At 43.5% G+C, this 107,301-nt stretch overlaps 1 protein-coding gene across 1 annotated transcript; it reads left to right on the forward strand.

Annotated features, from left to right (window-relative positions):
- Nucleotides 1–33,089: 33,089 nt before the first annotated feature.
- On the forward strand, nt 33,090–98,463 carry LOC311149153 (pituitary adenylate cyclase-activating polypeptide type I receptor-like; the record flags this gene model as incomplete). The annotated part of the gene is made up of 15 exons (XM_084186239.1): nt 33,090–33,094; nt 33,219–33,303; nt 39,481–39,589; nt 61,217–61,321; nt 82,479–82,579; nt 86,456–86,553; nt 86,785–86,917; nt 87,843–87,996; nt 90,268–90,328; nt 90,481–90,550; nt 90,711–90,802; nt 91,081–91,210; nt 91,425–91,466; nt 91,713–91,913; nt 98,188–98,463. The coding sequence occupies 15 exons, from the start codon at nt 33,090–33,092 to the stop codon at nt 98,461–98,463; spliced, it is 1,662 nt and encodes a 553-aa protein (XP_084042365.1).
- Between the last annotated feature and the right edge of the window lie 8,838 nt (nt 98,464–107,301).

The following is a 107,301-nucleotide window of genomic DNA, read 5'->3' on the forward strand; positions in this document are numbered from 1 at the left end:
CCACTTAGTATTGTTTACCTTATGATTTTGTATTGCTTTATAATTCTACAACATACAGTGCCTTCAGAAAGTATTCACACCACTTGACTTTTTCAACATTTTGTTGTGTTATAGCCTGAATTTTAAATTGATTACATTTAGATTTTGTGTCACTGGCCTAAACACAATACCCCAAAATGTCAAAGTGGAATTATGTTTGTAGACATTTTTACAAATTAAAAATGAAAAGCTGAAATGTCTTGAGTCAGTAAGTATTCAACCCCTTTGTTACGCAAAGCCTAACGTTCAGGAGTAAAAATGTGCTTAACAAGTCACATAATAAGTTGCATGGACTCACTCTGTGTGCAATAATAGTGTTTAAAATTATTTTGGAATGACTACCTCATCTCTGTACTCTACACATACAAATAACTTGGATGGGTTATATTTAAGATGATGTTTTACATCTTTATGATTGGATGTTTTAATTTGAAAAGCATCTTATTGTATTATTTTATATGTTAAGGTAATTCCCCAAATTTCTGAACATTTTCAGAATTCAGGGGACATTGAAGTTAACCAGGAATATTCCCTCTTAGTTTGTTAAGAGGTTAAATTTGTCTTTGGAATCTGCCATGAGTTGAGGTAGATGGGTTGTGTTTGGCTTGAGTTGAAAGAAGAAGGAAAATTCAGGGAATTGGTTGAGTGAGGAAATTGAATTATTTGAATTGTTGTGGCAGAATATTGAATTAAGAATTGTAGTTTTGAATTGACTTAGAATTGGTATTTGAGATTAATTGAATTGAGTGAATTGTTGTGGCAGAATAATGAATTAGGAATTTTATTTTTTAATTGACTCAGAATTGGAATTCAAGATGAGTTGAATTTACTCTGAATTGAAGAACTGCTATGGAATTTTGTATTGAATTGATGGAATTTATATGGAGAGGGAATTGAGTTGGAATTTAATTTGTGGAATTGACCCGAACCCTGCTAGCGAAATTTATAAAATAAAAATGTTAGAATGGAAAGGAACTCCATTTATTCCTACATTGATTTTGGAGGTACAGTTGATGTAACTGGGGGCAGAGTTGTTTATTTTGTTCAGGTCACTAGCCAAGGTCAGAAAAGCCTACTTGCCCTAATATGACACGTGTGTTTGCCCCCTTTTCCCCAGTCCTCTTTTCCTACCTGTCCTGGAGGGACTGGGGAGAGACGTCATAGATTGTGTCTGCCAAATGAGACCAGTTCAAGGGACGGGGTCCTCTTCACAGCCCCTGGGCTCCGGACCAGGGTGTGTGTTCTCACTGCGGTGTGTGTTCTGACCGCGGTGTGTGTCCTCCGGCGCAGAGAGTAGCAGCTGTTCAGGGTCGTGGCTGCTGGGCTGGATCTCCATTCTGCCCCAGACCCACTGTAATACATTGGAGAGTGTGTGTTAGAGGTGTGTGTGTGTGTGTGTGTGTGAGAGAGCGAGACAGAGAGAAGTGTGTCAAAAAAATCTGAAACAAAGGTAGAGGTTTGCTGCCACCCTCTGCCCAAATGCAGAAATATTTTTCACAGACAAAAGAGAGGCTGATCTACAGTATTCTAGCATGCATTACTACTATTAAAGTGTGTAACGGAGCTCGGCAGCTCGTAGTCCTAAAAAACTGAAAGAAGTTACCTCTGGTTCGTTCAGCCATTCCTATGGGGAAAATTAATATTAAGAATAGGAATTTGGGGCCTAAGGTTAACACAGGCTTAAGAGATCTTATACGTTTTGTTCTATGAGATCTGTTAACAGTGGTTCCCTAACTGTGGGGGGGGGCAGGGGGGGGGGGCTCAGTCCGGCTTTCAACTTACTCTTGAAAGTTGTAATAGTAGAATGCACAAGGTGCAATTTCAAATGTGGTTAGTGCGTCATCAGATTTCCTCGTCATGTCAGTCACTGCATACCTTAGAGAGTTATTTATAACTTGTCAGAAATGTACAGATCAACTAGCCCAAGTCAGCTAACGTTTTTTAAGTCAGCTAACGTTTTTTAGCCCATAGATTTTGTTGTAATGTTTGAGTCACTCAAATATCACATGAATAAACAGACATGGCCAAATGTACAGAATTGCAAGAAAATTAGCTTGAAAACTGCAAGATTTTCTCTGTACCCCATGACAAAATGTGTAGAATTGCAGGAAATAAGCTTTAAACCTGCAAAATGTTCTCTCTGCCATCAAGAGGTGTGTGAACGGTTTGTGTCATGAATAGTGCTTGTGCCAATAGAAACAGACGTTGTGTGCGCGCTCGGAAGGGAGGGCGCGGGATGTTCCCTAATGCTGGAGGGGGGTCCTGAGTGAAAAAGTTTGGGAATCCCTGAGTTAACATGACCTTTATGTATTGTAAAGCCTTTATGTGATTTAAGTGCTTTTTTAAATTACATAAATGCTTCAAAATTCACAAAAAGTTATGTTAGAAGAAAATTATCTCATAGAAGAAAACATCAAAGATCTCCTAAGCCTGTGTTTACCACAGATCTTATTTACTGTATTTAAAAAATCAATTCATCGCCTCATAGGCTTTGACCAACAAGCCATGGCGGAGTTAGTGCTTACAAAAATACGTCATTACTATTGCTCTCTATAGTAAGAGAATGGATGAGAAAATAAATCACTGGCTGCCCTCATCCTCTTCTTCCTCACCTGCTAAATGACCTCCTGATGATCTTCATCCTGCTCCTGAGTTTGGACCCTACAGGGGAAGAGGAGGCAGGAAGCACTACGGTGCATTGAGTTACAGATGGAAGGACACTGGACCCCCCCTTGGACCCGTTCTCTTTCTCTGAGGTCCAGCGGAACACAGACCCACCTCGGGATCCTGTCCCGGAGCCAGTCTGCCCCCCTCCCCCAGACCCTGCCTTCCAGCGGTAGCGACTACTGAGGGTGGAGGAGGAGGCCCCTGCTGCCTTACGCTGCTTGGCTAAAAGATTTGGGGATTTTGGTTTCTTGGCTACCCCCTCCCCCTTCTCTGCAGCTCTCTGGGACAGAGCCAGGGCCAGGGCTTTGGGTGAGAGGTGCTTCCGGGACAGCCTGGCCTGTGCCCCTGCAGAGGAGGACACCCAGGTGTACTTGGAGGTCTTAGGGACTGCAGTGGATAAACTGAGCCTACGGGGAACCTTCTTTCTGGGGGCAAAGGCTTTCCTATTGGAACTGGGGCTGGGTGAGAAACTGATAGGGACCCCAGGATGGGAGACTGCGGTGGTGACAGAGGTGATGAGTTTTTCTGGGGGCTGGGACTCTGTTCTGGCCAGGCTGGGCCCGGCTCCTCCTGACTGATGGCTCTTCACCCAGGTGAACTTGGAGTGGTTCTGGGGAGAGGAGACCGGCTAGGTTAGCCTGTCACCGTCACAAATCTTCTCACTCCCTGTTAGTGCGTACTGCTGGCCCCTTGGCCCTGTAAGATCCCTAGACTAAGCACATTTTATTCCATCCTTCTCTCCTCTAACCGAGTCCTTACTACTGTGGCTGGGCAGTAAGGTGCCTGCAGCATGAAGGGACAGGAACCCAGTAGAGGACTTGGGTGCTGCAGAATCTAAGTGCTGCTCTAAAGAGGGCTTGGAAATCTGAATAGGTCTACCCTGCTGCTCTAGAGAGGGCTTGGCAGTCTGTGTAGTAGGTCTACTGTGCTGGGATGAACTGGTCTTGCTACTGAGGGAGTAGGTCTTCCTCCAGTGTCCTGTGTGTTGAGGGGAGTAAGGCCCACCCCGCGAGGGGAATGTAGGGGTGAAAAATGAGCTGTGACTCCTGCCTCGGGCTGGTGGTCTCGCTGGTTGCCACTGCTGGCCAGAACTAGAAGGGGCATCACCATGGATACTTTTATGGTTATTGATGAGATCTGTGAGATGACAGAAATAGGTTAAGAGGTAACTGGCAACAGCGGTTAATTAACGTTGAAAATTGTGAATCTCGCTAGCAACGTCAAATTTGCGTCAGCTAAATTAGCTAGCGTTAGCTAGGCATCAACAGAGAACGTGGTAGTTCGCAAAGCCAACAGCCAGCATGACAGCTTTCAATTGTAATTGGTAAGTATTAGTTATTAAATATAGTGTATCAGTAATGTTAACTGTACTGTAAACCACCAAATTACTTTGCAACAGATCGATTTGCCTTTTCAGCGCTTCTCTCTCCTCCATGTTGTTTATGTCCTAAACTCAAACGTCATCATCCAGCGTCGCGATTATAGATTACATGTTGAGGAGTTTGGATGTCACCACCGATCAGATGCGGTAGTGTGATGACACGTATGCCCACCGGCTTCCAGGGGCAGACGAGACATGCAATTATTTTACCAAGTGATTCATCAATGATGTAGTTATTTATTAACTATAATAAAACCAAACGTTCTAAATGCAGTGGTAATCAGATGTCTTATTTAAACTCAGCTCGCAAGCTTATCATGTTTGCCCTTACTCGGAGTTACTTGTCTTAACCCAAAATAGGTTTACTCCAATATCTGCATTGTTTTTAAATGGCATGTAGACAAACAAATTGACATATCTTGATTTTAGATTTTATTTCCATAATCCACAAGTAATCAACAAGTAAAACAGTTTAACAGAAATGTTCACAGACATATCCATTTTTGAAACTGGCTGATTTAAGATCTAAACTTCAACCCTGTTACTTTATTTGGCATTTAGGCCCTTACTAAGTCTCAACTCCAAATTGGCGTAGCAGTGCGGTTGTGTTCTTTGTTGTGTGTCCGTGTAAATAGCCTGTTTTTTGTATTTTTTTGTATTTTTCGTACTTATTTCCCTATCACACTTTTCATCCTTCTACAAAATATACTTTCCTGCAACGCGCCTCACTCAATGTGGAACGGATTCTATTATTGACTTACCTTTTATCTAGAATCTCCAGTTGAAACTAGCTAACCAGCTAACTAGCTACTTGCTATTAGCCACCGTTAGCGTTTTTCACCCAGAACATCGGAATTTCTGCTGGAATAACTGAATCACTGGATATTAACACCGGATCGCAACTAGCTAGCCGCAACCGGATGGATGTTGCTGTTGACTAATCACCGCTGCCCCCGAAGCAAGCACCAGTTAGCGTCGAGCTAGCCTCGAGCCAGGCCCATATCCCGGCAATCTACCTCTCTGTCTACCGGACGGGATTAACAGCTAACTAGATACTTTCTGTTAGCCACCGTTAGCGGTTTTTCACCATTGTCCGTGGCCTGCACTACCTACCAGCCAGCTCTAGCCTGGACTATTATCAGCCAGTCTGCACTGTCTGCACAGCACGTTATCGACCCAGAACATATCGTTTTTTCTGCCGGAATCACTGAATCACTGGACCTTTAATACCGGATCATCGCAACTAGCTAGCTGCAACCAAATCGATGTAATTGTTGGCTAATCAGCCCTGAGCTAGCCTTGAGCCAGGCCCATCTCCCGGCTATCTACCTTTCTGTCAACCGGATGGGACCTCCTAGTGTTGACACAGAGCCCCGCCGATCCAACACGACTGGTCTGCCGACGAAATCGTCTGATGTGGTTTCAACAGGCTTCCCGTTACGACGTCGACCACGAAGATCCATCTGCTAGCCCTGGCCCGCTAGCACACGCAAGCCGTGGCCTCTTGCTTGCCAGTGCTGTAGAAGCCCCCGAACTACCTCCGAACTCTCCTATTGCTGTTCACCGGACCTTATGATAACTCAGCTATACAGCTGAAGCCTGCTGGACTGTTCCTTTATACGGTACCGCATCCTGTTTATGATTAGCCTCAGCCCAAACTTTGTCACCATTACCAGCTGTTGTCTTAGCTCTCTCGAATAACACCTGTGATTGCTTTATGCCTCTCTCCCATGTCAATATGCCTTGCTTATTGCTGTTTCGGTTATTTCTTATTGTACTATTTCACTGTAGATCCCCCAGCCCAGCTCAACCTGCCTTAGATAGCTCCTTTGTCCCACCCCCCATATACGCAGAGACCGACTCAATCGGTGCCTCCAGTGATGCTATCTCTTTCATTGTTACCCAACGCTTAGGTTTACCTCCACTGTACCCATATCCTTCCATATCCTTGACTGTACATAATGCCCTGAATCTATTCTACAACGCCCGGAAATCTGCCCCTTTTTTTCTCTGTACCCAACGCACTAGAAGACTAGTACTTAAAGCCTTTAGCTGTATCCTTATTCTACTCCTCCTCTGTTCCTCTGGTGATGTAGAGGTTAACCCAGGCCCTGTAGCCCCAGGTATCACTCCTACTCCCCAGGCGTTATCATTTGTTGACTTCTGTAACCATAAAAGCCTTGGTTTCTTGCACATTAACATCCGAAGCCTCCTCCTTAAGTTTGAGTTATTCACTGCATTAGCACACTCTGCCAACCCTGATGTTCTAGCAGTGTCTGAATCCTGGCTTAGGAAGGCCACCAAAAATTCAGAAATGTCCATCCCCAACTACAACATTTTCCATCTCGATAGAACTGCCAAAGGGGGTGGGATTGCAATCTACTGTAGAGATAGCATGCAGAGCTCTATCATACTATCCAGGTCTGTGCCCAAACAGTTTGAGCTCCTACTTCTAAAAATCCACCTTTCCAGAAATAAGTCTCTCACTGTTGCCGCTTGCTACAGACCCCCCTCAGCCCCCAGCTGTGCCCTGGACAACATATGTGAATTGATTGCCCCCCATCTATCCTCAGAGTTTGTACTGCTTGGTGACCTAAACTGGGATATGCTTAACACCCCGGCCATCCTACAATCCAAACTAGATGCCCTCAATCTCACACAAATTATCAAGGAACCTACCAGGTACAACCCTAAATCCGTAAACATGGGCACCCTCATAGATATCATCCTGACTAACATACCCTCTAAATACACCTCAGCTGTCTGCAATCACTGCCTTATTGCCTGCGTCCATAACGGGTCCGCGGTCAAACGACCACCCCTCATCACTGTCAAACGCTCCCTAAAACACTTTAGCGAGCAGGCCTTCCTAATTGACCTGGCCCAGGTATCCTGGATGGATATCGATCTCATTCCGTCAGTAGAGGATGCCTGGTTGTTCTTTAAAAGTGCTTTCCTCTCAATCTTAAATAAGCATGCCCCATTCAAAAAATTCAGAACTAAGAACAGATATAGCCCCTGGTTCTCCTCAGACTTGACTGCCCTTGACCAGCACAAAAACATCCTGTGGCGTACTGCATTAGAATCGAATAGCCCCCGCGATATGCAACTTTTCAGGGAAGTTAGGAACCAATATACACAAGCAGTTAGGAAAGCGAAGGCTAGCTTTTTCAAACAGAAATGTGCATCCTGTAGCACTTACTCCAAAAAGTTTTGGGACACTGTAAAGACCATGCAGAATAAGAGTCCCTCCTCCCAGCTGCCCACTGCACTGAGGCTAGGAAACACTATCACCACCGATAAATCTACAATAATTGAGAATTTCAACAAGCATTTTACTATGGCTGGCCATGCTTTCTACCTGGCTACCACTACCCCGACTACCAGCTCTGCACCCTCAGCTGCAACTTGCCCATGATCCTAAACGATATTATAACGCGATCGATAATAGACAGTACTGTGCAGCCGTCTTCATCGACCTGGCCAAGGCTTTTGACTCTGTCAACCGCCGCATTCTTATTGGCAGACTAAATAGTATTGGTTTCTCAAATGACTGCCTCGCCTGGTTCACCAACTACTTCTCAGATAGAGTTCAATGTGTCAAATCGGAGGGCCTGTTGTCTGGACCTATGGCAGTCTCTATGGGGGTGCCACAGGGTTCAATTCTTGGGCCGACTCTTTTCTCTGTGTATATCAATGATGTCGCTCTTGCTACTGGTGACTCACAGATCCCCCTCTACGCAGACTACACCATTTTGTATACCTCTGGTCCTTCATTGGACACTGTGTTAACAAACCTCCAAATTAGCTTCAATGCCATACAACACTCCTTCCGTAGCCTCCAACTGCTCTTAAACACTAGTAAAACTAAATGCATGCTCTTCAATCGAACGCTGCTGGCACCCGCCCACCCGACTAGAATCACTACTCTCGGCGGGTCTAACCTAGAGTATGTGGACAACTACAGATACCTAGGTGTCTGGTTAGACTGTAATCTCTCCTTCCAGACTCACATTAAGCATCTCCAATACAAAGTGAAATCTAGAATCTGCTTACTATTTTGCAACAAAGCCTCCTTCACTCATGCTGCCAAACATGCCCTCGTAAAACTGACTATCCTACCGATCCTTGACTTTGGCGATGTCATTTACAAAATAGCCTCCAACACTCTACTCAGCAAATTGGATGTAGTCTATCACAGTGCCCTCCGTTTTGTCACCAAAGCCCCATATACTACCCACCACTGTGACCTGTACGCTCTTGTTGGCTGGTCCTCACTACATATTCGTCGCCAAACCCACTGGCTCCAGGCCATCCACAAATCACTGCTAGGCAAATCTCTGCCTTATCTTAGCTCAATGGTCACCATAGCAACACCCACCCGTAGTATGCGCTCCAGCAGGTATATCTCACTGGTCATCCCCAAAGCCAACACCTCCTTTGGCCGCCATTCCTTCCAGTTCTCTGCTGCCAATGACTGGAACGAACTGCAAAAATCTCTGAAGCTGGAGACTCTTATCTCCCTCACTAACTTTAAGCATCAGTTGTCAGAGCACCTTACCGATCACTGCACCTGTACACAGCCCTTCTGAAATTAGCCCATTCAACTACCTCATCCCCATATTGTTATTTATTTTGCTCATTTGCACCCCGGTATCTCTATTTGCACATCATCTCTATCATTCCAGTGTTAATACTAATTGTAATTATTTTGCATTTTGGTATCCTGCTACATTTGCACAAACTGTATATATATTTTTCTGTGGTATTTTTGACTTTATGTTTTGATTACCCCATATGTAACTCTGTGTTTTTGTTTTTATCGCACTGCTTTGCTTTATCTTGGCCAGGTTACAGTTGTAAATGAGAACTTGTTCTCAACTGGCTTACCTGGTTAAATTAAGGTGAAATAAAAAAAATAAAAAATAAAAAGACAAGGTGAGCGCTACCATCAGTCCTGTGTCATGCCAACAGTAAAGCATCCTAAGACCATTCATGTGTGGGGTTGCTTCTCAGTGTCAGAGACGGGCGTAGGTGTGGTGTGGAATCAAATGCAGTATGCAGATGCAAGTCCAAAAATACTTTAATAAAGTCCACAGAAAGTACGGCTACAAACAGAGCCGGAGGCACAAGGAAAGTAACGCACTCAGCGTAAAAATACAACAACGCACAACAGTGCGGACTCTCTATAAAAATAGAGCACAAACTGACTGGCAACACCTGCTGACATGGAACAACTACACACAACAACAAGACAGAAACAACGAGAACTTAAAGGACACATAATCAAGACAAAATGAGAAACAGGTGTACCAAAACAGACCAAACCAAACAAACACAGAAACAACGAACGGTGGCAGCTAGTACTCCGGGACGACGACCGCCGAAGCCTGCCCGAACAAGGAGAAGGAGCAGCCTCGGCAGAAACCGTGACAGTACCCCACCCTTGACGCGCGGCTCCAGCCGTGCGCCGACCCCGGCCTCGGGGACGACCAGGAGGACGCGGAGCAGGGCGCGTGGGATGACCACGATGGAACTCAGTCAGAAGGGACGGGTCTAAGATGTCTCTCCTCGGCACCCAGCACCGCTCCTCCGGACCGTACCCCTCCCACTCCACGAGATATTGGAGACCTCCCATCCGGCGTCTCGAATCCAGGATGGACCGAACTGTGTACGACGGAGCCCTCTCGATGTCTAGCGGGGGCGGAGGAGTCTCTGCTATCTCACAGTCCTGGAGTGGACCAGCTACCACCGGCCTGAGGAGAGACACATGGAACGAGGAGTTAATATTCTTATAATCAATAGGAAGTTGTAATCTGTAACACACCTCGTTCAACCTCCTCAGGACTTTAAAAGGCCCCACAAACCGCCGACCCAGCTTCCGGCAGGGCAGGCGGAGGGGCAGGTTTCTGGTCGAGAGCCAGACTCGATCTCCCGGTGCGTACACCGGTCCCTCACTGCGGTGGAGATCGGCGCTCGCCTTGTGTCGACGGATGGCCCGCTGCAGATGTACGTGAGCAGCGTTCCACGTCTCTTCCGAGCTCCGCACCCACTCATCCACCGCAGGGGCCTCGATCTGGCTCTGATGCCAGGGTGCCAGGGCCGGCTGGTACCCTAATACACATTGGAAAGGAGTGAGTCTGGTGGAGGAGTGGCGAAGGGAGTTCTGGGCCATCTCGGCCCAGGGAACATACCTCGCCCACTCCTCCGGCTGGCCCTGGCAATACGACCTCAGAAACCTACCCACATCCTGGTTTACCCGTTCAACCTGCCCATTGCTCTCCGGGTGGTACCCCGAGGTAAGGCTCACCGAGACCCCCAAGCGCTCCATGAACGCTCTCCAGACTTGAGAGGTAAACTGGGGGCCTCGATCAGACACTATATCCTCGGGTACCCCGTAATGCCGGAAGACGTGAGTGAATAGTGCCTCAGCGGTCTGTAGAGCAGTGGGGAGACCCGGCATGGGAAGGAGACGACAGGCCTTCGAGAACCGATCCACAACGACCAGGATAGTGGTATTTCCCTGGGAGGGGGGAAGGTCAGTAACGAAATCCACCGAAAGGTGAGACCAGGGTCGTTGTGGAACGGGCAGGGGCTGTAGCTTACCCCGGGGCAGGTGTCTGGGTGCCTTACACTGGGCACACACCGAGCAGGAGGAAACATAAACCCTCACATCCCTGGCTAACGTTGGCCACCAGTACTTAGTGCTAAGGCAGTGCACCGTCCGGCCAATCCCTGGATGTCCAGAGGAGGGTGACGTGTGAGCCCAATATATAAGTCGATCCCGAACCTCGAGCGGAACATACTTCCGACCCACAGGACACTGTGGAGGGCTAGGATCGGTACGTAACACCCGCTCGATTTCGGAATCGACCTCCCACACCACCAGTGCCACTAGGCAAGACGGCGGGAGTATGGGCGTGGGCTCAACGGACCTCTCCTCCGTGTCATACCGCCGGCACAGGACATCTGCCTTACCGTTCTGGGACCCAGGGATGTACGTGATCTTAAAAACGAACCGGGCCAGAAACATGTTCCACCTAGCCTGGCGAGGGTTCAGTCTCCTAGCTGCCCGGATGTACTCCAGGTTTCGGTGGTCAGTCAAAATGAGGAAAGGGTGTTGAGCCCCCTCAAGCCAATGCCTCCACACCTTTAGGGCCTGGACCACGGCTAGCAGCTCCCTGTCCCCCACGTCATAATTTCGCTCCGCCGGACTGAGCTTTTTAGAGTAAAAAGCACAGGGGCGGAGTTTCAGTGGCGTGCCAGACCGTTGCGAGAGCACGGCCCCTATACCGGCTTCCGACGCGTCTACCTCGACCTGGAATGGTAGCGCGGGATCCGGATGCGCCAGCACCGGCGCCGAGGTAAACAGGTCCTTCAGTCTCCCAAAAGCCCTATCAGCCTCAGCAGACCACTGCAAGCGCACCGGACCTCCCTTTAGTAGAGACGTTATGGGAGCTGCCACCTGTCCAAAATCCCGGATAAACCTCCTGTAGTAATTCGCAAAGCCCAAGAACCGCTGCACCTCTTTAACGGTGGTTGGAGTTTGCCAATTACGCACGGCCGACACACGGTCAACCTCCATCTTTACCCCTGACGCAGACAACTGATAACCCAAAAAGGAGACAGACTCCTGGAAAAACAGACATTTCTCTGCCTTGACATACAGATCATGCTCCAACAATCTCCTCAATACTCGGCGCACCAGGGCTACATGCTCGGCTCGGGTAGAAGAATACACTAGAATGTCGTCTATGTACACGACCACTCCTTGCCCCTGCATATCCCGGAAGATCTCATCTACGAAGGATTGGAAGACTGAAGGAGCATTCATTAACCCGTATGGCATGACGAGATACTCGTAATGACCCGAGGTGGTACTAAATACTGTCTTCCATTCGTCTCCCTCCCTAATACGCACCAAGTTGTATGCGCTCCTGAGGTCCAATTTTGTGAAGAACCGCGCCCCGTGTAAAGACTCCGTCATAGTCGCAATCAGAGGGAGTGGATAACTGTATTTCACAGTAATCTGATTGAGACTGCGGTAATCAATACACGGGCGCAAACCTCCATCCTTTTTCTTCACAAAAAAGAAGCTCGAGGACGCAGGGGAAGTGGAGGGCCGTATGTATCCCTGTCTCAGAGACTCGGCTATGTAAGTCTCCATAGCTCTCTTCTCCTCTTGAGACAAAGGATACACATGGCTCCGCGGAAGCGCAGCTCCTACCTGGAGGTCTATCGCACAATCCCCCTGTCTATGTGGTGGCAATTGCGTCGCCTTCGCCTTACTAAACACAAGTGCTAAATCCTCATACTCGGGGGGAATGTGCAATGCGGGCATTTGGTTTGGACTTTCCACCGAGGTCGCCCCTACGGAAACGCCCAGACATCGCCCTACACACTGGGCAAACCACTCCTTGAGAGCCCTCTGTTGCCACGAAATAGAGGGATTATGAGTAATCAACCAGGGAAGCCCCAGCACCACCGGATACGCAGGAGAGTCTATAAGATATAGCTGAATAGTCTCCTCATGACCCTCCTGCGTCCCCATCCTAAGTGGAGCTGTGACCTCCCTAATCAACCCTGATCCCAACGGACGGCTATCTAGAGCATGTACAGGGAAAGGATTACTGACAGGAAGGAGGGGAATCCCTAACTCTGCACAAAATCTCCGATCTATAAAATTCCCAGCTGCGCCTGAATCTACTAGCGCCTTATGCTGGGAACGAGGTGCAACCTTTGGGAAGCAAACAGGTGTGGTTAGGTGCACAACAGAGAGCTCTGGGTAAGTGGGGCGCCTACTCACCTGGAAGGTCTCCCCAGTGCGTGACCTGCCGTCTCTTCCCCTAGGAGACCCCCCCCAGCACCTGGCCGCAGTGTGTCCTCCACGGCCACAGTAGGTACAGGGGTTGGTCCCCCTGGGGCTCCTTTTCCTCTCCTCTCTAGCGCCAGCACCCCCGAGCTCCATAGGACTAGGCTCGGAGGTGCTGGAGGGTGGAATGGACGACCCCCACTCAGGATGTCCGCGGGTGGCCAACAGGGTGTCTAGGCGAATGGCCATGTCTACCAACTGGTCAAACGTGAGGGTGGTGTCCCTGCAGGCCAACTCACGACGGACGTCCTCCCGTAGGCTGCAACGGAAGTGGTCTATGAGGGCCCGCTCATTCCACCCTGCGTCTGCCGCTAGAGTCCGGAACTCCAGTGCAAACTCCTGGGCGCTCCTCCTCCCCTGTCGGAGGTAGAATAGACGTTCTCCCGCCGCCTTCCCCTCAGGTGGATGGTCGAATACAGCCCTGAAGCGACGGGAGAACTCCGCATAGGTGATCGTCGCGGGGTCTATTCTCCTCCATTCGGCGTTGGCCCACTCCAACGCCTTGCCGGTGAGACAGGAGATGAGGGCGGAAACACTCTCGTGTCCCGAGGGCACCGGGTGTACGGTGGCGAGGTAGAGTTCTACTTGTAGGAGGAAACCTTGACACCCGGCAGCGGTACCATCATACGCCCTCGGGAGCGAGAGCCGAATCCCACTGGGTTCCGGAGCGTGGACTAAGGGACTGACCGGTGCTGGTGGTACTGTAGGAGGAGGCGTGGGTGCCCAACTGGTCTCCAGGCGATGCAGGGTATTCATGACTCCCTGTAGAGCGTTGGTGATCTGGGCTATCCTGTCATCCTGTCCGCGGACGCGCTCCTCCCATGACTCGGTCGCTGCTGCTGCTCCTGCTGATTCCATGAATGGTGTGTAGTTCTGTCAGAGACGGGCGTAGGTGTGGTGTGGAATCAAATGCAGTATGCAGATGCAAGTCCAAAAATACTTTAATAAAGTCCACAGAAAGTACGGCTACAAACAGAGCCGGAGGCACAAGGAAAATAACGCACTCAGCGTAAAAATACAACAACGCACAACAGTGCGGACTCTCTATAAAAATAGAGCACAAACTGACTGGCAACACCTGCTGACATGGAACAACTACACACAACCACAAGACAGAAACAACGAGAACTTAAAGGACACATAATCAAGACAAAATGAGAAACAGGTGTACCAAAACAGACCAAACCAAACAAACACAGAAACAACGAACGGTGGCAGCTAGTACTCCGGGGACGACGACCGCCAAAGCCTGCCCGAACAAGGAGAAGGAGCAGCCTCGGCAGAAACCGTGACACTCAACCAAGGGAGTGGGCTCACCCACAATTTTGCCTATGAACACAGCCATGAATAAGAATGGTACCAACACATCCTCCAACCATCCAAGAACAGTTTGGTGATGAACAATGTCTTTTCCAGCATGATGGAGCACCTTGCCATAAGGTAAAAGTGATAACTAAGTGGCTCGGGGATCAAAACATCGACATTTTGGGTCCATGGCCAGGAATCTCCCCAGACCTTAATACATTTACATTTACATTTACATCATTTAGCATACGCTCTTATCCAGAGCGACTTACAAATTGGTGCATTCAACTTATGATAGCAAGTGGGACAACCACTTTTCTTCTTCTTTTTTTTATGGGGAGGGGTGGGGGGGGGGGGTAGAAGGATTACTAGAAGGATTACTTGATAATATAATTGAGAACTTGTGGTCGATCCTCAAGAGGCGGGTGGACAAACATAAACCCACAAATTCGGACAAACTCCAAGCATTGATTATGTAAGAATGGGCTGCCATCAGTCAGGATGTGGCCCAGAAGTGAATTGACAGCATGCCAGGGCGGATTGCAGAGGTCTTGAAAAACAAGGGTCAACACTGCAAATATTGACTCTTTGCATAAACTTAATGTAATTGTCAATAAAAGCCTTTGACACTTATGGAATGCTTGTAATTATACTTCAGTATATCATAGTAACATTTGACAAAAATATCTAAAAACACTTAAGCAGCAAACTTTGTGAAGACGAATACTTGTGTCATTCTCAAAACTTTTGACCACGACTGTACACTGTAAACAGCGAACACATCCACTTCAATTCGATATTGCTTTCTGTAGTCAAGCACAACAACAACTGAATCCCATGTGCCTGTTTGGCTATAGTTCAACCTAATAATCTAATGTAGAATAGACTACTTTTGCTTTCACATGCCATTTGAAAAACAAGTTTCAGGAAAGAACACTATTCACCAAAAAGATGTGTTTTGTCATGGGGTGAAAGTTAATTCATCGTTCTCAATTGGCATTGTGAAATTGGCAATCCATTTTGAAATGTCCAAAGAACTGGCAGAACCTAATCCGAACAAACGTCTATATATAAATTATAGAAAAGAAGAGGATATGTGGTTTATAACCCTGAACAAAATGTCTTTCAACTCCTAAAATTCAGAGCATGAGACCCTTCTCAAATGTTTACTCATTTTAAAAAGTAATCATTCCAGACAGGAGATAAACATCTCACTTCCCGCTGGGAACTTTTTTCATTTGGAATAATATTATTTTCTACTTCATTGTGTTATATATTCCATTAAATTCTTACTATAAAATAGGTGTGTTTTGTCTGTGATAAGGGCACGGGAATATAAGATTGTTTGCAATTGCATATAGCCATAATCACCAGTGTCCAACCAGGCGAGCAGCGCAGCAACCAGTCCCAAGGGGGTATGGCGATAGACACAGCTGTACATTGCTTTATAAAATAAGCAACACCAGCTCAGACCAATTCCAGGATTTAATCAAATCATATAATATACATCAATTATATATACAGTACATTTGCCATGTTTTATTGTGTTAAGAGAATGTTTTTTGTTGAATATTTTATTTTTATTTTTTTTTACTCCAGGAACAGTGGAACCTAGGGTATTCGCACCCACAGCCCTCGCTCTACCTCCACTTCTGCCCATACCTCACCCTAGCTTCATGTCCACTCCCAGCTCAACCCTAACCCTCTGAAATAAAGCTGGTTCAAATCCCGAGCTGGCAAGGTAAAAATATCTGCCGTTCTGCCCTTGAACAAGGCAGTTAACACCCAACAACTGCTTCCCGGTCGCCAATGACGTCGATTAAGGCAGCCGCCGGCACCTCTCTGATTCAGAGGGGTTAGGTTAAATGCAGAAGACATGTTTTGGTTGAATGCATTCAGTTGTGCAACTGACTAGGAAACAGTTCAGTTGTGCAACTGACTAGGAAACAGTGGTGTGTATTCATGGATACCAAGGTAAGCCACACTTTCCCAATACATTTTACAAACTAAAAATCATTTATCTTTAGTGTCTCTGTGCTTCATCATTTTCCTTCAATTCGCAAAAGGCTGAATGTATCTCACCGGAGAAAGCATCTGAGCGAGCGAAACAACGCCCCTCTGTCTCTGTATGTGACGCCCATCTATCTGATGCTGTCTGGTCAAAAATAATATGATATTATTGCGTCCCATAGCACTGAATACAAGGGAAGCCAGCAAGCATTTGGCCTCCCTTGATATATATATTTTTATAATAACAGCCAATCAGCATTGAGCTAAACTGAGTGAGCTCAACTGTGAATGGTCCTGGCGCACCAAAAAAGGGTCAAGGGAAGCCAGTTTGGATTTGCCTTCACATCACACCAAAAGCCAAACATCATTTACAGAAAAAACTTGAATTGTTGCATCTCGTTGTGTTGTTGTCTTCCGGTGGCTAGCTAGCTAGCTAAAGTTGTCCCTTTCCTAAATTAGCCATGGATGGAGATAGTGTTTGGACTTAATTCTCCATACTGGCCAATGATTATAACGGTGATTCTGATCCAACCATAAATTCGTACATTGTGCTGCTGGCCTGAAAGGATGGAAGTTCAACATGTAGCTAGATGTAGAAGGCTAATGTTAACTAGCTGGCCTGGCATTTTAGCCATGTAGCCTAGGACAACAAAAACTAAAACACACACACACACAGAAATCAGTACCATGGACAGTGACATCATATTTAGCTTACGTTGATTGGACTAAATCGTTTTTGGTATCTGCTAGTTGTCATTGTATTAGACTAAGCATAGGTCATTAGATGATGTTGAAGTTGAAATGGTGCTGGAATAGTGGAGGCAGCACCTGTTTTCTTGCGACTTGCGGTAACTCTCTGTGGTTCTAAATCAATGGTTGTTTAGCAGTCCGAAAATGTCGGAAACATTAACTTGCTTGACCATATAATATAATAATATGCCATTTAGCAGACGCTTTTATCCAAAGCGACTTACAGTCATGCGTGCATACATCTTTTTTTTTTTTTTTTTTTTTTTGTGTGTATGGGTGGTCCCGGGGATCGAACCCACTACCTTGGCGTTACAAGCGCCGTGCTCTACCAGCTGAGCTACAGAGGACCACATGCTGTAGGTCATGTAACTGTTTGTTACATGGAATATATTTTGTGGACTTCACCGGACAGATGTTGCTCTCCGGTTTTGTGATGAAACAAAGGTGTGGTTGAATTCATTCTGCCACTGTGTCTTCTTATTGTCAAGGCCTTAGGCCTATATATCAAGGTGTCAAGGCATATGAACTAACAGGTTATAGAGCAAACAACGCAATAATCACAACACATATGTTGTAATATGGCTTTTTTCCCTGGCTTGGCTCACCCAGTGATTTCACTCACGCACCTCAACTGATAGGATACCCCTTTCATTCCACCCAGGGCGGTCACACCCACAGCCTTCAAGCTACATCCGCTTCTGCCTAACCCTCACCCTAGCTTCATTGCCACTCCCGGCTGAACCCTAACCCTCTCAACATCTTGGCTCAACCCTAACCCTAACCCTAACTTCTTGTCCATATCCCGGCTAAAGCATAACTCAAACCTCAACCCTAACCATTATGTGGAGGGTTGAGCCAAGATGTGGAGACGAAGCTAGGGTTAGGGTTATGGCCAGTGGCGATTTTAGCATGTAAATCCTGGTGGGGCAAACAAAACATTTTCTTTTTTAGATGCATGACAGCAAAGCCACTACACAACACAACACTAAACAACACATTAATTGCACTATAATGGTGACAAACGGTGCCCACAAACTCTTACGGCCTACATAAAACTGTCCCAACAGCAGAGTCCCAACAGCAGTCCCAACACCTTACCACTGCTACACCTGGCTATCAGCAGAGCCTTGTCTGGCAGTGAACCAGTTAATTCATTCTCATTTACTGCCTTTTAAAAAAACATAGCTGAAATGGCTGACTTGCCTAAACAAATGTGGTTTATACTGACAATTGAGATGTACAAACTATGGCATAAGGGGATGGCGAGCGGATAAGAGGCAATCCGTAATTTCGATTAAGACATTAATGAGCGAGCTAGGACGGACGTAACGTTAGTCAATATAACTATTTGTTCAGCACTTTAGAAATGTACAGCAACAGAATTCAGAACATGGGCCGTTCTTACAGTATTCTCTCTGTACACCAAGTCAGAACCATAGGATAAATAAAGGGGCCGTATAAGTAGACAATGAAAGCTCTTACAATTTTCAAGGATTACATTTCTCCAAAACAGGCTATAGGCTACATGTGCACCACCAAGTCAGAACAGTAGGCGAAATTAACAGTGGAAAAGGGACAAAATTATTAGTGTGAGGCACATGGGCTACTAACAGCTTACTATACAACATACACTTAGTATTACTTTATTAGCTACAGTATACATATCTCCCTGGCATATTACATCATTTATGCAGCAGCATACAAGACCATTTTGGACTTACCTTGTTGTGCTGTGCTCAATTGAACAGGAAGGTGGCGCGGCGGTCCTTTGTAGGCAAATTTTGTCATCAAACTTTGTCATCAAAGTCTGGCATTCTCTGGATTTATGGTGCTTTCAAGACAACTTGAGTAGAATGACCGTTCAAAATGTATTTTCCCAGTCTGAACTCGTTTTTTTTCAGATTTCCCAGTTCTGAGTTTCCAGTTGTTTTGAGCGTGGCAGAAGTCATGCTGGATTAACAGCATGGCCAATGTTGAATGTTTATCCTTTTAAGCTTGGAAAAGAGACCCTCAAACCCAGACTTGGGACCACACATCCACTCCACTGAATAGCAGGCTAGTGATTGCTTTGCAATGCTTGCAGTTTGCCACTGATTCCTTCCAAACCACTCATTGTTGAATTTGCGATGTCCAACTTGTTGTGTAATGTTTATGTCCAATGGCCGATTAGCACCGATACGTTTTATCTATAATTTCTCTTCATTATTTCTCTTCATATGACAAGGATTAAAAAGCATTTGCCAGTAGATTGTCGACTTGATTCACGATGATGACTGCTAGCTTGCTAGCTAAGATTTTGAAAGTATGATGTTGACATGATCAGTCCAATCAAAGCTACTGTAGATATAACGTGATTTGAAGTAATTTTATCTCTGGCCAATAACCTTGAGCCTTCTGGGATGGGCACTTCTAATGTAACTCTATGGCAGCACCCAAAGGGCTTGAATTTTCCGAGCTCTACCCTAAGATTTGGCGGTGACTTAGTGTCGCCATGAGTGACAGAACACTGAGCCAATCACAGCGCAACTAGAGGTTATTACCCAATCATGGCGCAACTAGAGAACATTACCAACCCCTACGCTCCGTATTTTCCGCTGGCTGCCCCACCACCACAGAAAGCACTGAGCTAGGCTGAAACACCTGCATTTTGGAGCTGCCTTACTCAAGAAAGGAAAAAAGAGACCAAGTTTGTATGCAGCTTTATTTTTTTTATTTTTTTTACATTGTTTGCAAACTGATATGTAACACGTATTAATGTCAAAATAACATGCAAAACAGGCAACCAAAAAAAGGTGGGAGATAAAGAGGCGGTAGAGAGAAGAGACAGAGGGAGGCAAAGAGAGGGAGATAGGATGGAGAGAGAGGAGAGAGAGAGGGGGGATTAGAGAATAGAGAGAGAGACATGTCTGTCTCTCTATCTGTCTGAGTGGATATGTCTGTCTGTCGCCAATTTACCCATAACAGCAATAGCACCAACTTTTTTTGACTAAATGTATTGACTGCAATGTATTGATTTATGCCTCAACTCCCTTGATGCACATTTATGTATGTGGAGGTGGGAGAGATGAGGGGGAGGGAGGAGGGGGAGGGAGAGAGAGAAATGGGAGGAGGGGGAGGAAAAGAAAGCAGGAGAGAGAATGCAGAGGGGAGTAGGGAGAGGGAGTACAGGGAGATTGAGGGAGGTGGAGAGAGGGGATTAAGGGGAGAGAGAGGGAGAGGGTGAAGGTGGGAGTGGGGAGAGAGAGGAGGAGGGAGGGGAGAGAGAGAGAGAGAGAGAGAGAGAGAGAGAGAGAGAGAGAGAGAGAGAGAGAGAGAGAGAGAGAGAGAGAGAGCCTGCGCTGGAGAAAACCCGCAAAACTTCTGAATAATGGCGACAAGAAAGGATTACATCCAGGCAAATGCAAAATATGTGGATAATACCCTAAGGTGAAAGAGAATCAGACAATACTAGTTTTCGTTCATAAGGTAGAGAAACAACTGACCAGTGTTTCATTAAATAATTTGGATACTTATTTAGAGTTATGTCAATGTAATTTACTATTCTTTGAACCATCTGGTATACTAAGAAAAGGGGCAATTAATTCTAAAGGACAATGTTAGTCACTAAAACTTCGTCGTTGAAATGGATACGCACGTTATTTGCTATATGGCTGCATCAGATTGTATGGAAAACGGTAAGTGGATTACATTTATAACATTAAAAACAATACTTTGACCTGTCTTTTACTACCCCAATCAATTTAATCATCAATATAAAATATTTTATACAATGCTCTATAACACACTATCCAAACTATATGTTATTTGTATAGGTTAAATGAGATAAAACATTCTAAAATGTTTGGGACTTAATTTCCTTGATTATTAGGCTGCAACACCGAATTTTTTATCCAGTCTTTAAGATATCATCATTGTCCTTCCAGTTTTCATCGTCATAGCCCCAAGCTTCGGCTGGTTAGTAAGTTAATTTCATTTGAAAAAGGATCGTGCTGAGTCCGGTGTGTTCCCGTGCCAACCCCGGAATTTAGCCGAGTACTTTAGCGGAATACACCGCACGGTCCCGGTACAGTATAGTTTTTCTGAAGGCGCCATTGAACAGCAAGAGTCCCGTTCTCCGGTGCTGCCTGTGAGAGAGACTTGAGTCTCTCCCGTGTCTCTATTAGGACACATGTCCTTGGCATCTACCATCTCCCTGTAGCCAAGTGCTCAAAGTCAGGCAAAAAGAAAGCATTCATATGTTTACACTATCTTTCAATAGGGGAAAGACCTACAACTAGGGTAACTTGGGGAAAACTCCCCCCTTAAGGGAAATATTTGGTAAGATTTAGATATGTGCATACTGGCTATCCTCAGGCAAACACATTTTGAAGGGAAATAAGTGGGCAGAATGTTTGTTGTTTTTGTTATTCAATAAAAACAGAAACCTGCCCCTTTAGGATTATTGTGTTAAAATCTATTTTATACCTTTTATTTAGTAATTTTATAGTAATTGACTCTTAAAAGCTAAAGTCTAGGTATCTTATTTTCATTAAATGACATTGGACATGCTCACTATGATGAGGTTTTGATGTATGGACCCTTTTTATTTTCACCTTTCCTGTCCAAATCATCCTAAAGTATCTAAAAATGGATTATGTAACTCAAAGAAGTTACTCTATATGATTTGGACTTGGAAAATGCTAATGTCACTGTAACAAATTGCTGTAAATTTACAGCAACACTTTAACAGTTAGCTACTGTAATTCTATATCACAGTACAGTACTGTAAAGAGCAATGCATTATAGGGGCTCAATGGCATTCCGCTACACTGCGGTAATATGACAATACAATTTTACAGTAAAGTAATGTATTACCTGTTTTGCTACATATTTACAGCAGCTTTATGTGAAATATGGTGCATTGTAGGAAATTTTATGGGTGGCGAAATAATATCTGGCTCATTAACATATTTTTTGCACCCATTAGTGAGAACGCTATACCCCACAGAATACAGTACCATACATTTTTTTTCAGTCTAAAAACTGTTTTCAGTAAATCTACAGTAATTAATTGCCTACTGTGCTGCTAGTAATTTACTGTAATTCAGTACCATACTGTAATTTTGGATTGCCAAAAACCTTTTGCGGGCGCATGGTTTTATTGTGGCTAATTAATACATTTTGAGGGTTCCCAATACTTGTTGCACCCATTAGTGAGATTGCTGTACCAATTTAAGTGGCGTGTGGTAGTAGTTCCCTAGCACCGACAAGGTGAAGTTAGGATGTGTCAGCTATCCCCTTAGAGCTTTTGTTCAGAAAATATTACAGTGTTTTAGGTGCCAAGCTTATGGTCATGTTGCAGCAGCAGTGTATAGGAGGAAGATTCATAGATGTGAAAAGTTTCCAGGAGGGCAAGAGACAAAGGAATGTGTAGTATCGATGGAGAAAGGTGTGTGTTAGCTGTGGGGGTGGAGATCTGGGGTGTCCGACGAGAGAAAGGCAGGTTGAGGTTGACATGGTCAGAGTAGTACAGAAAGTGTCATATGCTGAAGCAGTGAAGAGAGTGGTAGAGGAAAATGGGTATAGGGTGAGGGATCCTGAGAGGATTCTTGTGAGTAGGCAGAGACCAATAGAGAGTGTTGGGAATAATATGTGCTTGTAAGGTGGGTTTCTTAGCATTCATAGGCATGGTTGTCAACTGTACTGCAGAAATGGAACATAAGTCACAGAAAATAAAGGTTGTGGTGGCAGCTGCAGAGCAATACTTGGGATTGCGAGGTTTTACTGCAGAAGAGTTGCAGGGGCTGTTGAGTAGTATTAGATAGGGTTAAATAGTGGAATGGGGTGGTGTTTTTTGTTTTGTTGTGAGGGCCAATAGTTGGCAGGGTAATTTTCCTTTTTCCCAATTTTGTATTACTGGAATTTAATGTAGGTAGGCCGTGACTGGCCTCACACTCCAGTACAGTAGGTAGCAGTGTATGCTCCTAAAAGTTGGATGCACTGTTAGCAATTGCTGTAATATTATTGCAATACAGTTTAACAATGCTTTGTTGTATATTTACTGCAGCTATCTGTAAATGATGGTGCATTGTGGAAAAATGTTGTGGGAGGTGAAAGAATCGCTGGCTCTTTAACATATTTTGAGACGTGCCACGTAAGTGGCTATATTTGTTGCGCCCGTTAGTGAGAATGCTGTACCAATTGAACTGATACAGTTGAAGTCAGAAATGTACATTAAAACTTGTTTTTCAACCACTCCACAAATTCCTTGTTAACAAACTATAGTTTTGGCAAGTCGGTTAGGACATCTACTTTGTGCATGACACAAGTAATTTTTCCAACAATTGTTTACAGACAGATTATTTCACTTATAATTCACTGTATCACAATTCCAGTGGTTCAGAAGTTTACATATACTAAGTTGACTGTGCCTTTAAACAGCTTGGGAAATTCCAGAAAAAGATGTCATGGCTTTAGAAGTTTCTGAAAAAATGGTAGACCTCCAGTCTGGTTCATCCTTGGGAGCAATTTCCAAATGACTGAAGGTACCACATTAATCTGTATAAACAATCGTATGCAAGTATAAACACCATGGGACCACGCAGCCCTTATATACCGCTCAGGAAGGAGACGCGTTCTGTCTCCTAGAGATCAAATCAAATGTTATTTGCCACATGCGCCGAATACAACATGTGTAGACATTACCGTGAAATGCTTACTTAGAGCCCTTAACCAACAATGCATTTAGTTCTTAATAAAAAAGTAAAATAAAACAACAACAACAAAAAAGTTGTTGAGGTAGTTGAGGTAATATGTACATGTGGGTAGAGTTGAAGTGACTATGCATAAATAATTAACAGAGTAGCAGCAGCGTAAAAAGATGAACGTACTTTGGTGCGAAAAGTGCAAATCAATCCCAGAACAACAGCAAATGACCTTGTGAAGATGCTGGAGGAAACAGCATCTATATCCACAGTAATATGAGACACCAAGCATACTTCCAAAGTTGTGGCAAAATGGCTTAAGGACAACAAAGTCAAGGTATTGGAGTGGCCATCACAAAGCCCTGACATAAATCCTATAGAACAGGTGGACAAACATAAACCCACAAATTCTGACAAACTCCAAGCATTGATTATGCAAGAATGGGCTGCCATCAGTCAGGATGTGGCCCAGAAGTGAATTGACAGCATGCCAGGGCGGATTGCAGAGGTCTTGAAAAAGAAGGGTCAACACTGCATATATTGACACTTTGCATAAACTTAATGTAATTGTCAATAAAAGCGTTTGACACTTATGGAATGCTTGTAATTATACTTCAGTATACCATAGTAACATCTGACAAAAATATCTAAAAACACTTAAGCAGCAAACTTTGTGAAGACCAATACTTGTGTCATTCTCAAAACTTTTGACCACGACTGTACACTGTAAACAGCAAACACATCCACTTCAATTCGATATTGCTTTCTGTAGTCAAGCACAACAACAACTGAATCCCATGTGCCTGTTTGGCTATAGTTCAACCTAATAATCTAATATAGAATAGACTACTTTTGCTTTCACATGCCATTTAAAAACAAGTTTCAGGAAATAACACTATTCACCAAACAGATGTGTTTTGTCATGGGGTGAAAGTTAATTCATCGTTCTCAATTTGCATTGTGAAAATGTCCAAAGAACTGGCAGTACCTAATCCGAACAAATGGCTATATATATATTATAGAAAAGAAGAGGATATGTGGTTTATAACCCTGAACAAAATGTCTTTCAACTCCTAAAATTCAGAGCATGAGACCCTTCTCAAATGTTCACTCATTTTAAAAAGTAACCATTCCAGACAGGAGATAAACATCTCACTTCGCGCTGGGAACTTTTTTCATTTGGAATAATATTATTTTCTACTTCATTGTGTTATATATTCCATTAAATTCTTACTATAAAATAGGTGTGTTTTGTCTGTGATAAGGGCACGGGAATATAAGATTGTTTGCAATTGCATATAGCCATAATCACCAGTGTCCAACCAGGCGAGCAGCGCAGCGCCAGTCCCAAGGGGGTATGGCGATAGACACAGCTGTACATTGCTTTATAAAATAAGCAACACCAGCTCAGACCAATTCCAGGATTTAATCAAATCATATAATAGACATCAATTATATATACAGTAATTTTGCCATGTTTTATAGTGTTAAGAGAATGTTTTTTGTTGAATATTTAATTCCTCACTCTACACTCTACCTCCACTTCTGCCCATCCCTCACCCTAGGTTAATGTCCACTCCCAGCTCAACCCTAACCCTCTGAAATAAAGCTGGTTCAAATCCCGAGCTGGCAAGGTAGAAATATCTGCCGTTCTGCCCTTGTACAAGGCAGTTAACACCCAACAACTGCTTCCCGGTCGCCAATGACGTCGTTTAAGGCAGCCGCCGGCACCTCTCTGATTCAGAGGGGTTAGGTTAAATGCAGAAGACATGTTTTGGTTGAATGCATTCAGTTGTGCAACTGACTAGGAAACAGTGGTGTGTATTCATGGATACCAAGGGAAGCCACGCTTCCCCAAAACATTTTACAAAGTAAAAATCATTTATCTTTAGTCTCTCTGTGCTTCATCATTTTCCTTCAATTCGCAAAAGGCTGAATGTATCTCACCGGAGAAAGCATCTGAGCGAGCGAAACAACACCCCTCTGTCTCTGTATGTGACGCCCATCTATCTGATGCTGTCTGGTCAAAAATAATATGATATTATTGCGTCCCATAGCATTGAATACAAGGGAAGCCAGCAAGCATTTGGCTTCCCTTGATATATATATTTTTATAATAACAGCCAATCAGCATTGAGCTAAACTGAGTGAGCTCAACTGTGAATGGTCCTGGCACACCAAAAAAAAGTGTCAAGGGAAGCCAGTTTGGATTTGCCTTCACATCACACCAAAAGCCAAACGTCATTTACAGAAAAAACTTGAATTGTTGCATCTCGTTGTGTTGTTGTCTTCCGGTGGCTAGCTAGCTAGCTAAAGTTGTCCCTTTCCTAAATTAGCCATGGATGGAGATAGGGATTTGGACTTAATTCTCCGTACTGGCCAATGATTATAACGGTGATTCTGATCCAACCATAAATTTGTACATTGTGCCGCTGGCCTGAAAGGATGGATGTTCAACATGTAGCTAGATGTAGAAGGCTAATGTTAACTAGCTGGCCTGGCATTTTAGCCATGTAGCCTAGGACAACAAAAACTAAAACACACACGCACAGAGAAATCAGTACCATGGACAGTGACATCATATTTAGCTTACGTTGATTGGACTAAATCGTTTTTGGTATCTTTTAGTTGTCACTGTATTAGACTAAGCATAGGTCATTAGATGATGTTGAAGTTGAAATGGTGCTGGAATAGTGGAGGCAGCGCCTGTTTTCTTTGCGACTTACGGTAACTCTCTGTGGTTCTAAATCAATGGTTGTTTAGCAGTCCGAAAATGTCGGAAACATTAACTTGCTTGACCATGCTGTAGGTCATGTAACTGTTTGTGACATGGAATATGTTTTGTAGACTTCACCGGACAGATGTTACTCTCCGGTTTTGTGATGAAACAAAACAAAGTGTCTTCTTATTGTCAAGGCCTTAGGCCTATATATCACGGTGTCAAGGCATATGAACTAACAGGTTATAGAGCAAACAACGCAATTATCACAACACATATGTTGTAATATGGCTTTTTTTCCTGGCTTGGCTCACCCAGTGATTTTACTCACGCACCTCAACTGATAGGATACCCCTTTCATTCCATCCAGGGCGGTCACACCCACAGCCTTCAAGCTACATCCGCTTCTGCCTAACCCTCACCCTAGCTTCATTTCCACTCCCGGCTCAACCCCAATCCTCTCAACATCTTGGCTCAACCCTAACCCTAACCCTAACTTCTTGTCCATATCCCGGCTAAAGCATAACTCAAACCTCAACCCTAACCATTATGTGGAGGGTTGAGCCAAGATGTGGAGACGAAGCTATTGTTGGGGTTATGGCCAGTGGCGATTATAGCACCAACAGCTGTCCCAACCCCTTACCACTGCTACACCTGGCTATCAGCAGAGCCTTGTCTGGCAGTGAACCAGTTCATTCATTCTCATGTACTACCTTTTAAAAAAACATAGCTGAAATGGCTGACTTGCTTAAACAAATGTGATTTCTACTGACAATTGAGATGTACAAACTATTGCATAAGGGGATGGCGAGCGGATAAGAGGCATTCCGTAATTTCAATTAAGACATTAATGAGCGAGCTAGGACGGACGTAACGTTAGTCAATATAACTATTTGTTCAGCACATTAGAAATGTACAGCAACAGAATTCAGAACATGGGCTGTTCTTACAGTATTCTCTCTGTACACCAAGTCAGAACCGTAGAACCATAGGATAAATAAAGGGGCCATATAAGTAGACCATTTTCGATGATTACATTTCTCCAAAACAGGCTATAGGCTACATGTGCACCACCAAGTCAGAACAGTAGGTGAAATTAACAGTGGAAAAGGGACAAAATTATTAGTGTGAGACACATGGGCTACTGACAGCTTACTATACAACATACACTTAGTATTACTTTATTAGCTACAGTATACATATCTCCCTGGCATATTACATCATTTATGCAGCAGCATACAAGACCATTTTGGACTTACCTTGTTGTGCTGTGCTCACTTGAACAGGAAGGTGGCACAGCGGTCCTTCGTGGGCAAATTTTGTCATCAAACTTTGTCATCAAAGTCTGGCATTCTCTGGATTTATAGTGTTATCAAGACAACTCGGAACTTGAGTAGAATGACCGTTCAAAATGTATTTTCCCAGTCTGAACTCGTTTTTTTTCAGATTTCCCAGTTCTGAGTTTCCAGTTGTTTTGAGCGTGGCAGAAGTTATGCTGGATTGACAGCATGGGCAATTGTTATGTGAATTATTTAACAAACTATTTCAGTGTCTCTGTGCTTCTCCCAAAATCAAGAAATGAACAGAGTCCCGGTCTGCATAGTCAGAGATCTTTATTCATTGAGAATTCTGACATCACAATTTCAGAGTCCATCTTTTATACTCATACGTCATACAAAAATCCCTCCTCTCTGGAGGCGGGCTGTAGCTTTCCACTTTAAAACTGCTCCCCTAACCATTAGGTCACACACACATACACATACACACACATACATACACACACCCACACATGCATACACACATAGGCTGCCTCACAATATCCTGCACCATATTTCATACTCCTTAAAAAGCCTAACAGTTTCTCTCCTCCCTAAATTCCTCAGTTATCTTGGTTTCTCAGTTGCCTGTAGACAGTTCTCCTTGTCCTTTGTTGTCTCACATTGCTGAATAGTAGCTCAATGTCATAGTCTTTACTGGTCCTACACTCACACATTCTAACACATTTCACACAGTTTCAGGGTGTAATAATTAGTCATTAATAATTAATCTATCAATCCACCCTTTGACTAAATATTACACACATACTCACAAAATATATGTTGTAATAGAAATGAATCACACACATTGAAGCATATAAATTGGTTTGCATATAAAAACATCAAACATTGTCTCATTCAATACAGGTTCATCAGGGTTACCCCATGATTAAAAGCGTAACGTTACTCTTTAGCAATGGTACCTAACCTGTTTACCCACTATCTGGAAACAACAGTCTAAGCCTATAGTGAAGAACATTTGCTTCATCACATCCTGCAACATCGGTTAACTAGTACATCATACTTAAAACAATACTTTAATACACAAAATATCATTACAATAACTTTTAAACTAGAGATTTATAGTTCTAGGAAAACATTCAGTCTCAAACTATCTGAATTGTCGTCGTCCTCCACCAAGCCTGGTGGGTCATATTCTTCATTCCTTAGGTCGGAGTCCGGGATTGGGCTGTATCTCACCATCTGTTGGGAAACTGCATTCTCCAACGCCTTGCTCACCAACCCTCGGACACAGGGAATAAGACAACATCCACAAAGAACAAGCATACCAATAGACGCTATTGCTGCCCCTAAAATAGTTACAACAATAGTTTTCCATTTACCAAACATTTGATCAAACCAACCAGTCATTGATGTATTCACCCCCAAGTTCTCAGCCCATTCTTTACTTAATGCAGTGAGACCTGCCAGTGCTCTAGTTACTGTACCATCTAGGGCTGTATTGTTGGGGATAAACATACAACAATGACCTCCCACCATCTTGCAAATCCCCCCTTCTCTGCTAAAAGCATTTCGAGAACCAAACTATTCTGCAGGTCATGAGTGAGGTGGCGGATAGTTGGCCTGAGATTCTCTTCACTGCATCCCCTGTCTAATTAACAAACCTTTGTAGATGTAATTAATCCAGTCAACATTTTTATCAATTGTTGTAAATCCTTCTCCAATTTGATCTGTGATTCGTATTACTTTGATGTCTATAACATTGATAATCTCCGGGGTTCATGGTGAATTGGGGTGCCTTAGTATTATCCTTTTTAAGAGTGGTTATTTTAATATCAGAACAATTAGGTGAGGTTTGGTTTGATCCCAAATCTATCACACAAGAGAACATGATCTGAGGCATAGGTGCAGTTACAAAGGTTGGCCTACCTGTTGAACAGGCATAACAATTAGTTTGACCCAACGCCCTAGCTGTGTAGTTCATCCACCTTACCCAGAAGTTCTCATTTGAAATTCCTTCTACTTCTCCTTGGTTCATTTCCTGCAAGAGGAAATATTCTACCCTTGGTGGTTTAGTGCTATTTAGGATTCCTTCTGAGGGCCTTCCAATGGGTATTAGACTAGTTTTTGATACCTCTGGTGATAACATTAGATCTACTTGCTGTTCTGTCTTGGGGGTGGAAGATTCATTTCTCTCCTAAAAAATGAGCCTCACACATGTATTTGCCCCGACATCATCAACACAGACCCAATAGTTCCTTGCTATGTCATCTTGCATAATTGACTTTACCGTTATCACCAGTTCCGATTTACATTAATCATGGGTTTGTTTAATTCCCCATCGGTGTACTGCGTCCATTCCATTCTCATAGTATGTTCCCCAGGTATGTTTAAACACCCTTGCCCAAGGACATCAGCGTTCCCCAGTGCAAATGTATTTACCATACCTTCTAGGACCTAACTTTCTTGTACACGGCCCGTTCTTACCAAAGCCCCAAAACCTCCTATCTCTTCATGGGAGAAGTCGAATGGTATATTGAATCCCCCATCTTGTCCTAAACTAACTTTAACTATTAAAATAATCATTCCCCCAATAGTCTTTCTTGGTTTCAGTATTTCTACGAGATCGAATCAGTGCCTTGGTATTATTTTGTTCATAATTTCCCTGTTTAGGTTGACCTGGATTAATCCATAATATGGTTAACATGATGATGCAGCTCAGAGTCCCCCAAAATCCCCAAAACCGCCATCCCAATCATGTCCCTGACCCACCTGCCTGGTACTTCCCCATACCCAGACCTCTATAAACACCCCACAGTGAAAGTCGGGGTAGGGTTTCTTCGTTAACAGAGTTTACCCCCGAACCCTAGTGGTGCAGTTCTTCTCTTTAACTCTGTGTGTGTTCAATGGTGTTGGTATGTGGGCCTACCTTTTTGCAGTGGGTAACGTGGACCCAAGTGGCTCTCTCAGCTATTCTTATAGCGAAGGCAGTTACCAATAGGACTTGGTATGGTCCCTCCCAGCGTGACTGCTTTCAATCCTTTTTCCTCAACGATTGGATCCACACCCAGTCTCCAGGTTATATACTATGAATCACCTTCTCCTTTAATTCTCCTGTAGGACACAAATTCTTAGACATACGATTAACGAACAATTTTCTCATGTGTTCTGCTAGTGTATTCTCTAGTTCTATGTCTTCCTGTTCTGGTCCTGCCAACTGTGGCATTCTGTAAGGTCTTCCAAACACTTTCTCAAAGTGGGATAACCCATCTTTATCTGGGGTTACTCTAAATGTCTTCCCTTCACTCCGTGATAACTCTATAAAATCCATTTCCAATTGCTGGAAGGGGTACTTAGCCGGAGGATACTCACCCTGAGGTGCCCTTTGTCTGCCCTGGTGATTATTTTGAGCACAGATATCACATCTTGAACAAAAGTTTTTTATAATTTTTTTTTTTTTATAATTAGTAATCCCATATGCAACAAAGTGTTGTCTAATCTGCTCTACCATCCATCCCTCCCATTGACACATGGCTCTGCCCGTGTGTCAATATTGCAGCATATCTAAACAGTAATTTCGGGAGAATTGGTAAACTTTCTTTGACCCATATTCCTTCCTTATTTAAAGCGCCTTGCTTCACCCATCTATGAACTTCCTTAATTGGGGCCCTACTGTAGCTCTCTATAAGTAGATCTCTATCTATCGAAACGTCCTCTTTTGACAGCTGACTGGGATCAGGGAAGTGTTTTAACCCTGCTGACAACATTTGATAATACCTCAACTTACTTCTATCACATAAAAGTAATCCAAGATTAGTACAATTTACTAGCAACAGGTATCCCTCATTCAGGGAAAGCTCTCTCTCTCTTCTGTTATTTTATGGTTCGAATCATATATGTTATTACCAAATTATAAAGTTCTTCACACTTTTCACAGTACTATAAATTACCCTCAACTTGGTAAAATAAACTATCTTAAAGTCCTCCTCTCATGCCTTTAGAATTACCAGTGTGGATGATTAATTAACACCAGAAAGTCAAAACAGAGTTCAGAGGCCATTGAAATCATTCAACGAACTGTTCCATCCCATAGTATACTACACATTACCATCATCCTAAATATTTCATAAATGTTACTTATCCCAAGTGTTCATTAAGTCCTCATGACATTTATTCTCATAAGAAATCATGTATACCCTAAACTCAGTCAAAACAGAAAAACTCCATAAAATTCACTGTGTGTGCTCCTTTAAGACTTATCACCTTTGACCTGTTGAAAACCCCCTAAAATCAAAATAACAAGGCTTTATAAACATCATACCATCCCCAGGAACCCAGTTTCCCCTCACTGCTGCCCAGTCCTTTAACACTATCTGTCTGATTGCCCTCTCTAGTTCCCCTGTATTCAGCTTAAAGCTGGCGGTCAACCCTTCCATATCTCTTCTGAACTGGTGTCCCCCAGTCTTGGGGTGGGGTATCCCTTCCACTGCTCTCACTACATCTCTCTGAGTCCATGCTCTGTATACTTGTAAGGTATCAGGCTGGTTGTCTTATCTTGCTCTGGGGTTTGGCAGGGCTATTAAGGGATAGGATTGCTCCATTTTACCCTTACCACTGCCAGCCCCATCTGACTCTTCCCCTTCTGACTCATCATTCCCCTTTCTCTTGCCTCAGCCCTGTGCCTCTCTAGCTTTTTCCTTTTCTCTTTCTCCCTTTGCGCCTCATGTCTGACTTTCTCTGCCCTTGTCCTGTACTCCTCTACCTCTGGCTCTTCCTCACCTTCGTCTTCCCTTCCTCCTCCAGCCCCTTCTTCCTCATAGGGAGGTGGGGCCGGTGGGGGGGCGACATTATTCCCCTGCACTCTCCTTCTCCTCACTACGTATTCATCATCTGGATTTTCTCTCCATGCCTGGTCTGCCTAGTTTGGATATAAACTTTCTGCCCTCTGCTCTGGGGGAGGCACGGAGACCTCAACCTTCACTTCTCTTTCACTCTCACTCACTTCTCTTTTCTTCCTGCCTTCTTCCCGCTTTCTAGCTTCTACTAGCCACACCCTGGCTGTTTCTAAGCCCTCTCTTTTCTGTTTCTTTAGATCAGTACCACAATTTACAAATCCCTTAGCCACCTCTTCTATATAACAAGTTATTCAAAACAGAGGAGGAGGGAGGGGAGAGAGAGAGAGAGAGAGAGAGAGAGAGAGAGAGAGAGAGAGAGAGAGAGAGAGAGAGAGAGAGAGAGAGAGAGAGAGAGAGAGAGAGCCTGCGCTGAAGACAACCCAAAAAACATCTGAATATTGGCGACAAGAAAGGATTACATCCAGGCAAATGCAAAATATGTGGATAATACCCTAAGGTGAAAGAAAATCAGACAATACTAGTTTTCGTTCATGGGGTAGAGAAACAACTGACCAGTGTTTCATTAAATAATTAGGATACTTTTTAAGAGTTATGTCAATGTAATTTACTATTCTTTGAACCATCTGGTATACTAAGAAAAGGTGCAATTAATTCTAAAGGACAATTTTAGTCACTAAAACTTCGTCGTTGAAATGGATACGCACGTTATTTGCTATATGGCTGCATCAGATTGTATGGAAAACAGTAAGTGGATTACATTTATAACATTAAAAACAATACTTTGACCTCTCTTTTACTACACCAATCAATTTAATCATCAATATAACATATTTTATACAATGCTCTATAACACACTATCCAAACTATACGTTATTTGTATAGGTTAAATGAGATAAAACATTCTAAAATGTTTGGGACTTAATTTCCTTGATTATTAGGCTGCAACACCGAATTTTTAATCCAGTCTTTAAGATATCATCATTGTCCTTCCAGTTGGCATCGTCATAGCCCCAAGCTTCGGCTGGTTAGTAAGTTAATTTCCTTTGAGAAAGGATCGTGCTGAGTCCGGTGTGTTCCCGTGCCAACCCCGGAATTTAGCCGAGTACTTCAGCGGAATACACCGCACGGTCCCGGTACAGTATACTTTTTCTGAAGGCGCCATTGAACAGCAAGAGTCCCGTTCTCCGGTGCTGCCTGTGAGAGAGACTTGAGTCTCTTCCGTGTCTCTATTAGGACACATGTCCTTGGCATCTACCATCTCCCTGTAGCCAAGTGCTCAAAGTCAAGCAAAAAGAAAGCATTCATATGTTTACACTATCTTTCAATAGGGGAAAGACCTACAACTAGGGTAACTTGGGGAAAACTCCCCCTTAAGGGAAATATTTGGTAAGATTTAGATATGTGCATACTGGCTATCCTCAGGCAAACACATTTTGAAGGGAAATAAGTGGGCAGAATGTTTGTTGTTTTTGTTATTCAATAAAAACATAAACTTGCCCCTTTAGGATTATTGTGTTAAAATCTATTTTATACCTTTTATTTAGTAATTTTATAGTAATTGACTCTTAAAAGCTAAAGTCTAGGTATCTTATTTTCATTAAATGACATTGGACATGCCTTCTATGATGAGGTTTTGATGTATGGACCCTTTTTATTTTCACCTTTCCTGTCCAAATCATCCTAAAGTATCTAAAAATGGATTATGTAACTCAAAGAAGTTACTCTATATGATTTGGACTTGGAAAATGCGAATGTCACTGTAACAAATTGCTGTAAATTTACAGCAACACTTTAACAGTTAGCTACTGTAATTCTATATCACAGTACAGTACTGTAAAGAGCAATGCATTATAGGGGCTCAATGGCATTCCGCTACACTGCGGTAAAATGACAATACAATTTTACAGTAAAGTAATGTATTACCTGTTTTGCTACATATTTACAGCAGCTTTATGTGAAATATGGTGCATTGTAGGGAAATGTTATGGTAGGCGAAATAATATCTGGCTCATTAACATATTTTTTGCACCCATTAGTGAGAACGCTATACCCCACAGAATACAGTACCATAAAAAAAATTTCAGTCTAAAAACTGTTTTCAGTAAATCTACAGTAATTAATTGCCTACTGTGCTGCTAGTAATTTACTGTAATTCAGTACCATACTGTAATTTTGGATTGCCAAAAACCTTTTGCGGGCGCATGGTTTTATTGTGGCTAATTAATACATTTTGAGGGTTCCCAATACTTGTTGCACCCATTAGTGAGATAGCTGTACCAATTTAAGTGGCGTGTGGTAGTAGTTCCCTAGCACCGACAAGGTGAAGTTAGGATGTGTCAGTTATCCCGTTAGAGCTTTTGTTCAGAAAATATTACAGTGTTTTAGGTGCCAAGCTTATGGTCATGTTGCGGCAACAGTGTATAGGAGGGAGATTCCTAGATGTGAGAAGTATCCAGGAGGATGCGAGCAAGGAGGCCTACAAACCTGATTCAATTACACCGGCTCTGTCAGGAGGAATGGGCGAAAATTCACCCAACTTATTGTGGGAAGTTTGTGGAACGCTACCTGAAATGTTTGACCCAAGTTAAACAATTTAAAGGCAATGCTACCAAATACTAATTGAGTGTATGTAAAATTCTGACCCACTGGGAATGTGATGAAAGAAATAAAAGCTGAAATAAATCTTTCTCTCTGCTATTATTCTGACATTTCACATTCTTAAAAAAAAGTGGTGATCCTAACTGACCTAAGACAGGGAATTTTTACTAGGATGAAATGTCAGGAATTGTGAAAAACTGAGTTTAAATGTATTTGGGTAAGGTGTATGTAAACTTCCGACTTCAACTGTATGTGGTAGTAGTGCCCTAACAATTTAATGTATATAGGAGACAGTTCAGAGTGACAGTGTGTCTTAAACCTGTAATGGTTGAAGATTAAGCTGTGTCTTTTTTATCTGTTTTGCCCTGTAATCACAGCCAGTAAAGCCTTTGTTTAGGGTTATAGAAGTGCACGTGTTGATAAACACCAAATACTCATAAATATGCTGCAATTTACAAATACCTAGCAGCCAACCTGCTTGCACTAATCCCATGTAATTACAGTGAAATCCTAAAATGATTACAGTAGCATTGACTTCCTTACAGTATATTAGGCTAATTTCACAGGGTTGTACTATGACACTGCTCTGCGTTTTACAGTAACTTACAGGAAGCTGGTGCAAAGATACATCCAAAAGGTATTTTGTTACAATTACAGTATAGTTTGAAGACCAATGTATTCTAAACTACAACAACATTCCTAGTAACGGTTACAGAACATTGTACTTGGTATAACTGTGATATGTATTTTTTATCAACCTTACATGAAAGGGAAAGGGGGATACCTAGTCAGCTGTACAACTGAATGCATTCAACTGAAATGCGTCTACCACATTTAACCCAACCCCTCTGAATCAGATGAATGCAGTGACTGTAAGTCAATCTGGACAAGAGCATCTGGTTATGACCAAAATGTACATGTTAAAAATTACTATTTGCAAAGCAACCTGCTGGGTATTATTCTAATGAGCTCCGCCCTCAAACTATTTATATTTTGATCAAATTTGGCCTTGTTTGGGGGTGGGGGGTGGCGCACAATTGGCCCAGGGTCGTCCAGGGTAGGGGAATGGCCGGCAGGGATGTAGCTCAGTTGGTGGAGCATGGCGTTTGCAACGCCAGGGTTGTGGGTTCGATTCCCATGGGGGGCCAGTATGAAAAATAAATAAAAAATAATGTATGCACTCACTAACTGTGGGTCGCTCTGGATAAGAGCATCTGCTAAATGACTAAAATGTCAATATAATTAGAATAATACCCAGCAGTGTGCTTTGCAAGTTTTCATTTTTACATCTACATTTACATTTTGGTCATTTAGCAGACAATCACTCAGAGTGACTTACAGTCAGTGTATTAAACTAAGGTAAACAAGAATTTACCACAGTCATAGCAAGTAAAAAGATGATGCTACCCTTACTGAGAATGTTGTAGTTAAGCGGGCTACTTGCAAGTCTACAGACATGGTCAAAAGTTTTGAGAATGACACAAATATTAATTTTCACAAAGTCTGCTACCTCAGTTTTGATGATGGCAATTTGCATATACTCCAGAATGTCATGAAGAGTGATCAGATGAATTGCAATTGATTGCAAAGTCCCTCTGTGCCATGAAAATGAACTTAATCCCCAAAAAACATTTCCACTGCATTTCAGCCCTGCCACAAAAGGACCAGCTGCCATCATGTCAGTGATTCTCTCGTTAGCACAGGTCAGAGTGTTGACGAGGACAAGGCTAGAAATCACTCTGTCATGCTGATTTAGTTAGAATAACAGACTGGAAGCTTTAAAAGGATGGTGGTGCTTGAAATCATTGTTCTTCCTCTGTTAACCATGGTTACCTGCAAGGAAACACGTGCCGTCACCATTGCTTTGCACAAAAAGGCAAGGATATTGCTGCTAGTAAGATTGCACCTAAATCAACCATTTATCGGATCATCAAGAACTTCAAGGAGAGAGGTTCAATTGTTGTGAAGAAGGCGTCAGGGCACCCAAGAAAGTCCAGCAAGCGCCAGGACCATCTCCTAAAGTTGATTCAGCTGCTGGATCGGGCACCACCAGTGTAGAGCTTGCTCAGGAATGGCAGCAGGCAGGTGTGAGTGCATCTGCACGCACAGTGAGGCGAAGACTTTTGGAGGATGGCCTGGTGTCAAGAAGGGCAGCAAAGAAGCCACTTCTCTCCAGGAAAAACATCAGGGACAGACTGATATTCTGCAAAAGGTACAGTGATTGGACTGCTGAGGACTGGGGTAAAGTCATTTTCTCTGATGAATCCCCTTTCCGATTGTTAGGGGCATCCGGAAAACACCTTGTCCGGAGAAGACAAGGTGAGCGCTACCATCAGTCCTGTGTCATGCCAAAAGTAAAGCATCCTGAGACCATTAATGTGTGGGGTTGCTTCTCAGCCAAGGGAGTGGGCTCACTCACAATTTTGCCTAAGAACAGCCATGAATAAAGAATGGTACCAACACATCCTCCGAGAGCAACTTCTCCCAACCATCCAAGAACAGTTTGGTGACGACCAATGCCTTTTCCAGCTTGATGGTGGTCTGGGACTGATGCTGGAAACCAGTATCTGGATTGGTGCTAGAAACCAGTATCTGGATTGGTGCTAGTGCTGTATCTGCAGATGGGAGGAAGGACAACCTGAGGAGCAAGCAGACCCGCAAGGGAGACCCGGAAGTCAATTGTGGCAATCCCCTGTGGTCCGCTCGCTCCGGGTGAAGATCTGGTGTTTGGTCCCTCCTCCGCGCCTCGTCTGGTGGTCTGGTGCTGGGACTGGCCAATGGGCCCTGGATTGGTGCTGGATCTGCAGAGGGGAGGAAGGACAACCTGAGGAGCAAGCAGGCACACATGGGAGCCCTAGACCCAGGGGTCAGTGATGGCCCTCCCCTATGGTCCGCTCATGACGGGTTAAGGTCTGATGTTTGGACCCCCCTCCACCCTCTTTTAGTGGTGGATGGTTCCGGGTTGGTGCCGGTTCTGTGAGAGTGGGAGGTAGAAATCAAGAGAGAGAGAGAGAATGTGTCCATCAGCCTTGGCTAGTACTGGAGGCTTGGTCAGTTGCCTGGAAGCAGAGCGATGCAGCAGCGAGGTTGGACACTAAAAACCACGTCTGGCGTTGGTCTTGGTCTGGGCAGCTCGGGGGGAGCAGTTTAGATTTTGATGTCCTTCCATCTTGCCAGCCTCCTCCTCAGGGTTGTTCTTTCACGGTTCCTTGGCTCCCACAGATATAACATTTGCTTAGAAACTCACTTGATGAAGGCCACATGACTGAAAATGAACGAATTCAACAACGTTGTCTCTGTCACTAACAAATACAGTCAAGGGTAATAACTGCAATTCACTCGAAAAGGCAAGGCAGCCTGGGAAATGATATTGGAGGCGTGGCTTAGTGGGGGCATTACTCAAAATGTTCAAGATGATACAACTCAAATCTGGACCCCCTACAGGGTCACAGTGACTCTATCAGTTTGAGTAATGACAACATATTAAAAACGTAACCGCGGGAAGCGCTTCCTCCATTCGTTATTCGAGTGCAGGCTACGGATTACATGTTTGTTTTTTTGCTGGAGTTAATGAATATGAGATTGAAAAGTGGTGGAATTGCCCTTTAAAGACATTGGTTTTACTGGAAGATATCTCAAAGATATAGACCTAACTATCTCACTATGTACACTTCTTCCACTACCATTAATAATAATACTCAGCCAGTTGAGCAAGCACACAAAGTTTCTACTGAAACTTCCTTTTCTACTGTAGTTATAGATACTGTCACTGTCTTTGGAGAACTGTCACCTCCCAGCTGAGGTGTGTGTGTGTGTGTGTGTGTGTGTGTGTGTGTGTGTGTGTGTGTGTGTGTGTGTGTGTGTGTGTGTGTGTGTGTGTGTGTGTGTGTGTGTGTGTGTGTGTGTGTGTGTGTGTGTGTGTGTGTGTGAAGGAGTAAACAGAGCCCTAACACAAACAGCATCAGTAAAAGACACTGAAGTTTCAAAGGAAGATGCTGTTTTGTTGTGAGTAGTTTTAAAAGGGACTGTTTTTCACTGGCCTACAGATGGGACAGGAGGGGAGAGATGGTTTGAAGTCAGGGTGACAATGAGTGTGTCACTCTTCTACAGTATGTGTTGAATAAGTTAATCATACAGTGTGCATAAAGGGACAATGTTGTACGGTGGCACTTGTTGTCTCAGTAAAGAACAAAGTAATACAAATCAAATGTGTAATGTGAAAACATATTCCTGCATTCTGTGCTTTTTCATAGCTAAAATAATCCCACATTCCCTCCCTCTGTCTCATCCTTCCCCCCATTCCTCGCTCCCTCCCCCTTCCAGGTGGAGGCCATCCATCCAGACTGTGCCTTGGTGTCCCAACACATGAAGGCCCAGGAGAGCTGTATTCACACACGCAGACAAGAGGGTCGCAACCGCTCTGCCAGGACAGGTACTGTAAACCCCAACAGTACTATTCATTTATTGGATTAATTTCTGTAAACATAATCGATGTGAAAACGTTTTAGGTTCCCTTAACATTACATTTGAGTCATTTACAGATGCTCTTATCCAGAGCGACTTACAGTTAGTGAGTGCTTACATTTTCATACTGGCCCCCCGTGGGAAACAAACCCACAACCCTGGCGTTGCAAGCGCCATGCTCTACCAACTGAGCTACAGGGGACATGCACCTTCAGTTATGATTTTGTGAGACTGCTATTTTTGATTCAGATGAAATTTACCTGAGTTTTTATGTGAACAGGACTTCTGATGATAGATTTACAGACACATCTTTCAAGTTTGACCTTCATTACATCTGACCTCATATACGATAACGGCACGTTCACGTTCAGAAAAAAACACCTCAATCTTCCTGTGGTCCATCTTCAATTTCACAGAGATAATTTCCCTCACTTTGTCCTCAGACTCCGTCCAGGTCTCACGTGGAGATTCTGCAATTCCGTCCACAACGATGTTGTTATAACTTGATTGTCCCTCGAGATTTATCCGTCGTTGTTATCATGGATTCACACACAGAACTGATGTCCTTTCTCAATGACTTACAGATTGCTGTAATCTTGCCATTCTCCTGTTTCAACTCATCAAGCTGACCCTGGGAGAACAGCAAACTGTTGTTTAGGTCCTAGACCTCTCTGGTCAGGTCGTCCATTATTTTATTAGTCAAATCCACCCGTATTTGGACAAAGCACTTGAAGCTATTTTCTTGTTGTTGTAACAACTGCTTGTAGAACTATTTTTGTTTAAAAGATCCTTCACGTGTAATAGAGAGACACCACTGTCCTCGACAACGGTACTCCCGCCAGCTTTGGTCTTTGTCATGGTAGCTAGCAACGTATGTTACGCTGTTACTTCTCGCAGTTCCAGACAGGGCAGGTCACAGGGAAGATTGAAAACAACAAACAGCAGGAATCTAGACAGCCACAAACCCGGGAAAATCCGCGGTCCCAGCCACAATGGCTAACCGCGTTGCGTGACGAATTCCTGAGGCGCATTGTGAGGACAATTGTTTTTAAGGTATCTGTGACCAAAAGGTGCATATCTGTATTCCCAGTCAAGTGAAATGTTATATTTTGACAGGTCTCTTTTCTAAATGCGCCCTGTATAATAATTAAGTGATAATGCCCTCGAAGCCAGTGTTTGGAGGATATATTGGCACGGGTGTTGTTAGGCCCGAGACGATGTCCAGGGCATTATCACTTTTACCAACATATTCAAATAATGATTGACATATTTGAATTAAAAACTTTATTTTGAGGAATTTATTCATACTACTTCATCCTTCCACAAAATATAGTCCAGGCACAAATCTTTATACAGTGCCCTCCACTATTATTGGCACCCCTGTTTAAGATGTGGTCGAGGACTTCCAAAAATTCTCCTTTTTTTTTTAACAACATAGAACCCAAATGCAAAAAAAGAGAAAAATCCAACCTTTTATTTAAGTACATTACTTTGGTGGTAAAAATAAAAATCACACATTTAGAAGAAAAAAAAACTTGAAATCATGTGTCCCACAATTATTGGCACCCCTAACAATTCCGCTGAAAATTTTAATTGATTTTTTTATATATATTTTTTTCTGTAGTTGCTAAAGTTGGTCAGGGTATCTAGGAACTTTTAATTAGTAATTCATGACTTCCTGTTTCCCTGGGGTATAAATATGACGTGACACAGAGGCCTAATTCTCTTACCCATTTATCAACATGGCAAAGACAAGAGAACACACCATTCAAGTAAGGCAGATTTGTGTCGACCTTCATAAGTCAGGCAATGGCTACAAGAAAATAGCCACTCGCCTTAACTTGCCCGTATCTACAGTCAGAGGAATCATTAAGAAGTTTAAAACAACTGGAACAGTGACAAACAAGGCTGGAAGAGGTCCCAAGTTTATCTTGCCACAACGCACAGTGAGGAGGATGGTAAGAGAAGTAAAAAAAAGTTCTAAGCTCACTGTCACAGAATTGCATCAAAGTGTGGCATCTTGGGGTCACAAAGTCTCCAAAACAACCATCAGACGCTCTCTACATGCCAACAAGCTGTTTGGGAGGCATGCAAGGAAAAAGCCTTTTCTCACTAACACTCACAAACGTAAACATCTGGAGTTTGCTAAGCGGCACTGGGACTTCAACTGGGATCGTGTGCTTTGGTCAGATGAGACTAAGATTGAGCTTTTTGGCAACAAACACTCTAAGTGGGTCTGGCGTAAAACAAAAGATGAGTATGCCGAAAAGCACCTCATGCCCACCGTGAAGTGTGGTGGAGGATCTGTGATGCTGTGGGCCTGTTTCTCTTCCAAAGGCCCTGGGAACCTTGTTAGGGTGCATGACATTATGAACGCTTTGAACTACCAGGACATTTTAAATAAAAACCTGATGGCCTCTGCCAGAAAGCTGAAGATGGGTCGTCATTGGGTCTTTCAGCAGGATAATGATCCAAAACATGTGGCAAAATCTACACAAAAATGGTTCAGCAGTCACAAACTCAAGGTCCTCCCATGGCCATCTCAGTCCCCAGACCTCAACCCAATCGAAAACCTGTGGGGCGAGCTAAAGAGGAGAGTGCATAAGAGAGGACCCAGGACACTGGATGATCTAGAAAGATTGTGCAAAGAAGAATGGTCAAAGATCCCTCTCTCTGTGTTCTCCAATCTTGTGAAATGTTATAGGAGGAGATTAAGTGCTGTCTTGTTGGCAAAAGGGGGTTGTACAAAGTATTAACATCAGGGGTGCCAATAATTGTGGGACACATGATTTCAAGTTTTTTTTTTTTCTAAATGTGTGATTTTTTTTTTTTACACCAAAGTAATGTACTTAAATAAAAGGTTGGATTTTTCACTTTTTTTGCATTTGTGTTCTATGTTGTTTAAAAAAAAAGGAGAATTTTTGGAAGTCCTCGACCACATCTTAAACAGGGGTGCCAATAATTGTGGAGGGCACTGTATATATCCATAAAAATGATGCCAGTTGATTCATGATTTCAACTGGCTGAGAAACGCTGCCTGCCTGCCTGTCTGTCTGTCTTGTCCCGACTCCCGACACGTTCATTACTATGGGACAGCTGGAGATCAAAATTGAATATTGATTTTTTGGGGGGCAAACGTCGGAAACTAAACGTTAGTCTAAAAGAAATGTGAGATAATGTCTAGATGCTTTTTATAGTGGAGATTAAGTTTATAAGTTGCCTGGCTGGGCTGATGAGACAGTGAATTGCGCTGTCAGATGGAACAGAGTAAATAGGCATTTTAACATCATAGATTTAGCCAGTGGAATAGACACTGGCTGGAATGCGGTTTAACCAATCAGCATTCAGGATTAGAATCACCCGTTGTTTAATACAATATAAAATACACATTAAAAACAAAATATATATACAGTACCAGCCAAAAGACACACCTACTCATTCCAGGGTTTTTCTTTATTTTTACTATTTTCTACATTGTAGAATAATAGTGAAGACATCAACACTATGAAATAACACATATGGAAACATGTAGTAACCAAAAAAAGTGTTAAACAAATACAAATATATGTTATATTTGAGATTCTTTAAAGTAGCCACCCTTCGCCTTGATGACAGCTTTGCACACTCTTGGCATTCTCTCAACCAGCTTCATGAGGTAGTCACCTGGAATGCATTTCAATTAATAGGTGTGCCTTGTTAAAAGTTAATTTGTGGAATTTCTTTCCTTCTTAATGCGTTTGAGACAATCAGTTGTGTTGTAACAAGGTAGGGGTGGTATACAGAAGATAGCCCTATTTGGTTAAAAAAACAAGTCCATATTATGGCAAGAACAGCTCAAATAGGCAAAGAAAAAACGACAGTCCATCATTACTTTATGACATGAAGGTCAGTCGATCTGGAAAATGTCAAGAAATTTGAAAGTTTCTTCAAGTGCAGTTGCAAAAGCCATCAAGTGCTATGATGAAACTGGCTCTCATGAGGACCGCCACAGAAAAGGAAGACCCAGAGTTACCTCTGCTGCAGAGGATAAATTCATTAGAGTTACCAGCCTCAGAAACGCATCCCAAATAAATGCTTCACAGAGTTCAAGTAATAGACACATCTCAATATCAACTGTTCAGAGGAGACTGTGTGAATCAGGTTTTCATGGTCGAATTGTTATGTTTTGCAGAGGGGTCAAATACTTATTTCCCTCATTAAAATGCAAATCAATTTATAACATTTTTGACATGCGTTTTTCTGGATTTTTTTGTTGTTATTCTGTCTCTCACTGTTCAAATAAACCTATCATTAAAATTATAGACTGATCATTTCTTTGTCAGTGGGCAAATGTACAAAATCAGCAGGGGATCAAATACTTTTTTCCCTCACTGTATATCCATACTATGACCAATAAGCATACTACATACTCAATTTATGTCACTAATAGTACGGTTAGTGCAGTTAGTATAAGTATTCAAACAGTTCACATATTATTTTTCTGCAAATAGTTAAAGCTTTTCTTTTAGGCTATAATTTCTCTGATAATTCAGCAAGTTTCCCCTATCAGCATCCAGCCCAATATTATTGTGAATAGGCTTAGAAGTTATTTCAAAGAGATTTCTTGTTAACAATCTATAGTTTTGGCAAGTTGATTAGGACATCTACTTTGTGCATGACACAAGTAATATTTCCAACAATTGTTTACAGACAGATTATTTCACTTATAATTCACTGTATCACAATTCCAGTGGGTCAGAAGTTTACATACACTAAGTTGACTGCACCTTTAAACAACTTGGAAAATTCCAGAAAAATGATGTCATGGCTTTAGAAGCTTCTGATAGGCTAATTGACATAATTTGAGTCAATTGGAGGTGTACCTGTGGATTTATTTCAAGGCCTACCTTCAAACTCAGTGCCTCTTTGCTTGACATCATGGGAAAATCAAAAGAAATCAGCCACGACCTCAGAAAATAATTTGTAGACCTCCACAAGTCTGGTTCATCCTTGGGAGCAATTTCCAAACGCCTGAAGGTACCACGCTCATCTGTAAAAACAATAGTACGCAAGTATAAACACCATGGGACCACGCAGCCGTCATACTGCTCAGGAAGGAGACACGTTCTGTCTCCTAGAGATGAACGTACTTTGGTGCGAAAAGTGCAAATCAATCCCAGAACAACAGCAAAGGACCTTGTGAAGATGCTGGAGGAAACAGGTACAAAAGTATCTATATCCACAGTAGAACATGTCCTATATCGACATAACCTGAAATGCCGCTCAGCAAGGAAGAAGCCACTGCTCCAAAACCGCCATTAAAAAAGCCAGACTACAGTTTGCAACTGCACATGGGGACAAAGATCGTACTTTTTGGAGAAATATCCTCTGGTCTGATGAAACAAAAATAGAACTGTTTGGCCATAATTACCATCGTTATATTTGGAGGAAAAATGGGGTTGCTTGCAAGCCGAAAAACACCATCCCAACCGTGAAGCACGGGGTGGCAGCATCATGCTGTGGGGGTGCTTTGCTGCAGGAGGGACTGGTGCAGTTCACAAAATAGATGGCATCATGAGGAAGGAAAATTATGTGGATATATTACATTTACATTTACATTTAAGTCATTTAGCAGACGCTCTTATCCAGAGCGACTTACAAATTGGTGCATTCACCCTATAGCCAGTGGGTTAACCACTTTACAATTATTATATATATATATATATATTTTTTTTTTTTGGGGGGGGGGGGGGCTAGGAGGATTACTTCATCCTAACCCAGGTATTCCTTAAAGAGGTGGGGTTTCAAATGTCTCCGGAAGGTGGTGAGTGACTCCGCTGTCCTGGCGTCGTGAGGAAGCTTGTTCCACCATTGGGGTGCCAGAGCAGCGAACAGTTTTGACTGGGATGAGCGGGAACTATGCTTCCGCAAAGGAAGGGGAGCCAGCAGGCCAGAGGTGGATGAACGCAATGCCCTCGTTTGGGTGTAGGGACTGATCAGAGCCTGAAGGTACGGAGGTGCCGTTCCCCTCACTGCTCCATAGGCAAGCACCATGGTCTTGTAACGGATGCGAGCTTCAACTGGAAGCCAGTGGAGTGTGCGGAGGAGGGGGGTGACGTGAGAGAACTTGGGAAGGTTGAACACCAGACGGGCTGCGGCATTCTGGATGAGTTGTAGGGGTTTAATGGCACAGGCAGGGAGCCCAGCCAACAGCGAGTTGCAGTAATCCAGACGGGAGATGACAAGTGCCTGGATTAGGACCTGTGCCGCTTCCTGTGTAAGGCAGGGTCGTACTCTCCGAATGTTGTAGAGCATGAACCTGCAGGATCGGGTCACCGCCTTGATGTTAGCGGAGAACGACAGGGTGTTGTCCAGGGTCACGCCAAGGCTCTTCGCACTCTGGGAGGAGGACACAACAGAGTTGTCAACCGTGATGGCGAGATCATGGAACGGGCAGTCCTTCCCCGGGAGGAAGAGCAGCTCCGTCTTGCCAGGGTTCAGCTTGAGGTGGTGATCCGTCATCCATACTGATATGTCGGCCAGACATGCAGAGATGCGATTCGCCACCTGGTTATCAGAAGGGGGAAAGGAGAAGATTAGTTGTGTATCGTCAGCGTAGCAATGATAGGAGAGGCCATGTGAGGATATGACAGAGCCAAGTGACTTGGTGTATAGGGAGAAAAGGAGAGGGCCTATTGAAGCAACATTTCAAGACTTCAGTCAGGAAGTTAAATCTTGGTTGCAAATGGGTCTTCCAAATGGACAATAACCCCAAGCATTGTCGTGAATAATTATCACTATACTTGTTAACAATCAAAAGTTCTTCCAGAGTTTTTGTTGAATCAAGATAGACCTTTATTACACGAAGCAACGAAAGCCGAACTGGTCCATGGAGTAGCTGCTTGCCATGACTCGGAGCTCTCCTTTTATACGGACACAAATGCATAGTCAAGCTCATACAACATACAGTGGGGAGAACAAGTATTTGAAACACTGCCGATTTTGCAGGTTTTCCTACTTACAAAGCATGTAGAGGTCTGTAATTTCTATCATAAGTACACTTCAACTGTGAAAGACGGAATCTAAAACAAAAATCCAGAAAATCACATTGTATGATTTTTAAGTAATAAATTTGCATTTTATTGCATGACATAAGTATTTGATACATCAGAAAAACTTAATATTTGGTACAGAAACCTTTGTTTGCAATTACAGAGATCATACGTTTCCTGTAGGTCTTGACCAGGTTTGCACACACTGCAGCAGGGATTTTGGCCCACTCCTCCATACAGACCTTCTCCAGATCCTTCAGGTTTCGAGGCTGTCGCTGGGCAATACGGACTTTCAGCTCCCTCCAAAGATTTTCTATTGGGTTCAGGTCTGGAGACTGGCTAGGCCACTCCAGGACCTTGAGATGCTTCTTACGGAGCCACTCCTTAGCTGCCCTGGCTGTGTGTTTCGGGTTGTTGTAATGCTGGAAGACCCAGCCACGACCCATCTTCAATGCTCTTACTGAGGGAAGGAGGTTGTTGGCCAAGATCTCACGATACATGGCCCCATCCGTCCTCCCCTCAATACGGTGCAGTCGTCCTGTCCCCTTTGCAGAAAAGCATCCCCAAAGAATGATGTTTCCACCTCCATGCTTCACGGTTGAGATGGTGTTCTTGGGGTTGTACTCATCCTTCTTCTTCTCATCCAGACAAAAAAAGCTCTATTTTTGTCTCATCAGACCACATTACCTTCTCCCATTCCTCCTCTGGATCATCCAGATGGTCATTGGCAAACTTCAGACGGGCCTGGACATGCGCTTGCTTGAGCAGGGGGACCTTGCGTGCGCTGCAGGATTTTAATCCATGACGGCGCAGTGTGTTACTAATGGTTTTCTTTGAGACTGTGGTCCCAGCTCTCTTCAGGTCATTGACCAGGTCCTGCCGTGTAGTTCTGGGCTGATCCCTCACCTTCCTCGTGATCATTGATGCCCCACGAGGTGAGATCTTGCATGGAGCCCCAGACCGAGGGTGATTGACCGTCATCTTGAACTTCTCCATTTTCTAATAATTGCGCCAACAGTTGTTGCCTTCTCATCAAGCTGCTTGCCTATTGTCCTGTAGCCCATCCCAGCCTTGTGCAGGTCTACAATTTTATCCCTGATGTCCTTACACAGCTCTCTGGTCTTAGCCATTGTGTAGAGGTTGGAGTCTGTTTGATTGAGTGTGTGGACAGGTGTCTTTTATACAGGTAACGAGTTCAAACAGGTGCAGTTAATACAGGTAATGAGTGGAGAACAGGAGGGCTTCTTAAAGAAAAACTAACAGGTCTGTGAGAGCCGGAATTCGTACTGGTTGGTAGGTGATCAAATACTTATGTCATGCAATAAAATGCAAATTAATTACTTAAAAATCATACAATGTGATTTTCTGGATTTTTGTTTTAGATTCCGTCTCTCACAGTTGAAGTGTACCTATGATAAAAATTACAGACCTCTACATGCTTTGTAAGTAGGAAAACCTGCAAAATCGGCAGTGTATCAAATACTTGTTCTCCCCACTGTACATAGTTACTCCTCTCTATGTGAATGAATAACATCTTTCAGTGTCACATGTTGGTTACTCACGAGGCTACGTGCATTTCTCTAAGTGGGGCTTCTGTCTCTTATTAGTGCTGTGACTATTATTATATACATACGTACGTTAAAGAACAATCACACTCAGTATTGACTATATTCACTATCCAGGCATGCATCTGGAGTACAAAGTATCAATCATGTTCATTCTGTTTTACCCTTATAATTTCATAACACATTATAAAATATATCAATCAATACTTAAACAAGGTTTAAACATGTTGTCCTTAACCCATTCTCAACCACATACAGTGGGGGGAAAAAGTATTTAGTCAGCCACCAATTGTGCAAGTTCTCCCACTTAAAAAGATGAGAGACCTGTAATTTTCATCATAGGTACACATCAACTATGACAGACAAATTGAGGGAAAAAAATCCAGAAAATCACATTGAAGGATTTTTTATGAATTTATTTGCAAATTATGGTGGAAAATAAGTATTTGGTCACCTACAAACAAGCAAGATTTCTGGCTCTCACAGACCTGTAATTTCTTCTTTAAGAGGCTCCTCTGTCCTCCACTCATTACCTGTATTAATGGCACCCGTTTGAACTTGTTATCAGTATAAAAGGCACCTGTCCACAACCTCAAACAGTCACACTCCAAACTCCACTATGGCCAAGACCAAAGAGCTGTTAAAGGACACCAGAAACAAAATTGTAGACCTGCACCAGGCTGGGAAGACTGAATCTGCAATAGGTAAGCAGCTTGGTTTGAAGAAATCAACTGCGGGAGCAATTATTAGGAAATGGAAGACATACAAGACCACTGATAATCTCCCTCGATCTGGGGCTCCACGCAAGATCTCACCCTGTGGGGTCAAAATGATCACAAGAACGGTGAGCAAAAATCCCAGAACCACACGGGGGGACCTAGTGAAGGACCTGCAGAGAGCTGGGACCAAAGTAACAAAGCCTACCATCAGTAACACACTACGCCACCAGGGACTCAAATCCGGCAGTGCCAGACGTGTCCCCCTGCTTAAGCCAGTACATGTCCAGGCCCGTCTGAAGTTTGCTAGAGTGCATTTGGATGATCCAGAAGAGGATTGGGAGAATGTCATATGGTCAGATGAAACCAAAATAGAACTTTTTGGTAAAAACTCAACTCGTCGTGTTTGGAGGACAAAGAATGCTGGGTTGCATCCAAAGAACACCATACCTACTGTGAAGCATGGGGGTGGAAACATCATGCTTTGGGGCTGTTCTTCTGGAAAGGGACCAGGACGACTGATCCGTGTAAAGGAAAGAATGAATGAGGCCATGTATCGTGAGATTTTGAGTGAAAACTTCCTTCCATCAGCAAGGGCATTGAAGATGAAACGTGGCTGGGTCTTTCAGCATGACAATGATCCCAAACACACAGCCCGGGCAACGAATGAGTGGCTTCGTAAGAAGCATTTCAAGGTCCTGGAGTGGCCTAGCCAGTCTCCAGATCTCAACCCCATAGAAAATCTTTGGAGGGAGTTGAAAGTCTGTGTTGCCCAGCGACAGCCCCAAAACATCACTGCTCTAGAGGAGATCTGCATGGAGGAATGGGCCAAAATACCAGCAACAGTGTGTGAAAACCTTGTGAAGACTTACAGAAAACGTTTGACCTGTGTCATTGCCAACAAAGGGTATATAACAAAGTATTGATAAACTTTTGTTATTGACCAAATACTTATTTTCCACCATAATTTGCAAATACATTCATTAAAAATCCTACAATGTGATTTTCTGGAATTTTTTTTCTCATTTTGTCTGTCATAGTTGACGTGTACCTATGATGACAATTACAGGCCTCTCTCATCTTTTTAAGTGGGAGAACTTGCACAATTGGTGGCTGACTAAATACTTTTTTCCCCCACTGTACATTTAAGCCTTTACCAACAGCCAACCTCCCTGGCCACTATGGTCTTTTCTTGTTACTATGTGCATGTGACTATGTGTGTCAGGTCATAAGCACAAACAAGTGATAACACTAGTTCCATTGTTACTCCTTTCTCCACACAGCCGAAAAAATAAGTTTTATCTCCATCACGTCATTGACATACCCAGACCAGCTGCATGGAGCGAGAGGGAACCATCCATTTATCAGAAGCACAGCATTTGCACTAAAGAAATGTCACTGCTCTATTTTAACCCTTTAATTGGTTCTTGATCCATAAGCATATAAGGCATATAGGCATTTCATTCTACAACATGCATAATTCATATAGTTGGTTTTTATGTTGTGAGATAGAGTAGTTAACCAAAAATTACCCACAGCATACTTCCAAAGTTGTGGCAAAATGGCTTAAGGACAACAAAGTCAAGGTATTGGAGTGGCCATCACAAAGCCCTGACCTCAATCCTATTAAAAATGTGTGGGCAGAACTGAAAAAGCGTGTGCGAGCAAGGAGGCCTACAAACCTGACATAGTTACACCAGCTCTGTCAGGAGGAATGGGCCAAAATTCACCCAACTTATTGTGGGAAGCTTGTGGAAGGCTTCCTGAAACGTTTGACCCAAGTTAAACAATTTAAAGGCAGTGCTACCAAATACTAATTGAGTGTATGTAAACTTCTGACCCACTGGGAATGTGATGAAATAAATAAAAGCTGAAATAAATAATTCTCTCTACTATTATTCTGATATTTCACATTCTTAAAATAAAGTGATGATCCTAACTGACCTAAGACAGGGAATTTGTACTAGGATTAAATGTCAGGAATTGTGAAAAACTGAGTTTAAATGTATTTGGGTAAGGTTTATGTAAACTTCCGACTTCAACTGTAGATAGCTAGTATGATTTGAAAATGCCAGTGGTGGTAGGTACTGATACAAATAAATGTTTTAAAGAAAGGGTCATTAAATCAGTTTTCTATTAATGAAAGCTGGAAATTAAATGCAGGCAAGCCAACCTCTGCAATTGCGCGTGACCTCATAAGAAGGTGACTGAGTGGACTTCAAAGAAACATGCTGCAGCATGTGCTCATTGCGCTGTTTTCCACACAACAAGCTACAAACGCAGAAGTCTGAAGTTTCACACAGTGATTAAATTGCTTTACTTCGATAGATAGATAGATAGATAGATAGATAGATAGATAGATAGATAGATAGATAGATAGATAGATAGATAGATAGATAGATAGATAGATAGATAGATAGATAGATAGATAGATAGATAGATAGATAGATAGATAGATAGATAGATAGATAGATAGATAGATAGATAGATAGATAGATAGATAGATAGATAGATAGATAGATAGATAGATAGATAGATAGATAGATAGATAGATAGATAGATAGATAGATAGATAGATAGATAGATAGATAGATAGATAGATAGATAGATAGATAGAAAATCTGCATTGTCAAAATCTCCATCCCTCTCCGAATTGTGCAACAACGCACCTCTCTTGCCAGGCGCCATACAGGTTAAAGTTAGTTGGCTAATGTCTGCTAGCTAGCTGGCATAGTAGCAAATGACAAGCTAGCTAACTAACTCAGTCATGCCCTGTAAGAAAAAGCATCGAAGGATAACGTTAGTTGCTTAAAAATAAGAATTTCCGAAGCATAGTTAGTCAAATTTGTCTATCAGTTAATGTTAGGCCATTCTGATTATGTCCAACTAGCTAGCTACGCTACTTGCCTACCCACACTGAAAAAATAATATATTGGAATATATATAAATAAGTAAAACGTATGTACGTATATTTGTAAAATATATGTGTAAAATACACACTCACCCCTCACAATCTTCTCTACCCCGATGATAATGTTGAGTCTCTGTTGACCTCTAGTAACTTAGCATTAGGTTCCCAAAGTGGCGTTTTGCATGCAAAAGTTGGATTATTGAGTTGTAGATGAAAATAAATTCTGCAACTATTGAGGTGTAGCCTACCTGTCACTTATGAATATAATATAAATAAATGTGGTATTTATTTTGAAAAGACACTTGAACGTAGACACTTGAACTGTAAATATATTTTAAAATATATATATTCTTTAAAATCCAGAGCCCCTCCCCCCGCCTCCAACTGACAGAGCAGCCTTTAAAAAATACATTTTCTTCAGAAGAAGGAGAAGAGCAGCTGTCACCGCCAAAAAGCTTTCTTGTGAATAATGACATTTTACTTGATTATACATTCATTACATTGAATTAAAATATGTTTTTAACCTGGTGGGTGAAATAGGAAGAAGATAATTTCTTGAACTGCAAGCAATAGGTTTTAGAGCTTGCTAACACAGCTAGCTAGCTCCTTCTTTAGCTTGCCACCAATGTGCAGTGTGACTGACCAAGGTAATAATTATTTCAAAAATTGAAGTTTAGTATAGTTCAGTAGAGTTAATGTCATGAATGTATTAGATATAATTTAATTGCTAAAGTTATTGTTAAATGATATTGGCTAGCCAAGCAATGTGAAGCTTGCTAGCTAGCTAGCTACCTTAGCTAGCTTAAGTGAGGGTTTGGTGTCTCTGATAGAAGCTAGCTAGATTTTTCTAGCAAAATATTATCATATTTCCCCTCCTGCAGTGGATCTTTCTGGTCTGGAGCCTCATCTGCCTATGGACCCCAGCCAATGTAATTAGTATTTTGTATCATTTAGCTAGCTAGTTCCCAATGAAATTAAAATGTGTTAATGAACATTAACTTCATATTTATTCTTCATCTTGTGTGGAATTGTTCAAAGGGTAACTGTCAACTTGTGAGTCTGAATATAGACACAATCAATCAATAAAATTGAATTTGTCACATGCTTTGTAAACAACTGGTGTAGACTACCAGTGAAATGCTTACTAACGGGTCCTTTTCCAAAAATGCAGATTTAAAGATAAAGAGACAAAGTATAAAATAAAAATTGAAAGTGACACAAGGAATAAATACACAGTGAATAACGAATAACAATACAGAGTAAAAATAACATTATTATATACAGGGAGTACCAGTACAGAGTCGATGTGCAGAGGTACGAGGTAATTGAGGTAGCCATGTACATATAGGTAGGGGTAAAAAAAACTAGGCATTTACATTTGACATTTTATTCATTTAGCAGACTCTCTTATCCAGATAGCTAGGTGGGACATCCACATGTTAAGTACATTTTTCCTCAAGAAAGTAGATATCAGCAAAGTCAGAGCCAGTAAGGGGAAAAAAAGTAAAGTGTGATTGTTAGTTCACAAAAGGCAAAGGGGGGGGGGGGGGGGGGGGCGTTGGAATTATTTAATATACTCTTTGAAGAGGTAGGGTTTCAGATGTTTTCAGAAGATGGGCAGGGACTCTGCTGTCCTAGCTTCAGGGGGAAGATGGTTCCACCATTGGGGTGCCAGGAAAGAGAAGAGCTTGGACTGGGATGAGCAGGAGCTGCCCCCCCATAGGGGTGGGAGGGCCAAGAGACCAGAGGTGGCAGAACGGAGTGCTCGGGTTAGAGTGTAGGGTTTGAGCATAGCCTGAAGGTAGGGAGTCACTGCTTTGATGTTTGCAGAGAACGACAGGGTGTTGTCCAGGGTCACGCCAAGGTTCTAGGCAACAGGATAGATAATAGACTGAGCTGTAGCAGCAGCATATATAGAGCAGTAGCAGCAGTGTGTGTGAGTGTGAGTGTGTGTGTGTGTGTGTGTGTGTGTGTGTGTGTGTGTGTGTGTGTGTGTGTGTGTGGCATCAGTATGCATGTGTGCGCTTGTTATGAGTGTGTGGGCATATGTAGTGTGTGCATGTGTGTATATGTGTGTTAGGGTGTCAGTGGAAGTATGAGTGTGTGGGTAGAGACTAGTGTGTGTGCAGTCAGTGCAACAGAGTTATATATAAAAAAAAGGGTAAATGCAGGTAGTCCGGGTAGCCATTTGATTAGCTATTTAGCAGCCTTGTTTAGCGGTCTTATGAATTGGGGGTAAAGGTTGTTCACGTTTCTTAAGATTTTAAAGGTTCTAGGTAGAACCCTTTGCCTTACAAAGAACCCTTGTCTTCCAAAAAAGGGTTCTTCAGATGAAAACAGTTCTTGGTAGAACCCTACCCCTCCACAAAGAACCCCTTTGGAACCCTTTTCTCTAAGAGTGTGGTATTAGCACAATGACATTGTGCATTGTTTTGATATTGCAAGTGCACCCTCTTAAAATGTCGTATTCTTCCACAGAGCAATGGCCTCAGACCCTCGAGCCATGTTACTTTGCATTGTTAATGCTGACCATACAAGGAAGATAAACCTCATCTCCCATCCAGCATCCGCTGTTGACCTGATAAATATTCTGATGGAAAAGTTTTAGTTGGACCATGACTTCCGCTTGCAGTATGAAGACCCTGACATTGATCGACAACTTACCTGCCTGATGGACATTGAAGAGTTGCCACAAAAAGCATCACTGCACATTTTAGAGGAAGGAGGATATTCAAGTTCTACTGCAACCACTGACACAGAATTATGGAGACCATCAGGGACGGCCTGTTCAATAGGGCGATATGGGCGACGCACTGCCAAACGGGAAAAGGAAGGGATTTTTTTTTCTAATCAATTATATCACGGCAACAGTAGTTATCAGTGTTCTAATCTGATCTGACTGCCACTAAATGTCAAATCAGGCTAAAGTCGTGCTTCAAATGGCCCCGCCCGTTTTTGGGACGATTTCAGTCAGGTTGAAAATCGCCCAGAAGTCTCTCATAGCCTGTCATGTAAAATCTATTTTTTTCAAATTTCAAAGCTTTCAATACAATCTCTATGGGTGTCTTAGGGCTTGCACTTACGCGCTTTCGTCATACGTGACGTAACCATGAACGTAACTAAGAAAATAGCGGCTAGCAGCGTCTCTGTTGCGACCTGCAGTGTGGCGTTATCTTATGTTTTTAATTTGTACACTTAGTGGCGTTATTTTATGTTTTTAATTTGTACACTTAGTTTACAAACATTCTGCCAACCATGGATTTCCAGTGGTGGGTTTTGGACTGATCTTGTTGATCGTGTACATACCCGCTACGAACGGACTAAATAATGAAAACGCTGCTGGCAGCGGAATCCAATACAGCTGGGAGACTTGGCTGGATGACAGAGTCCCGGACAGAGAAGTGGAGCCGGCCGGCTTCACCCTGGTCAGAGCGGACCGCGATCCTGGTAAGAGAGCGACTCTGTACCCCCGACATTGAACTGCTTTCTGTGTCACTGCGACCTTACTATCTGCCCCGTGAGTTCCCCCAATTGTTTGTTACCGTTGTGTACTGTTGATAATCACAAGTTTACTGGAGAACTGAGACCAAGTAGAGACTTTGGACAGGGTGGATATGGTATAATAAAGGCAGTTTATTCAGAGGTAAAGATATCTGGAATCGCGTGCACGGACTCGTTCGTCAAACTCTTAGGGAGCTATCTGAAGAGAGCCCCGAAAACATTGTGTGCAGACATTTTATACAATAAATGATGTAGGATGAATCTAGTAGTTCTGATCTTCTGATTGGTCCTGATGAGTTGGGCGAGGTCCCCTCCACTGTTGCATTGGCTCTGAGTCGGGTTCTCTGTCTTCAAATGTTCAGCCTAAAGAGAGGGGATTTGTGTGTGTGTGTGTGTGTGTGTGTGTTTAACAGTGATGATGTGTGTGTGTGTGTGTGTGTTATCAGTGATGATGTGTGTGTGTGTGTGTGTGTGTGTGTGTCCTCAGAGCAAGAACTCGTGAGTTGGAAGAACTGAGAGACCTATGGCGTGGGTGTTGTCCTTGGCCACCTGCTGACAAGGCTGACAAGATAGGACTCTTTTGTCCATTGTTATAGGATAGGAACAGCATTGATTGAAAACAAACGCCCAACACAAAATGGGTCATGCACAAGATTTTAGTCAGACCAAGCTATAACATTATATATTTACTACGACAGTACATTCAACCAAAAGCTAATATAACAAAGGCATCAGAGATTATTTATAATCTGTCACAGAAACTGGAATCCATCTCCCCAGATCAGTCAATAAATGCTTCTGGTATTGACTTATATGCTGCCCCTGTCTTCATGTTGTTGCTGGACATATATTTTTTAAAATGTGTGTAGGTCACCTAAATCATCAGAAAAATTGCCCCTCCTGAGAATTTTTTCAGGAGCCGCCACTGGAGACCATGTCTATGTTCCCTCAGCCACATGTTCCATCAGTTCCCACAGCCCTATGTTCCCTCAGCCCTATGTTCCCTCAGCTCAGGGTTAAGCAACCCAAATGAGAGAAATATACTTTTCTCTCAATAGCTAGTATTTTTGGAGCTGCACTGAATGTACCCCTGTTTAAGAGGGGGGAAGCGGAAAAGATGGACATTATAGACAAAAACTTGATGTTATGTGATAACAAATATTTCACATAGCGTATATTTTTCACACCCTTCATGTACACAAAAAAATGCTAGGTTGTTTGGTTGACCCAACTGCTGGTTTACAGGCGTTGGGTCATTTTTTTTTAACACATTTACATTAAATTTTATATTTTTGTCATTTAGCAGACGCTCTTATCCAGAGCGACTTACAGTTAGTGAATGCATACATGTTTTTTTGTTTGTTTTGTTTTTTGTTTGTTTTTTCATACTGGCCCCCCGTGGGAAACGAACCCACATCCCTGCCGGCCAAACCCTCCCCTACCTTGGACGACGCTGGACCAATTGTGCGCCGCCCATGGGTAACACAATACCATACGTATTTCATAAGGCCTTATTTTCAGGGCCTAGTTTTACCCTAATACAGGGTCCTGAAACTCATATACATCACTTTCAACCAAAACCACTCCCATCCTTATCATATTTCCCAGCATGCTCTACAGCAGCAAGTTGCAAGTGAATAAATATGTAACAGTTGGAATTACAGTGTATTTGTGTCTTTCTGTTGGGGAAGGGGCGTGGTCTGGGCTGGCAGTTCCTGGATGGAGGTGGCAGTTGTGTTTGATCGGTGCTGTGTCCAGGGTTGGTGCTGGTGTTGTCCCTGGGACCGTGAAAATCTGGGTTGGTAATGGTGTTGGGGATGGAACTGGAAGTTGTGCTGGGACTGGAGTCCAGGGGTTGGTGCTGGTGCTGGGACTGGGACTGGGGACTGGGAAACAGGAACCGGGAACTGGGGCTGCTGCAGGTGCTGGGTCGGGATCTGGGTCTGTAGTGGGGAGGAAGGACAACAAGAGGAGCAAGCCAACACACAAGGGAGCCCCAGATACACAGGTCAACAGTAGTACTCCCCCTGTGGCCTGCTCGCTCCCAGGTGAAGATCTGGTCCCTCCTCCGCGCCTCGTCTTTGGTCTGGTGCTGGAAACCGGATCTGGATTGGTGATGGGACTGGTGCTGGATCTGCATAAGGAAGGAAGTACAACCTGAGGAGCAAGCAGGCATGCCAGGGAGTCCTAGACCTGGGGGTCAGTGGTGGCACTCCCCTGTGGTCTGCTGACTCAGAGTGAAGCTTTGGGGTTTGCTCCCTCCTCCACGCCTCTTCTGGTGTTCTGGTGCTGTGACTGGTGTTGGATCTGCAGAGGGATCTGCACCTCTGCTGTTGTGATGATGAATGGTTCCTGGTTCTGGAAAGGTGAAAGGGATAGGTTTAGAGGGAGGAAGGGAGAGAGAGATGGAGAAGGGAGGTGGTGGAGGCTATGTCAATTGGCCTGGGTTGGTGCTGGAGGAGGAGTGATGCGGCGGCAAGGCTGGACGCTGGAGGACAGAGGAAACAAACAGGTCCCAGACACACTTGGCCTCAGAGCACTCACCAACAGTTCGTACATGTGTTCAGTGTGAGTGCCTCCATGGGGGCAGTTCTCTTTACGTACCTTGTGCCGTCTACAGTGAGGGAAAAAGTATTTGATCCCCTGCTGATTTTGTACGTTTGCCCACTGACAAAGACATGATCAGTCTATAATTTTAATGGTAGGTTTATTGGAACAGTGAGAGACAGAATAACAACAACAAAATCCAGAAAAATGCATGTCAAAAATGTTATAAATGTATCTGCATTTTAATGAGGGAAATAAGTATTTGACCCCTCTGTAAAACATGACTTAGTACTTGGTGGCAAAACCCTGGTTGGCAATCACAGAGGTCAGACGTTTCTTGTAGTTGGCCACCAGGTTTGCACACATCTCAGGAGGGATTTTGTCCCACTCCTCTTTGCAGATCTTCTCAAAGTCATAAAGGTTTTTAGGCTGACGTTTGGCAACTCGAAACTTCAGCTCCCTCCACAGATTTTCTTTGCGATTAAGGTCTGGAGACTGGCTAGGCCACTCCAGGACCTTAATGTGCTTCTTCTTGAGCCACTCCTTTGTTGCCTTGGCCGTGTGTTTTGGATCATTGTCATGCTGGAATACCCATCCATGACCCATTTTCAATACCCTGGCTGAGGGAAGGAGGTTCTCACCCAAGATTTGACGGTACATGGCCCCGTCCATCGTCCCTTTGATGCTGTGAAGTTGTCCTGTCCCCTTAGCAGAAAAACACCCCCAAAGCATAATGTTTCCACCTCCATGTTTGACGGTGGGGATGGTGTTCTTGGGGTCATAGGCAGCATTCCTCCTCCTCCAAACATGGCGAGTTGAGTTGATGGCAAAGAGCTCGATTTTGGTCTCATCTGACCACAACACTTTCACCCAGTTCTCCTCTGAATCATTCAGATGTTCATTGGCAAACTTCAGACGGGCCTGTATATGTGCTTTCTTGAGCAAGGGGACCTTGCGGGCGCTGCAGGATTTCAGTCCTTCACGGCGTAGTGTGTTACCAATTGTTTTCTTGGTGACTATGGTCCCAGCTGACTTGAGATCATTGACAAGATCCTCCCGTGTAGTTCTGGGCTGATTCCTCACCGTTCTCATGATCATTGCAACTCCACGAGGTGAGATCTTGCATGGAGCCCCAGGCCGAGGGAGATTGACAGTCTCTAGCCCCCTCTTTCTTTCTTTCTTTCTTTCTTTCTTTCTTTCTTTCTTTCTTTCTTTCTTTCTTTCTTTCTTTCTTTCTTTCTTTCTTTCTTTCTTTCTTTCTTTCTTTCTTTCTTTCTTTCTTTCTTTCTTTCTTCCCTATTGGAAAGATATCCACAACAAATCGGCATTTTGTATCACAAAATGTCATTTCTGGAATGCCATATGTGTAGAGATACAGTATCATATATCCAGACTGAATTTTGAACATTTTGAGTGAACAATATTGTAAACAGCGTTACAACCAAACCGAGAGCTATCTGTGTATGACAAATGGAGAAATGGAAAACAAATGTAAACACTAAACATCTGAAAGTAAAGCCTGAGGGGAGGAGTGCAAGCCAGAGAGGAGTGAGAGAAGGAAACATTGAAACCTGCAGAAAGGAAGAAAAGAAGAACATACAGATGTAAGATCTTAATTGGATCACCCTGTTGCAGGAGCACTTTCCTGCAATGCAGGACATTTTTAACTTGTAGTGTATTTGAGGTATAAAAAGGCTTATGTTTTTAATTTCCACTTAGAAATTTGACTTGATTTCTCTCACGAAAAATGTATCAACCCATTAATTATAATTCACATACTTATTCACATTTGCTGTTGCTGGAAGATTATTTTCCTGCTGTAGCAAACTGGCTCAAATGAAGATCCTATACACTCAGCTCTCTCCCCAATCTAATGCCACCACTCTCACAAACCAGATCAGGTGCACTGTAACCCCAATGTGCTGACATTACCCATTAACTTTTCGGCGCATGTGACCAATAACATTTGATTTGATTTGATGCACATCTCTCGCTCTCTCTCTCTGTCTCTCTCCCTCTCTTCTGTCACATGCATATGGGTCTTTCTATAAACTAGGGTACCAGTGAGGATTTCCTACACTGGACAACTTGTTACAGCTGTTGATAAGTCATTGATAATAATCTGTCAATTTGTTCATGTCATTACATTAAGATATAAGTGGGGATCATAGCTATATTCAATAAAATTCACCAATTCATAAGTTCTCCAGCTCCCTTTTAATTATCTGTGATTTCATTTTTTATCCGTTTTTGTGAGAGATGTGGCCACTTTCATTTGTTTCCCACTCTGTTGCAGTAAAACCAACTAATGTTGGCTTCAACTTGGCTTTCCATACAAATCCATCCATTAAAAAAGGAACCTGGTTTTTGGTCACTTTCTCATGATAAAAACAGCGATGGTCTGCTATTCATGGCTTAATTATGTCCGGCCACATACTGTAGATTACAGAAAAATCACCATGCATTCATCCAATCTATTTAGTCAGGCAATGTCCACATTATTCTCACAGATGTAATAATAATTTTAATATCAAGGCCTAAAAAAATACATTATTCTTAAAGTGGTAATGGCCTACTTTTTTTTCTTCTGCACTTTGTGCATGCTTTCTGGGGAGGGGGGCTCTATATTAGGCCCTCTATGTACAGTTATATAAATTATACATTTGTATAACATTGAGGTCCTTGAAAATTACAATTAAGTGCTTGAAAAAGTCCCTGTACATCCTTGAATTTCACATGCCAATGTCTGTATGAACCCTGCTTAAAGGATGAATAGTCCAAGGCCTATGTTGTTGTATAGGTGGAGCTATGGGCTAATTTGCATATATTCACTTTTATTCCTCTAAGTACACAGGTGGAACTGCATAAAAAATATTTTTGTTTCAAACCATTTAGAAATGTTTATCCCAATGTCACACATTGGCCCCATTATTTATAGAAAGACCCATATGCACACGTTATATTAGTGTTTGTTATTAAAAGGGACTTTTTGTCTCACGGCCAGGAGTTGATTATGATGACACACTGTCATTACTTTCTCTGTTCCTCCAATCCCACTGTGATCTACAGTCTGTTAGAGTTCACAGTGGACCCATCAAACCCGGCACAAATCCGCTGTCCATCGATAGCTTGCTGACAGGAAGTGACAAACCTTGTTAACATCCTTTCCTCCTGCCTCCTGTGCGTGTGTTACGCGTACGTGCATGCATGTGTGTATGTCTCTCAGGGTGTCGTATTGAGTGGGATGAAGTCAGGTGCTAACATCAATTCTTCCTGTGTGGGTGCATGTGTGCGTGCGTGCATGCCTCTGTGTATGTTTCTCAGGGTGTCGTACGGAGTGGGATGAGGTCAGGTGCTGGTACCAGGCTGATGTGGGCCAGATTGTCAACGTGTCTTGCTCAGACGTCTCCCAGCTCTTCGCCAACAAAGGTAATGATGTCCAACATTTCACATTTAACTTTTGACCTATCCTTTGACCTTTGAGCAATTGGTTGCTGGGCAGTTTTGCCTAGACAATATGCCTCTGATTCTGCTTAACCTTTGGGGTCTATAGGCTGGGTAACTGCATATGCATTTTGTGCCAACTGCTGATATTAAAAGGGCTTTATAAATACTTTTCATAGATTGATTGACCTTTAAACATGGCCTTAACCCACACAGCTCAGTGGGGAGAAGTTTATATAAGCAGAACCACTGTAGCTTCTGAAGAGGTGAAAGGGAGGATGTCAGTGTGTTTCCTGATCAATCCACTGATGTATATCGAAAGATCAGAGGTGAAAGCTTCTACTGTTTACTGTTGCTATTAGAGTTGCTATTTTGGGTAATTAATAACGCATGCGAACACCAATGATACTAATCAGTTGGCGAATAAAGGCTTCTGCATGCTTCAGTTCGGCTGGTGCCTACCCGAACTCGGCTAGGTTAACCGCCTGATCATTATTTTATGCTCCCTTGGCACAAAACTACCTCCATACTTCCATTCGTTTACATGGGTTACTGTTAGACGAGTCCTGTGACACTTGTGGTGGTCGTAGAGAAAAATGGAGAACTCCATCATGTTCATGAGAGTCTCCGCTTTCCATAGTGGTGTGTAGCTCAAAATGTTCAGACGCTACAGACAGAAGTTGGCACATCAGTGTTACCGACTTCAGACGAGTCCCGTGACATTTGTGAGGGTCGTAGAGCAAAACACAGTAGTATGTTAGCCAGCAATACACAACATGGGTTTCAGTAGACAAACTAAAGTTAGCTAGCTAGCTAGGTGGCTTGCAGGAAAGATAACTTACATAGCTAGCCAACGTATGCCACCTGCTCTCTTGGTGCTGGCATCGGCTGAGCTTCTAGCTAAATGCAACTCTTTGTTTCAAATCCTCTTTGCTATTTTCCGGTTGAAACGTATGGATGAATGTCACCATGTAGCTAATAGAACATAAAAAATGCTCCATTGTCAATTTTGTGTTGATGAGAGGAATCACTTGAAGCCATTGCAGTCTGGTCAGTTCTTTCAGTTTTTTCCAATGGATTGTGTAGTTAGTGTCCGCTTCCCTTTCAAATTAGCCTGCCTTGTGGGAGGGACGGGGCCAGAGCACAAAGCACCGCCCCACACGAGTTGTAGTCTTCCAGAGACTGGAAAAAATAGGTCAGCTTGTGTATTTAGCAATGAATCCGCCGATAGGAACATCGCTGAAAGACATCCAATGAATCTATCAAATAAGGACAACCATATCTACACGCACAAAAAAATAGTGCAATCAGTATAACATAAAGCCTTCGTGAAATGCCACAAAGCTGCCTTCCTCCTGGGCAATTATGTGTAAAACACATATCACTGACCTAGAAAACAAGCCTAGATTCCCCCAGGGTGAAATTCCCCTTTAACGGGACAAGGTGACATCACCTGAACTCTAATTTTAATACACCAATGGTAACATGATATTCTCTTACCTAATTTAAATAACTACCGCCTTGTAACCAACATCGGAGAAGGCGTGTTTGCACAGGGGTGTGGTTTAAATAGCTAGATAGCTACTCTACTGGTGCCAAAATTTGACTGTAGGATGTCAGTAAATATAATTACAAGTTTACCCTATTCATCTATGGCAAAGATATTTATTTGTTTCCCTTTTCATCTGTGTCTGGTGTTAGCTAGTTAATGGCTAGCTAGGTCTTCAGGCAGCATGGAACAAAAGGGGGTGAAGGGTCGTTCAAAACTCCAACCCAGTTTTCAAATCAACATATCCGTCAGTGCTGCTGTGAACTGCGTCACAAAAGACATGCCAAACGGGAGGTGTTAAACAAATCTTTGATACCTGTAGCTAGGTTTACATCCAATTTGTGACAGATTTTCATTAGACCATTCAAAATCTGCATAAAACAATATGCGCATTTTCCCACCAGAGATGTTTCCACTTTTTGCAGATGAAAGGCTATGCGTGATAAAGTAGTGCACATAAAAATTACTTTTACCGTTAAATTCAATGAAAAATAGAAGTTAACCTAGAGTTGATGTCCGTGCCCCCGCGGAAATCTAATTAGCATAATAAACAAATTCCCATCAAATCCGTCCGTTTAAGCTATAGATATCTGGGGGGTTTTGCACTGGTACAGCTGATCTGCCAACTTCTGTCTGTAGCGTCCGAACAGTTTGGGCTACACACTAATATGACCCCTCTGTGGAAAGGGGAGACTCTCACAAACACATACAAGTTGTTTTTCTCTTGGACGCCCACAGGCCTCACAAGAATCATCTGACGGTCCCCGGGAACCAGTTGAAAAAATTAATGGAAGTATATATGGAGACTGTTTAGTGCCAAAAATAAGAGGTTGAATACATGTAAAATAAATAAATGATTGGCTGGGGCACTATCAGAATAAGACCCTCGATATTTTTGGAAAGCTCATCACCTTGCAAATTCACCACCCTGTGAAGTTCATCATAACTTATTTCATCTGTAGCCTAATAAACTGCATGCTTTCCCGAGTCGTAGTGGGAGGACCACACAACAAATCATCACGTGACTCCAAGTTTACATTAGGTGTTTCCACCGCCATTTCTCATATAATACATTTTACTGACACAAAAAGATCCCACCATGTCGAACGAACAAATTGTCTGTCAGCATTTATAAAATTGTATCGGCATTTTCTGTTTCCATCAGCCCGGTCGTGACCTTTTTCATCCGTCAAGGGTTATTCATCCGCATTAAATGGTTGGATGGAAACGTGGTTTGTGATGCAATTTCAATGTTGTTTGAGTTGCTTTGTGTTTCACCAAATTTGCTTGAGATGATTGTACTGCAACACTTCTCACTGCATCCAAGTTGCTTGACATAGGCGTTTGAAAGAGCTGTCAGTCAGGGCGAGCTCATGAATATAAGTTCCCGCCCACTCAGCCTGTCTTTTCAAACTTCCTAGTAGTTAGCGATGAGAGAAAAAAATATTTTTAGAATGACTGTTCAGGACGTTTAATACTATATTGTAGAGGTGGCAGTCTATCAGAAGATTGAAGGCCTGGCTTATTGGAGGCCTGGCTTTCACATATATATTTTTGGCCAACCGTTAGAGTAAATGTCATCATGTTAAGTTTGTACACTGCAAATTTAAATTTACATTAAATATCTAAGCATTTTACCATTGCTGATTACATATAGTAATAAAGAGACTTGAGGAACTCATACACCACTGTAAGCCTCACCAAAGCTACAAAACTGTCAGTGTTCAAACATATAATGGGATGAAAATGCAACAGAACAGATTATCAGGAATGACATTTACCCCCACAGGTGGCTTAAAAAGATCCAGCTGAAAGCCACACCCCTACTAAGCCATGCCTCCAGTCCAGGGTTCCCCTAGGAACCTTTTGCTACATTGAAACGTTAAAGGTTCCTTCAAGAACCCCTCAACTAACCAAAGGTGCAAGTATGAATCCAGTGACTGATGTCCAGGGTTCCTTGAGGATGTCCAGGGTTCCTTGAGTGACCACTAATTCTAAGAGTGTACACTAAAGAAAACAAACACTGTTATAGCCTCTCTCATGGCTCGTAAAATGGTTGACATTGGATAAGGCGTGTAAACATGACACATTCATCACTGTGTGTGTGTGTTTTATGTTCTTAAAATGACTACACTGAGAACGTCTCCATGGAGTCAGAAACACACTCGTTGGAAATATGTGTGTGTAGACCAATATGCATGTGTGACTGCAAGGAATTATGTAGTGTGTGTTGGTTTGATATGTGTTGACCAATATTCATGGGTAAGTTTAGGGAAATTTTCAATGTTTTTGGTGTGGAGGTTTGTGTATATGGCTTGTACTTCTCAATGACAGGAAGAGCAAAAGACAGGGAGTGTGTGTGTGAGAGGGGGGGAGAAATAATTGAAATTACAAGAGAAAGGAAAAAAAACCTTGAAGCATTATCTCAGTGAAACTTGAGCTTGGACTTAAACTTTAAGAGTGAGTGGGAGGAGAGGACGGGGGCTGTCAATGTCATCGATGACCTCATAACTCAATTAAGAGTGGGAGCTAGCCTACAGAGCGCTCCCTGGATCCCCTCCCCCGCAGACTCAGTCAACGATAAGTACACCAGAGGCACTGAGAGCCACTGAGAGCCATGGAGGGAAAATAAAGAAATAAAACAAAATCAAAAGGTTCAACTGAGAGAGTGAGGAGGAGTGTGAGGATGAGCGTTATTGAAGCTTGTTAGCCACAGTAGTTCAGTCTCTACTGTCTCTGGAGTTTTAGCCTTAGCCCTCAGTTATGCTATGTTACCGCTAGGCTAGATAGCACAGATGAGCCATCCACTCACCCACCAACCCTCTCTTACTATGGCTGCAGGGCTACAGGCCTCCATGCTACGGCTACTAGCCACTTTATGCTAATGCTAATACAGGATCTAAAATCCCAATGGCAACTTTTCAGTCAAGCCGCCCACTCTTCACTATACTGTTCAATCCCCCACATTCATTCTCCTACTGCTCACCGTCTCACTGTGGAGCAAGGTACTGGAAGTGTGCAGTTATCATTTATTATCCATAACAGCCAATAGACAGCTTCCCAGTCCCACTGTGTTAAACCCTCTTTCATTTCCTTTTTGTGAGCCCCTGCACACATATGCGCGCGCACACGCACGCACGCACGCACGCACGCACGCACGCACGAACGCACGCACGCACGCACGCACGCACGCACACACACACACACACACACACACACACACACACACACACACACACACACACACACACACACACACACACACACACACACTCACTCACTCACTCACTCACTCACTCACTCACTCACTCACTCACTCACATTCCCCCTCACACACTCTCCTCTCAACCTTGTGACGACCTCATACTCTGATTCAGGGAACTTGTGGAACTTTGTGAGAGTGTTCAGTCATCCCATCCACACTCCAGGCCATGGTGGGAGAGAGAGAACACCATCCTCTGCTTCTATTCTGCTCTACTCTTCCATCTCATTCATCTCGTTCATATTTATCACAGCCCGTTCGTGATTGGCTGATGACAATGGACTGACTGGAGTGGACAGGGGGACGTTTTTTCAAGGTTGTAAAATGTCATGTCTGCTCACTGTCATTGAACTAATGCATAGCATAAACAACTGCATGCACACACACACTTATTTTGCGTTCTGTCTGATATAGGGATGCTATAGTCTAAATGACCTCTCATCAGTATAATGGTTATTCTATGGGAACTGACACAATTGTCTACCTCCACACCCATATTCCACTATGCTATCTCCTGCCCACCATCTCAGGAAGCTGCTGTGTTTATATAGGCCTACTGAGCTGTTATGAAGGTGTCATTAGTGCATAGTAATTCACTACTTCTACAGTGGGAGGCCAGAGGCAGGAGACAGGGGGCAGGAGATAGCATAGTGGAATATGCTTAGTCTGCAAAATAAACACAACATCTATTCTCAAAACCATAATCAAATCTCATGAGTGGGTAAATAGCATCATCCACGCAAAACTGAGAGCGTGGTCCAACGCATTCAACTCTGGTCGGATTTCTGGGGATATGGATGAATACAAAACGACACAAATTCAATCAACGTTTAGCTCTCATAGTCAATAAACTGTACATTGTTATACAATGGGTGGTTGTAATCCTGAATGCTGATTGGTTAAAAGCGCATTCCAACCGGTATCTATTCCACAAGTTACCATCGGCTAAATCTATGATGTTAAAATGCCTATTTACTCTGTTCCATCTGACTGCGCAATCCACTGTCTCATCAGCCCAGCCAGACAATTTATAAACTTGATCTCCACTATAAAAAGCATCTAGACATTATCTCACATTTCTTTTAGACTAACATTTAGTTTTTAACAGCAGAGATTTGTATAAACCTTGCTGTCTCTCTTTCCGACATTTGCAACATCGTTTCAATATTCAAATTCGATCTCCAGCTGTCCCATAGTAATGAACGTGTCAGGACGAGAGACAGGCAGGCAGTATTTCTCAGCCAGTCGAAATCATGAATCAGCTGGCATCATTTCTATGGATAAATACAAAGAAATGTACATTGAAAAATGGTAAAACGAAGTGCAGCTAGTTTGCAGTCTTTCCAGCTTCAGTTTGAAGTGATTGTGTTAGCTGTGTTGCTGGTTAGCTCCTCTGAATAACAGAGAGCACATTTTCTATGCCAGGCAAATTGTCATTGTCCTGTTGAAAAACAAATGATAGTCCCACTAAGCCCAAACCAGATGGGATGGCATATCGCTGCAGAATGCTGTGGTAGCCATGCTGGTTAAGTATGCCTTGAATTCTAAATATATCACATACAGTGTCACCAGCAAAACACCCCCACACCATAACACCTCCTTCTCCATGCTTTACAGTGGGAAATACACATGCGGAGATCATCCGTTCACCCCACGCCGCATCTCACAAAGCCAAGGCGGTTGGAACCAAAAATCTCAAATTTAGACTCCAGACCAAAGGAAACATTTCTATCGGTCTAATGTCCATTGCTCGTGTTTCTTGGCCCAAGCAAGTCTCTTCTTATTATTGGTGTCCTTTAGTAGTGGTGTCTTTGCGGCAATTCGACCATGAAGACCTGATTCACGCAGTCCCCTCTGAACAGCTGATGTTGAGATGTGTCTGTGACTTGAACTCTGTGAAGCATTTTTTTGGGCTGCAATCTGAGATGCACTTATCCTCTGCAGCAGAGGTAACTCTGGGTCTTCCATTCCTGTGGTGGTCCTCATGAGAGCCAGTTTCATCATAGCGCTTGATGGTTTTTGCGACTGCACTTGAAGAAACTTTGAAAGTTCTTGAAATTGTCCGTATTGACTGACCTTCATGTCTTAAAGTAATGATGGACTGTCGTTTCTCTTTGCTTATTTGAGCTGTTCCTGCCATAATATGGACTTGGGGTTTTACCAAATAGGGCTATTTTCTGCATACTCCCTCTACCTTGTCACAACACTACTGATTAGCTCAAACTCATTAAGAAGGAAATTAATTTAAATGCATTCCAGGTGACTATCTCAAGAAGCTGGTTGAGAGAATGCCAATAGTGTGCAAAGCTGTCATCAAGGCAAATGGTGGCTATTTGAAGAATCTCAAATGTAAAATGTATTTTGATTTGTTTAACACTTTTTGGGTTACTACATGATTCCATATGTGTAATTTCATAGTTTTGATGTCTTCACTATTATTCCTCTCTCCCAGACGAGCTAAACAACTTATATTCTCGTTTTGAGGCAATCAACACTGTTCCTCCTATGAGCGCTCCCGCTGCTGTAGAGGTCTGTGAGCTCTCAATCTCTGTGGCTGACGTGAATAGGACCTTCAAGCTGGCCCAGACGGCATCCCCAGCTGCGTCCTCAGTGCATGCGCAGACCAGATTGCTGGAGTGTTCACGGACATATTCAACCTCTCCCTGTCCCAGTCTGTGGTCCCCACATGCTTCAAGATGACCACCATTGTCCCTGTACCCAAGCAAACTAAGGTAACCTGCCTATATGACTATCGCTCTGTAGCACTCACTTCTGTCATCATGAAGTGCTTCGAAAGGCTGGTCAAGGACCATATCAGCTCCACCTTACCTGACACCGTGGACCCACTCCAATTTACATACCTCCCCAACAGATCCATGACGCAGTCACCACTGCTCTACACACTGCACTATCCCACCTGGACAAAAGGCACACCTATGTGAGAATTCTGTTCATCGACAACAGCTCAGCGTTCAATACCATATTCCCCTCCAAGCTTGACACTAAGCTCAAGGCCCTGGGTATGAGCACCTCCCTCTGCAACTGGATCCTGGACTTCCTGACAGGCAGACCCCAGTTGGTGAGGGTAGGCAACAACAGCTCCGTCACGCTGACCCTCAACACGGGGGCACCCAGGGGTGTCTGCTCATCCCACTTCTGTACTCTCTGTACACACACGACTGCGTCACCACACATGACTCCAACACCATCATTATGAAGACGCGACGGTGGTGGGCTTGCGATGATGGTGGTGGGCCTGATCGTCAATGGCGACGAGCTAGCCTACAGGGAGTAGGTTAAAGCCCTGGCATAGTGGTGCCAGGGAAACCAAAGAGCTGATCTTGGACTACAGGGAAAGGGGAGGAGCATGCCCCTATTGTCATCGGCGGGACTGCAGTGGAGAGGGTAAATAGCTTCAAGTTCCTTGGCTTGCACATCACAGAAAACCTGACATGGCCAAATCACAATGGTCTCTTCAACCTCAGGCGCCTGAAGAAATTCAGCATGGGCCCTAAAGAAGTTCCACAGCTGCACGGTTGAGAGCATCTTGACCGGCTGCATCACCGCCCCTCAACCGGAATGCCCTACAGACGGTAGTGTAGATGGCCCAATACATCACTGGGGGCGAGCTCCTTGCCCTCCAGGACATCTACACCAGGCGGTGTCTGAGGAAGGGCCGAAAGATCATCAAGGACTCCAGTCACCCGAGCCATGTTCACTCTGTTACCATCTGGCAAGAAGTATCTGAGTATTGGGTCTCGTATCAACAGGGTCCAAGACAGCTTCTACCACCAAGCATCAGATTGCTGAAAAGCTAAACCTAGCTGTCTCCCTGCAAAGACCTGCACCTTAGAGACTATTTGCACCGTAAAGACTATATGCAACTTAGAAATTATTTAAACTGACTACCCACACATCCAACCCTTACACACAAACATACCCACACACACAAGCACCCATAAACACACAAACACAAGCACACATGCTCTCAGAGCTCTCTCTCTCACACACACACACACACAAACACACACACACACAGTCAACGCTGCTGTTCTAATATATACTATTGATTCCACTACCCACTTTATATTTGTAAATACAGTGTAAATACATTCCAAATGAATACTACCTCTGCCATTACTTCTACTACTTATTTTTGACTTGACTCTTATCATTGTTATTATTGATTATTGATGAATGTACTGCATTGTTGAGGGAGGTAGTGCATAAGCATTTTGCTGCACCTTTAATACCTGCTGTAAACTGTATATGTGAAAAATACATTTGATTTGATTTTGATTGAATGCCAGCTAGCTGGCTCCAGACTACACAACAGCCCATCTCATATACCCTGCCTTGAGCCTGAGGTATGAGTTGGCCATGCTTTCCAAATCAACTCATCAGTATACAGAACATAACAGCCCATCCCCTTGAGGATGAGGTATTAGCTCCCAGATTGCACACTGCTGCCCCCATGGTGACACCAAGTTGACCCTTGGAGGGGGATGCAGGTATTATCATAACAGGATGTAGCTACTCTGTTCTGTTCTCTATGGCTGCTCTGTAGGCCAACAGCTGCTAGACAGGAGGACTGTGTTTTTGTGGGAGATAGAGAGAGAGTGTGTGTGTTAGAGGAGGGTTAAGGGTATGTACTGTAGTAAGAGAGAAAGTGTGTGTATGTTTGCGTGTATGTTTGTGTGCATGTTTGTGTGTGTGTGTGTGTGTGCGCCTATTATAATGTGTGTAATGATGTGTGTTATCACTCATGTGCCCTCCAGAAGACAGAGGGAGGTGCATCTCCATATCTCCTCCCACCTACCTTATTAACCTTATCTTATTACGAAGCAGATGGAATTATGGTCCAGCCAATTAAATCCTAATGAACTGAATAGGAGGGCTATTTCTCCTGTGACGGACACCCCTCCTCCATCATGTGTGTGTGTGTTGTTGTGTGTGTGTGAGTGGATTAGACTAATCTAGCCCGGGTAGGCATGTTTTGAAAGTTGATTGCATTAGTTTTGAAACAGGGCTGCCTTATGGGTGTAAGCCAGGTGCCCGTTCAAAGCACACGGCGAAGCCATCTTAAAAGAAAAGTAACGAGTAGGATTCGGTGTTTTCACATGCAAAAGTGATGCTTTTGATAAAAACACTTTATTTGCCATCCCAATGAAAACGTTTGAAAATTCAAACTTAGATTTTATGGAAAATAGATTTTGTATGTTTCTGGACAATGCACCTTGCTGATTTGTTGACAATATGACCAAGCGGTGCAGATTACTGTTTGATTTGAGAAGGGCGCTCCTCCCTCACCGATTTTGCCCGCTCATGTCACAGACCATAGACCGGTGCCCCGCGGTTCAGCATAATCGAATCCGCCCTGTGTGTTCGTGCATGTGTGCGTGTGTTTTTTTTGTGTGTGTTTACATGTGTGCAAGTGTGCTTGCTCATGAGAGTGAGAGAGCACATGCGTGTATATGTGTGTGTTTGATGGAGTCGCCTCGTCCATCATTGTGATGGCATAGTTATGTCAGTAGATCTCACTACCAGGAAACTGCTCTAGTCCACAACTGACTAATCTCATTAATAGACCATCAGCAGCAAATTGATCCGTTATCAATGTCTGTGTTTATGTAATTTTACACAGTTTGTACTAGGCCTTTTTCCCTGGACACAGATTAAACCTAGACCCAGAGTAAAAAGCATGTACAATGGAGATCCTGCCTCGAAATTGGTTTTAGTCCAGGCCTAGGCTTAAAGCATTGTAATCGTCTGTCCTCAGTTGCAACACTCACTACAGAGTTCCAAACTGCCTCTGGAAGCAAAGTCAGCACAATAACTGTTTGTCGGGAGCTTCATGAAATGGGTTTCCATGGCCAAGCAGCCGCACACAAGACAAAGATCACCATGCGCAATGCCAAGCGTCGGCTGGAGTGGTGTAAAGCACGCCACCATTGGACTCTGGAGCAGTGGAAACGCGTTCTCTGTAGTGATGAATCGCCCTTCACCATCTGGCAGTACTACGGACAAATCTGGGTTTGGCGGTTGCCAGGAGAATGCAACCTGCACCAATGCATGGTGACAACTGTAAAGTTTGGTGGAGGAGGAATAATAGTCTGGAGCTGTTTTTCATGGTTCTGGCTAGGCCCCTTAGTTCCAGTGAAGGGATATCTTAACGCTATAGCATACAATGACATTGTAGATGATTCTGTGGTTCCAACTGCTTCCAACTTTGGCAACAGTTTAGGGAAAGACCTTTACTGTTTCAGCATGACAATGCCCCTGTGCACAAAGCGAGGTCCATACAGAAATTGTTTTTTGAGATCGGTGTGGAAGAACTTCACTGGCCTGCACAGAGCTCTGAGCTCAACCCCATCGAACATGTTTGCGATGAATTGGAATGACGACTGTGAGCCAGGCCTAATCGGCCAACATCTGTGCCCGACCTCACTAACGCTCTTGTGGCTGAATGGAAGCAAGTCCCTGCAGCAATGTTCCAATATCTAGTGGAAAGCCTTCCCAGAAGAGTGGAGGCTATTATAGCAGCAAGGAGGGGGACCAACTCCATATTAATGGCAAGGATTTTGGAATGAGATATTTGACGAGCAGGTGTCCACATACTTTGTAGTGTGTATATATATATATATATATATATATATATATATATATATATATATATATATATATATATATATATATATATATATATACAGTGGGGAGAACAAGTATTTGATACACTGCCGATTTTGCAGGTTTTCCTAATTACAAAGCATGTAGAGGTCTGTCATTTTTTATCATAGGTACATTTCAACTGTGAGAGACTGAATCTAAAACAAAAATCCAGAAAATCACATTGTATGATTTTTAAGTAATTAATTTGCATTTTATTGCATGACATAAGTATTTGATCACCTACCAACCAGTAAGAATTCCGGCTCTCACAGACCTGTTCGTTTTTCTTTAAGAAGCCCTCCTGTTCTCCACTCATTACCTGTATTAACTGCACCTGCTTGAACTCGTTACCTGTATAAAAGACACCTGTCCACACACTCAATCAAACAGACTCCAACCTCTCCACAATGGCCAAGACCAGAGAGCTGTGTAAGGACATCAGGGATAAAAATATAGACCTACACAAGGCTGGGATGGGCTACAGGACAATAGGCAAGCAGCTTGGTGAGAAGGCAAAAACTGTTGCCGCAATTATTAGAAAATGGAAGAAGTTCAAGATGACGGTCAATCACCCTCGGTCTGGGGCTACATGCAAGATCTCACCTCGTGGGGCATCATTGATCATGAGGAAGGTTAGGAATCAGCCCAGAACTACACAGCAGGACCTGGTCAATGACCTGAAGAGAGCTGGGACCACAGTTTCAAAGAAAACCATTAGTAACACACTACGCCGTCATGGATTAAAATCCTGCAGCGCACGCAAGGTCCCCCTGCTCAAGCCAGCACATGTCAAGGCCCGCCTGAAGTTTGCCAATGACCATCTGGATGATCCAGAGGAGGAATGGGAGAAGGTCATGTGGTCTGATGAGACAAAAATTGAGCTTTTTGGTCTAAACTCCACTTGCCGTGTTTGGAGGAAGAAGAAGGATGAGTACAACCCCAAGAACACCATCCCAACCATGAAGCATGGAGGTGGAAACATCATTCTTTGTGGATGCTTTTCTGCAAAGGGGACAGGACGACTGCACCGTATTGAGGGGAGGATGGATGGGGCCATGTATTGCGAGATCTTGGCCAACAACCTCCTTCCCTCAGTAAGAGCATTGAAGTTGGGTCGTGGCTGGGTCTTCCAGCCTGACAACGACCCAAAACACACAGCCAGGGCAACTAAGGAGTGGCTCCCTAAGAAGCATCTCAAGGTCCTGGAGTGGCCTAGCCAGTCTCCAGACCTGAACCCAATAGAAAATCTTTGGAGGGAGCTGAAAGTCCGTATTGCCCAGCGACAGCCCCGAAACCTGAAGGATCTGGAGAAGGTCGGTATGGAGGAGTGGGCCAAAATCCCTGCTGCAGTGTGTGCCAACCTGGTCAAGACCTACAGGAAACGTATGATCTCTGTAATTGCAAACAAAGGTTTCTGTACCAAATATTAAGTTCTGCTTTTCTGATGTATCAAATACTTATGTCATGCAATAAAATGCAAATTAATTACTTAAAAATCATACTCTCCATGCAAGATCTCACCTCGTGGGGCAATAATGATCATGAGGAAGGTGAGGGATCAGCCCAGAACTACACGGCAGGACCTGGTCAATGACCTGAAGAGAGCTGGGACCACAGTCTCAAAGAAAACCATTAGTAACACATTACGCCATAATGGATTAAAATCCTGCAGCGCACGCAAGCTGAAGTTTGCCAATGACCATCTATATATATATAAACTTTACGGGGTGAGGTCTGGGTACTTTTCATTAAAAATTATATATATACAGTGGGGTAAAAAAGTATTTAGTCAGCCACCAATTGTGCAAGTTCTCCCACTTAAAAAGATGAGAGAGGCCTGTAATTTTCATCATAGGTACACGTCAACTATGACAGACAAATTGAGAAAAGAAAATCCAGAAAATCACATTGTAGGATTTTTAATGAATTTATTTGCAAATTATGGTGGAAAATAAGTATTTGGTCACCTACAAACAAGCAAGATTTCTGGCTCTCACAGACCTGTAACTTCTTCTTTAAGAGGCTCCTCTGTCCTCCACTCGTTACCCGTATTAATGGCACCTGTTTGAACTTGTTATCAGTATAAAAGACACCTGTCCACAACCTCAAACAGTCACACTCCAAACTCCACTATGGCCAAGACCAAAGAGCTGTCAAAGGACACCAGAAACAAAATTGTAGACCTGCACCAGGCTGGGAAGACTGAATCTGCAATAGGTAAGCAGCTTGGTTTGAAGAAATCAACTGTGGGAGCAATTATTAGGAAATGGAAGACATACAAGACCACTGATAATCTCCCTCGATCTGGGGCTCCACGCAAGATCTCACCCCGTGGGGTCAAAATGATCACAAGAACGGTGAGCAAAAATCCCAGAACCACACGGGGGGACCTAGTGAATGACCTGCAAAGAGCTGGGACCAAAGTAACAAAGCCTACCATCAGTAACACACTACGCCGCCAGGGACTCAAATGCTGCAGTGCTAGACGTGTCCCCCTGCTTAAGCCAGTACATGTCCAGGCCCGTCTGAAGTTTCCTATCCAGAAGAGGATTGGGAGAATGTCATATGGTCAGATGAAACCAAAATATAACTTTTTGGTAAAAACTCAACTCGTCGTGTTTGGAGGACAAAGAATGCTGAGTTGCATCCAAAGAACACCATACCTACTGTGAAGCATGGGAGTGAAAACATCATACTTTGGGGCTGTTTTTCTGCAAAGGGACCAGGACGACTGATCCGTGTAAAGGAAAGAATGAATGGGGCCATGTATCGTGAGATTTTGAGTGAAAACCTCCTTCCATCAGCAAGGGCATTGAAGATGAAACGTGGCTGGGTCTTTCAGCATGACAATGATCCCAAACACACCGCCCGGGCAACGAAGGAGTGGCTTCGTAAGAAGCATTTCAAAGTCCTGGAGTCTCCAGATCTCAACCCCATAGATAAATCTTTGGAGGGAGTTGAAAGTCCGTGTTGCCCAGCGACAGCCCCAAAACATCACTGCTCTAGAGGAGATCTGCATGGAGGAATGGGCCAAAATACCAGCAACAGTCTGTGAAAACCTTGTGAAGACTTACAGAAAACGTTTGACCTGTGTCATTGCCAACAAAGGGTATATAACAAAGTATTGAGAAACTTTTGTTATTGACCAAATACTTATTTTCCACCATAATTTGCAAATAAATTCATAAAAAATCCTACAATGTGATTTTCTGGATTTTTCTTTCTCATTTTGTCTGTCATAGTTGACGTGTACCTATGATGAAAATTACACGCCTCTCTCATCTTTTTAAGTGGGAGAACTTGCACAATTGGTGGCTGACTAAATACTTTTTTCCCCACTGTATATATTAGTTTTTATTTATTTAATGAAAAGTACCCAGACCTCACCCTGTAAAGTTTTTAATGAAATTATTTAAGATGAACTTGCTAAATATCTTGATAAACAGTGCTGACAATTCCATTTGGGCTAGCTAGCTAAATTATACAGGAAACCTTTTTTTATATTTTGAACAAAAAAATATATGCAACACGTAAAGTGTTGGTCATATGTTTCATGACTTGAAATAAAAGATACAAAAAATGATCTATACACACAAAAAGCTTATTTCTCTCAAATTTTGTGTACAAATTTGTTTACATCCCTCTTATTGAGCATTTCTCCTTTGCCAAGATAATCCATCTACCTGACAGGTGTGGCATTTGGCATATCAAGAAGCTGATTCAACTGCATGATCATTGCACAGGTGCCACTCTAAAATGTGCAGTTATATCACACAACACCAGGTCGCAGTTGTAAATGAGAACTTGTTCTCAACTGGTTTACCTGGTTAAATAAAGGTGAAATAAAAAAATAAAAAAAACACAATGCCACAGATGTCTTAAGTTTTGAGGGAGCGTGCAATTGGCATGCTGACAGCAGGAATGTCCACCAGAGCTGTTGCCAGAGAATTGAATATGAATTTCTCTACCATAATCCGCCTCCAACGTCATTTTAGAGAATTCCAAATGGCCTCACAACCGCAGACCACGTGTAACCACACTAGCCAGGACCTCCACATCCGGCTTCTTTACCTGCGGGATCATCTGAGACCAGCAATCCAGACAGCTGATGAAACTGTGGGTTTGCACAACCTAATAATTTCTGCACAAACTGCCAGAAACCATCTCAGAAAAGCTCATCTGCATCATACTCACCAGGGTCTTGACCTGGCTGCAGTTCGATGTCGTAACCAACTTCAGTGGGCAAACGATCACCTTCGATGGCCACTGGCACGCTGGAGAAGTGTGCTCTTCACGGATGAATCTCGGTTTCAACTGTCCTGGGCAGATGGCAGACAGCGTGTATGGTATCTTGTGGGCGAGCCGTTTGCTGATGTCAATATTCTGAACAGAGTGCCCAATGGTGGTGGTGGGGTTATGGTATGGGCAGGCATAAGCTGCGCACAACGAACACAATTGCATTTAATCTATGGCAATTTGAATGCACAGAGATACGTTGACGAGTTCCTGAGGCCCATTGTCGTGCCATTCACCAGCAGCCATCACCTCATATTTCAGCATGATAATGCACGGCCCCATGTCGCAAGAATTTGTACACAATTCTTGGAAGCTGAAAATGTCCCAGTTCTTCCATGGCCTGCATACTCACCCATTGAGCAAGTTTGGGATGCTCTGGATCGACGTCTACGACAGCGTGTTCCAGTTCCCGCCAATATCCAGCAACTTCGCACAGCTATTGAAGAGGAGTGGGATAACATTCCACAGGCCACAATCAACACTCTGATCAACTCTACGTGAAAGAGATGTGTAGTGCCAAATGGTGGTCACACCAGATACTGACTGGTTTTCTGATCCACACCCCTACCTTTTTTTTAAGGTGTCTTTGACCAACAGATGCATATCTGTATTCGCAGTCATGTGAAATCCATAGATTAGGGCCTAAAGAATTTATTTCAATTGACTGATTTCCTTATATGAACTGTAACTCAGCAATTTTGATGGGGGTGGAGGACATAAAAAATCTGAATTTATCATGATGGGCCGCAGTTGCGCACCCTGTTTTACAGTTAACTTCCTGCAATTCTATACATTTTGCCATAGGGTGGAGAGAAATGTTAGCATATTTTTAATATGAAATCTGAGTGAGACTGACTAACAAAATCAATGCCCTCCCCAGCCTTTAGATTAATTTACTAATCTAAAAAAATGTAGCTGACATGGGTTAATTGAGTAACTATCAGTGTCTTACAGTGCGTTCGGAAAGTATTCAGACCCCTTGACTTTTTCCACATTTTGTTACATTACAGCCTCATTCTAAAATTGATTAAAAGTGTCCTCAGAAATCTACATACAATACCCAATAATGACAAAGCGAAAACAGGTTTTTAGAAATGTTTGCAAATTTATGAAAAATTAAAAACTGAAATACCTTATCAGACTCTTTGCTATGAGACTCGACATTGAGCTCAGGTGCATCCTGTTTCCATTGATCATCCTTGAGATGTTTCTACAACTTCATTGGAGTCCACCTGTGGTATATCCAATTGATTGGACATGATTTCGAAAGGCACACACCTGTCTATAAAAGGTCCCACAGTTGACAGTGCATGTCAGAACAAAAACCAAGCCATGAGGTCGAAGGAATTGTCTGTAGAGCTCCGAGACAGGATTGTGTCGTAGGCACAGATCTGGGGAAGGGTACCAAAAAATGTCTGCAGCATTGAAGGTCCCCAAGTACACAGTGGCCTCCATCATTCTAAAATGGAAGAAGTTTGGAACCACTAAGACTCTTCCTAGAGCTGACCGCCCGGCCAAACTGAGCAATCGGGGGAGAAGGGCCTTGGTCAGGGAGGTGACCAAGATCCCAAATGGTCACTCTGACAGAGCTTTAGAGTTTATTCAAATAGCCACCCTTTGCCTTGATGACAGCTTTGCACGTTCTTTGAATTCTCTCAACCAGCTTCAACTGGAATGCTTTTCCAACAGTCTTGAAGGAGTTCCCACAAATGCTGAGCACTTGTTGGCTGCTTTTCCTTCACTCTGCCGTCCGACTCATCCCAAACTATCTCAATTGGGTTGAGGTCGGGGGATTGTGGAGGCCAGGTCATCTGATGCAGCACTCCATCACTCTTCTTCTTGGTAAAATAGACCTTACACAGCCTGGAGGTGTGTTAGGTCATTGTCCTTTTGAAAAACAAATGACAGTCCAACTAAGCCCAAACCAGATGGGATGGCGTATCACTGCTGTGGTAGCCAGGCTGGTTAAGTGTGCCTTGAATTCTAAATAAATCACAGACAGTGTCACCAGCAAAGTACCCCCACACCATCACACCCCCTCCTCCATGCTTTATGTTCAGAACTAGACATGCCGAGATCATCCGTTCACCCACACCGCGTCTCACAAAGACACAGCGGTTGGAACCGAAAATCTCAAATTTGGACTCCAGACCAAAGGACACATTTCCACCGGTCTAATGTCCATTGCTCGTGTTTCTTGGCCCAAGCAGGTCTCTTCTTATTATTGGTGTCCTTGCTGTTGCTGTGGCCTGCAATAAGCACCCAGCCAACCACCTGTACGAATATGCACTGAACCTTATTACGATAACAACCAAAGCAAAGCTATTGACTGTGGGCTGAACACCAACATAGCAAACTATATACGGCATGGAACTCGCAGATGAACTCATCACTTTTGGCATAATAAATCTCCTAGGCATTTAATCTAATATAACGTTCGAAGGAAGTAGAGGACCACGCCCTATGATCTTCAGTGTGGATGCAGGGACAGATAGAGAAGCCGTTGAAGCAGCGCCAATGCGAAATGAATGGCTGCGTATATCTCAGGGGATAGCCCGCAGCATTGGCAGAGGAGATGGAGCCGTGATGAAAACCAGTATCTCGTTTGCCAGCATCAGTGATGAATAACGGAATGCCCGGCGTGGCCAGTGGTCACCATTGCAGGTAGTGTAACATGGAAGAGAGGACAGAAAGCAGTGTTAGTTTGAAAGCAGTGTTAGTTTGAGCAATAATACCAGGCATACCTTTACTCTTCCTATTAGTTTGGTAATGCTTTTTAACACAGTGAACATGTGAGTGTCCATAATTAAATCAGAAAATCGTGAGATCATGCAATGATTAAAAATAAATGAATACGAAGTGTATTCCCCAACCGTAAAAAACCTGTAGAAATCCATAAGATGACTGCCTCTAATAAAATAATTGTATGACCAAAAACACACTTCCCTTAACGTGAATCAATTTTTTGTAACCTTTGTCATGCCTGAAGATTGCTCTTTTGAAGCCCATGAGGCGGAAAAAGCTGTCATCTTGGTGTATGAGGATATTCTACCTATGCAAAATAGCTAATGGACCATGGGCTGCCATACAGTAATCATGATCATATTGCAATACTGCAAGAACTCAGGTAGGTTTCACAATCTCAAATAAATCAATTGTAACATCGTAGCAGCAGAGGATCAGAGTGAAGCCAGGATCAATTGAGAAGCAGTAGCAGCGCCAATGCAGAATTGGGCGCCAATAGCTCAGAGCTAGCACTCAGCGCTGACGAAGGAACTAGAGATGTTATGAGTTCCAGTATCTTGTCATTGGTTACCAGCATCAATGTTGAACAGAGGTTCGCCAGGTGCTGCCCGTGCTTAGCATGCAGGCAGCATATAATGAAAGAGAGGACAAAGCAGTGTTAGTTCTGGTGATGACGACAATGCGAGAGTCCATAATGCAAACAGAACTTAAGAGATCATGCAAAATGAAAGGGAAGGAACATTTAGTGTATTCAGATTGAAGAACCCCTAAAGCCATCATACAGACCGCCTTTGGAAAAGCGTAATGTAAACCCAACACTGTTGCCTTAACGTGAACTCAAACTTGTGCTACTTAGAGAGAGGAGGGATACTCTGATATGCATGTTCTTTGCTTCTCCGTAGGCCATGAAGAGTAGGCAGACAGATGGATTCTTGAGCAGACTGCACGCTGAAGGGTCCTGATGCCCAATATGAACTGAATCCCTGCTATTGGAGCATGATACAGGCGTATCTGTCTATTGTCGTATCAGATGAATGGTGGCAATTATTGCTGATGAACAAAAGGAGTCTGCTCATACTGCACGTTGATCATAAGGTTTATTCAGATCACAAGCTTCAGCATGGGTGACAGACTCGCGAGGTCTGGAGAGCAGTGTCCTCCAATTCTAATTGCTGCTCTGGGGTTTATGGTCTAAAACCCTTCTTATATAGACAATACCAAAATAAGGGTTACCCCCTCTTCTGGCCAATCACCAGTCTCCCCTCGGGCGTCACCCTCCAAGCGGCACATTTCAAATAACATCATAAAACATCCCCCCTCTGGCCTGAACAACCAACATTCCATTTCGTCATGAAAAACATTTAACAAAGACATAATTTTAATACACTACACTATCCTCCTAACTGGTCGTTCTTTTTTTATGATACAAAATATGCTTCTCTGCATCTCTACTCAAATCTGGGTAACATATTGAAAGGAATGTGAGTCTTATTCAGTACATTTAGTTATTGCTTGCTTTTCTAAAGTCTACCAACCTTGCCAGCAGGCATGTCAGCTAAAATAGTTAGACAAGCTAGCTACTCTAACTTCATTGATAGCCTGAAATGGTTTTCTTGGTAGCGAGTTATGAGGTTAGGAGATTGGGAACCTATCTGGGCTAGTTAAAGCCAACTTCATGAAATTGCTAAGTGGCTAGTAGTATTACAGAGAAAAAACAAACAAACACTTTTTTTTATTCAAAATAAAAACAGGACAAATATATGGGAATGATGCCTCTGATCTGTATAACTGAAGGAATTCTGCAATTTTGTAATACTGTAGTTCTGTCTGATTATTCTACTGTATGTGAGGGGAGAATGAACTGGCGACCTTCCTGAGTTCTCTCTGGGGATAAGTAATTTGGGTAAAAGTCCATCCTCCGTCATCTCTCCTCTCTCCTCCATGATCTAGAAACCGATAAGTGGTTGAGTGGTCGAGGAGTTTGTCAATTTGTTAGTAGGCAAACAGAATATGGTCCTCCCCTCCTCGATAGCCTCCTTTTGGCTTGGAAGCACCAGTGTATCATACTGCAGAAGAGTTTTGATATCTTCCACACCCCCTTTGAATCAGCTGTAGTATTGTCAGAGAACAATATGCTACATATGGTTTTATCTATAAAATGTTTTGCACAACTAACTTCATTAGTTTTTATGACTTTACAAATTTATTTTGGGATTCCACCCCTGTGGTCCTCTGTAGCTCAGCTGGTAGAGCACGACGCTTGTAACGCCAAGGTAGTGGGTTCAATCCCCGCGACCACCCATACACAAAAAAATAAATGCATGCACGCATGACTGTAAGTCGCTTTGGATAAAAGCGTCTGCTAAATGGCTTTTCATTAGTAAACATAATCTGCCTGAAAAAGCGCGTGTGGAGAAGGATCGTCTAATTTCAAACAAGTGCATTTCCGTCCACGTTCTCTCTCCTCGACTACCTTTGATCCTTTTCAAAAGGAGGCGAGAGAGGATGGAGGAGAGAGGACGCAGGTGAGAAAATCTAGTTGAGAAAATACCTGCAGGCTACCAGCTCTGGTGGCTCCACTCCCTCAGGACTGGCCTCTGATTGGTTGATCTGTTTCTCAGGTTACATCTTCAGGAACTGTACGAAGGATGGCTGGACAGAGCTGTACCCTACGTATGAGGAGGCCTGTGAGTTCGCAGAGGAGTCAGAGACAGGATCAGAGGTTAGAGATATCACATCACTCACATACTGTACATTCTCTTTTACTCACTCTGTAATTCAGTCACTCATTGAAATGTTCCACTTTCAATTTTGTTCTGCGGGAGAAGGAATGTGATTGGTTGAGGACAGAAGGAATGTTCTAATGAACCATTCAGTCATGTGCTTATCTGAATTATCTGGCCTGTACTGCACTCTTATTCTAACAGACCCATTTCGCGGGCGCATCATGAAAAGTTACACGCACAGTTCCGAATCAGACACCAGTTTGTTTACATAGAAGTAAATACGATCAAGTCCGACTTCAGATGCAGCTCATGCAAGTAAGAAACCCCAAATCCAATGGTTATTGTCTACAACATTGCAGATGTCATTGATTACCTGGGTCGTTCCACCAATTCGGTGCCTTTTGAGAATTGTAACTTGGTCAAGAAAACATTTGATTTCACGAAATGTTTACATTCTGTCATAAAGAGCACATGTTGAACTTCATAAAAAATTTTTTTTTTAAACATCTGAAGAGCTAAAAAAAAATATTACTATAGTAAGTGCCTATTAAGTCCCAAATAAAGTAACAGGGTTGACCATACCAGGGTTGACGATTTCTTCTTAAATCAGCCATAAATCCCCTTGTGACAGGGGGAATGAAAGCTTGTGTGCAACAGGGAGTGGCAATTGAATGGTAGCTTCACAAAAAAATATGAAATTGTTAAAACATTTCTAGCCTGTCTAACTATGGGTAACATGGTTGAGGTGTTATGCTCGACCCGCTCAGTTTTCCTCCACAAAACACCAGAAAATGGCCAAAAATAGTAGAACCAGCTCACCTGCTTTTACTCTATGATTTGTTCAATGTTTCTTCAGAAAATTTCTTTTTTTTTAAGGAATCGTTTCACCATAACGAGAGTTCAGTTCACGTAACAGTCTTGACCTTAAAATGAGGGACAGATGTAAATTAATCACTAATCACAGAAATGACTGTCAAAGTAACAAAATAACTAAGTCTTTACAATGATGGTGAAACTTGGATATATGTTGGGATTAATTGGATTCAAATCTTCCTAGAAGTGACACAGGGATGAAGGAGGGACATGTCAAAATAAGGAATTTTGGCACTTTAGCAATCCTTTATTCATATAAAAAAATCGAATTTATTGAATTATCTATGTGGTCTATATTAAAGCACAATTAATTTAATATAACAGGATTTTAAAACTAAATATTGGTGCTATATTTTAAATTGTACTTAAAATATCAAAGGATGGCTTTTCGTGGAACGACCCACCTAGCAAGCTAGCAAGCCAGCGAGGCAAGGTAAAATATCACAAATAGAGCTAGATAAATCCAGAAGAATAATATACTTGTTGAGCAAGCTATAGCCATCAGTCTTGTGTGTTTTCCCCAGTGATCACTCACTCTCTGCAGTTTGTCAAGGTCCAGACATCAGTGTATAGCTACAGTGCCTTTTGAAAGTATTAACACCCATTGAATTTTCCACATTTTGTTGTTACAAAGTGGGATTAAAATGGATTTAATTGTCTTTTTTTTTGTCAACGATCTACAGAAAATACTCTCTATTAAAAAAATGGAAGAATAATTATATTTATTGTTTTAATCAATGGAAAATAAAACACTAATATATATATTGGTTATATTAGCATTCAACCCACTGAGTCAATACATTTTAGAATCACCTTTGGCAGCGATTACAGCTGTGAGTCTTTCTAGGTAAGTCTCCAAGAGCTTTGCACACCTGGATTATACAATATTTGCCCATTATTCTTTAAATAATTGTAAAGCTCTGTCACGGCAGGTAGCTTAGTGGTTAAGAGTATTGTGCCAGTAACCGAAAGGTTGCTGGTTCTAATCCCCAAACCGACTTGGTGAAAAATCTGTCGATGTAACTTTGAGCAAGGCACTTAACCCTAATTGTAAATCCCTCTGGATAAGAGCGTCTGCTAAATGACTTTGAGAAAAAGTTGGTTGTTGCTCATTGCGAGACAGCTATTTTCAAGTCTTGCTATGTTTTTTCAAGCCAATTTAAGTAAAAACTGTAATTAGGCCACTCAGGAAAATTCAATGTCGTCTTTGTAAACAACTCCAGTGTATAGTGCATTCGGAAAGTATTCAGACCCCTTCCCCTTTTCCACATTTTGTTACGTTACAGCCTTATTCTAAAATGGATTAAATTAATCAATCTACACACAATACCCCATAATGACAAAGCGAAAACAGGTTTTAGAAATATTTGCAAATGTATTACAAATCAAAAACAGAAATACCTTATTTACATAAGTATTCAGACCCTTTGCTATGAGACTACACATTGAGCTCAGGTGCATCTTGTTTCCATTGATCATCCTTGAGATGTTTCTACAACTTGATTGGAGTCCACCTGTGGTAAATTCAATTGATTGGACATTATTTGTACAGGCACACACCTGTCTATATATGGTCCACAGTTTACAGTGGATGTCAGAGCAAAAACCAAGCCATGAGGTCGAAGGAATTGTCCTAGAGCTCAGAGACAGGATTGTGTCGAGGCACAGATCTGGGGAAAGGTACCAAAATATTTCTGCAGCATTGAAGGTCCCCTAGAACACAATGGCCTCCATCATTCTTAAATGGAAGAAGTTTGGAACCACCAAAACTCTTCCTAGAGCTGGCCTGCCCGGCCAAACTGAGCAATCGGGGGAGAACGACCTTGGTCAGGGAGGTGACCAAGAACCCGATGGTCACTCTGACAGAGCTCCAGAGTTCCTCTGTAGAGATGGGAGAACCTTCCAGAAGGACAACCATCTCTGCAGCACTCCACCAATCAGGTCTTTATGGTAGAGTGGCCAGATGGAAGCCATTTTTCAGTAAAAAGCACATGACAGCCTGCTTGGAGTTTGCCAAAAGGCACCTAAAGGACTCTCAGACCATGAGAAACAAGATTCTCTGGTCTGATGAAACCAAGATTGAACTCTTTGGCCTGAATGCCAAGTGTCACGTCTGGAGGAAACCTGTCACCATCCTTACGGTGAAGCATGGTGGTGGCAGCGTCATGCTGTGGGGATGTTTTTCAGTGGCAGGGACTCTGAGACTAGTCAGGATCGAGAGAAAGATGAACGGAGCAAAGTACAGAGAGATCCTTGATGAAAACCTGCTCCAGAGCACTCAGGACCTCAGACTGGGGTGAAGGTTCACCTTCCAACAGGACAACTACCCTAAGCATACAGCCAAGACAATGCAGGAGGGGCTTCGGGACAAGTCTCTGAATGTCCTTGAGTGGCCCAGCCAGAGCCCGGACTTGAACCCAATCGAACATCTCTGGACAGACCTGAAAATAGCTGTGCAGCGATGCTCCCCATCTAACCTGACAAAGCTTGAGAGGATCTGCAGAGAAGAATGGGAGAAACTCCTCAAATACAGGTGTGCCAAGCTTGTAGCGTCATTCCCAAGAAGACTCTAGGCTGTAATCGCTGCCAAAGGTGCTTCAACAAAGTACTGAGTAAAGGGTCTGAATACTTATGTAAATGTGATATTTCAGTATTTTATTTTTAATACATTTACAAAAATGTCTAAAAACCAGTTTTTGCTTTGTCATTATGGGGTATTGTGTGTAGATTGATGAGAGGGAATAAAAACAATTTAATCAATTTGAGAATAAGGCTGTAATGTTACCAAATGTGTAAAAAGTCAAGGGACTGAATACTTTCTGAATGCACTGTAAGCAGTTTTGGGTTTCCAACTTCACTTGCACACCGTTTTTCCCTATTTTCTATCTGTACTGTTTTGTCTTTCACTAGTTTTCTTTGGTGCAAATAAATGAAACCCCCCAAAATACTATAACCTGTACTATATGTTTCTTTCTGACCTTTGACCTGTTGATTTCCAGACAACATACTTTTCGACCATCAGTCAGGTGTACACTGCAGGATACGCAACCTCCCTCATCTCCCTCATATCAGCCATCTTTGTCTTCGCTGTGTTCAGGTAACACTGGGACATTCTCAGTCCAATATTCATTCCTAAGAGATACACAGATACTTGATAAACTTGTCATGATAAATAGATAACACTGTAAGAATGGGCTGCATTCATATATGTATTATAGTTTATAATGGTACAGTATATATTGTATGGGAATACATTTGCAATGGACCCTCTAAACTGGCCTGACAGGAAATGAGGTCAGTTTAACAGGAAGTTGACTTTCCCGTTCAGGAAGTTCCACTGTACCAGGAACTACATCCACATCAACCTGTTCTCCTCGTTCATCCTGAGAGCCAGTGCCGTCTTCATCAAGGATGGGGTTCTTTTTGCTGACGAGAACCTCGACCACTGCTTCATGTCCACTGTGAGTGCCATGATGTCATCAACAAAGGACACTTACTATACTGGACTTAATGTCCCAATACTGTCTCTAACTCCCTGTGACTTCTACCTCTTATACCACCATATATTTAGATATTCTATAACGTATCTACATGAACTTCATGTAAGTTCATAGAGTATCCCACTGATCTATACTAAGTTCTTCATCCTAGCACTTTCCTCTTTTGAACGTCATTGCCTTCAGAGTGTATGACTCATCTTGTTGTATGGGAACAGCGTGAGAGGGTGAGCTTGTGACCACTATCTCACTGGTACACATTTTAACTAATTGAAACGAGTCTGTGAGAGAGAGAGAGCGAGTCGAGACTTTCTCCTCAGTATACTTTTATGCTGATACATGCTTCTAAAAAGAGCGAGTCGTCCAGTCGCGTGTGTACAGAAAAGAGGACAGAAAAGAGGAGAGAGTTCTCACACCCCGATGGGGCATTCTATATTTAGAAACTAAATCCACAGCACAGAGAGGAGATCGGGACATTAGGGAGACAACTACAGAAGTATAGAAGGGTGAGAAAGTGTGATTGTGGCTCAGGGAGTCATTGGAGTGGTGGATGGGGCACCTGAGGAGTGCACTTATATTAGCCTCATTAACACTACAAAATTGTCAGTGAACCGGAACAGATGAACCGGAATGACATTTATTCTAAAGGCTGGCCAAAATTAACTATGTGAAAGCCACGCCCCTACTAAGCCACACCTCCAGTCTTCTGATCTGAACCACTGGGTCATATCTCAAAAACCCAGCATCAATAACCCAGCATCAACAACCCAACTTTAGTATTTTTAAAGAACACAATTCAACAACTAAGTGACCCAATGCCTGCAACCCAGCAGTTGGGTCATCCAAACAACACAGAATGTTTTTGAGTGTGTGTTGTGTTCTCATGTAGACGGCGTGTAAGTCAGCGGTGGCCTTCTTCCAGTTCAGTATCCTGGCTAACTACTTCTGGTTGCTGGTCGAGGGCATGTACCTCCAGACCCTCCTTGCCCTCACCTTCGTCTCACACAATAAGTACTTCTGGTGGTACACACTCATCGGCTGGGGTAGGTGACCTCCCCCTGTCCTTCTCTTTTTATCTGTCTCCATGTTCTTGTCTGTCTCATTTTCTTTCTCCTTCCTTCCCTCTGTCCTTCTCTTTTTATGTCTCTCTCTCTCTCTCTCTCTCTCTCTCTCTCTCTCTCTCTCTCTCTCTCTCTCTCTCTCTCTTTCTTATCTTTCTCAATCTGTTCTCTTTCTTTTCTATCTCTCTCTCTCTTTCTGTCTCTCACACACACACCTATCTCTCTTTTCACATTCACTCTCTCTCTCTTTTTCGCTCTTCCTTTCTCCCTCTCTCCTCAACAACTCAAAGAGTCATGGCTTTGTTTGTCACGCCCTGGCTCTGGGGACTCTTGTATGTTGAGCCAGGGTGTTAGTTTCTTTGTGTAGTGTCTATGTTTCGTTTTCTATGTTCTGTTCTAGGTTATGTGTTTCTATGTTGGCCGGGGTGGTTCTCAATCAGAGGCAACGTGAATCAGCTGTTGCTTGTTGTCTCTGATTGAGAAACCATACTTAGGCAGCCTGTTGTGCACTTGTGTTTTGTGGGATCTTGTTCCGGAGAGGTTTGTGTTTGTTAACCTTAGGACTTCACGTATCATTTTGTTGTTTTGTTGTTCGTGTTTAAAGTACTTATTAAAAGATGTACGCATATCACGCTGCGCCTTGGTCCGTTGCTTACGACGAGCGTGACAGAAGATCCCACCAAAACTGGACCAAGCAGCGTGTGCAGGAGCAAATGCCGGGTAAGGAGCTGGAGCCGTTGGCGATGGCCCAGGTGGGCCAATGGTGGTCCTGGGAGGACATGTTCGCGGGTAAAGGGCCATGGGCTAAAGTTAAAGCCCTGGCGAGAGAGGAGGTACGGCGCCAACAGTGTCGTCATCGGACAGACGAGAGGCACCCCCAATACATTTTTTGGGGGGGGCACACGGCATGGACGACGGGGCTGCTGGAGGCAGATACAGGGCGAGTTTGTGGACGAGGAGAGAAGGCCACCAGGTTACGGGGGCCATTGGTCGTTAGAGGGAAGGAGAGTGTAGAGGCACGGTGAGAGGTACTGAGGTGTGTTACCAGTCCGGTCCGGCCCGTTCCTGATCCCCGCACAAGGCCAGTGGTGTGTGTTCCCAGTACGGTCCGGCCTGTTCCTGTCCCTCGCACCAAGCCTGTGGTGCGCGTCGCCAGCCCGGTCCGGCCTGTTCCTGCCCCTCGCACCAAGCCTGTGATGCGTGTCGCCAGCCCGGCCCGGCCTGTTCCTGCCCCTCGCACCAAGCCAATGGTGCGCGTCGCCAGCCCGTCCCGGCCTGTTCCTGCCCCTCGCACCAAGCCAATGGTGCGTGTCGCCAGCCCGGCCCGGCCTGTTCCTGCTCCCCGCACCAAGCCTGTGGTGCGCGTCGTCAGCCCGGCCCCGCCTGTTCCTGCCCCTCGCACCAAGCCAATGGTGCGCGTCGCCAGCCCGGCCCGGCCTGTTCCTGCTCCCCGCACCAAGCCTGTGGTGCGCGTCTTCAGCCCGGTCCGGCCCGTTCCTGCTCCCCGCACCAAGCCAGTGGTGCGCGTCGTCAGCCCGGTCCGGCCCATTCCTGCTCCCCGCACCAAGCCTGTGGTGCGCGTCGTCAGTCCGGCACAGCCCATGCCTGGTCAGGTACCGGTCAGCTGCTCCACACCGGAGCCTAAGCAATCCGCTCCACCGACGTCCAGTCCAGCTCCAGCGAGCGGGGCCAGACCAGACCAGGGGCGCTACGGGGGGGTTGTTAGAGGGTGGTGGTCACGCCCGGAGCCGGATCCGCCTCCGAAGTGGAATGCCCACCCGGCCCCTCCCCTGTTGGGTTTATGTTGGCGCGGTCGCAGTCCGCGCCTTTGGGGGGGGGGTACTGTCACGCCCTGGCTCTGGGGACTCTTGTATGTTGAGCCAGGGTGTTAGTTTCTTTGTGTAGTGTCTATGTTTCGTTTTCTATGTTCTGTTCTAGGTTATGTGTTTCTATGTTGGCCAGGGTGGTTCTCAATCAGAGGCAACGTGAATCAGCTGTTGCTTGTTGTCTCTGATTGGGAACCATACTTAGGCAGCCTGTTGTGCACTTGTGTTTTGTGGGATCTTGTTCCGGAGAGGTTTGTGTTTGTTAACCTTAGGACTTCACGTATCGTTTTGTTGTTTTGTTGTTCGTGTTTAAAGTACTTATTAAAAGATGTACGCATATCACGCTGCGCCTTGGTCCGTTGCTTACGACGAGCGTGACATTGTTACAACATCTGGCTGATGTTTGTCCATTCTCTGTGTCTGTTAGGTCTCCCAACCACAATATTGTTGGTGTGGGTTCTGACACGAAACTTCTATGATAACAGAGGGTAAGGATGGAAACTAGCATTTGCTTTGAACTTGCTCTGAATTTATATTGTCATGTTGCCTATATATTCATACATGAATCATAATGTAATACTGTTGGAGGTTGGTATTAATACGGTACTGTATGATATCATGTTGTTCTGTCCTGATGTAGTTGCTGGGACGACACCGATGTGACCTTCATCTGGTGGATTATCAAAGGGCCTATAACTGCATCACTGCTGGTGAGTAGCCTAACACTTACCTAACCCTAACCCTATCCTCAAATCTAACCCTGACCCTAGTCTCCACCCTAAACCTACCCCTAGCCTCAACTCTAACCCTAACCCACCCTGTGTTGTAAAGTATTCAGCACTAACTCATCCTCTTCCTCCACTGCTTAAGGTCAACTTCATCATCTTCATTAATGTGATCCGTATTCTGGTCCAGAAGCTAAAGTCTCCCTGTGTTGGGGGACACGATACCGGCCACTTCATGTGAGTCATCCCCCCCCCCCCCCCCCCACACACACACACACACACACACACACACACATATAACGATGGTGGTTCGGTGACCACACTTAGAACAGTTGTTCTGGCTCCCCGAATAAATGCATAGGTATTGGGCTAGTGTGTTAATTGCTGTTCTGGTGCACAGAACACTCGAGTTCACACGTAAGACACACAAAGACACAAATACATTATTGTGATTATACTCTCTCTGTCTCTCTCTCTCGCTCTCTCTGTCTCTCTCTCTCTGTCTCTGTGTGCAGGAGGCTGGCTAAGTCCACCCTGTTCCTGATCCCTCTGTTTGGGATGCACTACATGGTGTTTGCCTTCCTACCAGAGAACACAGGAGAGGAGGCACGCATCTTCATAGAGCTGGGTCTGGGATCCTTCCAGGTAGGTGTGTGTGCGTGCGTGCCCACATCGTGTGCGTGCTCACGTGTGTGTGTGTTTATGCAACGTACAGCATGTGGCATGCAATGTGTGTCTGTTGGGGGTGAGGCTGTCTGAATAAGTGTTAGAGTAATTTTGACATAATATATGATTTTGTAATAACGTAGCTAGTTAAAATGGCCTGATGTACAACTCACTTTCTATTCCTTCTTCTTAGGGCTTTGTTGTGGCTCTGCTCTACTGTTTCCTGAATGGAGAAGTAAGCAGGGGGGTTACCAACAGAATTAGAATTTTGATTGAATAACATTGAATATCCTTATAATTTACTGCTATCTCAAGTCTCTGATGTCCAGATTATCTTAAGTACTGTATGCCGTGTATGGACCTCTCAATGTGCTTTTAAAGGACAGAGCTCTCTCTCTCTCTCTCTCTCTCTCTAACAACTATTTTTCTCTCTCTATATTGCTCTCTCTCTCTGTGTTTGTGTGTGTGTGTGTCTGTCTAGGTGCAGGGGGAGCTGAAGAAGCGTCTGTGGAAGTGGCAGACCCAGGGCTATCTGAGCTACAGTAGGAGAAGACGCACCCTCTTCACAGAGAGCTCCACCGTCACACAGATCTCTGTGCTGGAGAAGTCCTCCCCCAAGGAGCTGCCCTGCATCAGTGACACACACACTCACACACACCGACACACACTCACACACAGCTCTGTCTCAATCTGTGACGACACACACAACTCTATAGAACTGTCTCTAGAGAGGGCTCTCTTTTAATGTTGTTCTATAGATTGAGGTATCTGTTGTGTTGACTGATTGGCTTGGCTGGGGGGTTCCATAGACTGAGGATGAATGCTACAGAAAGTTGAGTCCCTATATCGCTGAAGCAACCCTTATAGTATCTACAATATACAGTATCTTTCATAGTACAATGATATACACAGCCTTGTGTGTCAGGGCATTTCGAACTGTGCTGTCTTTGGGTGGGTTGCTGGTATTTTTGCCAGACATGGGCTTGTTGGCTGTGTGCTCTAGTCACTAGACTCTAGTGGACTGTGCTTGTATCCAGCGTAGTAAGAAATCAAACATTGTCTGCGTCTGAAATCGCACCTTATTCCCTATATAGTGTACTACTTTTGACCAGAGCCCTATGGCTCCTGGTCAAAAGTAGTGCACTATATAGGGAATAGGGTGCCATTTCACATGCAGCCATAGATTAAGGGGAAACCCTGATTAACCCGTTCCATGAATGCCTTCCAGACCCTGGATGTAAACTGGGGACCCCGGTCAGACACTATGTCCTCTGGCACCCCGTAGTGCCGGAAGATGTGAGTAAACAGGGCCTCTGCAGTCTGCAGGGCCGTGGGGAGACGGGGCAGAGGAAGGAGGCAGCAGGCGGTCCACAACGACCAGGATGGTGGTACCCTGAGAGAGGGGAAGATCAGTGAGAAAGTCAATACACAAGTGGGACCATGGCCTTTGTGGAACTGGTAAGGGATGTAGCTTACCCGCTGGGAGGTGCCTAGGTGCCTTACTCTGGGCGCACACCGAGCAGGAGGAGACATACACCCTCACGTCCTTAGCCAAGGTAGGCCACCAGTACTTCCCGGTCAGGCAGCGCACTGTGCGGCCGATACCTGGGTGACCAGAGGAGGGGGACGTGTGTGCCCAATAGATAAGACGGTTACGGACAAGAGACGGCACGTACCGCAGCCCAGCTGGACACTGAGGTGGAGATGGCTCTGTGCGTAATGCCTGCTCTATATCCGCGTCCATCACCCATACTACCGGCGCCACAATGCAGGAGGCCTGGAGTATGGGGATGTTGTCTATGGGCCTCTCCTCTGTGTCGTACAGCCGTGACAGTGCGCCTGCCTTCACATTCTTAGTGCCTGGTATATAGGACAGCGTGAAATCAAACCGGCTGAAGAACAAGGCCCACATGGCCTGGTTGGAGTCTGCAAATTACGCACGGCTGAAATGCGGTCTCCCTCCATCGCCACACCTGAGGTGGTATCAGAGGAAGCAGACGGACTGTTGGAAAAACAGACACTTTTCTGCCTTGGCATAAATGTCATGTTCCAACAGTCGGCCCAGCACTTTGCGAACCAGGGACACATGCTCCGCGCGCGTAGCGGAATACACCAGAATGTCATCGATGTAGACCACCACACCGCGACCAAGCATGTCCCGAAACACCTCGTTCACAAAGGACTGGCAGACTGATGGAGCATTCATCAAACCGTACGGCATCACCAGGTATTCATAATGCCCCGTGGTTGTGCTGAATGCTGTCTTCCACTTGTCCCCTTCTCGGACACGCACCAGGTTGTACGCACTCCGGAGATCAAATTTTGTGAAGAAGCGCGCCCCATGCATTGACTCGATTACAGATGGAATGAGGGGTAGAGGATAACTATAACAAATTGTCCCCTTGTTAAGTGCTCGGTAATCAATGCAAGGGCGCAGACCTCCGTCTTTCTTCTTCACAAAAAAATAACTTGAGGAGGCGGGTGAAGAAGAGGGACGTATGAACCCCTGGTGCAGGGACTCGGAGACGTACAGTATGTCTCCATCGCCTCCGTTTCAGCCTGCGACAGGGGAAATACATGACTCCTGGGAGGCACAGCGTCTACCTGGAGGTTTATTGCGCAATCCCCCGCTCGATGAGGTGGTAATTTGGTCGCCTGCGTTTCGGAAAACAACTTGTGAAGTCGTGCAGCTCAAGGTGGCACAAAGAGTTATTGAGTGTAAGGGGGCCGTTACTTTTTCACAATTACTTTTTGGGTGTTGCATAACGTTGTTTATGAAATAAATGAAATAAGTATGTAATTGTTTTGTTATTTGTTCACTTAGGTTCCCTTTATCTACTATTAGGTGTTGGTTGAAGATCTGATAACATTCAGTATCAAAAATATGTAAAAGTAGAGAAGATTTGAAAGGGGCAAATACTTTTTCATACCTAGACAACACATCTTAATGATTTCATTATGATCAATCAAATATTTTTGTATCATATATGTAACTGTAGTGTAGGTAGTAGGTTTTTTGGCTTAAACAAATGAAGTTATATAATAAAATGAGTAAATGAATCAAATCAAATATTACATACTTTAAATAGAAATATATACATTTTATATTTAAACAATTGTGTTGTTACATACTTTGTGTGCTATCATTACATTTTAGAGAAATGTAATTGTATTAACATATTTATTTGTCAATAAGTTAAAACTGTACAGTATGTGTTTGTTTTCAGATATTTGTATTGTGTAGTTGGGAAAATGTACAGTTCTTTGGATTACCGTGTCTGTTTATTTCTTGCTGTCAATAATTGCATTTTTCCACAAAGGAGCACTGTAGAGTCATATTTTATTTTTGTAAATTAAGTACACTATATATACAAAAGTATGTGGACACCCCTTCAAATTAGTGGATTCGGCTATTTCAGCCACACCCTTAGCTGACAGGTGTATAAAATCGAGCACACAGCCATGCAATCTCCAAAAACATACATTGGCAGTAGAATCGCCTTACTGAAGAGCTCAGAGACATTCAACGTGGCACCGTCATAGGATGCCACCTTTCCAACAAATCAGTTCGTCAAATTTCTGCCCTGCTAGAGCTGCCCCGATCAACTGTAAGTGCTGTTATTGTGAAGTGGAAACGTCTAGGAGCAACAATGGCTCAGCCACGAAGTGGTAGGCAACACAAGCTCATAGAACGGGACAGGCGAGTTGCAACACTCACTACCAAGTTCCAAACTGCCTCTGGAAGCAACATCAGCACAAGAACTGTTCGTTGGGAGCTTCATGAAATGGGTTTCATGGCCAAGCAGCCGCACACAAGCCTAAGATAACCAAGCGCAATGCCAAGTGTCAGCTGTAGTGGTGGAAAGCTGGCCGCCATTGGACACTGGAGCAGTGGAAACGCTTTCTCCGGAGTGATGAATCACGCTTCACCATCTGGCATCCGATGGACTAATCTAGGTTTGGCAGATGCCAGGAGAACACTTCCTGCCCGAATGCATAGTGAGTGCCAACTGTAAAGTTTGGTGGAGGAGGAATAATGGTCTGGGGCTGTTTTTCATGGTTCGGGCTAGGCCCCTTAGTTCCAGTGAAGGGAAATCTTAATGCTACAGCATACAACGACATTGTAGACAATTCTGTGCTTCCAACTTTGTGGCAACAGTTTGGAGAAGTTAATTCACAGATAAGCAGAACATACAAAAAACATGGATAGCATACGATCATAGATACAACTTGGCTACATAGGCCCACAAACATTTACAATGAATAGCAAAATCACAATAATCACAAGAATGGCTTCAAATCAAAGTCTAGGTTGAGACCGAAGGGAGCAAGAGTCTTTAAATTAAAGATCCAGGCAAGTTTTAACAAGAAGTTGTTGAGGTCATTTTATTCTGCAACGTGACCCAAATGAACTACCTTCCAGTGCATGCATTATAACATTGGCTGAAATAGTACTCACACACAACTACTTCATGTTTCTAAATGATTTCTTTATTCAGACGAAGGGTACTGCTATGGGATCCCCTATGGCTCCTAACTATGCTAATTTGTATGTGGGTTACATGGAGAAACAGTCAATTTTCAATCCTCTCAAAAATGTTTTCTTGCCTAACATTATTATTTGGAAATGGTACATTGATGATATTTTTGTTCTATGGAGGGGTGATTCAAAACATCTCCAGGCATTCCATGCTTTCTTGACTCTTGTTCTGAGCACCTGAGATTTACTATACAATCTGACTCAAATCAGTTTCCTTGATCTTCTGATTTTGTGTGAGGATAATGTTTTATACACTGATCTTTACAGGAAACCTACTGATCGTAACAGTTTGTTGAGGGCTGATAGTTGTCACCCGCTTCCCTTGAAAAACGGTTTGCCCTACAGCCAATTCTGTCTAATCAAAATAATTTGAAAAAAACGATCAGATTTCGACAGAAATATGTCTGAGACGCAAAGAAAATTCAAGGAGAGGGGGTACAAAAATGGTCAAATTAATACTGCCATTGAGAAAATTCAAAACAAATCGAGACCTGATCTCTTTTAAGGACAGTCTCGCAAAAAGAAGCATTCTTGCGTTCTGACTACACGCTATTCAAAGTGTTCTGAACAAATTAAGGGAATCGTTCACAAACATTGGCACATTCTAAGATCCGATGATAGTATCGGTAATGTGTTTTCAGACCCTCCCTTGGTCGTATTCTCGTGGGGCAGAAATCTCAGAGATCAATTGGTAAACGTTGATGTACCACCCCTAAATATCCCTGCACAACATCTATTTGCGCCTCTACCGGATGGAAACTACAAGTGTAATGGCTGCGCTCAATGCAATGGCACTTACAAATCCTTTAAACACCCCCAAACAGGGAAACAGATCCCAATCAAAGGTGTTATTACGTGCTCCACTAAGGCAGTTATTTATCTTATAACTTGTCCTTGTGGTAAATATTATGTGGGTAAAACAAAGAGCGAATTAAAAGTACGAATCTCGGAGCATCGTAGCACCATTAGGTGCAAAAACTCAACATACCCAGTCGCAGCCCACATTTTGGAAGCGAACCACTCGATTTCATCCCTACGTTATATCGGCATCGAACATGTCACCCTCCCTAGGAGAGGGGGTGACCTCGACAACTTATTGTTAAAACGAGAGGCTGCCTGGATCTTTAATTTAAAGACTCTTCGGTCTCAATGTAGACTTTGATTTGAAGCCATTCTTGTGATTATTGTGATTTTGCTATTCATTGTAAATGTTTGTGGGCCTATGTAGCCAAGTTGTATCTATGATCGTATGCTATCTATTCATGTTTTTTGTATGTTCTGTTTATCTGTGAATTAACCAATGGCATCAGGCCACACCCGGCCATGATTACAGACACCTGTGTGTGTCCTTTGACACTATATAAACTAGTGACCCTCAGTGTTTGTTATTATACCCTGATGAAGACAACTTGTCTGTCGAAACATTGGTTATTAGGTTATTAAATGATTGCATCTGAGCTCCTAGAGTGTGCGACTCTCCATTTATTTTTCAAGCCTAGGACAACAAAACATTAAAGTGTGTACTGTATGACAGAGTGATAGACTGTTTCGTCAACATGAAAGAGAGGAGGATGGCATAGACGTTTCTACTTGCAGGAACGCACACGCACACACACGCACACACACACACACGCACACATAAATCAGAACCATGGACAGCCACATCATATTTAGGGGGGCTTGGCTTCCCCAGTGATTTTACCCACGCACCGCTACTGAGTGAAAGAGAAGATCAGATGAAAACAGACAGAAGCAGGCAGCGGTCAGATCACCAGGGTTAGGGCAAATTAAATTCAAACAGAAATTCCAAATTCCATTTGTTTCTCATTTAAAAAGCATTGAAAAAAATTGGAACGTCAGTTTACTTCGGGATTTGACTGATTTAAATGTAATTGACCCCAACCCTTCAGATCACAGATCAGTGGTAGAAATCCTTTCCTATACAGCAGTTACATTAGTTTCAGCCATCAGTGTACAGTACACACATTCATCCCTTGTCCTGGGCTATGTTAGGTAGGCAAACGTTGTGGAACGTTGCAGATAGAAATGTCATGAATAGAGCTGACGTGAGTTCTTATTCTACATGTCAGAGTGGCATGTGTGTTTTACATTATGTATTTCTATCTGAGTGTTCGACAACATTGTGCTCTGCTGAATGCAGCCCTGTTGTCCATTTCCCATCCTAAACACAGAGCCAGCTTTCTAGATCTGATCCTGTGATGGTTGGAAACTAACAAAAAGGTATTGGCTATTTCTTTAGATATGTTATATGGCAATTACCCTCATGTCAAACATAGAAAATAGAATACACATTCAATAGAAAACAATTGAAAGCGAACAGGGAACCAACGCTTCAGTCCAGATCATAAATGTTTTATATGGCCCCTGCCTACTGACAATTGACCTGCTACTCCAGCTACCTGCTACTCCAGCTACCTGCTACTCCAGCTACCAGCTACTCCAGCTACCTGCTACTCCAGCTACCTGCTACTCCAGCTACGTGCTACTCCAGCTACCAGCTACTCCAGCTACCTGCTACTCCAGCTACGTGCTACTCCAGCTACCAGCTACTCCAGCTACCAGCTACTCCAGCTACCTGCTACTCCAGCTACGTGCTACTCCAGCTACCAGCTACTCCAGCTACCTGCTACTCCAGCTACCAGCTACTCCAGCTATCCTATACCCCTTCTGACATATAATAGGTTCAATAGTTTGAAATAATTATTCACTATTGAACACCATTGTATTTGCCTTTCTTAAAACTGCTTTTCCTTGGAACAGCTGATCACATGGTCATCACAATGTACAGTCGTGGTCAAAAGTTTTGAGAATGACACAAGTATTGGTCTTCACAAAGTTCGCTGCTTCAGTGTTATGAGATATTTTTGTCAGATGTTACTATGGTATAATTACAAGCATTCCATAAGTGTCAAAGGCTTTTAATGACAATTACATTAAGTTTATGCAAAGAGTCAATATTTGCATTGTTGACCCTTCTTTTTCAAGACCTCTGCAATCCGCCCTTGCATGCTGTCAATTAACTTCTGGGCCACATCCTGACTGATGGCAGCCCATTCTTGCATAATCAATGCTTGGAGTTTGTCAGAATTTGTGGGTTTTTGTTTATCCACCTGACTCTTGAGGATCGACCACAAGTTCTCAATGGGATTAAGGTCTGGGGAGTTTCCTGGCCATGGACCCAAAATGTCGATGTTTTGTTCCCCGAGCCACTTAGTTATCACTTTTGCCTTATGGCAAGGTGCTCCATCATGCTGGAAAAGGATTTGGTCGTCACCAAAATGTTCTTGGATGGTTGGGAGAAGTTGCTCTCGGAGGATGTGTTGGTACCATTCTTTATTCATGGCTGTATTCTTAGGCAAAATTGTGAGTGAGCCCAATCCCTTGGCTGAGAAGCAACCCCACACATGAATGGTCTCAGGATGCTTTACTGTTGGCATGACACAGGACTGATGGTAGCGCTCACCTTGTCTTCTCCGGACAAGGTGTTTTCCGGATAACCCAAACAATCGGAAAGGGGATTCATCAGAGAAAATGACTTTACCCAAGTCCTCAGCAGTCCAATCCATGTACCTTTTGCAGAATATCAGTCTGTCCCTGATGTTTTTCCTGGAGAGAAGTGGCTTCTTTGCTGCTCTTCTTGACACCAGGCCATCCTCCAAAAGTCTTCGCCTCACTGTGCGTACAGATGCACTCACACCTGCCTGCTGCCATTGGTGGTGCCCCGATCCCGCAGCTGAATCAACTTTAGGAGACGGTCCTGGCCCTTGCTGGACTTTCTTGGGCGCCCTGACGCCTTCTTCACAACAATTGAACCTCTCTCCTTGAAGTTCTTGATGATCCGATAAATGGTTGATTTTGGTGCAATCTTACTAGCAGCAATATCCTTTCTGTGAAGCCCTTTTTGTGCAAAGCAATGATGATGGCACGTGTTTCCTTGCAGGTAACCATGGTTAACAGAGGAAGAACAATGATTTCAAGCACCACCCTCCTTTTAAAGCTTCCAGTCTGTTATTCTAACATGAAATTCTTGAGTATATGCAAATTGCCATCATCAAAACTGAGGCAGCTGACTGTGAAAATTAGTATTTGTGTCATTCTCAAAACTTTTGACCACGACTGTAGTAAAAATAATGTCACACTTAGAATTCCCTCAGTATTCTGTGTACTTTTAAAAACATAATAGCATTTCTATAAAGATTTCATCATATCCAGTAAGAATCCATCTGCAGAGTGATAAACTTCAGCTTGTTGAAAGGGATCGACCATCAAAGATGCATGCATCAGTCTACAAAAGATTATAGGCAGCAATACAATATGCTTCACATTTGAACAAACACTATCACCAAAATAATAATAATATGATAACAACCACAGAGCAAAATTCAATGACTGCTAAAATTCACTTTGCACCAAGAACGACTCAATTTACAAGATACTGCAATAGTAGTTTAATTCTGTCTTACACAATGAAACAACAGAATTTATTTCGACCATTTATAAGCCATAATGGTAGGCTACACATATTTGTTAAACCCTTAGAGTGTTTCTCAAAATGCGTACTACCGTGCTCCGAGCACGCAAAATGGAGCACGGGAGGGTCGGAGTATGAGTCCAAATCAAAGTATGCGAAACGGAGCACAGAGGGCACTTCTCGAAAAACATTGTGCTTATTTGTACATATAGTACATAGTTAATGAGAGACTGGGTTGGTTTGTAAATATTTTCAAGCATGCATCGATGCAAGCTTCAACAGAACGTATGCAAAGAAATATGACGCAACCACGTAAAAAGTTACACACATTTTCTTGAAGTCAATGGCAGCCATTATTTACATTTGACAGACGCTCTTATCCAGAGCAATTAGGGTTAAGTGCCTTGCTCAAGGGCACATCGACAGACTTTTCACCTAGTCAGCTCGGGGATTAGTACCAGCGACCTTTCTGTTACTGGCACAACGCTCTTAACCACTAAGCTACCTGCCGCCCCATATTTGAGCTGAAGCGAGAGAAAATACACGAGGGATGAAGAAACATGGTGTCTCACAGACAGCTGTGGGATAAGGAGACGTATACTTGGATGACGGAGGAGGAATGGAAGGAAAAAGAGAGGCAGAGGAGGTCTACGAGAGAGAGGGAGGAAAATTGTGAGCTTGAGTCGGTAAAAAATGGCGGGAAAAAGGGAGAAGGTTTGTTAAAGAAGAATGGTAGGAAATGTAAGCAAAGTGAGCTGAAGAGAGGAGGATAAATGGAAGTGAATGAGGGTGAAGTATCGGAGGTGGTAGGTGTGGTGAAGTACTCGGAGCCCGAGGCTTGCAAAGAGGGTCAGTATAAAGATGAGTCTGTGACAGTAGGAGTGAACTTTTTGGAAAAAGTGGACCCTTGCCTTTTGGCTGATTCATTTGTGGTTTCAAGATGGCAAAAAAAAAGCGTTGGGTATAGTGGAGTCAGTGAGGGTAACCAGAAGTGGTCTAGTGATAATTGTTTGTGTTTCTGTTGGTCAGAGGGAGAAGGCGCTCAGAGTTAAACAAATGGGGGAAAGAAGTGTGAATTGTTTCGCTCTCAAGAAAATGGCACCATTGAAAGGAGTGATTACTGAGGTAGCAGTAAATGTAAAAGTGGATCAATTGAAGGGGAAGACTCCCGGTGTTTGTGATGTTCGTCGTTTGGTGCGACGCAAACAGGGTGGCGAGAGTGGGGAAACAGAAGAGTCATTGTCTGTTCTTTTGAGCTTTGAAGTTGAGTGTTTGCCTGAAAAAGTGAAGTTACGATAAATAAGTTATCCTGTACGAGCTTATGTGCCGAATACATTACGATGTTACAGGTGTCAAAATGTTGCATTTATAGCAATGGTTATTAATTGTACTGCAGGGATGGAAGGTAAGTCGAAGAAAATTGAGGTTGTGGTGGCAGCTGCAGAGAGGTATTTGGGTGTGCGAGACTTGACATCAGAAGAGTTACAGGGAGTGTTAAGTGGTGATGTCCCATCATTTCAGGTTGAGGGCATGAGCTAGGAATGAATATATTTAAATAGTGGAGAAGGGTGGTGTTAATTATTAATAATATTTTTGAATTTGTGAGTGTAGTGTTAGATGGTAGGGTATTTCTTTATTTTATTTTTCAAGCAAAATATAAGGGAGTTGTACTCCAGTCTAGTAGGTGGCAGTAATGAAACAAATTTGATGCCAACTGCCGTTTAACCTCATTGAAGAAGAAGAAGAAGAAGAAGAGAAAATACACTCCGACTTTAACTGTTGGCTATTCACATCTCATATATTGCCTGACTACAGTATTTTATCTTGATACGTTCATAAATACATGCTGTGTTCATTTTGGCACGGTTACCTACCTACAATACCCACTATAGTGTGCTTAGGTCGCAAGCCCATAGTACGTCAATAGAGCTAACTGGCTAGCTACTACGGTTAGCTAGCCACAAATAATTGTTAGCTAGCTACCCATGAAGAGTTTACATCTACCTTGGATAACATTGCTTTTAGGTCATTTTTGCCTGTTATACTATCTGGTTAGCTACCTTATTACGATTAACACATAGCTAGCTGATAGTTATGAAGTAAAACGTTTGCTTTGTGTATATCTTGTTTCGTCCCTATTGCCATTGTCCTGGCTATAAGAAGGGAGGTTTAGTGAATGGGTAAGTCCATAGTAAGTCAATAGGGCTAACTGGGTAGCTAGCTACCCATGAAGAATTTACATCTACTGTTTAACTACCTAGCTGGCTAGCTAGATTACAACGATTCACATATCTCTAGCTGATAATTATGAAGTAAAATGTTTGCTTTGTGTATATCTTGTTTAATCTATATTGTTGCCATTGTCCTGGCTGGAAGAAGGTTCAGTGAATGGGGAGATGCAACGTGACGTAATACAGTAGGTGGGAGTGCGAGTCAGTGTTGCCAACTCCTCAGTAAGGAAAGTAGCTATTGGCTGTCCTAAAAGTCGCTAAATGACGTAATCACCTAATTTGCATAATTGGCCATGTGCATGTAATTGTGATGGACGCTGAAGGAGAGAGGAATAACGTCTTGGGAGAGACAAAAGGTGAGTAAAAAACACCCTACATTTACATCCCGCCCTGAATGTAAGCCAGGGCGGGATCAGCCAGCGGCGGCTTCCCGCATGCGCGATTCATTTGCAGTCTGGACACGGAGGGGTGAACATCTCCTGCTCTGACTGCAGCTGGGAGGGACTGCTGCGCGAGTACTGGGCCGCCTGTGAGTGCTAAGGGACGGGGGTGAGGCCCACGGCAGCACCCACTGCTCATTGAGAAGAGTAAGAACGATACGTGCTTTCACGTCAGTCTCCAAAAGTCTCCAATAACACCAGAAAAAGTCACTAGATTTGTCGCTAGTCGCTTTTTTGAAAATGTGTCGCTAGAGGGGTCTGAAAACTCGCGAAATATAGCGACAAAGTTGCTAAGTTGGCAACACTGGTGCGAGTGTTTCTCAAGTGTAATGTTTTATGCATTCTCCACACTCTCGTACTCAAGAACTTGGACCATCAGCGTGTGGAGCACGGTAGTGTGCATATTGAGAAACACCCTAAGAGGCATCCCAAATGGCATCCTAATTCCTATTTAGTGCACTATTTTTGACCAGAGCCCTATGGGTCCTGGTCAAAAGTAGTACACTATACAAGGATAAGGGAATAGGGTGCATTTTGGTACTATATGTAGATTACTATTTCATTATTCATTATAACAACAGATTTAATAAACAATATAGTGTATTCTTAAAATGAGTACACCTCTAATTTACATCACATTGACCGGTGATATAAAGCTCAACCTTTCGCATAATACTATGTACTGTATATCTCATAACATAAATACTCTTGAAAATGAATTAATACTCTTAAAATTGGCTCGTAATATGAGATTGTCATAATGGTTTTAATAATGAACTCATATGTCATCCTCTAATGCTGCTAAACATTCAACTTGGGATGGAAACCAAAACAAAATAGTCTTTTTCTGATTGTCCAACCTCTTTCACAGTGAAACAGGGACACCTTTTGGCTGTTTGTATTCACACACGCAGGGATGGACCCATTTTACAGGCCAGGGTTGCGTTCATAAAGCGTCTCAGAGTAGGAGTCCTGATCCAGGATCATGAATACAGGTCCAGACTTAAGAAAAAAATATATATCTATAATGCTTCTTTGATAAAAAATGGGAAACTATTCCCGACAGTAGTGTTTTTCTGATCAGATAGTATTGTTAAAGAGCTGTGATTTCTCAGGTGGGCTGGGGAGTTGTGGAGTCATCTAATGTTCATCGTTTGACACAGTAATACTATATTGTTTACAGATATGCATTATCTATAGTTTATAGTATACATTGGCAAGGAAATAAATTAACATGACAAACGTTACGTTTTTGCAGCTTCAGTAGGCAATTATTCATACTTTGCGTGACCAAACCAATTTTTTTTTGTATTTCTCCAGTTAAAAAGCACTGCATTTGCCTGCAGTCACAAACAGTGCACAGTAACTTCAGTCAATCAACTAGTGTCAAGGCATCTTCTAATCATATACAAGCAATTCTAAGATTTAAAGAGGTTTGTTGTATAATGGTCGTAGTTCGCAAACCTTAGCATTGTATATCCTTCTAAAATAGATGACCATCCAACCATCTAAACCCATGTTTTATTTTTTGCATTTCATTCCTCATAAATGAACTGTAGAAAATATACCTTTCACATAAATACTGGTTTTACTCCTGTCACCTGTCTTCCTCAGAATAATGGCACGTTCAAAACAACGACAACAACAGTGCTCCAGCAGCACTGAAGTGGGCCATCTCTTCTGCTCTACATGATAAACCTAGCGAGGGGGAAGGTTTTTGACGTAACACTATGATGATGATGATGTACAAAACATGAACCATGATTTTCCTCAACATAGCATTCTGCCTTCCCTGTAAAGATCCTTGTCTGATGGTTTCTGAATGGTGATTGACATTAACTGCTAGGCCACAGCCCCGACGGTGGGTTGCTCCATGATGGAGACTCTGTAATTGTAATAGTTTAAAGGTGGATTTACCTTCAACCGCAACGCAACAATGTCGAACAGATGCTGCTGGTGAGGTATTGGGTTTTCTGGTTGTATGGCTGGTAGAGTTGGGTTTTAAGGTTGGGGTTCAGTCAGGGTGGGCTGGGTTAGTTTATATAGTTATGGGTTGGTTTGGAATGGAATATCATTCAGGTTAGTTTGGGTATGGATGGATTGGATTGGTTCGAACTAGGATGTAGGTTAGTTTGGATAGTGGTGGGTTGGTTTGAATAGGGCTAGGGGTTGGGTTAGGTTGGGTGTGATTGATTCGGCATTGCTGTATCAGGGTTGATTTGTTGATCCAATTGGTTAGACGAAGGGCTCTGTTGGGCTTTTGGGTGCAATGAAGTTAGGAGGGTCTGGGATATGTTCTCCAGAGTCCAGGATTAAGGTTGTGTCAGGGTACGGGTTTGTTGTCTTGGGTTATGGGTTGGTGGTGTCTGCGTACGGGTTGGGGAAAGGGTATGGGTTGGCGAGGCTGGTCACTGGTAGTGGTCCGTGGTTGGGTGTGGGTGTAAGGGGGAGGTTGGGTGTAGGGGAGAGGTTGGTCATAGTGTGAAAGTGGCGGATTAGTCTTGGTGTAGGTGTGATAGAAGTAGTAGTAGTGGTGGTGGTCTCTCCCTGGCCCTGACTCTGGCCCTGGACTTCACCATTAAGGTTCAGGTGGCTCAGGTGGCAAGTGTCTCAGCCTGTAGGTTGGACATGCGGATCTGAGAGCTGCTCTTGCTGAGTATGGAGAGCTGCGTCCCCCCGTTCACCCCAATGCTGGCCAACAAAGGGTGCCGGTGCTTCAGGTTCACAGCAATGTACCCGTTCACCGTCCAGCTGCACCATTTCCTCTTGATCTCCGACTGCACTTTCAGGGAGATACTTCACAAGGTCATTATTAATGGACCTCGCTGGAAACACTCTGCCTGCCTGTCTGTCTGCCTGGGTGATTGCCTGCCTGTCTGTCTGTCTCTCACTCTCTCTCTTTTTCTATCTCTTGAATTTCGATACAAGCAAAAGAGGTTGGTTTAAAAGGGGGCTTACCTCTCCATTCAGAAAGCAGTAGAGAACAGCCACGACAAAGCCCTACAAGGACACAAAGAGCATGAGCATTAGGAAACCATGTGTTCTCGCATACCCCGAGAGCATCTGGTCAGCGGGGTGGTGGCACAGGAATCCTCATCTCTCCCAAGTGGGCATTCTCTCTTTCTCCCCTGACCCATCTGTCTATCTCCTCATTTGAATTCCATGCTGTCACAGCCCATTCAAGCTTCACACATTATCGCCCTCCAGGTTCCCTTGGAGAGTTCATCAATGAGCTTGACGCCTTGATAAGTTCCTTTCCTGAGGATGGCTCACCCCTCACAGTTCTGGGTGACTTTAACCTCCCTACGTCTACATTTGACTCATTTCTCTCTGCCTACTTCTTTCCACTCCTCTCCTCTTTTGACCTCACCCTCTCACCGTCCCCCCCTACTCACAAGGCAGGCAATACGCTTGACCTCATCTTTACTAGATGCTGTTCTTCTACTAATCTCACTGCAACTCCCCTCCATGTCTCCGACCACTACTTTGTATCCTTTTCTCTCTCGCTCTCCTCCAACACTACTCACTCTGCCCCTACTCAGATGGTAATGCGCCATCGTAACCTTCGCTCTCTCTCTCCCGCTACTCTCTCCTCTTCCATCCTATCATCTCTTCCCTCTGCTCAATCCTTCTCCCTCCAATCTCCTGATTCTGCCTCCTCAACCCTCCTCTCCTCCCTTTCTGCATCCTTTGACTCTCTATGTCCCCTATCCTCCCGGCCGGCTCAGTCCTCCCCTCCTGCTCCATGGCTTGATGACTCATTGCGAGCTCACAGAACAGGGCTCCGGGCAGCCGAGCGGAAATGGAGGAAAACTAGACTCCCTGCGGACCTGGCATCTTTTCACTCCCTCCTCTCTACATTTTCTTCCTCTGTTTCTGCTGCTAAAGCCACTTTCTACCACTCTAAATTCCAAGCATCTGCCTCTAACCCTAGGAAGCTCTTTGCCACCTTCTCCTCCCTGCTGAATCCCCCCCCCCCCCATCCTCCCTCTCTGTGGATGACTTCGTCAACCATTTTGAAAAGAAGGTTGACGACATTCGATCCTCGTTTGTTAAGTCAAATGACACCGCTGGTCATGCTCACACTGCCCTACCCTATGCTTTGACTTCTTTCTCCCCTCTCTCTCCAGATGAAATCTTGCGACTTGTGACGGCCGGCCACCCAACAACCTGCCCGCTTGACCCTATCCCCTCCTCTCTTCTCCAGACCATTTCCGGAGACCTTCTCTCTTACCTCACCTCGCTCATCAACTCATCCTTGACCGCTGGCTATGTCCCTTCCGTCTTCAAGAGAGCGAGAGTTGCACCCCTTCTCAAAAAACCTACACTCGATCCCTCCGATGTCAACAACTACAGACCAGTATCCC

This window comes from Coregonus lavaretus (assembly GCF_964263955.1).
Source record: "Coregonus lavaretus genome assembly, chromosome: 21".
NCBI classification, from domain to species: Eukaryota; Metazoa; Chordata; class Actinopteri; order Salmoniformes; family Salmonidae; genus Coregonus; species Coregonus lavaretus.